Source organism: Vicia villosa, linkage group LG1, assembly GCF_029867415.1.
Source record: "Vicia villosa cultivar HV-30 ecotype Madison, WI linkage group LG1, Vvil1.0, whole genome shotgun sequence".
In the NCBI taxonomy this organism is placed as follows: domain Eukaryota; kingdom Viridiplantae; phylum Streptophyta; class Magnoliopsida; order Fabales; family Fabaceae; genus Vicia; species Vicia villosa.
Window position 1 is genome coordinate 43,004,578 of NC_081180.1, and position 109,041 is coordinate 43,113,618.

The window sequence follows — 109,041 nt, forward strand, 5'->3', positions numbered from 1 at the left end:
AAATGAATTTGCATTTAATGCATAATTTGATTTCCTCAATCAAATATTAGTCTTGGGGATCAAGCAAATCATTTATATGTGATTGGAAAAGATTGAGCAAAAAAGAGCAAGTTTTAGTTTGATTTTTCAATCAAATTTTCTCATATTTACAAATCAACAAACAAATGATTTCTTCCAAGATTATTAACCTAAATCACTCCCATATAAATGGACAACTCATGCCAATGCCCTGGGGACGAAAAAATGGACAAGGACTAGGGTTTCCAAATTTCCAAATTATCAAGAACTAGGGCACGTGGAAAAAACTCCTCTCAGCAAGTTGCAATCGATTCCAGGCACTCTATCATCATCTTGAAAGTCCCAGGAGTACATTCATGTCGTCCTTGAAGCCCGAAGCATCTTCAAACGTTCTCCCTAACTCTCGCCGGTTTGCTTAGTCTCTTGAATCTAAAACTCTTCATTATTATAATTTAAATGCTTTTCGTACATGTATTCATGATCCTGATGATGTTTAGAGTCTGTTAGAGTCATCGTTTGCAAAGTTTGGCGCAGGAACGAGAAAGTGCCATTGTTAGGGCATGGAGGTTGTGTCCTTCGTATCTGCACCTACAAGCGGTTTCAGGTTGAATAAAGGCCACCATTGGACTCGCACGGCCTCGTTTATGTGATCTGGGTTTATTTTGTTTTGTTTTGCTCGAATTCTGCAGGTTTCCAAATTATTGCACGTCGGAGAAGATGATGGAACACACTGTTCTGGCGGCGCTAAACGGTCCAAGGCTGGCGTGGCTTTTCTGAAGCATGTGATTGTTCGGTCAAAGCATGAAGAATCTCTCCCGAGTTGTAGTTGGTTGGTCAGAAAGTCAAGGACTCTCTCTCATCCCACGATTGGATCTTGCATAAGCATGAGGGGCCCACTCTCGATTTAGTCTTTGAAATTTCCATATAAACTAGTTTATTTATTTATTTTTATTGGTGTGGTTCTCTAACAACGAAAACGCTTCAGCCCAGCTGGCAATAGATGGAACGCATCACCTTTGAGACAGGGGTTCGACCCCCAGGTGCTTCGTTTGACTTTTCAGGGTTACTCAAGTATCTTGGCAATCAAAAAGCTAAGTTCCGACCCTTTTCTTATTTAAATTTAATTTTTATTAATTTTTACTTTTGCCTTATAGGTTCAATTAGGGTTTACTTCATCTGTTAAGGAACTTCTCCTACACTCACTCCATTATTTTTTGTTAATTCTCAGATGATCAGAGTCAATCAAGGGTTCAAGGAAGATCAAGGCGTTCAAAGATCTTTTATTTTTCTGTTACCCTATAAGGGTTTTCTTTTGCCTTTTAATCCCCCCATCCCCGCAAGTGTTTATTGTAATAGCGTAGGATTTTTATTTTCCTGCCTTTAAATTTCTGCAATTTTAAACTGCATGGTTAGTAATCTTAGGGAGTGCAAGCCTTTAACAGAAGTAGGATAACTAATTACAAGATAAATAATCGAACTTAACCACGTGATTGTTCACCCACACACCTTTAGGGTAATCCCTCTGGTTGCCTTGTTGCCTTATGTTGTTGCCTTGTTGCCTAAAATAGTCAAGTCCCTCGGTTCCGAGGATACCTCAAGCAAGGTTGCCTTAAAGAATAAAAATCATCTAGTCCCTCGATGCTGCCTCGGAAAAATAAAGATTATTGTCCTATTGCTAAGGTATCCTCACATGATGCCTAAAAAGATTAATGACTATTTTATCCTTCCCTTAGACTACCTGCCCTCTTTATGGCAGGGACAGTTTTATGGCGAATGGTTATTCTCGATGACCCTTCAAACATCCAATTGAAAGACTTCCTGCCCTCTCATGGTATGGATAGATCCTTTCGCCCGAAAAGCTAAAAGAACGAATTTTAAAACTTAGGGTAGTTGCTACTAATTGCTTGCTCTAAATTCAAAAATCCTTTTCACACCTCCTTTTCAAATCAAATTCAAAAAGACTACGCTTAATTACAAGCTAGAGTTCTTATTCAAACTTATTCAAAATCTTTTCAAACAATTCAAACGAACAAGTGAGCTAAAGCAATTAAGAGCTCATGGATAACCATGGATGCAAAGGGTGCCTTACACCTTCCCTTTGTATAACTTACCCCCCGAACTCAAAATCTTTCCAAGGTTTTTCCTGTTCTTTTAGCCTTTCCAATTGGATAAAATAAAAGTCGGTGGCGACTCTTGCTTACCGCAACATTTTCTTTAAAGTCAGTTCACCGTATTACACCTCCCATCTGCGCCATGGGTGAATCCGCATTTTTTGTATATTTGTTGTAATTTATGATATGTTTGGCCCAATGTGGTTTGGGCAAAATCCTATTGGCATCGATTGATGAATTTCTTTGTTATCCGTAATACGATTGTGATCAAATGGGATTTGAGATATGTGAGATATTGGATCGAACTCTAGATTGATCAACAGGTAGCTTCTTGGTTCGATAATTCGACAAAATATTTGCATGTTGTCAAAGTCTGCTCACATGTTGTAGCCGAAATATGCTAGGATTGTTAGCATGTCGAATTGGGCCTGTTTGTTAAGCCTGATTGTTTAAGTTAGCTTGTTCCCTAAGTTAGCTTGTGTAATGGGCATGTGTGTAAAAGTCCATTAGTTTAATGTCTTAGTTTTCTTATAAATAACATGTAAATGCAAGCATATACTCATCAATAGTTTTTGATTCATGGCAAACATCTTCATTGAACAAATATCAAGCTACAAGTGGATGTTATAAGGAAAAGCAAGATTTTGGCACTCTTGGATATCTTAGGTCGACTCAACACAAGCCTAGGTCAACCTAGAATGCTTCATCCATCTTGTGGAAGAAATTTGTCCAGTTAGGTTGACCCATTCTACCCCTAGGTCGACGCAAATTGAAGAGAGCAAAAAGGATTCACTTCTGCTCACATTAGGTCGACTCAACTAACTGCCTAGGTCGACCTAAAATGAAGAAAAATCACAAGAACCAGACTCAGCTGCTTTTAGGTCGACCCAGAGTCCCAACAGGTCGACTCAACTGAAGCCAAATATCAAACTGCTGAATTTGTTCCATTTAGGTCGACCCAAGCAATGGAGTAGGTCGACCTATCAACCCAAAATTTATCAAATAATGTGTTTGCATTCAGCCAACTCTACTAGCACCTATATATATCATTTTCAGCTAATTATTCAAGTCAACACCAACAACTGAAAGATACACAAAGTCTTCTCATCTTCTATCTTCTTCTCAACTCCAACACAATTACACACAACAATTCTTGTGGTGAGGGTTTGTGATCAAGATTGATAACGTCCATGAAAAGGAATTGAAGGTTCCTAGTGGGTGAAGATTTGTGGGGTTATTGGTGAATAAAATCTGCGGATTTTTTCCTCCAAGATTGGTGAATTTTTGGGGTTTTTGTCAAGAGGCTTCATCAATGATTCAGCTGAGTGTAGAAATTGAAGAACAAGGGTTCGTTCAATTCACAACACTGCAGAAAGGGAATCAACGACAAGCTCTTGGAAGATACTTGATCTGGCTCAAGATCAAGGGGAAGAAGATACAAATAATTAACATATTCGGTTTATCATTATTGCTTTGTTATCTTCTTTGTATAAACTCTTTTCAATCATAATGAAAGACATCCCAATTCCCGTTTGGAATTGGGGGCAGATGTAGTCGTAGCGAGGAAGATCGACGAACTGCCTGAACAAATATCGTGTTCTTTATCGCTTTTATCTTTTGATTACGTTGTGCTTATTTCTGGTTATAATTGCAAATTGATTAACGAATCAAAGTGTTAAACTTGTGTGATAGAATTCTGCAAACACATCACAAGTCACCACACATTGATCCACAACTCAATTTGAGTATTATACACCACGTGTTTGATATATTGCTTCTTTCATTAATCAAAGTCACTGGAAACAAGCTTATCCAAGTTAAACAACTTAAATGATTTATCGTAGCATAACTTGTTGATTCTCTAATAGTTTTCATCTTCACATCATAATCAGTTTGTGGTTTAAAAACATATCTAATCATTCCCGTAGCGGTTAGGAATAGACGCGAGTCAATCCCTAAACGCTTTCGCCATAATTTTTAAGAAAATCTGAATAAATTCAGAAGTATCTATTCACCCCCCTCTAGATACGTAAGTCAAGCGTCTAACATAACATACTGGTCTCTCATCACTGCATAATGCAAATCCTAATTAGGGTGAGTTGGGTTATTTGTTATGTAACACTTGTAATCTTGTTTCAAAGAGAAAGTGAAGAATAACCGTTTATAACTAATTTCATTGTGTTCTTCTTGCTTCCCCTTTTTTATACCCTTATGGGTTTCTTGCTGACAAGAAACCGGTTATACTTTATTATTCCAGCATCATTTTCACAAAAAATTGGTGCAGTGAGCATGGAGAATAATATTGTCAACAAAGTATTAGATTGAAAAGTTCACCAGAGTGAACAAATTCGGTTTGTGGCGCTTGAAGATGAAAGCCCTGCTGGTTCAGTGGGGTTGGTTAGAAGCGTTCAAGGGAGCCACAACCATGGACAATGCATTAACGGAGAATGAGAAAATGACTATGGTAGAGAAATCCCATAACGTCATCTTATTAAACCCTGGTGATAAGGTTCTTCGATAGGTTTCAAAGGAGACGAGACGTCAGGTTTATGGGTGAAACTCGAAAGTTTGTACATGACCAAATTGTTGGTCAATCGCCTCTACCTGAAACAAACTCTGCATTCATTCAAGATGAGCGAAGATGAAGTATTGGCTGAGTAGTTGGATATGTTCAACAAGATGATTCTTGATCTTGAAAATATCGATGTCAGTATCAATGATAAAGATCAAGCAATATTGTTATTGTGTGTTTTGCCCAGATCACATGCTCACTTCAAATAAACTCTATTGTATGGAAGGGAGTCTCTGACCTTTGAAGAAATTCACTTAGCCTTGTATTCTAAGTATTAGAACGAACAAAACGGGTACAAGTCATTTTTGACTGGTGAAGGTTTGTCGGTTGATGCATAAAGAGAGATGGCAAGTTTGACAAGAAGAATGGTAAAAGTCATTAGAAGTCTTATAGTGGTGATACATTTGGTATTTGATGTTATCACTGTAATAATGAGGGTCATACAAGAAAAGTGTGCCATGAAATCCTGAAAGATCATAGGGCTAAGAATGAGGGTCAAGATGATTTTTACTCATCTGATGTTGTTGTGGTTTCAAGTAGTGACTCAAGTAAATATTGGATTATGGATTCAGGTTGCACTTAACTCATGACTCCAAACAAAGACTTGTTTGAGGAACTATGTGATCAAGATGGTGGATATGTATTATTGGGAAACAACAAAGCTTGTAAGATTGCATGTGTTGGATCTGTGAGATTCAAGCTCCATGATTAGTCTATAAGATTGTTGGCTGAAGTCAGGTATGTACCTGATTTGAAGAGAAATTTGAGTTCTCTTGGTGAATTCGACAAGAAAGGATATGTTTTCCAAGAAGAGAAAAATATCCTAAGAATCGTGAATGGGTCGAGGGAAGTCTTGAGAGGTTTGAATAAACAAGGCGTGTATACCATTGAGGCTGAAGTTGTAAGTGGTTATACAGATATTGCATCCACGAAACCTTTGTCAAAGACAATATTTTGGCACATGAGATTGGGCAATGTCAGTGAAAGAGGTCTGGTTGAATTATGGAAACAAAATCTGCTCGGTGGAGACAAAGTAAAAAACATGGGAGTTATTTGATATAAGTTTGATGACGCTGTTAAAGATTCTCTAGTCTTTGAGCTTATACCTTTATATTTAAGTAATTGAACTAATTCATTCAACTCTCTTATGATTTCATCCTTCTTCGATTCACGAGATTCATGAACATTCCTATCTTTAGATTTAAGGATTGCATTGAGTTTTCAATTATTAACTCTTAGATATTGGTCAGTAATTAATGTTTCAATATAGTTTATAACCTTAGAAAAACATTTATGACTGAAGCATTTATCTTCTTTTCCTCATGTGTTCATTTGTTCTTGTAAGATACTCGGAGAAACTCCATATCTCATTTCAAGAGTACCCCACATTTTCTTGGCGGTGTTACAATTGTAAAATAGAGTAGCTTGTTATCACCTAAGGACATTTCTATAATTGTTTGGGTTTTAAAGTTAATTTTAAATTTTCTTTTTTCCTCTATGGTCTAAAGAAACCTGGTTTATCTACTACTTCTTGATTTACTCGGTGAGTAGGGATAAACGAATTGTTGATTAGTATTTCCCACAATTCTAAATCAATGCTATAAATAAAAATTTTAAATCTAGTTTTCCATAATTCAAACCTAAGCATTAAATTATGGAAGTCTGTTTAGGAAAGATCTCTTATTAGAAAAGGTGTTGGAAGTCATTTCCCTCTTGAGATGACTAGTTTTTGAATAAGAGTTAAACTATAATGCCACTTGTTAAACATATGACTCCATAAACAGAGTTGCGGGGTTCAGAAAAATGACAGTTTTAAAAGCTTTGTTATCATTTCCAGACTTTAAAAACAATTATAATAAAAATGTTTTAGAAATTACCAGCGGAAAGTAAATATGCGTAAAATAAGGAGTTAAAGGAAAGAGAACCTGAGAGGATTGGCCCAACGGAAAGGAGCTTGGGTCGCAAGGGTTTGCTCCCCTTGGGGTCTCGAGTTCGATGGTTCCCGGGACCAAAAAAATCCCAAACCCTCAAGGGTTACGCAGGGTGAAAGCTCTCTATATGGATTAGTCGATCTGACTGGTTGGATACCACATATATTAAAAAAAAGTTAAAGGAAAGAGAAATGACACTAGTAATTTATACAGGTTCAGTCAAGAAGACTTAATTTTGTCCCTCAAGATTTTATCTTGAGAATATCCAGTAATGCTTAAGAGCTTCTAGTAGGTCAAACTCCTGAACCCCCTTATACAAGGAGAGAAGTGATTCGGCTTCCTTCCTAACACGAATTTATTGAGATAGGTAGTCAGTCTCCCTTTCAAACAGTTGACTAAAGCGGTTGGTCTTCTTTCCAAACACGTATTTGAAGTGGTTAGTCCCCAATTTAAACCAAAATTTTCTATGCTCATATCTCGAACCAAGACGAGCTTTTAAACCGAGTTGAACTCATGAACCAAATAGAGGTTTTAACCACGCTGACCACAAACTAAGATGATATTTTAAACCAGGCTTATCACAAACCACAATGAGCTTTTAAACTGGGCTTAACTCACAAATCAAACCGTGATTTTAAATCAGGCTCATCTCGGACCAAAGTAAGTTTTGTACAAGGTTGTGCTTACGACCCGAACTGATGACTTAGAAACTAAATCCATAAAACAGAGTTTTTTAAAGGGTTTAACCGAGAGAAATACTCCTCGATGAATTTACAATAATGCCTTTTCCATAATACAAAAATTCCTCACCAAACACAAAAATTTTCTCAAAGTGTTACAATCAGATTTAAGTGAAAGAAAGTAAAAAAATATTTTAAAGAAAGAGAGAGTGAAGAGTGAGATAAGAAGCCCATTTTTTCTAGATGTGATAATGTGAAGGAAATACCTCTATTTATAGGCTAGAGGTTGACACAAAAAAGGTAATTTTTACAGGTCAAGAAGATTTTAATCCGGAACTTTAGAATCAAATCACATCAGAATTAAAGTTCCTAATATTGGTTGATTAAACAATTTAGGAAACTTAAAGATTTGTTCGAAGATTAAAAAAAGGGCTATGCCAGTTTGGTGCAATCTCTAGCGTACAAATTAAGTAAAGAGTAGGGCAAAGGTTATGAAGCCCATGGACTGTCAAAACACCATTTAAAGAGAACCCTAACCTAATGAAAAACGTATCTAAAGAATTTCAAATTATGGGAAGTCTTAGGTCTGTTGTTTTGAGAGTCTCTTGTGTGTTTCAAGTATCCCACATATCTTTTGCTACAGTGTGACAGACTATATGTTGCTTGATTTTTTGTCAGGATATCTACTCTCACTCAGAAGCCTTTAGGCACGAAGTTGAGTTTTTGTTCTTACTCTTTAAGCTTTTAATCATGAGAGTTGAGTTTTATTCTTGATCATAACTTTTAAGCAGGATGAAGTATTGCTCTTAGTTAGGATGCTTAACTAAGTTCTTTGATTGGAAAGTGTGATTTTTCTCTTTAGGTTTCCTTAGTCACAGGGTGTGTGACTGTTTTATCACTTCAGTGATTGGAAGTGGGATGTCGATTTCTCTGGTCTAGATGTTGACTTCTGGGCAGAAGTAGCGTTGGGTAATGATTAGACGAGAAGTTGTAAAATGAGACTATTTAGCTTTGAACTAATACTATTGATAGTGTACTTCCTTCCTAGCTTTGTAGCCCCCAAATTAGGTGTTGTTTGCACTGAACCGGGTTAATAATTCATTGTGTTATTTATCATCATGTCATTTACTTTCAGTTTTGATAAGTGTCTTGTAAGTCAGCAGATGTTATAACATCTGTCTTGACATTGTGTGTTGTTAGGACATTTATCTTGACATCTATTGTAAGTGCCAGAATTTTCATTGGCATTAGAGAAAGCACCTATTTGTCTATTAGGTGAGCTTCAAGGAGATGATTTTTTGGTACTGTATGTCTCTGGAAAAGCTAGAATGATAGCATTGTGGATTTCATTTGACAGCAGAATCTTGAAAGTTGTCAAGATTGTATCTCTAAAGGTGTAACCAATGGATCTGATGAGCATTGTTCAGACTGATCCTCACAAGTGGTGTGACGAAGGATACTTGAGATATTCTCAAGTCCACTCATAGAGGCATACAAGAGTGTTTTGGGATATAAGAACATGACCTTTATCTCCAATTATGCAGGAGGTTATTACCAAATCTCTAATGAACAGTTGTTATAAATGATATTATGTGTTGTTATCAGGTTCTGGGTTAAAAGAAGATCAAAGCCAGTTGCCAAAAACATTTTTTGTATCATCAGCAAGATCCTTGATGTTCAAGTAAAACTAGATCAAATAAATATGTGAAGGCTTTGGACTTACTCTGGCATGATGTCATTTCTTGCTCAAGAATCATCTGAAAAGGCATTCTATCTCCATATCTGTTCAGGATTGTGATCCTAATTTTATACCTGTCTTGACAGGAATGTAAGGTTCTTTTGTGAACTCCTGCAAGTAAGACTTAACTCATGATGAGTTAGCTGCATCAAGTAAAGATACATGCAAGGAGAAAAACAAAAGGTAACTAATCCTCAACTCCAGATTGTAAATAAAGATTGTTGGTATAGTATCTTTGACCTGCAGAATGAGGTAACCTCTTTGAACTCCGAACTTGAAATCATGATCAAGTTTGTGAGAATGGTGAACAATTGGTTCCAGCATGTTGAGAAAATTTTCAAAATCTAAAGATGACTAAAAACCTAAAAGGGATATGGTTTAATTTTCTAGGCTCTAATAAGCAGAGAAAATATTTATGTGACATAAATTTGTTTCTATTTATGGCAGAGTTGAGTCAATGATGTCTTAGAACATGTCTCAACATCATTCCTGACCTCAAAATTCTCAAGTTATTGACAGGGGCTTGTGTAACACCCCTTACTAACCCCGCAGCAATTAAATAAGTTTATTCAGAGTACATGAAAATAAGGGTGCCACAATTCAAAATTAAATAAAACATCGTTCAGTTATGTCATGCATTCACTGAGGCAATCATCATCAATTAAAAACATTTCATGTTAACACAACGGAATCAAATCATACGGATTAAGTTTAACATCTATAAAACTTATCCTCCAAAACATCAAAACATAACCAGAGTTATAAACCATAAACTCTAAACATCGCGTCCCCAGTGTTACAAATATCAGAGCATGACACCTGATGCTATCTAAATAACTGACTCATGAGCTAATCCTCACCGAGTCGAACAACCGCTATCCTCAATCTGAAAATGACAACATGTAAGGGTGAGTCTCATCATAATTAACAAATGTTATAAGGCTACAAAGCAATAACACATCATAGCTGTTTCATTCACCCAATTGTTTCATAACAGACATTCAGATAAGTTTTATCATCACAAAACAATCAACCAACACATCATTAATAATTATAACACTGGAATACATCCAATCATGTTATAAAAGTATGCATATGTATGAACTGACACTATACATGTGGTACTAACATCATCAAATAGGAATAACCCATGACCGATCCAACATCATCAAGATACGGCCCTGCCAGCACAGATTCCACACAATGAGAATCATGCCCTTTACTGATCCAACACATCATCATGGATACAACATCATCAATGAATATGAATGAATGCAAACATACATGAACATACTTATACCATCGTCAAGTCTATGAGTAACATCATCACATACTCATTTCGTCATAATCATCATCATCATCAAGCATGTTTATATATATATATGCATCATTCAATCACAATCACATCATTAATCATCAAATAGATTATTTCACAAGGTTTGTTTAGCTCGAAACGGCACACAAAACGGACCAACGGTCCAAAAGTTATACTTCTTTAAACTTTTCAAAAATGGTCTGTCGCTAACAGCACGCGGCGCCAACCTTGGTTCGCAGCGCGAACTGAGCGTCTCAAAACTCCTTGGACCTCTGCCAAGCACTTCGCGGCACAAACATGTGCTCGCGGTGCAAAACGAGAAAAGAGTACGCCTTCGCGGCACAACCATGTGCTCGCGGCGCATACTGAATACATCAAAACTTCCTGGCTTTCTGCCAAGCAGTTCGCGGCGCCAACCCTGGGATGCGGCACGGACTAGCGATTTTCAGAAACCCCCAATCACAGAAAAACAGCATTCTTCACATTCCAAACTCATTCAATTCATGCCAGTACGAACTTAAGGAAATGGCATGCACATACAACACGAAATACACATCATATTACACCAATTACGCACATTCCACATTACCCCCAATCACAGAAAAACAACATTCTGCACATTCCAAACTCATTCAATTCATGCCAGTACGAACTTAAGGAAATGGCATGCACATACAACACGAAATACACATCATAATACACCAATTACGCGTCAATTGAGACCATAACAACACAAACATCATGGATTCAAACATAGGGGATCAAACATCATACAATTTGACTCAATCCTTAAATCTATCATATGACTCAATCGACCCGAATTCTACACCTATTCAGTATTATCAACCCCTAACCCGATAATAGATGCTAATCAGATAAGTCCCCCCCTTACCTTAGCCAAATTCTTGAATGGGTCTTCTTTCTCTTTGGTTCTCCTTCACGTTCTTCGGTTCTCCCTCTTCTCACAACTTCTTGTTTTCACGTTCTAATTTCTTTCCCCTCTTGTTTTCCTTATTTTATGAAACATAAAATAAATTAGTAATGGGCTCCTTCACCATTACACCCCCACCTTACTAATTCCACCACATGGCCCAATAACTTAACATTTTATAATTTTCCACATAATTCGATAAAATGCTAATTTCCAATAATTAATTTAAAATTTAATTAAATTAATTAAATAAGAATTTTCGGGATGTTACAGCTTGAACTGAAAAATGTCACTTCTATGGGAAAGGATGAGCATATCAGGTCTCCTTATTCTCAAGATATATGTCTATCCCGAAGGTTGACCAAAAAAGGGACATAACACAATAAAGATGTTTCCTTTTGTTTTTAAATAAGACTTATATATCTTCTTTGACACTGATTGTTCTAAATGCTTGTCTAAAATGAAAGAGTCATAATCTGAAAAAGTATCACTCCATCTCTGAGATTATTAATGGAACAAAGTTGACTAGTCTTGTTAAGGTTCTATTTGCTGAAAGAACTAATGACTAGTTTGATAATCATAAGCCAGCTATGTGACCAAGTTATGAAGATAAGGTGTATTATATGGTCACTAATAAGATGAATGATGAATGACAAGGGAATTGAGTCTAAGAACAGCTAGTACTTGTGTGGTTCCACAAGAATCCATTAGCTCATCTACATGCTTAGTGATCAAAATCGAGATGAAGCCTAGTTGTCATATTGAAGTGGAAACATCAGATTATTGACAAAGTTCTAGAACTTCCTACTAGGAATCCAATTAAGATTATTACAAGGTGGAAGGTTTGTCCTTAAGTTTGTTGGTGATTTTTCTTAAAGAATCTTCTGATTAATTCATATTAAAGAAAAATCAAATCAAAGATCTTCAGCATCTCCTTCAAGATACTATAAGGATGTATTCTACTCATAAATGAGTTCTTGAAGACTCTAGAACCTAAGTCAATGGTTCAATCATGGAGAAAGGGCTTGATGTCCAAAAAAATGTTTGAAAATCATCTAATTAGCTTGACACTCCAAAAGAGAGACTGATTCAAAAACTTATAGACACTGAATCAGATAATTCCAAGTCATCAATGCTTTCTCTAGAACTCGGCTTACTTGTTTAAGAGAATTCATTATTTGGAGTTTTATATCACCTCTATTTAAAAAAAAAAAACTATGGTGATTTTGTGAGTTAAATTATGGGCCAAGTCTGATGATTTGTTTCTTCTTGAGAAACAATCTGCGTCCCTTGGATCAGTAGTAGGCTAATATTGCTGATATTGAACTTTCTCCATGGCTTGGTAGTCCCCAAATTAAGTGTTGTTTGCACTGAACTAGATTAACAATTCATTGTGTTATTTATTATTCTTTCATTTACTGTCAGTTTTGATAAGTGTATTGTAAGTCAGCAGTTGTTATAACATCTATCTTAACATTGTGTGTTGTTAGGACACCTGTCTTGAATTCTGTTGTAAGTGTCATAATTTCAAAATGCAATTCAGACGATCCCTCTAAAGGGAACCAGGGTCAGTCTTCTTGTGGAGGCATTATTAAGAAATCACAACGAAATAATTATTGATTGCTTTACTGTGAATTGTGGTTGGAATGATGCAAACCTTACTGAATTATTGGGCGCTTCCCATGCTATTGAGATAACTCATAGGAGATGATGGAAATTTGTTTGGTTGGAAACAAACTTCACTCTTGTTTCTTTGATTTTTAAGGCTTATTCATTCATTCTCGAGAGATTAAGAAACATGCGGTACAAATGTATCCTCCTCATAAGTAACATGAACTTTATCATGTCTCATATTATTAGAGAAGACAAACATTGTGTAAAGCAGTTGGTTAATCTATGCATATCTATTTCAAAATTAGGGATGAATAAATTATAGATAAAATTAGCCTTTCCAACTTTAAATTTTCTTAATCTTGGAGATGGTTGTTGTCCCCCTCTCTTTGTACCTCTCTTCTCCTTTAATATAATTTGTATAACTCATCTATAAAAAGGAAATAATAAAACACACTCCATCAAGTTTAAAACAATTGATCATTTGAAACAAAATGTTACAAAGTCCAAGATGCACTTAACTTTAACTTCTTTTTTTTGGTTTATCGCCACCGGTTTAGTCTGGTTCGGGGGTCAGTTCTGACATCAAGTGATTTCAGCCCCCTCCCGATCGTAGTTGTGGGGGATCGAACCGTGGTCCTCCCTACCAAATTCAGCGCCAATCACCATGCAACTTTTTCTCTCTCATTAATAATATTTATAGAATAAAATATTTAATAAAAATATATATATATATATATATATATATATATATATATATATATTTAAATATTATTTTAATATTTTTGAATTAGACAAATATTCGTGCTATCACACGGGTTCCTGATATTGTTATGTTAGTCTTAATAAAATATAATATGAATAAAATATTTAATTAAGAGTAAAATTACATTTTCTTTCCTATGAAAAAACTTAAATTTCACTTCTCTATGATTTTTTATGTTAAAGTAAATATTGGCAAAATATTTATTTTGATTCTTTAACTATACCCTTAAGTGTAAATTAGTCTCTTAATTTTTTTCTGTCACTTTGCTCTCTTAACTTTTAAAATGTTTTATTTTTTAATTCTTTTTGTCTAATTGGAGACGGATTTAGCGACCAATTTCAAAGTTTTTTTGTCGCTAATTAGACAAAAAAAGAATAAAATGAAACATTTTAAAAGTTAAAGAACTAATGTGACACGAAAACAATTAAAGAACCAATTTGAATCCAAAGGTATAATTAAGGAACCAAAATAGATATTTTACCATAAATATTTTATGATTACAAATATTTTTTTTCGAGTTTGAAACGGGTCTACTTTTGAGTTTCAAATATTTATCTTATTTTTTCATTTATTTTTGACAAATATTTTCCCTTTAATTTTAGGCTAAATTACAGTTTTGGTCCATCTGTTTTGGTATTTTCAGGGTTTTAGTCCCCCCATTTTCTTTTTAAACAGTTTTGGTCCTTCATTCCAATTTTGATTCAACTATTCATGTAATGTTCATGTACGGTCATATACTGTTCATGTACGGATCATGCACTGTTCATGAACAAAATTGGGATGGAGGATCAAAACTGTTTAAAAAGAAAATGGAGGGATCAAAACCGTGAGAATATCAAAACAGGGGGACCAAAACTGTAATTTAGCCTTAATTTTAATATATTTATTGATGAAAAATATTTGTTCCGGGTTTATATATGCATCAACGACTAATATTCATGTTGTATTTTTTTTATATCAATAGAAGAAAATATTTGTTTTATATTTTTTTATTAATGAGTCATAAATATTTGTTTTGTGTTTTTTATTAATTAATAATAAACTAATATTTTAAAAACCGAACAAGACGTTAAACTGATGAAACTTTTGATTTAAGGTTTAATTGATTAAATCGATTAAATCTATTGTGGAACCGTTTATTAAATAAATTAATAATATGAAGTTAAATTTTATATAAATGTCATTATCACGCGTTCACAACTTAATAAAATAAATATTTCAAAAATCTATTATAAACTTAATACAACAAAATCAATGGTACAAATAATAAAATAGTATAATTGTTTGTTTAATTTCAACATTCATGTAAGAATAATTTGAACAAATGAAAGAATTACAATAAAATAAGTAAAGCAAGTTTAAACCAAAATAATAGAGCATAATACCTAAATTAAAATTCAAATAATTTATAATACCTTAATTAAATAGAATTGAACTGCCAAAATAAACAAAACAATGTACTTAATTGAACAACAGTAAGCGGATGCGAGTTTAACGATGACAAATAAGTTACAATTGAAAAATGACAAACAATATTGAGTTGAACAACAACTAATATTGAGTTGAACGATGTGACGTCGACTATGTTTGAAAGGGACAACTTGATGATGGTGAAATGTGGTTGAAAGAAAAAAAAAACTATAAAAGAGTGATATAACTTAGAAGTTTGTGTGGTTATAGAAAAACACAAGAAATTCTTTTTTTTTTTTTTTTGTGAATGTGGGAATGTTTTAAGTTATGACATTGACATATTAAACTTTTCAATGTTTTTTAAAAGGCCTTTTTTTGCATTTTATTGAATCAGACAATTTTACAAAATTGACTCGATACTTTGGTTCAAATGGTTTTGGACGGTTCAGGTTTTTTCGGTCTTGACCCTCTAGCAATTTTTTAAGGTTAACCGAACTGAATTTAGCTCTGATTCCCGGTCTAACTAATTGAATCGATCAATTCGATTAAGTTTTTAAAACATTGTGATAAACATTAATCTTGTATTTTTATTTGTTGAAAGTATAATTATTTGTGTCAAAGCAGGAATTCGACAAAGTATGTATTACTATATTCAATAGAAAATCAAATACAACAAGTAGTTGTTGAAATGCATGTAGCAGTCGGGTCATATAGCTGTCGAAGGAGCAAGGGCGATTTTAAGTCCCGAGCAGGTTGGGCACATGCCCAGGCTCTGACCCGATTTTTTTTTGGATCTGAAGTTTATTTTCATAGTTTTGAGTTAATTTTTCGATATAATTTCGAGTCAGTTATGGTTTTCTGGTTTTGGTATTTATTCTATATACTAGCATACAACATTATGAAGATAAGTGGATGAATGTTTACTTGTTAAAAATGCGGGAAAAATACAACTTTTAGTCTTGTTAGCAAGGTGTTCGATAGAATGCTTTAACCATTTTTTCACCTCTTTTCGTTTCAATTCTTTCACTTTATGATGTTGAATTATCGTTGGCGGTGATGATTGTTATTGTTGCAGGTTGTGGTTTAAGAATCAGTATCGAATTGTTGTTGTTATCACCAATTTGCAACTAGCACACTAAGTGTTTTGTAAATTGCCTCAACCAAGTTTCTTTTCCTTTTTACCTTCTGTTTCTTACAAATCATGTTTGCTCACTTTTTAAACTTGTCCAAAGCCATCTTTTCCAATCTTGTTTTCATGTGAAAAGTTGTTTGTTGCTATTTTAATTACCGCCATTTTGAATGGTAAACCCTCTAAAGTGGTACTTTCTTTTATGACCAACTAGACAAATATGTTTGAATTGTTGAATGAATTAGAGAATCTCAATGAAAATTACAAGTTATTTGACATACGAATTAATTAACATTTTTTCTAGCTTTAATAAAATTTCAGTCATAATCCTCACAATTTTTTCGTAGCATTAAGTTTTTATAACTCCTCTTTTTTGCTCTTTTCTATAGTAAACAGCAGGAAAAAGTATTCTTGAAAGGATGGTCAGGACAACAACTATGATCATTTGCAACTTTTTATTTTCATTTTTTACATAGATAATGAACATATGTTTCACATATACTTAAAAATAAAAATTTAATCCATGACACCATAAAAATTCCTTATTACACCAGTCATAAAAAATTGTTTCATGGAAGAATTGAACTTAGTACAACTCTAACAATTAACCACTTGAATTCTATTACTTATTTACTATTGAGTTGAGTTATGCAAGAAATATTAGTTGAATTAAACTTCACCTTTAGTTGTTGCAGTAAGATTAACATGCCATAACTCCTCCGGTTCATTAACATTCTTGTAGAATTGGGACAATCCAAACATAATATAGCAGCTTGGATATATAATTTTTCTCTCTGGACTCCAAATTGTTCCAAGGAATTTTATGTTGGAAAATGTTTTGCAAACAAGAGCCATAATCCCTATCAGTCAGATCTAGTGTATATTAAGCAAGAGTGTGAATGGTTTGACGATCATTCAGTTTTACCGGTATTGTTTCATAATTCTTTATAGTACTATTTGCAAATTTGGCCCTTCAGATAAAATACCTGCTAGTTTCCAATTAGTGAAGCGTTGCAGTAGGTTGAGGTGATAAGTGTTGGCCATATTGAATTGGTGAAATTTAGGCGCGGTTGTATCAATATTTGAAATGAGAGAGTGTTAGGAATAATAGAGCAAGCATTTATCCTATCAAATTACAACTTCTTTGTGGTCTTTAAATTTTTGCCCAAACTTTATAATTTTCCTGGCTCCGCCACTGCGAAGGAGTGAACTTGAACATAATTAAACTAAACATTTTTTGTATGTTTTAGCTGAGTTAGTTCGTTAGAGTTTGCTCGCTGAGCAAGCAAATGATCACACTGAATCGCACTACATAATCGACTCGATTTGCACATGTTTTTCATTATTTTTTAAGTTATATTCCTGTGTTATGTTTGTTCTTGGCTCGTTTGCAAGTATTGACCCTTTTATTCACTCCTTTGAAGAAAACAAGTGAAAAAGTCAGAAAAATCGGGATTTCCAGTCAATTTACACACATGGCGTCCAGCTCAGTGGCCGCTGTAGAGAGTGTGGTGACGTGTCCCACTATGTCTAGAGAGGTAACTGCCACGTCCTCACGATCTCCCCCTCGCCCTGCTCCGCGGCCGCTGACCCACCCTTCGCAGACGCGGTCTTTGGATTTTGTTTCCCGCTCAAAATGAGTTGAGGGGCACTCCTGTCTTTACGCAACTCCAAGGACCTTTATAAATAAGAAGTTCATTTCATTTTTCGTTTTCCATCCAAGCTTAGTTACATATTTAAGCCATATACTGTCAGATCTTATAAGTGATAATCCCTTCACATCGAAGAGTTATCACACTATTGATTGAGTCTGTAATCGAGTTTGGAGCACTCTGGTAGAAGTTAATCCTGCTGCCATTTACATTCCAGTTGCAATTTACTTTCCGCTTGTACCAGATTTAAAGACTCCGATTGGAGCAGGTTTTTTTATTTACACGCTTTATTTTAATCGCTTTACTTTACATTGCTTTATTTACTTTATTTCCTGAACTCGCTTTACTTGATTTATTACCTTGCTTGCCTTTATTTTCTTTTACATGTTTTATTCTATTTAACTGCCTTGCTTACGTTACTTTATTTCCCGCACTCACTTTTATTACCATGTCCAACCGCTTTTATATGTCTAACTTTATTTCCGTATCTGGTTAAATCTTTAAAGGTTAGAATGTAAGGATCATTGTCATGATAGTGTTCTAAATGTTGTATTAATAGAAAAAAAATGCATCATTAACCGTTTGTGCAAAATTATTATAAAGTCTAAGATAGTAATAAAAAAAAGTTAATTAGGAAAATAATTAAATTAAAAATTTTAATATTTAAAATTATTTGGATATTTAAATAATTTTAAATTAGAATTGTTAATTTAATAATCAAATTAATTTTAATATTTAAATTTATTTGGATATTTATATAATTTCTAATTATTTAAATTAGCCGTTTAAATAATTAAATAAAAAAATAAATTTAAATATTACAATTTTTAATTTGATAAATTTGGAATAATTAATTAATAAATATTTTGAATAAAATAATAAAGGCATCATTAATCGTTTGTGCAAAATTATTATAAAGTCTAAGATAGTAAAAAAAAAGTTTGGTCATTCGAGCTAAGAGTGAAGAATAAGAGGCGGAATCAATAAAAAGATTGATTTTTTTTATTAAAATTGATTCAATTAACTATAAGATAAGATTGGAGTTTAATTCCAATATTATTACGTATAAATAAAAAATATATGTATTATATAATTTTCTTTATATTATTCAATAATAAATATTTATTCTATATTTTATTTTGATGAATCAAATAGAGTAAAGCGATATTTATTAGTATGAATTAATACTAAAATATTTAAATTAATTAATAAATATTTTGGATGAAATAAAAAAATGCATCATTAATTGTTTAGTGCAAAATTTATATAAAGTCTGAGATAGCCAAAAAAAAAGTTTAGTCAAAATTTTGAAATTAAAAGTAATATAAAAATGATTAAGTAATAAATTTAGTGGCAACCATTTTAAATTTTTTTTATAATAGATTCAAATTAAGTTATTATTATTATAATAATTTTTCTCAAGCAAAAAATGCTAATGTTGTATATGAATTGAATGCTTAAAATGTTTCTATTTGAGTGTTTTTTTCGAAAAATAATTTAAATATTTTTTAAATATAAAAAATTAACTTAATTAGTTAATTTAAAAATAAATAATTATCTTATTTATGAATTATATATTTCTCGATATTTTCTAATAACTTATTTGGATAAAAACAAAAAAATAACATATAAAAAAAGACAAAATTAAGAAATAATAATAATTTATTACTAATTTCAAATCTGTAGAATAATTATGAAATTACGGTCTAACAATTTTGACATTTGGAAGATCAACAATTTTGAAAGTCAATAAATAAATAAAAAAAAACTTATTCATGTATTTTAATTGCGATTAAAGAGCTTATTAGCAAAATTTGATTTCATTCGCATACTTAGCACTTCACTCTCATTTTTAATTCTCCATTCGATCGCTCTCTCTTTCAAGAAACTGAAACCTCACCCATCTGCTGTGGGTAGGTGCTCCCTTCACTCTCTCTTTCACGTTTCGTTATAGGTTTTCGTTTTCGGTTACGGTTTCGGTTTCGGTTTCTCTCCGATCTTTCTCCGGCAACCGTTATCTTCTTTCATCTTTCTCTCTCTAGGTAATCTCTCAATCTTTCTTTCTTTTCAATTTCTGCATCGCGGGTTCTTTCATTTATGCACGTGAATCGGATTTGCATGACCTCAATTCATGGGACACAAAAAGCGAAACTCCGCGCCTCGTTCCAAGAATTCGCCGGCGGCTTCTCCGGTGTCTCAATCTCCCATCGGCGGAGCCGCCGCTAAAGGTTCCACTTCACCCGACTCCGATGCCACCAACGTTTTCGATCAGAATCTTTCTAACCCTAGCAAGAACGAATTGGTTCTTTTTCAATCTGAGGGTTCTGATTTCTCTGCGATTAAGGTAGAATGTGAGCGAGCCCTAACCACGTTTCGTCGTGGGAATCACAATAGGGCGATGAAGCTCATGAAGGAGTTGTGCTTGAAGGAGGAGGGTTCGCCTTACTCCGCTTTCGTTTATCGAATTCATGGATTTATATGTTTCAAGGTGGCTTCGATTATTACTGATTGTAGCGCTAAGCAGCGGCATTTGAAGCATGCTGTTGAATCGGCTAGGAGAGCTGTTGAGCTTTCGCCGAATTCGATTGAGTATGCACATTTCCATGCCACTGTGATATTGGAAGCAGCGACTGAGGGGAAGGATTATGAGGATGTGGTGCACGAGTGTGAGAGAGGGCTTGCTATTGAAAACCCAAATGATCCTGCTAAGGAGACGTTGCAGGATGAGAGCGAGCAGAAGGTGTCTAGTTTGGAAGACCGTATATTACATGTGCAGGCTGAGTTGAGGCAGCTGATTCAGAAGTCTAACATAGCTTCGCTGTCGTCTTGGATGAAAAATCTGGGTAATGGGGAAGACAGGTTTCGGTTGATTCCTATAAGGAGGGCTACGGAGGACCCTATGGAGGTTAGGTTAGTTCAGGCTAGAAGGCCAAATGAGATTAAGAAGGTTACCAAGACGCCCGAGGAAAGAAGAAAAGAGATTGAAGTTAGGGTAGCTGCTGCAAGACTGTTGCAGCAGAAGTCAGAGGCACCGCAGTCTCCGAATGAAGGAGAAAGGGATGACAGGGCATTGGATTTGTCTTCAGGGTCTAGTCAGAGGACAGGTGAGAGGCGTAGGCATATGAGAAAAAATGGCTCTACAGCCGAAAGGAGAAAGTGGGTGCTATCTTATTGGGATTCAGTGAGTATGGATGTGAAGAAGGACTGCCTTAGGATTAAAATATCTGATATCATCTCCCACTTTGGCTCTTCAAAGGAGACTCTGCCAAAAGATGTTTTATCAGAAGCTCTGTTTTATGCCGAAGCCAATAAAACATGGAAATTTTGGGTTTGTGGCATTTGTGCTGAGATCTTTTCCAATCCGGAAGGTCATAGGCAGCATGTTATGCAGGCACACCTTCAGACTCTCTCTCCAAAAATGCAGAGAGTTTTGCCTCAACATGTTGACAATGAATGGCTTGAGATGATTCTTAATTTTTCCTGGAAGCCTTTGGATGTCTCAGCTGCAGTTAAAATGATTGACTATAAAGCAAATCTCAAAAGTTCATCTATTCCAGAGGATTATCTTGCTCAGGGCTACAATGACTGTTTTAAAGATTCAACCATCTCATACCATGGAAAGGAAAGTTTAGGATACAGTTTTGGTAATTGTACAACAGAAAGAAGCAAGTATTATAAAATTGCTGATAGTAATGCCAGAGAAGGCATTGCAGACCAACAGTTTATGGCAAATCCTGTTACTGATTGTTGGCCAGTATCTGATGACAAGGAGCGTGCAAAACTTCTAGAGAAAATCCATGGAGTATTTGAAATACTTATTAGACACAAATGTATTGCTGCTAGTCATCTTCACAAGGTCATACAATTTAGTATGGGTGAGATCCAAGGTCTTGCTGCTGGTTCTGAACTTCTAAAACATGATGTAGACCAAACACCAATGTGCATATGCTTTCTGGGAGCTTCACAACTTAAGAAAATTCTCCAATTTCTGCAGGAAATGTCTCATGCTTGTGGGTTGGGTAGATATGCTGATAAAAGTAGTAGTCCCAAGAATGATTTGCATGATATCATCCAGAGTCCCGAGATCAGAGAGAAAATTGTTCTCAATGGAGATGCATCATGCCTTCTCCTGGATGAGTCTCTACTTACACAATTCACTCCTGGTACAGCCCAGGAGTCTGTTTTTGAGGACATGGTCACCCCAAGTTCTCCTGATGGAATTTCAGACAGTAGTGGTGCTTTTCTGTCCTGGTTATATTCAAGTCGGTCTATTGGGGATCAATTGTCTACATGGATTCGGACCAAAGAAGATAAAATATGCCAAGGACAAGAAATGGTCCGGACACTTGACAAGGAGTTTTATCAATTACATAGTTTGTGTCAAAAGAAGTGTGACCGTTTAGCCTATGAGGAAGCACTACAGACAATTGAGGATCTTTGTCTTGAAGAAGGTAAGAAGAGGGGGAATGTGGGTGAATTTGTGCAGCGAAGCTATGAGTCTGTCTTAAAACGGCGGAGGGAAGAGATTGCTGAGAGTGAAAATGAAATGGCGTATACTGGAAATAGGTTTGAGATGGAATGTATATCAAATGTTTTGCAAGAAGCAGAAGCGATGAATGTTAATAATCAATATTGCTGTGATGAAACTTATCCTGGCGCGACTTCTCAGATATGTGACTTAGAATCCGGTGAAAATGATGAATGGAGAATGAAGGACTGTTTGCATCAAATGGATGGTTGTGTAGAAATTGCTATTCAGAAACTTAAAGAGCACGCATCTATAGAGGTTAGTGTGTTGGTTTTTGTCCCGTGCTACTAAGTTAATTGCGAGGATGGACTTTTGCCTTGATGTTCTAACCTAATGTGTTTACCATGCAGATTAGCAAAGTTGACGCTGAAATAATAAGATGTGTTTCAGAGGTGCAGCAATTGGAACTCAAGCTTGGACATGTTTCTGCCAATGATTATCGAGCAATACTTGTGCCGCTGGTGAAGGTGTACCTAAAGGTTTGTATACAAACCACCCAATCATGTACCGCTATTTCATCTTTCACTTAACTAAATGTTTGTTTGTTTTGATCTGTTAGGCACTTTTGGAAGATTTGGCTGAGAAATATGCTAGGGAGAAATCTGACGCAGCAGGTGAAGCATTTTTGGCTGAACTTGCTCTTGATTCCAAGAAGATTGGCAAAGGGGGAAATGAGAGCACTAGACATGTGGAGAAGACAAAGGATAAGAAGAAAAATAAAGATCACAGAAAAACAAGAGATTTGAAGGTGTTCGTCATGCATATTGAATTTGTTCATATATTTGGCCATTGTCTATGATAACTGATTAAAATTTCTCTCTCTTGCAGGCCACAAGTGGTTCTATCCATCCCTCGCTTCAGCCTACTACTCTAGAGTCAGTATACATTTACTTTGTTTTTCTGGGTTTTCATTTTTTGTTATACAATCTTCTAGAGACGATGTAACTTTCCTTAAAAACGGTTTTAGTTGCAGTTCTGATCTAGTATCACCTGATAGTGACTTTCAAGATCATGAGGTTATTTCCATGGATGATGCTGATTTGGAACACCACGAAGAGGAATTTAGACGTAAAATTGAACTTGAAGAGGAGGAAAAAAAGCTTGAAGAAACCTTGGAGCTTCAACGGAGGATTGAAAACGAGGCCAAACAGAAGCACCTTGCTGAGCAACAGAAGAAATTATCAGGTACATGTGTAGAGGAAGTGTCTGACAAACTTCAAGGTTGTCAATTGAAGCCTGTTGTCGACGGCTCAGATGTGCAAGAATATGGAAGACTACCTATGCAGGTATAAATCCCCTTTTGGAGTATCTCTTATACTGCATGTAAACATGCATAATTTCTGGCTGCTAATCTGCAAGGTACTATTGTATGGTTAATGGACCTATTAGGCAAACATACAAATTATAGAAAAGTACTAAAAGCCAAGAATCAGGTATCGCTAGAAAAACACCCGCTGAACTTGCAATTTCTTTTCCAGGAACAGTTGGGAAAGGAGAATGGGAGCCCAAACAATCTGGACGTCGTTACCGCAACAAATGGTTCCATGGCGCCAACTAAATATTTGGCTGATTCAGCTCCCCCCAAAATTAGTCTTTTGCATAAACAAGGTTGGTGGTGTCTCAAAGTGCTTTATTTATTTATGTTTTTAGTTGACGAGGTTCCTCACTTTTTTTTAAAAAAAACATTTACAGCAGATATACTCAATGGAACTGTTCCAGAGAAGGGTCTACCTTTGCCTGATAGGCGTGCAGCAAAAAAACATAAGCGGAGTAAGAATTCGTCTAAAATGGTTGATGGAAAGTTGGAGTACATTTCATTGGAGGAAAATGAGAATATTGAGGATAAACATACTGACTATCACATGAGAGAGCAGGCTAAGTTTCATAACAGTCAAGATGCCAAACATTGTAAGTTCTAATCTTTCCGAACTATTCTTTTCATGAAATACTGGGGTATGTTTATTCTCAACCATTTAGGTTTTTATCAGATATATCTGATTCATACTAATTCTTTACAAAGATAGTGTTCGACTCAATTGGATTTAATTGGCATGCACTATAATATGTATCGTATGTATGTGTATGGATGTATCGATAAATAAAGTTGAAAATGAATCAGGTTATTGTTTGGGATACAGTTTCTTTCCATATACTCTCTTTCATATTTGGCATTTGGGTTATTTTTTACCCTAGTTATCTTGTACCTGGATCACTTATACCTTGTTTGGATTATAAATGTGTGATGTACATGGTATATTAACTAATAAATGCTGCTACAAAATATTATTTCAGATTGCCCTAGGCTTCCATCTTTTGGGCTACGTATCACAGCCTTGTCTGATGTTAAATTGAATAGTATTTTGATTTCCGTTATACTTTCTCTAGCAACGCTTGTTTAGATTATGGTTTTTCTTCAGTGGGCTTCCTTCTTCTCTTAATAAAGAAATTTTTGATCAATTCATACTTTTGTTCTATTCAATTAGATTCCAAATCTGCTTTGTAATATTTTAACTTTCATTGCATCACTTTGTGCTTCTTTCCTCAAGAATTGCGTCAATATTTAAGTTCAAACTTGTTTTGTTGGTGCAGAAATCTTTTTCTGTTTTTGATTCTTGATGAAGTCATTGGTGATACTTATTTTAAAAATAGTATAAAAGTTGCCATTTTGGTAATGTATTTTCCAAAATATGAAAATATTAATGTGCTGTTACTTAAATATACCATCAGTGTTGGAAAACAATGGAGTAAAGGTGATGAAAGAATTGCAAGTAGAAGATGAGGAGGAGGAAAGATTCCAAGCTGATCTTAAAATGGCTGTTCGCCAAAGCCTAGGTATTATCTCAGTCCTTACATACATATATAGACTGGTTGTTGTCATCTTAAAATGCATTTTTTTTTTTATCAAAGCATCTCAAGTTCTCACCCCAAGCTTCGATCAAACAACAAATGTACTTGTAGCCCTACCTAACGCTAAAACATTTCTGGTATAATACCAGAATTCCCTCCTCAACTTAACAAGTAACAACTGTCTATGTTGGTACTGCCTCGAAATGAACTTTTCTTTTGGTACGTGCTTTCTGTGTATCCTATGGAGATTTTGCCCTTCGTCTCCAATTATCTCATCTTTCCCTTCATTTACAATATGTGGCCATCATGTCCAATTAGCTCCCTCTTCACAACCTAATTTTTTTTATATCATACACGTGCAGTAACAATTCAACTTCTGTATAAGATATTAGAGGCTAAAGCATATGCTTTAGTAATCAGTAGTTCGTCCCTTGCTTCCCCCACCCCACACTTTTCATGAACTAAATTAAATTTTACCATAATGAACTTACTTTTACTTTAAAGTCCAAATGTTCTTATGTGAGGTTTGTCATGACATATAAAGTCATTCTTGAGCATCTACCTCCCAGTTTAAGCTGTTGGATTAGTTGGTTCTTGATAATGTTATGCCATGGATTAAGCTTTCTGTGTTTCAGTTCAATTTTATTGTCAATTTCTTCTTGATTTGATAATTAGATTTTCATATCGTCTGCTTATGACCAAAGTGATACCGATTGCTCTCTCATAGTTGTTGATTCAGAGCCCATGTTTATTGTTAACCTTAATGCTGCGAACGTGCATTTGCCATTTATCTACACCTATAATGCTTTACCCGCTATCCGAATGCTTATTAAACACCCTTCTTTTCTTTCTAATGCATTTACCTGTATATTTATTTACTATCCATTTCATGTCGTGGTTCTATTTTCGTTACAAGTTACCAGCAAAACTTGACAAAACTAAATCCTGATAGTCATGTAAAAATTTCTTTTTTCTGTTAAATTGGCTATAATTACTCATGCACGTTAAACAAAGAGTTCTGGGTTCATCCTGTGACCGTCTAATCCTCTAAGAGATTCTTCTTGTCAGACACATATCAAGCACATGGAAATTTGCCTTTTGTTTCAAGTTTGAGGATGCCACAGAGATCTTCCTCACAGGTAGACCGTTCAGGTCTTGCACCTTTGGAAGATTCAGCTAAAGACGTGAATGGAGCTAGTTTACTTGGTACAGGACTGATGAATGAAGTGGGGGAATATAATTGTTTCCTTAATGTTATTATTCAGGTAGGTATTTTGAAAGTCAATTTTTTCCTATATTTTATTATATTAACTGCAGTTATATAAATTGCAGTAATTTTATATCATGATGTATGACTTTCTACATTCTGAAAAGGATTTCTTATCTCTGTATGACCTCAGTCTTTGTGGCATTTAAGCCGCTTTCGGGTGGAATTTCTTGGCAAACCAGTATCAGAGCATGCTCATGTCGGTAATCCCTGTGTTGTCTGTGCCTTGTATGAAATATTTACCGCTCTAGACCTTGCTTCAAAGGATTCAAGGAGGGAAGCAGTTGCACCTACTTCCCTGCGGATAGCTCTAAGCAACCTATATCCAGAGAGTAACTTCTTCCAGGAGGTAACTTTATTGACAAAAAATGAATATAAGGTAGTTCTTTTGTTGACAATGTGATTAATGTATTGGCATTTGGCAGGCTCAGATGAATGATGCTTCCGAGGTACTGGGAGTAATATTTGACTGCCTTCATCAATCATTTACCCGTGGTTCAGATGTTTCTAATGCAGAATCAGTGGAAAGTAACTGCACAGGGTCTTGGGATTGTGCAGCTGATAGTTGTATAGTACATTCGCATTTTGGAATGAACATTTTTGAACAGATGAACTGCTACCATTGTGGTCTTGAGTCCAGACGTTTGAAGTATACTTCTTTCTTTCACAATATAAATGCCAATGCCCTTAGGACAATGAAGGTATCTTTAGGAATTTTTTTCACATCTAATCATTTAGTGTTTCTGATTTTATGCTTCCAGGGGCATGAAAAAACAGTTATGCTTGTTATGTACGTGTAGCTTAGTTAAATCCCTTGGTCCATTTTCAGGCTATGTTTCCTGAGAGCTCTCTTGACAAGCTTTTGAATCTTGTGGAGAGGAACCATCAACTGGCTTGTGATCTAGAGGCTGAGGGCTGTGGCAAGCTCAACCACATTCATCACTTTCTTTCAGCCCCGCCCCGTGTTTTTATGACAGGTATCTCTGTTGTGTGTGGGGGTCAATTTATTTTTGGTATGCTCTTTTCGCCCTTTCTCTTACATGTCTGGTATTCACAGTTCTAGGTTGGCAAAATACATGTGAGAGTGTTGACGACATAACTGCAACTTTGGCAGCCCTGAGCACCAAGATAGATATCAGTGTCCTTTATCGTGGTTTAAGTCCTAAAAGCACCCATAACTTGGTTTCAGTGGTATGTGTTAAAATGATGATATGCTTGGAACTTTTTTATTTATTATTAATTGCTTTTTCTTCCTGCTGTAAGAGATGAATTTGATTTACAGAAAAAGACTACAACAAAAACATTTAGAGTTTGTTTGGTTCAACGGAGAGGGTGGATTTTAGTTGCATATATATTTTGTTCAAAAAAGGGGAGGGGATAAAATTTAATGTTATGTATGTTTGACTCACAAGGGAAGGGAAATGATTTTAAGTATGTGGTCTAGGAGGGATTTGACTTTCCTGCCTTCCAACTCCCCTCAACCAAATGAATTGTGGTAACATTATGGGCTAGTCAGTGCTTTAAGTATGAGCTCAATTTTCCAAATGTTCAAAACAATGGACTCAAACTTTTCCCACTTGTATACATTTCACTTTGTCCCTATAGTGTTTGATGTGAGAGTCTTTAATTCCCGACACTTCCCCTCGAGTCCAACTTGATAATAAATTCTTACACAAGTTCTTCTTCTGCTGCGGATTTCTCTACCCATATTTTTTCACTTAACATCCAATTAAAGTCTTGAACAGTGAAAATGTTCATTTATACCCTTCCTAAAACAAATATGAGCTCAGATGTAAATCATTGTGCTGACTGGATTGTTAAATGTATATTGAACCCTGATTCTGCTCAGGAAAGACTACCCCACCATACTCTTGCTTGCTGATGTTTGAGGGGCCTCTCGACCCTTATAGATTTTTATAGTTTCTTATTTCCTCTTCCGTTTGGTTCAGTACTGTTTTGCGTTTTTTACGTGAAGAAAGTAGCCATATCTGCACCAGACCTTTATTTTTATATATTGGTTTTCTTGTTCATTATCGTCTGCATCTTTTTTGGTCTAATTTGTGCCATTTAAACTTGTAGGTTTGCTACTATGGCCAGCATTATCATTGCTTTGCTTATAGTCATGACCACGGCCATTGGATTATGTATGATGACCAGACTGTTAAAGTAAGTTAAATATAATGAATAGATGAATATATGTTGTCATTATTGTTGTGTAAAATTTTTCCCTTAAATGATCAGGTAATTGGTGGATGGGCTGATGTTCTTACTATGTGTGAGAGAGGACATCTCCAGCCTCAGGTTCTCTTCTTTGAAGCTGTAAACTAGATTTCTGGTGGAATTCATAACATCATTTGCTGGACCAAAGAGAGTTTAATTTGACAAATTTCTGGAGAGGCCCTGTTTAGGCTGATGTGTTGCATTACACAAAAGTGGTTTATAAGTTGCAAGTTTCACTGATGTCCAACAAGTTTTGGCGTACATATCTCGGGATATACAGTGTTTTAAATTTTGTGATACAGTTCATGATTTTAATAGGAACATATTCTCAGGGGGTGGGGGGGATGATGACGAATACATTTAGTATAACTGGATGACTTGAAAGAAAGCCAAGAGTGGTGTTTGGCACTGAGCATTGCCCAACACAGTTGGTTCATTTTGAAAATATCAGATTCATTTTTTGTATTCATCCAATAAGCAGGTTTTGGTATTGTTAGAAGAACCTCAAGTTGACCAGCAATCTGTAAGAAGATCTTAGGCTGTTTTAGATATAAAAAATAATTGCCCATTATTGTTGGGTAACATATAGCAATTTGTGTGAGGGGAATTTGTTCTTCAGCTGTTGGGGAAATTTCCCTTCCACCCCCTCCAACCCCCTAGCAGAAAAAAGATGATCTGTATAGCTCTTACAGTTAGATTTGTTCCAACGCCAGCTTGTTGCAACTATGGTTTAGTATCGGTTAATGATCTACTGGATAACTTCTCCCCCTTTCATGATACCTGTGATGGAATCTGCTGCATGGCTGACTTTGTGTCTACACAGCCAATTAAAAGATAATTCCATCCATTGGATTCACTACACTGTACCTTTTTGTTTACTTATTTTTTGTTGTAGGGTGGGGTAGAGGATAGGATCTCCGTGAACTGAGTATAAGTGAACTAATGATAGTATGTTATAGTTGCAGGTATTAACCGGATATTTGTGAGTGAAAAGCTGAAAGTTTTTGGCACAATTTTGTCCTACACTTTTTGGGAATAGCGTAAAATGAGATGGATTATACTCTATTCTTCTATCTTCTATATATCTTGAATTTTGTTTTTTTTATGCAAAATGTGTAACTAAGCCCCTATATTTGTAACCTATGCCCCCTCTCAATTCAGACGTAGGTTATTTTATAGTATTAAATTAAAAAACTAATTTAATGTTAAAAGGAATAACTTTTAATGAATTGAATACACCATTTTCTAGGTAATATTACTATATCTATTTTTTGACCTGTATTTTTTTTAAGCATTTGTTAGCTTTTTTCTTTTATATTTTTATGCTGAGGCTTTTTTTTGTGTGTGCATGTTTTATTAGGTTCTAGTTTTATTTGTATCAATGTTTTCTATGGAGTTTATTAAGTTCATCCATTTGATCAAAATACTTTGATTTTGTTGTATAATATTGTTTTGAAGATGATGAGCTTTCTCTATCTCACATATAAATTGGTTTCATAATTTGATTATTTATTTATCGCGTATATAGGTTGGTAACCTAATTTGATTATTTATTTATAAATGTTTCATTAAGTTGATATGAAGCGGTGTCTGAATGTTTACGTGGAATTTGTATAATAGAGTGGACTTGTTCATGTGCTAAACTACTAGTTGATGTACGTTGGTGGAAATTTTCTATTAATGTGAGGAAGTTTGTTTAAGTGAAGAGGGGAGGTTAATGTAGGGTGGATCTCAGGTAAGTGCATTTGTAGCAGACAGTTGGTTTAAGCCAAAACTGTTTGGTTGAATTTAGCCAAAACTATAACCCAATTAATGTATGGTACATTGGTTTGTGAGAGGTAAAATAATCACCCGCGATATCGTTAGGTCGGTTTGGGTAAAATCACAAATTTATGGATTGGATTGGATAGTGGGATACCCATTTTTTTTCTTTTTTTTCCTTTTTTTCCTTATATAATTATAAATGATAAATAATGTATCACATTTTTTCTTAATAAATATTAACCTATTATCGCAATTTTTTTAAATATCAAATATCTAAATGGACGATAAAATTGATCTTAAAGATATTTGTAAAAACCAAAATTACATTGCAGTAATATCTAGAATTGTATAAAATACTTGTAACTTACAATAATTAACATCAAAATAATCAGAGTGCATCTAAGATTAAAGACATCAAAAATATCACTTATTAAGTTATAAAAAATAGTCAAAGATTTATTTAGTGGGTTGAGTGTCGATTTATCCATAACTTTTGAAAAGTTTTTATTTTTGAAAATCATATTCACTCAATAATTCGATCCAACTTATTTTTTTGTTTCGGTTTGAGTGGGTTTCACTATGTTTATTGGGTTTACCCAATTTTCACCTTTAATCCCTCAAAGAAAGTTTAAGAGAAAATATGCTTAAGTAAAAATATCAATTTAAAGCATTTATTTAATACTAACAGAACCTATTTAAGATTAGCATTTTTCTGTCAGATTCTTGGACTTGTTTTGTTAGTTTGTTAGCATTTATTAGGTATATTATTCGGGAATTTCTTATTCCACTCATGCTTTTTCAACGCCCCACGCGAAATTCTAAAATTATCTCTGAAAATTGGAAATATATTTTCGGTTTGTACCCCCACACACATATAATTCATTTGTTTTTGAGATTCGTCTATTTTATGATAAAATTTATTTCGGAAATGCACTTCTGATATAAAATCGAAAATGTATTTCTGATTTTTATGCATTTAAAGTGTGACAGTTTGTTTGTTTCCTGTGCCGCCGCTGTTTCCCTGCGCCATTAATCTATCATGCAACGCTTTGTCCCCCACACGTTGTTTGTACCTTGCTCAAGAATGGTACAAAAATGGAGAATCGGAGGGAAACTTGTTGATTCTTATGGGCCAGATATATTAAATATTCAAAAACCCTTGATGAAGTTGACTATAAAAGGACCTCTTGGTGGAAATGCAAAAGAGATTCAGATTCAGAGAGAAACACTTGGTAGAGATTGGTGTGCAAGTAAGCTGGATCAAATTGGAGAGCTTCTCATCTCTTCATCTCAAGTATAAACTACCGGTATCTAGTGTGACATTACACGTCTCTTGTTGGTTGAAGAATGCAAGAACACAAAGAAGTTACTCTTAGGTTTTCATTTCTTTTCCATTATGTGTTTAAGAATTTTTAGCTTAGGATCCAGTGTTGATGTATGTACTAAGCTCATTATGATCTAAACTCCTTTATGTTGAGCAATGAGAACTTAATATGAAGTATTCTTTTATGTTAAATGATGAATTGTTAGTGGTTTATTTTACCATGCATTATATTGTTATAAATCTGATTCTTCAGATGATCAGTTTAGTAAAAGATGCGAGCTTGTTATTGTGAGGAATTCATCAACAAGTAAAACTTATGATAAATGTGATTCAAAATAGTAGGATAGAAATATTCATTATATTAGCCACTTTATGCTTAAATAGATACAATTATAGAGGACATTTAGAATGAAACCAAACATAAATTAAAGTTAAATGTGAAGCTTAGGAATTTGTCCCCTTGCTTTCTTCTATATGTTTTTTATATTGTAGGAATACACCATAAGATCGCATTCTGACCTCTTTGGTGTGACATAGCACATCATGTACACACAATAGATAAGTTATATTAATGGATCATTTTTCAACATATTCCCCATCAGTGTTTCCATTTATGTAAACCAAAGTTATTTCTGCTATTTTTACTTTAAAATTGAACTTGTGACAACCATTAATTATCGATATTTTTGCTCTTGCTCACTCACAAAAGTTAGTTGTGAAATTCATTCCAAGTTATTTCCACTCAGCTTGGGTTTGAAATTTTTACTAATATATCACTTGCTACTTTAAGAACATGTACACTTGCATGTGACATCATACATTTTCAAACAACAATGTCGTATTGTGTATATTTTTACATTTGTCACATGTTACATCTTGTGTGTCTGTGATATATTATTTTTATATGATGGGTATCCTTCTTTTTTTTATGTTTAGGTTTGTTTATTTGATTTTTTATATGTTGCTGATTATTTTGCATTTAGCCTCATTACCATTTCTCTGAATTTTTTTATCATGTCAAAGGGGGATAAGTTGAATGTGAGTCAAGATTTAGTTTATGAATTTTATTCTATTTATGGTATTGTGTAAGTTTTAGGGAAGCATAAGCAAAAGTAGGAAAACACTAATCACACTTTACTTCTACTCAACGTCGACTCAATTCCAATTGCAAAATTTGTAGGCTTGTCAAGCATAAAAAAGGGGGAGACTGGAGTTGCTCTGCCTCCTAAGATTTGTCCTCTTTTATATTGTGTTGCTTGTCAATTTAGTATTTTGGTTTATTTTTCATAATTAAGTCTCCTCACATAGTTGCACATTTTAGAATTAAATGCTAAATCATTTTCACGCATGCACAAATCAAACTATTTGCTTAAAGACAACACAATATATTTTTAATCAAATCAACTCTTCATATTTGTTAAATTTTGAAGTTTTTGAAGTGTGATTCGAATTAGGGAATTTTTTTTACTCGAATAAAAATGTGATTAGAATAAATATAAAATAAAAAAAATTAGATTTTACTTATATATTTCTTATTCAAATCATAGAAAAGCCTTATTCGAATCATACAAGTATTGATTCTAATCACAAAAAGGCTTGACTCTAATAAAAAAATTGATACAAATTTTGGCCTTTAGTTTTATATTTCTAATTTGAATCATGAATTTGTCTAACTCAAATCTAATAAAAAATTTGATACAAATTTTGGCCTTTAGTTTTATATTTCTAATTTGAATCATGAGTTTGTCTAACTCAAATCAAATTACTAGAATAATAAAAAAATCATGATTCAAATCATAAAAGCAGTTTTCTTGATTCAAAATATTCACTCTCTTGACTTTACTCATACCATTTATTCATGACTCGAATCAAATGAGTATTTTCTCTCATTTTTGTGTCTTATCTCCAACACATATATAAATAATTTTTCAAAATTTCTCTCACAATAATCAAATGGATCATATACACTTGACTCTCAGAAACTTTCAAAAATCATTTTTTAGTATTATTTTTAGATTGCAACTGAAATTTCTCTTCATCTTAAACCTCTAACTTCTACCATTATCAGTTGGTTTAGCTTTTCAACCTAGGGCGTGAGATATGCGAAAGGAGGTTCATTTGTGATTAATATTTTGTGAAAGGTTCAAGGTTAGGTTGACATCTTTATATGGTTTTGGCTGGGATTGAAAATTCAGGTGTGAAAAAGAATGAGTTTCTTTTCTCCAATATTGGTTTGGTAAAGTTGTATGGAAGTTACTACTGACGAAGCTAGAGTTTCTATTTCCTTAAGACAAATCAATGCTCAGACAAGGAACCGGTAGGACTTAGGAGAAGTTGTTTCAAAATGGAAGCTCAGAGAAGAATTCTTTAATTTAGAAGGTGGAAGTCGTGATCGAGTGAAGTTCTTGTAGAGATCAATGTCAAACGCTGTATACATTCGAAGAGAAGATTTAAATCAAAGATTGTTTAATTTTGAGTATTATCTTGAATCTTGTAATTGTATTAAAATACTCTACAAAAATTGTCAAATCATAGTAGAAAACTACAAATTTTCATTGAGAATTCATTGAAGTGTGGAGTAGGTACTAAGCATGGACTAACGTGATGAACCAATATAAATTTAGTGTGCTATCTCTCTTTTCTTATCTCTTATATTTTGTTTAGAATCATATGTTTGATATTACTCTTTTCTTAGAAATTTGATGTTGTTAGATTTTATCACATTCATAGTTATTTTGTGTATAAAAATTAAACCTATGTTAGATCAAGATTCTAAACAATCATACTTGTGATAAAACATGAAAACTGTAATAATAGATTTTTAGTCAATTGAATAGTTTTGATTTACTCATCTCATATAAATTGAACTTAGATCAATTGAAACTCTAATTGCTTTAATCTCTTCATCTTTCAATATCATATGTCGTCCATGAATTCTGTTATGTCGAACAATATCATTAAACTCTGATTTAAAAAAGAAATTTGTTCTAAATTAGTCTTTTCGAGAACAGTCTATTCACCCCCTTCTAAATCATATGAGTCTTATTCTCTCCCAACACACCATACTGACTAGGAGTGGCAAAGCGGGCGGCCCGCCCCGCCATATGCCCGCTAAAAAAAGAGCGGGGCGGACATGCCGGCCAAGTTAAAATGGGCATAAAAACTTAGCCCGCCCCGTCAAGGTGGCGGGTTGGCGGGCGGCGTGCTTGTCCGCCTATTTATTTATTTATTTATCCATTTTTAATAGATTATTATACTTTTTTAACATTATAATCAGATATTTCACATAGTTTTTAGAACATTTTTTTATAAAGTATCTTTTAAATAAATTTTATTTAAAAAATATAACATATATTCACAAATAAAATTATCAAGAGTTAAAAATACTAGAATTAACTTTAAAAAAACAGATTTTGACGGAGCGGAGGGCTTTGGCGGGCGGGCCTAAAATCTCAACCCAACCCGCCATATTTTGGCGGGTGCGCGGGCCGACCTACCGGGCCACGACCTGTTTTGTCACCCCTAATATTGACAACCAATACAAAAATAAAATAATTTGAATAAACATTCAAATAATTCAAATTTCAATTTCCAATCTATTCTTCAAGACTCCAAATTATAATTTCTGGACTGCATTCATATAATAGAAAAAACATATTATCCCAATTGTCATTAATGATAGACATGTACGTTATCTATAAATTCAAAAAAAATTGTATCTTTTGATGTAGAAATACAATAGGATAGTGTTTGGAAATAAAAAATCGTAATAAGAATACAAGATTTTTTTTGGAAGGGTTTAAAAAAATATGTTATGATCATGAAGAGTATCACATATGCATGGTTTGACACAAGGTAAAATAGAATTCATTTTCGCGTTCGAATGTGTCCGAATTTCAATTGTCGAAGGGTGTGTCTGAAATTTGTAATCCATACAAATGTTCATTTTCATTGGATGCATTTCTAATAAAAAAAATTGTTGTACTATGATATTTTTCTAGCATTTGGTGCGTTTGAATTTCAATCTCTGTACAATGAAAAAAAAACTTTAAAGCATGGACTAACGTGATGAATCATATTATAAATTCAGCGTACTATCTCTCTTTTCTTGTCTCTTATATTTTGTTTAGAATCAGAGGTTTGATTTTACTTTTTTCTTAGAAATTTGATATTGTTAGATTTTATCACATTCATAGTTATTTTGTGTATAAAAATTAGACCGGTGTTAGATCAAGCTTCTAAACTATGATACTTGTGATAAAACATGAAAACTGTAATAATATAATTTTTAGTCAATTGAATAGTTTTGATTTACACTTCTCATATAAATTGAATTTAGATCAATTGAAACTCTAATTGCTTTAGTCTCTTCATCTTTCATTTATTTTATTTCTAGTTTAAATGTATACGATAATCATTTCAATATCATATATCGTCCATGAATTATGTTATGCCGAACAATTTCATTAAACTCTGATTTAAAAAAGAAAATTGTTCTAAATTAGTCTTTTTGAGAACAGTCTATTTACCCCCTTCTAAATCATTTGAGTCTTATTCTCTCCCAACACACCATACTGACAACCAATAAAAAATAAAACAATTTGAATAAACATTCAAATAATCCAAATTTCAATTTCCAGTCCATTCCTCCAAGGAACCAAATTATAAATTCTGGACTCCGTTCATGTAATAGAAAAAACCATATTATCCCAATTGTCATTAATGATAGACATGTACGTTACCTATAATTTCAGACAATTTTGTATCTTTTGATGTAGAAATACAATAGGATAGTGTTTGAAAATGAAAAATCGTAATAAAAATACAATTTTTTTTTGGAAGGGTTTAAAGAAATATGTTATGATCATGAAGAGTATCACATATGCATGGTTTTGACACAAGGTAATATAGAATTCGTTTTCCCGTTCGAGTGTGTCCGAATTTCAATTGTCGAAGGGTGTGTCTGAAATTTGTAATTCACACAAATGTTCACTTGCATTGGAAAAATTGATTAAATTATGATATTTTTCTAGCATTTGGTGCGTTTGGATTTCAATCTCTGTATAATGAAAAAAAAAATCTTCAAATTTTCTTAGAGCTTGAGAGAACTAATAAAAGTGCAATGACCATCCCATTACAAAAATCATATATGATTATAGTAGTGTCATTTTGTAGTTGGATGGCGGTATTTTAAAATTTCATGTATTTTTTTGGTTGATCTAAAATTTCATGTATTTTTTGGGGTAGAAACCGAGTATCTTGTGTGTGCGGCTGCATAGACTAGTCTTTCGAGTCGGGTAGGACCACAATAGATGTCAAAGCTTGTTGGAATTCCACCAAAACTTATGATGAATTTCTATCAATCTTGATGAACAAGATTGTTATCACCACATGATAACAATGAAAAGAGAAAAGAAATTTAAAGAAGAAAAGAGACTAGGGTTTCTACAGAGTAACTCTCTGTCCATAAACTATAAAGCCCTAAAGCCAAGGCCCAAAACTATAAAAGTCCAAAATATCTATTTTGGAACTAAATCAAATCTAATCTATTTTAAGTCTAAATTAAATCTATCTAGATCTAAAACAAATATGTGTGTAAAAAACTCTTTCCACACTTCTAAATAAAATAAATCTTTTCGACACTCCATTGTCTCTCTCGAGCAAATTGCTTCGACACAAGGACTTACTTTCAACAAAGCTTTCCCTCAAGAGAATTTAACATTGCTGCGTATCCAGGACTTGGATCAAATCAAAAATCGCTGATTAAACGGGAAGAAATCTCTTACCATTTCATATATTATATAAATAATATTTAATTTGATAGACAAAAAAATTCTTAATAATTATAAATGGAAATTATGTATACTACTAAAAAAACATTCTATCATAAGTACATTTTATAAAAATTTATACCTTCAAAGTATTTAATAACCCGTTTAAATAATAATTTACCCTTCATTATATTCTACTCTTAACAATCAATCTCATCCAAAGGATTGATACTATGTAGACTCATAACAATATTGTTTAAAGCAAATTAGTTAACAAAATTCTTTTGACAACATTTATTTTCTTGTAAAATTTAATGATTATAGTAAGAGTATTGTCTCAAGGTTAGAATAGATAACAACAGTTAGTGAGACATGATCGAAGCATATGGTAACCCCAAAACTTAGGAGTTTCCCACATTCTATTTTCTCTCTAACAGAATAATCACTTTTGAAAACAATTTCCTCCAAACATGTGTCCACTTTTACTCAGTCTTTCCTTACCCAACAGATCCATACATTAATATAGACTCTTGTTTTCCTCGTACACACATCTTCAAAACTCATTCATTCTGGATCATACTTAGTTAGTTTCTTCCAACATCATTCTCACTGGGTGGTGGAAAGAAATCATAGTAATAATAATGACCCTTAAGGGTGGGACAACACAGGCTTGTGCAGCATGCAAATTCCAGAGAAGAAAGTGCACACCTGAGTGCGTTTTAGCTCCTTATTTCCCTGCAGATCAACCTAAGATATTCCTTAATGTTCACAAACTATTTGGAGTTAGCAACATTGTCAAGATACTTAAAATCTTGGAGCCTACTCAGAAGAAACCGGCTATGGATTCGATTATCACGCAAGCTAATTATAGAGATAAGTATCCGGTGCATGGATGTTGGGAGGAAATTTGCAGGCTACAATATCAAATATGGATGATGGAAGAAGAGCTTCATGCTGTTTATCAACAACTTGAAATGTGTCGACAACAACAACAGTTGCCTCATGATGATGTGACTTCGCAGTTAGAATTGGGAATGGGACCACGTTCGTCCAATGCGCTCGCGCTGTTTAATAACACTCCGCAGCCACAGAATTATAACACAGTGGCTGCTCCTTTGTCTGTGTCTCAACAGCATTCTTACTCCAACAGCAATAGTATGGATTATAATAACTCTCCTCTCTATATGGATTCGAAGGATAATGTTACGAATCCGAATTTGTGGCTTCAGTGCCCTTACACTAATAGCAATGGCAATTCAATAACAATGCAACCTCATCAGTTGATTGCCTCAGAGTCACAACAACCACTGTCATCTGTTCAACAAGGAGTTGTTGAAGATAATTATGATGAAATGCATTCGTTTTTTGATACGGTTGATGATAGGCAATCATACATTTATTCTAAGGAGGCTTATGAATCAAGGTAGATTTATCAGTTTATTATGACATGATTATTAAGCACATGGTAGAAGCAAAACAAACACTACTTTTTTCTCTTCTATATGAATATCCATAGGTTCACTCAATCAGAGGTAGTCTTGTTTGAGGTTTGTACCATTTTGTACACATATGAATAGGTAAATTGGTAGATTTTATAAGTGAGCTGGTTCATATACCTAATGCCTTGAGGTTTTGGATGGATATATAATCTTCCTCTCCTGTGGTTCTGAAGCATTGTCTAGTTGTTACTCTCGACTTCTCTTGAATCCTCAAACAAGTGGTATCAGATTATAATTCGCATATAAGAGTTGGGAGCTCACACTTGTGGGAGATATTGTTAACTTAAGTGTGAGTGGTTGAATTCAACGTCACCTATAAATGTTGGATTTATACGAGAGATGACCTATATACATAAATGCCTTAAGATTTTGGGTGGAGATATGACATCTCTCCTTTTTTGTGGTCCTGGAGCATTGTCTTCCAACTTTTCTGAACTCCTCAACAAATACCAATTCGTACAAAATGAGTTTGAAAGTCTATTATTGAAAGTAGATATAGTAGGACACTTTGTGGTGTTAATTGATTCTGACTCTATATTAAATCAAAATCTTATGAAATGAAAATTCTTGTTTTTTTTATGTTATATATCTCTGCTTGCAGTTCAGAAGAATCATTGAAAGATACAAGAAAGTGCACTGAGCATGTTTCTGAGAATGAACTGAAGAGTGCTGCTGCTTGTTTCAGCCTTACCAGTGTCAACTGATCAGTACTGTGTTTGCCATCCTTTCTTCAACAAAAAGAAAAACTGAACTGGGTTTCATTTTTTCCATTCCTTCTTGGATTTTTTTTTGGTAATCTTGTCATAGTTGAGTTTCCAATCATGCACTTGTCAATGTATTAAATAGAAGCAGATACCTCTTCAACTGTCTATCAAATTTTGTTGGTTATATTGAGAAGGCAGAGAATAATACCTAGATATGACATTTTCATCAATCTGTACTGATTATTTGACTGTTCTTACATGATAGATCGTCGTAATGTTAATTGCTTAACTTTTTTGGATCATCTTATTTCTTTCTAACCTTGTGCTATACCTTTAGTTATCTTAGTAATGTAACTAAAATGAAAAAGGATGCACATAAAGCACCATAGTACAAGAGATTTTATATGATTACTATCCTGCACTCACAGTGGTATTAACTTACACAGTGATAACAAAAACAGATAAAATTTATATGGAATTATTTTTACATTATAATTTAGAAGGATTATTCTGACATAAGAAGATCTAAAAATTAAAAATTATATATATAATTATCTAATATTTAAATACAAAGAAGCTAGGAGAGGCAAATATCAATGCTCACACTTGAATAATCATAAAACTCTAGTGTTGTATGAACCACAAGAAATGCATTTATGGTAAAGCCAGTGGAAGGGAGCTGCTCCTTTCTTTTCACAGTCATTACATAAAATAACCTGCAGTTATAAGGTTCAATTAGAGTATACATTGGGAAAAAAATACAAAATCTGAGGTTTAATATGAGACGAGAAATAAGAAAAACAGCTGACTAGCCTGAATTTGACCGGAAAACTCGTCAGGCATTTTCTCCTCAGCCAACAGTGCATCTAGCATCCTAAAATAAACCTGCAAGGCATTCTGATAGTTTTAGAGAGATGATTGCTTTAAGGATAAATGGAGTGCCGATGACAAAAATTAAGATTCAATTTAACAGTCCAGCCATTTCAAACAGACAAAATTATTATTGGGCAGGGTTTAGGGCAAGTTCTATAACATATTAGTGGTGTTTTTGTTTTGTAACATGTCAAAAATATCAAACTTATGGCAAGTTCTATAACATATTAGTGGTGTTTTGTTTTGTAACATATCGTTCACAAAAATATCAAACTTATGTTAAGTTCTATAACTTTAACATGGTAACAAAGTGGCATCATCCACCATGATTAGTTGATGCAACTAATGGAAGTTCTATGGCATTCCGGCATTTTTAGTCAAATGCAGTTAGCCCTAACTATATCCCAAATGCAGTCTAGCCTCTGTCCTAGAAATCATCTGCCCCCAGCTTATCCCAGATACCATTTACTCTTCCCTCTTGTCCCAGATGCAATCTGGAGTCTGGACCAAACTCTTATCCCAATTGCGGGTTGGCCTGGCTCTACTCCCATATGTGGACTGGCTTTGACTCTCTTCCGAGATGCGGTTAGGCTAGCTCTTCTCCAAAATATGGCCTTGCCTTAGCTCTTGTCCTTAGATGCAATCTGGCCCTAGCTCTTATCCTAGATGAACTCTGGCCTTCAACTTTTGTTTGAGTTGACTTAAAATCAAGTAAAGCTCAGTAAGCTTTAGCTTGAGGGAGTGTTAGAATATCTTTATTGTATCATAATATAAAGTAAAGTATCTTTATTCTGAATATTCTTTCTCCTCCCACTACAATTAAAAGACAATCCTATAGTGTAACCATTATAATCATCAGATTGCAAGCAAGCTTCTAGTAAAATCCTCAGTACATGTAAGAATGTATGTGATGAGACATATACAATCATTACCATGATAAAATATATTTGCAGCAATATGAAATGAACAATATATCTTAATAGGACATGTGATGACAAATATTGACTGACCTGCATGTCTCCAAGTGACTTGCTACATATTGGGCAGGTATAGTTAAAGCAAGTATATTCCTGAAAGTCCACCCCAATGATTCTAAAGTTATCTTTGTTTTTGCCAAAAGATTTTGAGGGAAAAAACACAAAGAAGTACCTGAAAACATGCTGAGTGCATCACATGACCACATGAGAGGGCTTTTACTGGAGAGCAGGATGTGAAAATATATTCATGACAAATCGGACAGTTTTCCTCTAAAGATTTCTCTCTGCATGTATGTATCATAAGAGAACGGGACATACAAGCATTGCAATTCATGCAATGAAAAAAGTCAACACCCAAACCCTTTCCAAGTCGGCATAAGTTACAAAAAGGACAGTGGTAAATATTCCTGCTAAAAAAAGCAAGAGTTTTAGTCATGACAATTTTAAAGGTATTCAAGATAAGGTGACAAACATGACCTTCATGTATCTGATCATTTTTTATAAAATAAAGAGAGAACTTGGAATACGTTAAATTAGACCCCATTTTCGATTCTTAGTGTCATATCCGTTACATATTATTTTGGATGACGACAAAGTAAAAAGGTCATCCTACCATAAGTTTCTGAAACCTGCCTTCTATAGGTATGAAAAACATTAAGATGCCATATTATTCACTCTTAGTTTTAGGGACTAGCTTCTATTAGCTGGCCCAACGGCATTCCATAACTAAATTCACCTACAACCTATAAAATTGCTCACTTATTGGTTTCCACCCACCTAACATTCTCACATTTTATAAAACTCTTTTGGGGTATAAAGGCCTAATTATATCACTAGTTCTAGAAATGTGACTTTATACACCCTTAACTATAGTAGTGGAGCTCTCGATGTTTTTTTGTTGAGAAATAGAGAGGGTCCCTAGCCGTCAAATATTGCCCCCCAAGAATGTTTAGGCAGTCAACTCTAAATCCTATTGTAACTGAAACACCAAATTTGCAATGTATTTATGTTACAGACGTCATTTAATTAGTTATCATCTCCTTGATAGACTCTAACTATCTCCTTAAATTATGGTATTATTGATACCATAAATAACACATTAGCGAGTAAGTCTGGGACACAACTTCTCTTATACTTTTGCAAAATTCTATGGGATGAGTATTTTACGAATTCCACCAATGGATGGAGAGTAAATAAATAGATATGCTTCTCTAAAATAAAGTCAAAAGTTTGTTTATAAAAAGACCAGTTAAGTTACATTACCTTTCATCTTCAAATAATTTGCAGATCTTGCAGTAATATTTTGCCATGGATAAATTACCACAAGAAACTGATGAACATGTGGCATTGATTGGTTGAATCACCAAGCACTTCATACACATCATCATTGTAATAGATTTTCTACATATATTTAGGCATTCCATCAAATATGAATTATGAAAATTGAATTCCTCAATTCAAAAAATTAAACATAAATAGAGCACATTCTACTCTTACCTGTCAATTAAATGATCCGATACCTCATCATGGCAATGTATGCAAGCATGGAGTTCATTACAACAGGGAGCAAAAAGCTTACAGTTTCTCTTGTAGTGTTTGCAGCCATAGACTTGTTTGAGAGGGTCCTTGTAAGATGGATGTTTCCCAGGGAATTCCAGCCCATCACTTTTGATATTGACTTCCATAGAAGAAATCTTCTGATTAATAATCCAACGGCTGAAAATATGTGGATAGCTATGTTAAAAACCTGAAGTCTGTGGCTATCATAGGCTTGGAATAGATGAACGACAGATGCAATTTGTCAGGCAGGAATACAGTCTTCTAAAAAAAATGTATGATAATTTCTAGCAAATAGATATCAAGGGTTTGCAACATCATACTTAAATAAACCCCAGACATTTAGATACAAATATGAGAGGGATATTCTGTTCACTTTTATTTCAGCATTTAACTCCGGAGAAGTGTTATTATCCCTGGTTAGGAGGACTTTCAGCTCTTTCCTTTCTCTGTAGTTACTAGTTAGTACTGATTTCATCCTCAACACAATACCCCTTTATAGATAGGAACTATCTCCTATAGCCTTCTAAAATTAATGATAAGGAAAATAAGCAAGAATACATAACCTTCCCGTTAATAGATGTTGAAATTAGCTTAAAATTAAGTTGAATCTAAACATAACAATTGTATTGTTTCCTGTCACTAAAATTGCCTAGCAAAACAATTAAGGCAATACTCTTAAATTGTTACTCAAAAATATGAGGAGAAAAACATAATTGTTAGCAGCCAACTACCCAAGAGCTACGGTGTTAAGTATAAGCACATTATGATTTTTTATTTATATTTATAACAAAAACCGTTAGGAAAATCACAAGACAGACCAACCTCGTAAGTAGGCTCTGTATTACGTACGACTTTTTCTGAGGATCTAGGCAAGAGTCACGAGATACCCTTCTTATTACCCTCTCCAGATCATCTTGACTCAATTTCAGAAGTCGGTCATAATGCCCAGACTTGTTAAAATCAAAATGTTGAAAAGACTGACTTGTCAAAATGCCCACTGGTTTTACTTCATTGCATTTATGTTTCTTAATATCATGAAATTGATTTGTGCATTTTGAACATTGACTAAAATTTTGTGCTGTATTATGAATCTTAACATTGTCATCAACATTGGAGTTGGAGAGCTCAGAATTATTGCCAATAAGATCCTTCTGCCAAAAATTTATGCTTTCATTGGCCGATGATTCTTCTTGTAATTCATTAAGAACTTCTTCAGACAAATATTTGGATATAATTTCTAGTGGTTCAACATTCTGTAAAGGGGCATCATTTGATCCATCTGCTGCCTTAGCTAAACTGTACCCATTCCACCATTCACTTAACCACTCGTCAAACATTGTATTCTTAGTAACCATGGACCATAAGAACATTAAAATATGCTGCTCTTCCTGTGTTAAAGATGCCATCAGCCAAGGTATCATATCTTGTAATATTTCTGCACTTATTCTTCCAAGCATGCATCCTATGATCTTCCCTTGCTCTCGGTTGGAGAAGAATTCTCTAATTATAGGCCAAAGTTCTATTTCCTCACGGTTAATATGATCAGAAAGTAACTTATGCATCGATTTGCACATTTCCTGCAGCTTCTTGATTAAATGATCACGCCTTAGCCTTCTCTTGTCCCTTATCTTTGAATCAGTAGTAGAGACCGAAGGATGTAATTCAGACATCCTTTCAAGAATGCGAGATATTTTACCAAAGTGCTCAACTTCATGTTTATGATCAAAGGTGTAGGCAAGGCTAATGTTTTTGAGCTGACCTATTGCCTCCAAGGCAGGAAAAACTATCTCATCCTCTGCATCACTATGGATTTGATGAAGAAAACATATGAGATGGAACCGTTTTTGGAAATCTATAAATTCATCATGTCCCTCTAACTGAGCTGAGCCAAGAACTAGGTAATCCAAATCTTTCTTAATAGCCTTGTGAAAGAAAAATATCAGGTCAATTGGCTTTGGATCATTAAGAAAGGAAATAGAAGATGAATTTACTGCATGAAACCTTGGATGCTGATTTAACTTCATAGCAGTGTCAGGGAAAAATATGTGCAAATTAATTCCTGTGGAGTATGGTGTCTCATACTTATTCACATTTTTGGATACAGAAGATGATGAATGGGACAGACAATTCTTGCCACAATTTTTATGTGGCTGCTTGTCAGAACTTAAGAATGAAAACCCACTAGTTTCCTTCATTTTCTCAGATGAAAAAGAGTGTCTTCTTTTGAACATATACTGCAAATCCTGTCGAAACTTCTCAATTGAGGTTTTACCTGAATAACCAGTGCGGAACCATTCATGTAACAATGGAGCAAAAGCTTTACTGACAGAATCATTTCCCTCCTTTATGCAATAGAGAATGGACCTGGATTCCTTTTCAGACAAGTGAACTGAGAACCAAGTTATAACACATTTTAGTAACCCAAGTGGCATCATATGCATGCTCAAGCTTAGAAGTCTCACTTGCATTCCATTTCTGCAGTTCTTTCTAAAGATAGGAAACACCTAATAAACAATTAGGGTGTCAAAATGGAAAACATTTAAATTGTTATTATATAGCATCCTTTAATAGAAGAGATAAAAAAATTTAATAAATATGGAACTAAGATATAGCCAGATATTTGATCCTAAAAAGAAAAATATAGCTAGCCATAAATTGAGCTTTTCGTTAAAAAAGGGAGATTTATTCCCTCTTATTTCTTGCTCTTCTTTTCACTCAAGAGTATGAAACATTTCATTTCATTGATTTTTTCATAAACTAATGTGTCTGTATAACTGGATAGGTTCGTCTACTTAAAGCATTTTTATTTTGATAATACTTTTATGATCAAGAATGGTTTCAAAACCATAATATGTAGATATTTTATTAGACTGATAAACTAAAAGGTTAAAGACCATCCTCACAGATTATTAATATGATGTTCTCTTGTTCCCTACTTTTCTGGGTTAAAAAGAATGTGATTTACATAGAATACCTCAATTTCTTGAAAAGAAAATTGTTTGTTGACAGCTGATATAAATAATTCAAGTTTTCCGCAAAGCTTCTCTACAAATTTGGTCAAAGGCATTTCGCTTTCTGAGTTATAAAGTAGCAACTGTTGTATATCCTCAATGTGAATTTCTCCGAGTAAATATTCAGTAGACTTGGAAAATCGGCCATGGGCCAGTTTGTTCAGTATAGGATGAAAGAATTTTTTCAGAGCATTGCTGTAATCAGAAAGTTATATTCAGAAATTGGACAATTGAGAAGAACAGTAATGAGCAATTTAGATAGAAGACTGGTTTTAAGAAATTCAGCAAAAACAAATTTCCCAAAACGGGTCTTGCTAACGAGTGCCCTCAGGGCACTCTTTAAGCATACTAAATAAAGAAACTATTCTTTATAAAAGTCAGCATTTCAATTTTCAATGCATTGATTACACGCATTTTTAAAAAAACTTACCACTTTAATCACTTAAAAAGTGCCCCAAGGGCACTGGTTAGCATTTCCCAAAACAAATTAGTCAGATTCCACACACCAAAAAAAAATAAGACACTGTCAGAAATATTACCTGTAGAAGATGAGGACATCGGCCAAGAATTTTAGCTGGATAAGTATTGAGTCTAAATTTTGAGAACAGCCAGAATTTCTTATTAGATAAAGCTCTTGCTGAATTTCTTTCAAATCTTTCCTTATTGCATTATGCCAAAGATGGAGAACCTTAACCTGGTCGACCCCATCTTCTGTTTCTTTGTCATTTACTTTCATCTGACTTGAAACATCTTCGTAGTTCGTATTGCAAGAACTCTGCCCAAAAGATTTTTCTATATGTCGGGTTCCATGAGAACCTTGAAGCTCCTCACTCTGAAAATATGTCCGAGAGAAGGTTTGTTTGTTGCTTCCAAGCCAAGAAACCAAAGCCTTCACCATTAGATCTGAATTATTAAAAAGGCGGGGGAGTATATAATATTTTATTCAATATTCAGTAATAAACTCTGGCTAACCTCTTGCAGTGCTCTTTCCATTGGTGCAATTTCATTAAAACACTGAGTAACTTCAGCTTGTTTATCTGCTGAAAGGAAGGATACCATCCATGGCAAAACTTCCTCCAGCAGCATTATAGGAACACTACATATGAATTGCCACAAAAGCGAGGCTTGTTCTTTAGTAGACAAATTTTGGATCAACAGAGGAAAAACCTGAGGCAGTGGGTAAATTTAATAGTAAGTATGATAATCAAGATTCAACAATCTACAAACACATGCTCATGCAAACATAAACATATTGAAGAATTTCAAAATTAAATATGTAGGTCAAGTCCTTTCTAAGTATTGCCTGTCTACTTGTTTTACCCCGTCATGCATTTGCTTGTTCCAGGAAACAAGCTCATGTTTCAGACTCTATTAACATATAATTGTCATTAATGATGTAGATGCCCAAGCAATTAATTGCAGGAAAACCGTATTTTACACATACATACAATAGAAGGCATGTGAAGCTGTAGTCCTAATTTCCACCGGCATGATCATTTTGCAAGTAAGATTAATGTCGGTTGGATATGGTTTTTTCTTGCATCCAAGAGAACAAATGAATGATATTCATTGTCCCTTACAAAAATCGTGGAAAATCTAACATAATTCAATCACTCTATGTTTTAAGACGTTTATTGCATTTTATCCATTAGTCAAAAGAATGAGGGGTAGGGGATTGTTTCATTTAAGTTGTTATTTAGCGAATCCTTTATTGGTTTCAATACTTAATACATTCACCAAGTAAATTAATTGCATTGTGTGTACACAAACTAAAAGAAAATCATCTTATATATTCAAAAGAGTGTTCATGCTAAAACTAATAGAATTAGAACATCAACTTTACTAAATTGTAAGCCTTTGCATTAATGCAGTAAAGGCTTATGATAACTTCTCTTTACTAGTGACATAAAAGAGCTTGACAATTGACATGTGTTTAAACTGCTTATAGTGAAACATGTATTTATCGCAATAAGTTCAAATAAATGAAATTAAACCAACAAAAAGCATAATCAGAAAGACTAAATAACCCCATTGATGCATTATGTCTGAAAACTGAAACAAGAAAAGAACAAAAGATGTAACTGGGCAATCTTTCATGTACACAACAATAGAAACATTTACCTGCTCTTCTTCTTTCAACATGTGTTGGTAGATGGAGGTTTGCAAGATATCGATGCAGTACACAAGCTCTCGGAACAGCTTGGAAATATTCTCACTAGAGCCCATCAGCTCATCCAAGAAGTCTAAAATAGAAACAAACAGCCCATCGGTGCTGTTATGTTCAAGGGAATATGTACATACAACATTTTTTACATGCGCATCCAGTGCATGGAAGATAATCTGCCAAAAACAATTTAGAAATTATATTCTGAATCCTCAACCTTACCTTATTTTAACTATTCGACTTTGAAGTTCAAATTTCCAAACTAACATAAAATTCATACAAATCAATTCATAACTATAATAACGAAAGCTAGTTTCAGAGACTGATCACCTCATCTTCTGCAGCACAGTGATACTTAAGAGCTAACCTAACAAACTGAAACCTCTGTTGAAGCTTAACAACTATTTCTCGGCAACGATTCTGATCATCTTCCAACGACGCCGTTTCAGCGAACACACGAAGCTGATCGAGTTCAGAACGCAGCGCTTTATGAAAACAAACGAACAAAAGTATAGGAGCATCAGGAATTCGAAACTTCGAAAGAATGTCAGGTGAACCGTTGACCTTGACACCGTTCTCCTCCTCCTCCGCCTCCTCTTCCTCCATGTCCGACAAAGAAAGATCTCCGCCTCCCATCGAAAAAACCGGCCGTAACAAACATCAACGGCGAGAGAGAGAAAAGGGAAGTTCAGAGTGGAGAGAAGCATTGGATTTATCTATCTCTGAACTGGCTTGGTAGCTTCGGTTTTGTAATTGTTTATTAATTAAAAAAAAAGAATAAGATTAAAGAAATGGAGAAATGAAAGAGACGTTGTAACCAACGGTGAAGGATTGTTTGTTAGCTTTTGGCGGTTTCAGATGATTTTATTTTGATTTGATATTTTGATTTGATATTTGAGAGAGGCATGAAGCGCGCCTGTTGTGTGATTTATGTGATTTAAGTAATGAGAGCGTGAAAAGGACGCGCTTGTTGATTAATGTGTTTGGCGCGCTGGGATTTTTTTTTTTTTTTTTTTTGCTTTGAATAATGAGAATTGAGATTCTGAGAAGAAAGGGGTGGATTTCGGTTTTTTAACTTTTTTTTATTTGTTTATGTGGCTTTGTCTGGAAGCTGAGGGACCGTGGGTGGGCGGGTCAGTGTCATGGCTAAGTTCATGCTTTTTGCGGGGAGGCTGTGTGTGAGTGAGTTACATGCCGGCCGGCGACACGTTGTTTCGTCTGTTTTATTTAATTACTTTAACTGTTGAGAGTTCTTTTTCATGCTGCTACTACTATTATCTTCATCTATTTTTAAACATAAAATGATACTTAGGGTCTGTTTGGTAACATAAAAAAGTGTTTTTACCTTTTAACTTTAAAAAAAAAATTGTTTGGTAACTATCATTTTAGTTTTTAGTTTATAGTTTTTTTACTAGTTTATATAATATAATAGTATAATAATATAATGAGACTATCAATTTCTTAATTAAGAATGTCTTTTTATGTCATTTAATATTTATCAGTTAGTATAACAGCTAATTTACCAAACACTCAAATTAACTTATCAACTACCAGCTACCAACTACAAGTCATCAGCTACCAGCTAGTTTTACCAAACAGAATCTTATTATTACAAAATTCCACAAACACAAATGAGATTTTTGTATTCATGATTTATTCGTGTTGTTCAGTATTTTAAAACCTGATTTGACTCAACGGTTGGACCGATGAGATCAAAAATCAGAGAGTAGGATAGGCTAAAAAATGTTAAATGATTATAAATACGATCGTTCAGTGTGATTCGGCTGGTGTATTGGGCAAACTAGTAAATTGGTGGACATATTTGAATTGGCGGATTGGATTGTTTTCAATAATAGATTTTGAAGAAGATGAAAAAAATATGAAATTAAAACAATATCTTTTCCCTCCTGTTTCAATTTGTTATGTACGAGCTAAAGGCTTAATAAAGCAGATCAATTATAAGAGCTCGATCTAAGCATCGTCCCAAAATACAACTAAACAAGAGAAACCTTGTTAGAAAGTCGCACACCTAATCCAAGCTAACAAAACATCAATTATCGTCATATCTGATCGGACGGCTCCATGCAACGCACGTCAGATCAAGCAGAGTCATTTTTAACTGTCAACCCTGTATATTCATGGCCATGCGCCATAACAAGTATTATTTCATTCTCACTCTTACAAGTTACTTCGTTGTTATCTCACTAATTTGGACATTGGAGTGCCAACCTTGCAAGACCACCCCACTCCACTGCACAGGAGATTCTTACTACTATACCGGAAAGACTTTATCCTTTCATGTAATTGATCTCTTGTTACATTGTTGAAACAGTGGCGGCTCTGTGGGAACCGACTTCTAATTCCCACAAACTCCCATGGAAATCCATCCTCTCTTAACCGCTACATCAAACTGACTAATCTTTCTTCCATTCTAATCTCCGATCAACTTTATACCAACTATGGTGGCATCTAAAATTGTTGAGATCACCACAGAGCATATCACTGCTGCCGCTGTGATGTGATGATTAGTGCTCCTAATTCTGCAAGAAAAGCCTCGCCCCCTACGGAAGAAGGAGTTGATCCTGTCTTCATGACTTCTCCCATAGTTTCAACTCCTCAAGCTCGTGTTCCTTTGTATACCGGCTAGAACACATTTCAAATCCTTTATATTTTCCAACCTCTCCAATAGTTACTTCAAGGTCAAACTTCTAAACAGTTGAAACCAAAATTGTAACTCCCTGGACCAAATATGATATAGAGCCTCCAACAACTCCAAACCAATATAGGCATGCAAGGGGAAAATGAATTACTCACTTGCATCTACAACCTGGTGCAATAGCATAATACACATCTCTTAGTTGAACGAGTCTCCAGAATATCATAGAACTTGCAAGGCGCTCCTTCTTGAGGTCATTCACCGTGGAAAACTATGGCACGCAATAATCACAAATTCACGCCTCACCTGATCCTCGTTGACACCGTCTCTTCGCACCTATAGTTGCTTCCGGATCGTTGGAAGGAGCTTTGCGAGTCTTTTATGACTCAGCTTATAACCCAAAAACTACATCCCAAAAATAGAGTCTTCCTCGTGAAAATCCAATAAAAGAAAAATGAAACCCTACAATAATATGTTTATTAATTTACCAAGGAAGTTGTCGAAGTATGTGTATTAGATGACAGACTGAAATGTTGGATATTATATAAAGCATTAAAAGTAGATTGTATGTTTTGCGAGAAGTTAAAACTGGAAGGTGTTACATGTATGAGATACCTCCTCATTAGGGCTTAGTTGTACATCAATTATGAAGAAAAACTTCTAGCAAAAGAGGTGGAAAGAAGTTGAGGATCAAGGAACGCGATGAATAACCAATCGATTGAAAGAGCCTTTAAGTGACATTGAGATGATGGAGACGGGGGTCCATGTGCCTTATTTTCATCTTACACACCCCTCAATACGTCGAGATAAAAGATATTACAAGTATGCGTTAACACCAAATTTAAGGAAGCTAAAATAAGGAACCCTCACCACGCAAAAGAATCTGCCAAAGCTAATAAGACGAGATTATGTAGCTTCCACAAGAGCCACAAGTATAAAGTGTAAGGACGTGATTGAAGAGCTGATTAAGAAAGGAAGTTTAACACAGTACACCTAGAAATATGATCACAAGAACGGTCATAGAAGAATGAGAGAATATAATAGGCTATACCCCTCGCTGAGAGAAGGAGTCCCCAAAAAAGACAATGAAGGTCATGACAAAAGCCAAAAATGAAGAAAAGATTGCAATGACAAAGATGAACAAGACCGGTGAGAAAAATGTCATTTTATATCCCCTATCACATGATGTTTCCCCTTCCTAAAGATCTCGTCAAAAGGGACGGTCAAAATAGGGATCGACGAGTTGATGGAGGTCAATAAGAAAGAAGATGTAACTTTCAAAGGGGAGTCAAAAAGACCTATCCTTGGATTCAAAGATAGTGAGAAAATGGGTGGTACCCAAAATTAGGAGTGTTAAAAACCAAATTGGCCCAATAGAAAACCGCAAAAATAAACTGAACTAAACCGAAATTACAAAAAACCGCATTTGATTTGGATGTGTTTGGGCCTATTTTGACAGAACTGCGCGGTTCTGTTCTATTTGCGGTTTTTACTTTGTAAACCAAACCAAACTGCATTATGTTACAAAATCTTACTAACCAATATATATTTCTTTAATTTTTTAGAGAAATCAACTAGTATTATGTGTATATTTTATCATATTCTTTGTATGATATTTATTTTAATTTATATATCATCAAAAAACAAAATATTATTCATTTATAAATACTATTTTCATAAAATATATTTTATCGTATTCTTTGTATAATGTTTATTTTTTAATGTTATTTCATGTATATCATTCTTTAGACCTAAGATAAAATTGTAAGACACATTTTTATGCATAAAATTCTAAACTTATTTTGACAATTATAAACTTTTTTATGGTAATGTATGAACTATTAAACACAAAATTATATTTTCCTTTGTGTGTGTATGTATGACTCAATAATTTGTTTGTAAAAAACCGGACCAACCTAACCAATTCAAACCGCATTAGTTTGGTTTGGTTTGGTTCGGTTTTATTTTTGAAAGTCAACCGAACCAAACTGAACTGCACGTTTTTTCTTTTGCGATTCAGATGATTTTAGCGTCAAAACTGCCCAAATCGCACCGTGAACACCCCTACTCCAAATGGTATTTTCCCATGTTTAAAACAAAAAACATCACCAACTTTAATGTTTCAAGGATCCCTATCGACGGAGGAAGCTCGTGTGATATCATGTACGTCAAACTCTTTGAAAAGCTAAGGCTAAAGAAAGAAAGTTTATCGCCTTGTACAGACTTTGACCTATAGGCCTTCAATGGAAGATACCCCGCACATGGAATTTTGTAGAGCCCATGGTCACACCCAGTCAAAGAATAGACATTAGGATAGTAGACATACAATTCTTGGTGGTTTCGTGCATGAGTATGTACAACTACATTTTTGGTAGATCTTTCGTTGCAATACTCAACATCGTGGCCTCCCCGATTCACTTGAAGATGAAGTACCACAACCTTCATGTGATGAGCCTGTGACAATATGCGTCAACCTGTCTGGATCTAGATGAATATACAAAGCCTTACAAAGAAAACAGGATGCAACATCGACTGGGGAGGAAAATAAAATGTGTTGGAAGTCAACATCGCCAGCCTCGACAAGTGCTCATAGAAGTCTCACAACAGGTACAATACAAATTATCCTAACTTGATGAATGCAAGTGACAACAGTAGGAAAGTAGCTCAAAATTTAGTCCCAGAGAAATAACCAAGGAACAATGTTAAAGCGACATAAATCCCACTACAACAATTGACCCAAAAAAATCCAAAGATGAAAAATCCATCACTAAGGAGAAATCGCTTGAGTTGATAAGACGATGAATAGATCATTAGTAACAATAAGGGGTGTTATCATAAACATCATGAGTGTGCGACTAAAGTAATCAAACCCCTAAACCAAATTCACTCAATTAAAGACACCAAATTCCAAAATAAAAGGTGGTGATTCATGCTCACCCCATGTTGGTAGCTAGTCATCCTAAAGCATAGGAGGTAAAGTCGCATTACGTTGGCCTCAAACCAAGTCTTAACTTGGGGGAATGGAAGAGTATCAAACAATTGGCTTGGCGCACTCGTCAAAAACATCTAGTAAAGCTTTTGAGCTTGGCCTAGTGACATTTTCCAAAGCCTAAACAAGCTAATTGTGGTGCCACAACATTAATTGTCAAAGGTAAATATCACAGTAAGAAAGTAAAATAATAATACTTTACATCGAGATAAATTCAACAACAAAGTGTTTCACTAAAATTTCGGTTGACTCTTAAAACTATAAGAAATATCCTTACAAAGATAACCCAGTAAAAAAAGGGAACGCTAAAGAGTTTGGATCCTCACAAAGGGTTACCACCTTTTCAACTATTATCTTCTACTTTTGATGAACCTACTCCCTCAATATTTGCACCCACAGGTGGAAGAATTCCACATGCTTAAGAGTGTTTTCAAAAGAGGCTTGTATTATAGAGTAATTTTACGCCGTCGCCTTCCCATACTCTTTAAAAAGGTGAACAATTTTATATTAGATCACACAAAGGTCATCTTGAGCCTTCTCCAAACCTTCTCGGTTCATTCAAGGATATCTCCATATCTCTTAGCATCTTGTGAAAAAATTCTAAAGCTCTATTCTCATTAGCCATGGCAGTTTTAGTGTTAACCAATGCCTCTTAAGGTGGCGTCAATGCAATACCCCTATCTATTATCCCCTGAGTTAACACCTACACTTTTTCGGTTAATAGGTGAATATATTTGTACGCTCGCACCTTATCATCAATTTTCCTCAGAAGATTGACCGACCAGGTAAGTTCAGTAAAGAGTTGATCCCTCTCAATAGTAATAGGTTTGAAACGTCCCTCAAGCATATCTTTGGCCTTTCTAAAACATTCAGGCACAAAGATGTCCCTTTTGCTTGTAGCTCTGAAAGTCAACATAGCAAAATCCTTACGCATTTGGTATGGAATTTTTTCCATCTCTTCTCGACGAACGGCTTTACACTTTCTCAAAAAAATATCTGCATTCCTCTTTAGAAAATGAAAATTTTGGGCTTCCTAGTAGGGATGGCAACGGGTGCCCGCGGGTGCGGGTTTTATACTACCCAAACCCACACCCGAAATTACCACCCGAACCCAAACCCAAAAGCTATTCGGGTGACAAAATAACACCCACGCCCAGACCCGCTGGGTTCGGGTTTTTTCACCCAAACCCAAACCCATAACAGAATACATAAAATATATTATTCCTACAATTTTCTTACAACTTTCCTTAATATATATACATATATATATATATATATATATATATATATATATATATATATTATATAATATATTATAATATATTATATATATATAAATATATATATATAATATATTATAATATATATATATATATATATATATATTCGGTGGTGATTTCGGGTTTCGGGCGCGGGTTTCACACGACCCAAACCCGCACCCGAAATATCGGATTGCACCCGAACCCAGTCAACTCGGGTTTTCACCCGTTGACTCGGCTTCGGGTGCGGGTGGGCCCTGCGGGTTTGGGTCTGTTTGCCATCCCTACTTCTTAGTCGTCTAAGATCCATGATGGGCCAAAAACATAAGTGAAAAATTCTTTGAGTTCAACGACTAGCTTCCCTTGGGCCCTGTCCTTCCCAAATACGGTTCCCGGCGTCGAGGCCTTTTAAAGACAGATTTTCCATCTAGATGGACTCCATCAACATCTCCCATTGGCGGGTCCTCACTAGCCACCCTTGGTGATGGGCTCAGAGCACCTTCACCCAAAGGTCGGATAGAAGTGTTTTGTATTTCAAACCATTATAGGGAAGAAGGTGTTGGAAAGTCCAAATTTAAATGAGTTCCCGGGGAGCGAGCCCCATCTGAAACCAACAAAGTAGCGACTTCAAAAGGTGAATAGTAACTCTGGATACCCTATTCATTTGGATCATTATTTTGTAACAACATATATTGTCTATAAACAAAAGGGACAAGTAAAAATAGTGAAAACACTTTTGAAATAGCAAAACAAGGATAAAGAAGCCTTCCACCCCTTCACCAAAGAGATTATGCCTCTCCTACTTATTGGTAGCCTCACAAATACTTATCAGAGCATATGGAGGTGTATCGCTAAAGGATGTGATCAGATAATAACGACCCTTCAAATTCTTCATGCTATTAGTATACACCTTAAATATCATTCTTCGTCGCCTAAGGAAAAGTAAACATTAGCCCCATTTTGAGTAATCCAAGCTACGATGAATATTGAAAAGATGGAAAAAGAATGTCAAGAATGACACACTTCTATTGTATTTGCACCAGTATTGGAAAACCTTGACATAGGTCCATATCGCTAAATGTGGTTACGAAGGAGAAACCCCTAGGTAATTAAAAACCCTCGTCTCAAAATCGTTGAGAGAAAATCAGAAACCTATCATGAAGAATAAGCACTCATGAAGAAAAAAGGACACATGTGTCGTATATTCTACACAATCTTTTATCTGTTGCATGCAAGAGAACTCCTAATCCATATAGGAACCCACCTTAGTGAAAGCATGGTCCAAACCTATTTCGCTGAATAAAAAAGGAAACAATATCTAGCATATCCTAATCCACCCATGACATTGGGTCTTCATCCCTGAAGTCCCATATGATCTGACAATTGTTTCGTTTCATCACAACTTCACCGGCTAACAAATAAAAAACAATAATCATGAGTGTAAGCACGAGACTAAGATTCCAAACATGAAATTACTTTGTTGTCAGTTGGGTCATAACCAAAATCATGCAGATGTGCCCTTATATAAGTTCGAGCTTTTTGTTCTTGCTTGAATTCACCAACCTCAACTAAATTCGTCAAAAGTAGAGTTGCGAAAGAAGAACCCTTAGCGATTTCTCTAGGATCAAGATCAAAAACCACACATTCATCTTCAACATCGATGTATTCTTTTGAGTTCTACATACCAATCTTTACACGAACCCTAGCGAATGATAACCAAGTGAGATAAAAAAAGAAGTAAAAGCCATTACCTTTAAGAGAAGTAACTCCTAATATGCATCAGAATTAAGTCCCTTGAGCATCGTGAAAGATGATGAAACAACATAAAGCTTGCAGCGAGATATGGGGTTTAAAGTAGGATGAAGCAACATGAGAATCTCAAGCCTCACTGGAGGTGAAGGAGAAAAGAAGACTGGACTCACGTTTTGGCCCTGATATATTGGTTGAAGACGACCATACAATAAAAAATTAAGGATCTAGGGAAGCACAACATCACCACCAATTGTCCTAATTAAACCTTAATTCTCCAAGATACTCAATTACTCTAAAAATTCATTTTTACCTTCAGACCTAAGGCCACATGTATGGCCTGCTATGAAAAATATTTCGGTTAGAAGACAAACATTTAATGTGCATGTTCTAGAGGTCATCTATTTTTTCCTTCAACAAAGTATGACGCTTCCCTCAAGGCGAAGACCTACCCAAGTAACTGAAGACAGTACAAAAAAGTGACCTAAAAGTAGACTGTGAAGCTTCCAACACAATCCTCACTTCACATGTAGCAGCAAGAAGTTAAAGGGAACTATTTTGGATCAGCTAAAGGCGCGATAAAGCATACCTAATTACTAGTGTCTAACTTGAAACATCATCATAGAAGACTAACGAAAAGGTGGAATCTCTTCAAAGAGTCAGACATCTAATTTAAGCTACCAAGGCATCAACCAATGTCATGTATGATTGGACGACTCCATATGATGTGTGCCAAATCAAGCGGAGATGGTTTTAATTAACTATAAAATATAAGCCATGTCACACACCATAATATGTATTATCGCATTCTCACTCTTGGAATTTACTCTTATACTATCTCGTTGATTTGAATGTTAGAGTGCTAATCTTACGAGTCCACCTTGCTCCAGCACACCGAAGATTCTTATCACAATACCAGAAAGACTTTCTCACTTCATATTGCCAATCTCTTGTTTAGTGTTCGGAACACAGCTTTAAAAAAGCTCTCTTTTATCTCTCAATTTACATCAAACATTCAACTTTCAAAATCAATCTTCCTTCTGACCATATAGGATTTCCCATTTTTGTTGCTTTTGAAATTACTTTTTCCATCTTCATTTAGTTATTGGCTATTCAATTTATTTATTTGTATGTGTGTGTTTCAATTTGTACTTATGATATTTTTGAATAAAAAGTGATGACTATATATGTAATAATTTTGTACTACCTTCTAGTAAAAAAGATTTTTTATACTATATAGATTAATTATTTAGTTCATTATGTTTATGAGTTTGATTTCTGTGTATGATAAGAATATTATAAAAAAAATTAAAATTAAAATTTTTACATAAATAAATATTTTTTTTATTATTAAATTATTATTATTATAGTTTTCAATGTCTTAACAAAATTATTATCGATTTAAAGCTTAACATTATATTTATTTATCAATTCAAAACTTAACACTATATTTATTTATGAGTTTGATTTTTGTGTATAGTAAGAATATTATAAAAAATTTAATAATTTTAAAACTTAACACTATATTTATTTATGAGTTTGATTTATGTGTATGGTGAGAATATTATAAAATTTTAATAATTATAATTTTACATAAATAAATATTTTTTGTTATTATTAAATTATTATTATAGTTTTCAGTGTTTTTAACAAAATTATTTATCGATTTAAAACTTAACACTATATTATAGTTATATTGAATTAGTGTTAAGTTTTAAATCGATAAATAATTTTGTTAAGACACTCAAAACTATAAAAATAATTTAAAAATAGATAGTTGTTAGGATAAATAATAATAAATAAATATAGCAAAAAATTATTGATTTAAGAAATGATAGTTAGTGGAATAGTGGAATTACTAATAATGAATATATTAAATTACAAAAAATTATTAGAACAATAGTTATTAAGATAAATAATAATAAATAAATATAAAAAAATATAAAATTATTCTTTAATTTTGACGCCAAAAATTATTTAGAAGACTTAACAATTTTTATATATAAAATAAAATAAGATAATTTTTATAATTTCTTTTATAAATAAAAATAATATTGCAAAGTTGCGGATTTAAATTTGGTGTTGTTATTGAACTTTGTTAGTGAAGATTCGCAGACTTCTTTATTATAATATTTATTATAAAATTTTAAGTATATTAATATTTTCTTAAAAACACTTTTTATTTAATTTAACTTTAAAAACTGTAAAAAAAAAATCCCTAATATTATTAATAACTGTAAAATATGTTACCATTCTAAATATATAATTATCTTTACAAAACCACGTCAATTAAACAATTTGGCAAAACAACGTCAATTAAAAAAATTGTGGTAGCATCCAATTTATATTATAAAAATTTGAAACTGATTTTCTAACAAATCTTTCATGTGTGAATCTACACGTGCTCTTTTATTATTATTTTTTTTGGCATTCAACGTAAATTATACAACAATCGTGTATTATTATTTTTTAAATGTGTATTAAAATATAATTACAATCAAGTATTATTATTATTATTATAAGAAAATGTATCAATCTTGCCACGATTTATCACCTGTACTGCAAATGCAATCTCACAATCACTTGTATCAACTTAATTTGTACTATATGCTAGATTATTTGTACTACCCGCTAAAACATATACTAAAATAATTAACGTGTGCATCATAACTAAATTATTTGTAATACTTGTTATAAGCTTTCAATTATTTGTACTCTCATGCTAAAATGTCTACTACACTAATTTGATTAATAGTTTTTAATATTTATTTTACCTCGATTGAGTAGTATCAATCCAAATATTCAAATTCAATACATATATACGTGTGTATTTTCAGTAACTTAATTAATTTATTTACTATTTGATTTCATTTAGGACCAGTTTATTTCAGCTTTAAAAAAATGAATTTTTTCTTTGTATTTTTGAAAATAGATTTTCTAAAACTGTTTTTTAAAATATTACAAGTTTTTTTATATTCGTTTTATCTAAAATGAAACACTTAATTTGACATCCTATGACATAAACATACATAATTGAAGACCAAAACTTAGTCAAAATCATAATTTTTTCAAAAAATTGTATTTCAAAAATGATTTTATGAAAATCTATTTGAAATAGCTTCAAAATTAAGTGATTTTTTGAAATTTTGACATCCAAATTTTTTCTCCATAAATAGATGAAATACTTAAAATCACATTTTAAGAATAACTATTCAAACAAATTTTTCATTTGAAGCTTTTATAAAAAATTATTTGTAAAAAATTTTTTCGCAAAAGTCGATAACACTATAAAAATCATTTTTAAAAAAAGCCAAAACAAACGGGCCCTTAGATAGATTTAGCCTAAATCATTAACTTTTGTCAAATCACGGGGCACTCAGGACACTTGATTGAGAAATATGTTGACGATTACTTAAGAAGTTGGGGGTTGAGTCAAATCTTGACTATAACAGTTGACAATGCTTCGGCAAACACCACTATGATTAAGTATCTCAACATAAGGATGGGGTCTTGGAGTAATCTTGTTTTGAATGGGGAATTTGTCCACACGCGTTGTTGCACACATATCTTGAACTTAATCGTAAAATCAGGATTGAAAGAGGATAAAAGTTGCATAAAAAAAATCCGTCATGCGGTTAAATATGTCAAATCTTCTCCAAGTAGACTAGCTAAATTTATGGAATGTGCAGTGCAGGAAAAAGTTACATACAAAGGAGTTGTTATCCTTGATGTAGAAACTAGATGGAATTCTACTTATTCAATGTTGAAGGCTGCCTTACAGTATCAAAAAGCTTTTGACTTGCTCTATGCACGTGATAAGACATTTCGCGAAGAAATGGACACAACAAACCATGGAGTTAAGAAAGAAGATTGGACATATGTTGCATCGGTGCTTCCCTTGCTTGAGATGTTTTATAAATCTACAATTCGTTTGTCTGGATCATTATATGTCACCAGTGCTTCATATATGGCAGAGGTATTCACCATTGGAATGGGGATCAATAAGCATTTAAAGAGTAACAATGAGCACATAAAAAACACGGTGAATAAGATGAAAGGTAAATTCAACAAATATTGGGGAAATCCTGACACAATAAACATCTTACTTCTGATTGCTTTTGTTCTTGATCCAAGGGTGAAATTGACTATTGCGGAGTTTTATATTGGTCTTTTATATGCTGACACTGGAAAAGTCGATGATTTAAAGAAAAAATTGAAGTCTTCTCTTTCAGAACTTTATATTCAATATCGAGGTTTTGACGACTCTCAATCTAGCCATCTAGACACACCACCATATGAGGATGATGATAATATTTTCCGCCATTATAGTCAAGAAACTGGGCATAAGTTTGATCCTAAGACTGAAATTGAATCATATCTACAAGAAACACGGGTACCATATGTTAAAGGAGTTGAGTTTGACATCTTAGGCTGGTGGAAAGTCAACTTAATTAGATATCCTATTTTGGCAAGCATAGCTCGAGAAGTGTTGGCTATTCCCGCATCTACTGTAGCTTCAGAATCTGCTTTCAGCACGGGTGGAAGGGTTGTTAGTGATTATCGCACTTGTCTAACACCTAAAATGGTGGAAGCGCTTGTTTGCACGCAAGATTGGTTGAAAGGAAAATCCATCTCCTTATTTTCCGAGGAGGACCTTGATGAGATTCATCAATTAGAGCAAGGTAAATCAATTTTCTAACTTTTTAATAGTTATAATTTTTCAACTATAGTGATTCACATGAAAGTGGTGGAAAACTTTCAATTTTTAAAGGAAGTTTTCAACGTATCTAATTTGAGGAGTTGATGGTTATTATGAGTGATTGATTACTCACTCACTTAATGTAAATCTTATTGTATAGATGGTGTCTCTGAATGATATTTTGATAAATGTTAGGAAAGTGTCAACTAGAAAGTTACACCTCTGGTGTATCAATTTTGAGTACAAAATATTTTAAGTGTATGGTTAATTTTATGTTAGTGTGATTTTTCTTGGAGTCTTTAGTATGTCTTGATATGTATTTTTAAGGCTGGACATTAGAGTTGAAAATAGGTAGAGAGTAAATTGTAAAACATAACATGAAACGTTCCTTCTAATTAGTGTCAACAATACTATATTGAATAACATCAATAACCAAACTATTTGATCTGTTTACCAAGTCATCAACTTCATATTCATACAATTTGGATATTGATCTATGAGTAATGTTTAAGTTGAATTTGCTTTGTAGATAAATTTTCAAATAAAGCCTGAGAAAGTATCATTTTTGTTTCTGTTTGTGTTTTGTATTTTTTTTTTTTTGTGTTACATGATTAGTTAGATACTATATGTGAGTCAAGATTGGAAAGATGATTGTTGATATAAAGTCATCTTGTTGTGCTTCTTGAGTTTCCATGTGGTATGAGGCAATTGAATAGATAATTGAAAATAAATAATCAATTGAATAGTTTGAAGTTCGAAAACGATTGATACTTGTAATTTATTCTTAAATTCGGATACATTTAAGTGCTAATTTTGGAAGACATGTTGGTTATGGTTATGTTGATATCTTTCTTATTTGTCATTGTAATTTTGGCTTACATTTTAGTTGTGATATCTAACTTGGTTATGGTTATGTGATATCTAACTTGTCGTTGTAATTTTGATTTTGTTTTGTAGAGATAACATCTCCGACATCGGTAAATCTTGATGATGATGAAGACTTTGCAAGTTAAAAGAGTTTCAGAAGACCCTAGTTTAATTTTAGTTGATTTTGGTTTAAGAACTAGTTCGAATGAATTTTTGTTTAAGAAATGGTTCGATTGAATTTTGGTTTAAGAAAAGTTGTATTTAGATACTAGGATTGACTTTTCCGAGCTTATGTACTGATATAAGTTTTGTGACACTGTTTGCGAGGCTTTTTCGAGCTTATCTACTGATATAAGTTTTGTGACACTGTTTGCGAGACTTTATCAAAATAGCTTATGACATTTTTTGCTATTAAAATGACTTATACAAATTTTTTCATAAGTGCTTATTTTATAAGCACTTGTGCTATAAGCTGTAAATAAGTTGTTTATCCAAACAGTCCTAAATATTGTAAAAATTAACTAATTTATGATTTTTTAATGAGTTTTGACTTTTGCAATTTTAAATTAATTTGGATTTTGATTATCAATGTAGATAAAAAGAAATTAAGTTAAAAATTATGTATAATAGTATATTAAAAAAAGTTTATAAGAAAATGCTAAAAATAAATTTAAATAGATTTTGTATTAAAAAAATTTAAAATTAAGTATAATGGTTCGGTTCTTTAGTAAATGGTTCGATTTGTAAAAATTGTCTTCTAATGGTTTGGTACGGTTCGGAATTCCGAACCGTTATGCCAAACCAAAACTTTTGGTTCAGTTCGGTTCTAAAAAAATTAAAACGGTTCGGTATGGTTCGGATGCCTTTATATAATGGTTCAGTTCGGTTCGGTTCAGTTTTTTGATAGAACCGAACCATGAACAGCCCTAGATTTAGGATGACAACAGGGCTGGTCGGGGATGATTATTACCTCTTCCAAACTCAAATTTGAATTCCCAAACAATCTTCGTTCCCTTCCCCAAACTCAAACGGGGATGAAAAATTAAAATTCAAACCTGACTCAAACGGGTTCGGGTATCCCCGCCTCGCCACCCTCTATTTAGCGAAATCAATTTTTTTAATAGACATTCTTATTTTTTTCCAAAACTAAATTACTTTATAAATAATAAAATAAAACAATTTCAAATAAATTCATATATACATTTCAAATATTTTAAATAATAAATACAAATCAAAATAACTTTTGCCACATATTTAATATTCTAAATTATCAAAAATATATAATAATATACACAATGAAATAAACATGGCGGATTCCGGGACCGATTCGGGGTGGGTACTAGTGTCCCAATTACTCGATCCGTCTTTATATTTTATAATCGGGGAAAATTCAAACTCAAACTCAATCAAAGTAGGTTTTTCTCGTCAACTTCGGAGAGAGTTCGGGTGGATACCCACGGATACGGATTTTGTTGCCATGTCTAGATAGATTGATATGAGGTGTCCGTTGTTAGAGTGATGGATTTAGATTTGATGATGTATTCCTCTATGTGGTTGAACCATTGGGATCTCGGTGTGTACTTGCAAATAGTATGATATTCTTCCAAACATTGTGATATTTAAGTCATTTACTATTAGAAGTGAAACGTGTTTTAGAGTTAAAAAGTGTATAACTTTTTTTATGAGATTTATGTTATGGGATATGAGGTGGAGGTACCTAGGGAGGAGGGGGTACCTGGGGTGGAGGCTTAGGACGATGAGGATGAGGACTACCCGGAAGGCCTTCAGACACATCTCTGTTGATATACTACCATGAGCACGTCGCTCGACGTGTTTAGGAGGGAGAGGTAGTTTTCTTAATTACACTTTATAATTTAACAGTTTTTTATTTTGGTTTTTATTGCACTTTCTTCTAACGGTCTAACTAACATTTTTTTTTTGTTTTTATGTTTGTTTTTGTTGTGAATGGAACGGACGACCATAAAATCCGTGAACCATGCGCGAAAAATATTTGATCTGTTTAAACCACGGGCTCAGTGGTTTAATGACATTGTAGCTGAGAGTGGGCTTGGCGGGTTATGCATGACCGGATATAATACCATAAGCCACGACATGCAGGGGGCTTTTTTCGAATGGTTGCACAAGGAGACGTCTTCTTTCCACTTTCCTGTTGGGGAGTTGACGATCACCCTACACGATGTGGCCTGTCTGCTCCACCTGCCGATCAGAGGGAGGTTATTGAACCATTCTCGAATACAGAGGGTTAAGGCCGTAGAGTGGATGATGGACTATCTGGGTATGGACCCAAACATGGCAGATTATGAGTGCAGAGTGACGAGTGGGGCGCATATCCGGTTCTCTAGCTTGAAAGAGCTTTATGAGAACCAATTGGTGGCGGCAGCAGAGTCCGAGCAAGAGGGTGACAGGATTTTTGTTGAGTATCATCGTTGTTGCGCTCCGCGGTGTTGGTTCATGTTCTTGGTAGGCACTGCACTCTTTGTGGACAAAAGTGCAACCTACATCGACATGACTTATCTCCGGTACTTTATTGATCTGACTACAGTTCACGAGTGGAACTGGGGGCCGCCATTCTGATATACCTATGCCAAAAGCTGAATGAAACCTCCAACTGGAGGACCAGACAGTTGACTGGATCTTGCACACTCCTTACGGTACGTTTCTTTTTAATTATTTCACATTTAATTATGGTTCATATTTTTTAACATATTATCGTATTTGTGTTTCAGGGCTGGATCATCTCATACTTCCACCGCATCCACGACTTTGACATTGATCCTGTGTACGATGGCGCCATGCCCAGGGCCGCACGATACGTCCTCCAAAAGGGGAATACCAAGGTGGACCCATATCGCGTGTACCTCGTCCGCACTGTTCACGATAACATCCATTGGATGCCCTTCACTAATCACGGTAATGTTGTCTCATCAGACCGTATTGCATTATATTTTGGATGGTTGGCATGTGGGACCAACACCATGGTCAGGTATCTGCCGGAGCGGTGCATGAGACAATTTGGACGTGTGCAGATGATACTGAGGTCTCCGTTTGAGGTTGCTCCTGACACTGTTATCCAAGTGGGCCTCACTGCTATATTTAAGGACTGAGCGCATCATTTGGTGCCTGAGGAGTATCGGCGTATGGTGGCCACCCAAAGCTGGCACTGTGTAGATGGGTACGTGACATGGTTTTATAGGGTGTCACATCCTTTGATGACATCCGATGCTCCTGGAGATCCACCTAGGCCAGCACATGAAGAGATCTTGGAGAACCAGCAGGCCGAGGATGACCATGCCATATATACCAGCGGATACTGTAACGCCCAAAAAAATAATTATTTGCTTAATTTAGACATTTGTGATGTTTATTGAAATTTTCGCATTTTGGGACGATTTAGTTGGTATTAGTTCGGGATATCGGGTCGAGAGTTAATCGAGAATTTTAATATTTTCAGTATTAGAAATATTATTGGAATAATATTTGGAGTTTTGGGAATTTTCTGAGTAATTAAAATTAGACCGAGAATTCGAGACGAAGCGTAAAAAGGATTATACTGTGAATTGAATTGGATTTAGTTTTGTGGTGGTAAGTAGTAAATTGGAAGTGTGCTAATAATAGGCCCATTAGCGAGTTTGGAAAAAAATTATTATTAGTTTAGTTTATAATAAAACAGAATTGATTATAAGAAAAAGGAGGTTTTGCTGTACGTGAGAAGTAAAAAGAAAATAAGGGTTTGTAGAGAAAAGAAGAGAACATGGAAGTGCTCGTACATAGAAGAGGATAGAAAAGGGATACGAGAGTTGTGTCGGGAAGGAGAAACTAGAAGAATTTTGCGAAGCCAAAAGCTTGGATTCGACCGGATACGAGAGTGGCACTTAGTGTAGCAACCTGCCCTAAAAATAGACTTTTAGAGTCGCCACCTATTCTACCAAGGCGAATAGGAAACCTACGCAGTTAAGAGATCAGGGTAAGATACTATATTCAGGTCGAGGGATGGTGTTAGGCACCCTCAACCCTTTCCTAAAGGCTAACATTTCAAAGATAAAGGTTTATGGCAAGGTTTATAAAGAAAGGTGACAGAGAGTAATAAGAGTTAAAGGCTAATTATATTGAACATGATTAGAGTTTGGAAGAGGGGGACTCGCCTTGTTGCCAAGTGCCTACGTATCTCCTTATGGAGAATCAGAGTCAACGTAGTTCGGGGGACGAGTTGTACGCCCTTTGAGTTTGAAATTTGATTTGGAAGGCATTCTGAATAGCCTAGGATAAAAATCCATAGTTTGATATTGAAGCTTTGAAAGGTTTGAAAAGTGTTTTGAGGTTTGGGCGTACAACCCGAGTTTAATTTTGCACTATTAACCGCAACGATCAATAGATTCAATCGTCATAGTTAACAGATTTGAAATTGCACCGTTACTAATTTTAATCAACTGATTCGATTATTACTAATAACGAATTAGGATATTTTTATAATTTTAATAATTAGTTTGTATCGTTACCAATTCTAATTGATTGATTCAATTATCACTTATAACGAATTATAGTATTTTTATAATTTTTATGAATTAACTTTGTATCATTATCCCTCGCAATCGATTGGTTCGATTAAAAAGAACAACGAATTAGAATGGGAAAAAATAGAAAGATTAATCATTGCGACTAATAAGATAATCGCAACCATTTAATCGAATAGAAATTAATAATATTTTAATTAAATAAAATTTTAATTAAAATTATTATTGCCCATAGCGATTAATAGATTTAATCGGAACGAACAACAAATTGACATTTTAATATTATTATCATGTACTAATTTATTTATAAAAATAATTATTAATACATGAATAAATATATTAAAAGAGATTAATTAAAACAAATAATTAACTAAAATTATTTAAGTTTATTAGTATTAGGATTCAGTATGACTGGATAGAAGGCTCATGTTATAGGGATTAAATCTAGGTTGTTAGATCTAGCTTGGTGGAGGATTGAATGTTTCAGATTTGAAGGTGTATGGTGATACCTAAATCTCAGGCGCATGTGATCATGAAGCGTGGTTATTCAATAAAAAATAATGTGAGAGACGGTGTAACACCCAATTTTCTACCCGACATTTATATTAAAAATCAGAGTGCTAAAATTTTCAAACATATAACAAGATGTCACATTTCAACATAAAACAACAAAGCAACCTGTATTTCTTTTAATATGATACATAGCATTCGGCTGAACAACTCACAACATATTTATTCATAGGAACATAACAACCTTTTTAATATTAAAACCACAGAATTACAACTTCCAACTTATAGATCAGTTAGCAACTTTATTCAACTAAAACATCGTTCAATTTATAATTATTCAACAATTAGTAATAACAACAACTTAGAAACAACACATAAACATCCCCCGAGTGCTACGTATCAGAGCAAGACCAACTCGAACTAACAGTAACTAAAGACTTCATAAAGTTACTTCACTTCCACAACTATTCTTGAGTACCTGCTCAATTACCCATAGAGGTAACATCATTACAGAAGGGGTGAGATATCCAACAATATAAGCAAGCGTATGATAAATAATATATTAAGATTAGATCATAGAATATCACCACTTCATACTTATTCAAACAACAGTTATAATAACAAATAGCAACAACGGTTATAATAATTATTTACCAACAACAATTATGATAACAATATTCAGTAACAAGTATAACAACAATTAGTAACAACAATTAGCAACAACAACTATAACAATAGTTATAATAATTATTTCACAATTTAAATCATCATAACTTAATAACAACAACCACTTATAACAACAACAACGACAACTTATATCAACAACAACAACGTAATAACAACAACAACGAAATAACAACAACAACTTCAAATGCGACTCAACTGTGCAAATGCATGTGGTACCATTTGGAGTAAAACTCCCAACTTAAACATATGCCAGGTTATCGAGGCATTTCAACAAGGCGTAAGCCTTCAACGTGGTGCCATTAAGGCCGAGGCATAAGCCTTCAACTTTTCAACGTGGTGCCATCAAAGCCAACTTAAACAATGCAAATGCATGCATGCAACAACAACCACAACGTCACAACAACAACGACGACAACAATTCAACACTGTACCAACATTAGAGGTACTCAACGTCGCTTCAACACTGGCCATAGGCCTACAACTTAGTCAACATATCGATAACAACTTATATCAACAAATTGTATGAAGCAACAACTTATAGCAATAACAACAACACAACAGAAGTAACAACATGCAATTCAATCATACAAGTTCATACAACATGCAATTCAATCACACAAGTTCATACAACATGCACACGATTAATAGCGTACACCCGGTTCGACAATTACACAACATTACACACGAAAATGTATATCGATTCAACAAAATTCATCTACTGTGTTTGAAAATATTTTTATAAGATAGAACATAATTTTAGCTTTTCAAAGGTCCAAACGGCACGTCAAATGGACACCCGAGTCAAAAGTTATGAATTTTCTAAGTTTTCGGAAAGCGCAAACACCGGTATCATACACCGAAACAACAAAACTTCATTACACATCAATTAAATTTTATTTCCAGAACATGTAACTATTTTTATAAGAAAATACACATTATTAGCTTTCTAGCGCTTCGAACGGGGACTCAAACAGACTTCCGGATCAAAAGATATGAATTTTTGAAGTTTTCTCCAAAACTAGATTTTTGCCCAGGAACAGCTACGGGTTTTATGCATTTTTCCATTAAAATCCAACCAATTCAATTATTTTTCATAAAACAAACGCATATTCATTCATACCTAACATATAGTAGTGAATTGGAATCATAAAACATGAATTTTAACACATTGATTTTGATCCCAAATATCAAACCCCAGCGTACCAAATCCCTATAACTCAACCCAAAAACTCAATTTTCCTCCTTCGATTCAGTTGCAAATCAATTTCGACCAACACAGAGACATAGCACTATAATAGTTATACTCAACCAACATTAATCCGTTTTTCTGCACTTAATTCCTCAATAATAATAATTAGGGATAAAAAACCTTCACCCCCCTGCCATATAGGCGAGTTTTGAGTTTGCCCCCTATTAAATTTTTTTTAAAGGATGCCCCCTTATAAAACCCAGATTACAAACTCACTAACCCCTACACTCATGTGACGCTGAGTTGGCTAGGTATTATCCCTGTTGGCATTTAATTATTTGCTGACATGGAAATGATTTGTTTATCTTGTTGGTAATTGGAAAATTAGGTTTCAGATTCATTCCCAAAATTGTGCTCTCCATTGTTCATCGTTGTTCTACTTCATCTACTTCATCTGTCCTGTTCTTCCTCAACCAGTCATCGTCCCAGCTGCAAGGAGTATGTCGTCTAGGAAATCGATTGGAAGCAGCACAAGCAATACATTTTCGGGTCCCCCCAGATGCGGCTGTGACCTAGCTATGAAGATGTGGGTTTCGTCGACAGCTAGAAACCTAAATCGCAAGTTCTGGAAGTGTCGCAATGCTGGGGTAAGTTTGAGTTTGAATTTCTAGCATTGTTGAACATGTTTCTTTCTTCTCTCCAATGTTTATAATCAGTAGGTTTTGGGTTGTTTATACCTGTTTCCTTTGTCTTTATGCAGAATGAGAATAGCTGCGAATTGTTTATATGGGATGATGAATATGGAGACTCACAAAAACGGAATGGTAATATTCAATGGGACTGTAAAATCTGTGCCAAAACGGAAAAGGAGTTACAAACAGTTTTGAAGAAATTATCGAAGGCCAAGTTGAAGGTTGAAGAAGAGAGGAAGACTTCTGTTAAGCTGAAGATTGCTCTTGTTTTATCTTGGGTGTTGTTTGCATTTATGTACAACTTAATGTAATGGTCAAATTTATCTTAGGTTGAAGTTTTATGTAACTGTCAAACAATTGATGTATGAGATTAGCTACAATGTTATGAATGAAATTGTTGATTTATGTTCATTCCAAATTGTTTGAATAGTTTGATGACTCTTGTTAAGCTGTTAAGCTGTTTGATTTAGTGCACCAAAAGTGTGCAATTGTCATTACATAATATTGTACCAAAAGGTAGATCCTGTCATTACAAACCAAAGCACCAAAAGTGTGCAATTCAAAACAAAGCACCAAAAGTGTGCAATTCAAAACAAGAGTACCAAAATAGTGAACCAAAATAACAAGTTACAAATAACATTCTTCTTCTTAGCCTAAAGAGCATAAATAGACTAGAGATCATTGACAGACTTCTTCTTAGCCTTCTTAGCAACCTTTCTTGCACCTTGAGCTTCATTGCAATCTTCTTCTTCACTTAAAGTTATTGGTTGATCCTCTGCACCTCGACCAATGATTGGTTTTTAAAACCAGAAAAGTTTGATCCTCTCACTTTGCCTCTTTCTCTTTGGGATGGATTCCTGCTTGACTTTCTGTTTGCCCTTGCTGATTTTGCTTGGTACACTTTTGGCAGAGCTTGTTTGGACATCTTGACTGATGTCTGGTATACTTGCAAGCATCTCATCAGTGATGTCTCCAAATACATCAGCAGTAGAGGCAGTCTGTGTTGCAAGTTCAGATTGACTTGGGACACCATCAAGGGCACCTGTTTCAGCTGCACTTACACCAGGTTCAGAATGACTTGGGGCAGTCTGTGTTGCAAGTTCAGTTTGACTTGGGACATCATCAAGGGTACCTGTTTCAGCTGCACTTATACCAGATTTTGCCTCAGTTTGACTTGGTCCATCAACAGGGGCACTTGTTTCACCTGCACTTACACCAGACCTAAGCTTCTTCTGCTACAATACAAACAATAAGCTACAATAAGCATCAGAATTATAAGCATACAAATCACAGTAAACATTAGGATGACCATTACCTTTCTCTTCAGAGCATTAGGATGTTGTTCCTTGCTCTTGCATGATTTCACATTGTGCCCAACCTTATCACATTTAGTGCATCTATATGCTACACCAGGCAATCTTCTTCTAGCCCCTTCCTCACCTGTTTCTCTAATCCTCAGTTTCCTAGGTCTGCCTGGACCTTTCTTGTAGTTGGGGGGTAAAAGATCCTCAGTCTCAACCTCAGGCCACATTTCCTGACCATTGATAGGGCTCACAGCAAAACCATAACATAGTGCATATTTATCCCTAGAGTAGCATTCATCAACAAACAGTTTTGGATTTTGTTGTCTAAAGCTTAGTGCTGCAACTGCATGCCTACATGGTATGCCCACTAACTCCCAGAAGTTACAAGTACAGGACTTTCTAGTAATATCTACAATAAACTGTTGTTTGTTATAGGAGTGTGTGACTTGAAATTTTTCATCCATGGCCCAAGTAGGTAACCAATGCCCACTCATAGCCACTTCAGTGTCCAATCTTTTCCTAGGTATTGGCATGATAGTGTGTGGCCATTTCTCAAGTTTCAATGCAGAGTTACTACACCTATTCATCAAGTATTTTCTAATCCATTCACACATGGTTAGAATGGGTTTGTCTCTAGCTACTAAGATGGTTGCATTGAAAGACTCAGCAATGTTATTCATTAGTACATCACACTTAGAGTAAAAACTAAAAGCATGCTTACACCAACTATTTGTAGGCACTCCCATTAACCATGCCCAAGCCTTTGGATCTACTCCCTTAAGTTCATTCATCTTTTGCTGCCATCCTTGTTGGTAAGTAGCCTTGGCTGCTCCCATCATGATGTCTCTAATCAATGCACCTCCTCCAAACTTCTTCTTGAAGTTTGCATAAAGATGCCTTAAACAAAGTCTATGCTCAATTCTTTCTGACATCTCCTCGAAAACAGCTACCAAACCCTGTCAACCAAAGTGTATGCTCAGTTACTTTACAAAACTACAAAATATTACAAAGTTAAAGATTTATAAAGTTCATACTAACCTTTTGCTGATCTGAAATGAACACATATCTTTTATCCACACCAACATCTTCCATTAGCAACTGAAGGAACCATTTCCAGCTTTCCTTTGTTTCTGTTTCCACAACACCAAAAGCCAGTGGAAAATACTGGTCATTGGGGTCTCTGCCAACAGCTATCAGCAATTGCCCTCCATATTTGGTCTTCAAATGACACCCATCCACCCCAACAAATGGTCTGCAACCATTTATGAATCCTCTTTTACACCCATCAAAACAAAAATAAAATGAACCAAACCTTGGCTGAATGGTTGGGATTGGTCTATCAATGTTAATCTTCACTGTGTTCCCAGCATTTACTCTTTGAAGCTCAGCAGCATACCTCCATAAGTTAGCATATTGGTTGTCTGAATCTCCCTCAATTATCTTCTTAGCAATCAACTTTGCTTTCCAGGCCCTTCCAATAGTTATACCCACTGAGTGATTTTGCCTCATATCTTGGATTATATCAGAGATCCTAACTGTGTTTGTTGTTTGCATTTTCCTCACTACATACTTGGCCACCCACCTAGAATTTGCAGATCTATTTTCTAAAACCCTAGCACATGTATGTGTGTCATTTATAGTCTTTATGGCAAAAGTTTCTTTCTGGCCCACTCTAGAGCAAAGCATGGAAAACCCACAATTAGCCTTACACTCTACCCTAACCCTGTACCCCTCATTCTTCACAAATTTTATTTCCCTCCCATTTAAAACAGTCCACTCACGAATTGCCTCCCTAAAGTCATCAAGGGCATTAAATTGCATACCCCACTTGAATTTAAAGTCCTTATTAAATTGCTCTTTTCTAAACTTTTCAAACTTAGGCCCTTTTTCATCCTCAGAATTATCTGGATCTGAGCTATCTAACTCCTCACTAACATAATCCTCATCTTCCAATTTCTTCTTTTTGGGACAAGGTGACAACCCATCCATTGTTGGGCCCTCCCTAATTGGTATAGTAACATCAGGTCCATCCAAGCCAAAACCATCTACAAGAGCAGTAGTCCTTTCATCCTCACTATCATTCAATCCTTCAACAGCTTCTTCATCACTGACATCTTCATTCAATTCAGTAACCTCATTCACACATATAGGTCTCCCATTAGATGTTACCTCACTTACATCATGTTGAACAAACATAACCCCATCCACTTGCTCACCAACAGCATAAGCAGCCAAATCATATGCATCATCGTCACTCTTGATTTGAAAAAAATCTTTATCAATAGCATATATTCTAGTCCACAACACGTACGACCCATCTAAGTATCCCCACCCATTAACCAGATTACCAATTTTACTCAGATTCCACGTTTCCATTTCTTGCTTATAAACTGTTGTCGAAGAACCACCCCTGTATACGACTTCACCATCACCCATTCTTACAAACTCTCCCCCATGGTGGAATACAACGTTAAAAAGTGACAAATTCTGAAATAAAATGCGATACTATTAAATATTATTTCAGTGACTCTAATCAATATTCAGATTAACGATATTTTGAAACTAACCTGACTGTGTACCGCATCGTCGCCGCCGTTCTCAGCCGCCGTATTCACTTTCGTCTCCTGCGAAGTCTTCGTCTTCTTCTGCGAAGTCTTCGTCTTCTTCTGCGAAGTCTTCTTCTTCTTCTGCATTGCCTTCGTCTTCTTCTGCATTGCCTTCGTCTTCTTCTGCATTGTCTTCGTCGTCGTCTTCAACAAACCGGAACCCTAAGCGCCGTCGTCCCCAAATTGTGTTCTTGCAAGAAATAGTAACCCTAACATTCACGGGGGGGAATCTGAAAAGTTTATTGACAAGTTTGAAATGTGTATGACCTGGCAACAAAGATAAACAAATCATTTCCATGTCAGCAAATAATTAAATGCCAACAGGGATAATACCTAGCCAACTCAGCGTCACATGAGTGTAGGGGTTAGTGAGTTTGTAATCTGGGTTTTATAAGGGGGCATCCTTTAAAAAAAATTTAATAGGGGGCAAACTCAAAACTCGCCTATATGGCAGGGGGGTGAAGGTTATTTATCCCTAATAATTATAAACCCTAGGTTAATTTCCCACAACAATTGATTGAACTTTTATAACCTTATTCACAGACATCAATCAATTTCAACATCAACAAAATTCAATCTCAAAGATACAAACAACCATACAAAATAGAGACAATCCATACAATCATAACCCCCACATATCATTCATCATAATCCCGTTTATAGAGCTAGAACCTCACCCTTACCTTGGATATGAGATTTCTCTACTCTCCCGGTTGCCATAGCTTATGCCGCCGCTTCCAACTCTTCTCCGAAAAATCTTTTCTAACAACATGCAGAGACGCACCAAAAACCTGTTCGGAAATCACTTTGTCAGACGGACTTAAAATCATCAAAACGAAAATCGCTCCGGTCAAAAGTTACCTCTACGAGTCTGGAACATTGTGTCCAAGAACCGCGACGATCCAACGGTTGGATTGGGAGAAACGTTCGTTTTACTAAGGTGTCTCACTGCAGAAACTTGCTACGAAAATTGGACTTCCTCTAGCTTTTCTCTTCCGCCATGGCTCTCTTCTTCACCTCTCCTCTTTCTCCAACTTTTCTTCTTTCTCCACGTCTACTGAGACCTAACTTCTCTTCTGATTTCCTTTATTTTATTATAATTATTATTATAATTATAATCTTCATTTGGGCTTACTAATTAACACCCCCGTGATTGCTATCACCAACGCAACGTCTAAGCCCACTTAAATAAAACACTCTCATAATCCATAATATTAATTCTATTATTATTTCTCTCCATCAAATTGACTAACTACCGACTATAAAATAAATCGTCCGAACCACCAACTCAACATATTCAATATCATTCTCTACGGCTTAAATCAACTTAAATTAATAATAGTCCATTATAGTAATATTATCTCTAATATTATTCTCCGATTAAACTGACTAATTTCTCGATCATTAATTTATCCGCCCAACACAACGTATAATTCCAATTACGCCTCTTATAATAATGCCAATAATTCTAACTTCGACTAATTCCAACAAATAATTTCCTTATACAATTTAATTAAATAAATTAAATTCCGGGTGTTACAACTCTCCCCTACTTAGAATATTTTCGTCCTCGAAAATTCTATCCACCATCTCCAACCTCAACTTAATTCCACATCATCATTTTGTCAGGTCACTCCCATAATAACCTCAAAGTAACCAATTTAATCAACTTCGTGATATCTCAGGATATCACTCGCCACCTACGGTAACCAACAACAACATTACTGCAACAACGACTAAATTATTATAATACTAATCTGACAACATAACTTGACCGATAACCACTCAGCTCATCATTGACCAATGACTTACAAGAAATCCTATTTCAATCAGCACTATTTACAAGGAAACACAACACTCTGGAACATCATGCTTCAGCTGCGCAACTCTGATCATCCATCTTAATTCACCGTCCTCATTGTTGCACCCCAATTTTTGACCTCTGAGATCCCATCATTTTTCTAAGTATCATGATCATTATCATTATCATTTATCATCATGCATATTTTTATTTACTAACAAAAAATAAAAAGAAAAAAAGTTTGTTGCTTGTGTGTTAAAAAGACAGGAGAATGATCAAGAGAAAGCTGAAGAATTCAGGGTTTTGAGGCCCACAAGAGGCTCAACATTCTCTCAAGATTCAAAGGTTCCTTCAATCAATATTCAAGTCCAAGGATGGCTCAGTTTAAGGCAGACAACTCTCAAGATCGCCAGAAGCGCCAAATTAGGGTTTTTGTTTTTTTCCAGGAGAACGAGTTTTTGAGACCTCAAATGGATTTCATGGATCTTCATATGTCTCAAAGTACCACCAGACAAATTTTCAAACTTCAATTCGCTCGGACGCACAGTCAACAGCTCAAACAGTCAACAGACGACCAGTTTGACCAAAAAGTCAACAGACAGTCAAAAATGCAATTTTTTGTCAACATCCATATTTTGTCAAAAGATTCATCATGTGATCAATGGTTGATCATAATTCATCAAGAAAAGTTCAGAAATCGACAAAACTCAAAATTGCAAAATTAGAGTTTTTTACCTAAAAGTCAACTGAACTTTGACCGACCATAACTCTCTCATAATTTATCAGAAAAATTCCAACCAAAGCTCATTCTCAAGGAAATTCAATTCTCTGCAACTTTGATGTTGGGACCAAGGTCAAGAAATGCTTCCGCCTAGGAGATATAAGCCAAAACATTACAGGTCATTTTCAAAGTCAACAAAAAGCAGTTTTTTGTCAAAGCCCATATCATCAAGATAACTTCTCCAAATGCAAAAACGCTTCCAAAGTGGCTTGTAGAGGACATCTTGGGCTTTCCAAAAAGTACAAGAACACTTTCATAGGATCAAAATTGAGGGATATATGCCTTGATGAAGTTGACCTTTTTTGGAAGAATGCATGAAACAAGTAATGACCAAAATTTGATTTTTTTTTCAAAAAGGCCAATTCTTTTGTGATTCAATCTTGATTCTCATATGTTTAAAGGGCATCCACGACCCATACATCATTCATGACATTTTTATTTCATTTTAATTAAATTTTATTCATTTAAAGTTTAATTAAAGTGAGATAATTCAAAGATATTATCAAAGATGCTTATGGTTGCCAATCAAGACCAATTCAAGATGCTTAAATATATTATTGCAAGATTGAAGAGAATAATACTTGAGTGTTTTAACCATGGTTAAGAAATACACTCATTGAAAATATTCCATTATCATATTTTTTCCACAAAATCAATCATGACAATTTCCACTTGCAAGGCTTCCAAGATCAAACTCTTTGCCTATAAATAGAGCTTCATTTTCTTCATTCAAGAAAGGGGGAAAAAAGAGGAGGAGGAACAAGAGAAGAATAACAACACACTCCAAAAGCATAGCATAAGTTTTATATTTTTCAAAAGTTTCAAGAAACTTGTAAAAATCAAGGCTCATTCAAATAGCCACTTTCAATCAATTTCAATCTCTCTATTCCACTCTTGGAACATCATAGAGTAAGTACAATGTAATTTTTAATATGTAGTAGTGTTAGGAGTTCATGAATTAAAAACTCCATATTTATGCATATTTTCAATTTCTCAAAAAAAAATGTTTTAATTTTAGTTTTAAGTTGATAAAATGTTTATTTAATTTTTAACATAAAAATATTTTATTTTCTTTTCATAATTAATTTATATTGCTTAATTAATTAGTAATTATGTAAATATTGCTTTTTTAATTATTTTTAACCAATCAAAAAACTCCAAAAATATTTTCCTTTTAGATTTAGGTTTATATTTTTTTTATAATCTAATTTTTGACATATAAAATAATATTTTTCTTGTTAAGTTTAATTATTTGTATAATTATTTGTTTAATTAGCTTGTTAATTAACTTAAAATCAAATTCCAAAAAAAAATCACAAAAAGAATGAATTAAGTTTAATTTGTTTTATATTTATTTTTGTATATTATTTGATATTGTTTCTTATCTTTTTCCTTTGTCCTGAATCAGAATAAAAGATCAAATATGGCAGAGATTGTATGCAGTTGTTTTAAGACTTTTGGAAATTTATCGTGTAGTCGCTATGATTCTATCAAGCTTCTGATAAATTTTCATTAATTTTAAATCCGAGATCATCATTCACTCACCATCGATCTTCACTAACATCGTGAATATACTTGACTAGCTTCAAGATGATTCACGTGCTAACATACTAACAATTAACTTTAAATTCCGCATTTTATTATATTGTTCTTTATATTTCTTGCTTTATACTTTATTTTATCATTCATCATATTTATGTTTATGCTATTTTTCCTTTGTCCATTTGGACATATTATTTATATTTCTGCTATTTTTTCTTTGTCCATTTGGACATATTATTTATATTTCTGCTATTTTTTCTTTGTCCATTTGGACATATTATTTATGTTTCTGTTATTTTTTTCTTTGTCCACTTGGACATATTATTTATATTTCTGCTATTTTTCCTTTGTCCATTTGGACATATTATTTATATTTCTGCTATTTTTCCTTTGTCCACTTGGACATATTATTTATATTTCTGTTATTTTTCCTTTGTCCATTTGGACATATTATTTATGTTTCTGTTATTTTTTCTTTGTCCACTTGGACATATTATTTATATTTCTGTTATTTTTCCTTTGTCCATTTGGACATATTATTTATGTTTCTGTTATTTTTTCTTTGTCCACTTGGACATATTATTTATGTTTCTGCTATTTTTCTTTGTCCACTTGGACATATTATTTATGTTTCCGCTATTTTCTCTTTGTCCATTTGGACGTTTATATTCCGCTATTTTCTCTTTGTCCATTTGGACGCTATGTTTATGTTTCCGCTATTTTCTTTTTGTCCACTTGGACCATACTTTACTTTTATGCTAAAACACTAATAAACAACAAAGATCTAAAAAACGCTTAAGGTTCTCTCTTGGACTACTGGTTACTATCCCTAGCATTTTGGAGATTCGGACTTATGGACTTAGTGCCTCTGGACCCTTATTCTGTTATTACTCTGTGGTTGTTCTGTCTGGCATTGGATTGTTGTCTGTTTGCGTATGCAGGTATTTCCTTGAAAGTCCTTGATGGTTAATTCCAAGGCATTGAGATAAGGATTTTACCCGAAAACAGCCGTTACTCTGCCCGATTTTCATCAAAATTTTAGTGTGCTTAATGCAAAGTGGTGCTAAAGATAATAAGTTCATCTGGATCCCCAAGTGGTAATGCGTCGGTCAACTGTTGGTTTCTTATTTTGGTCAGATCTTTCTCTCCTTAAACTTTTATTTTATGCACTAGGTTAGCCTCTTCATCTCCTCCACTTCTTATATTTTCAAAATCTTCTTCCTTTTTTTTTCCAAAATCTTCTTATGTTTGTAAAACCTTTTTTTAAAACCTTTCTTAAAAATGTCTTTTGCCCTTAGTGGCTTTTCTGCAAAAGTTTAGACACGATTAATTGTTGTAGTGAGTTGCGATACCCCACGATTTTGAAATTGATTGATATAATGAGATCTTTTCTGCGTGAGAGAGCTAGTGGCATACTCGTTGATTTTATCCGAGTTGGAGCCCTTCTTTCATTAGCGATGCAAAGAACTCATTGTTCTCATGCTCAAGATCAATGGCCGAGTATTTCTCTCCGACGATGATAAAGTGTTTATTCGTTTTTTTTAAACCGTTTTTCCTTTTAAGCGGAACTACATTAGCTCTGACTTCTCCATTGCACCGAGGAGGTATGTAGGCACAAGGCTTAATGTCTTGCCGAGCTTATTTTAAAAATCAAACAAGAGCAAAAGTGATCTAAGCAAAACTAAGAGCCCATGGATAACCATGGATACAAAGGGTGCTTAAAACCTTCCCTTTGTATAACCAACCCCCCGAACCCAAAATCTGTCAAAAGGTCTTTCCTGTTCTTTTATGCCTTTCCTTTTTTGGATAAAATAAAAGTCGGTGGCGACTCTTGCAAAAAAATAATAAAAAATAATAAAAAAAAAGAGCAAGGAGTCAGTTCGCCTCAAAAAACCGAGTTTACACTCATTAGAGTCTCTATCAACTTATAATTTACAAGCTTTACCCGAGCCTTAGTTTTTTTCCTCAACATTAACCTCTTTCTGCATCATCGAGATAGTAAAATAAGTCTATAACATCCAATACAATTCCGTCTACTATCAACAAGAGATTAAGGGTGATCAAGTCCTTAATTTGTCAATAAATATCCGACAATCGTAATGGAGTATAACCATTATTACCAACTACAAAATGTTCCTTCAGAAATTGCACTTACACCACCAAAAGCATCATAGTTCAACATCTGCAAAACCATCTGAATCCGCTAACACCGACGTCTTACGACTTCATACTACCACACGCCTTGTGATACTATCAGGACAAATTTCCTTTGTGCTATCATCATCAGCACTCCTCATTCTTGAAGTTATACTCTTTGTACTTCTAACAACTGCAACAACTCTTATAATTACTTACTAACAATCCATAACAAGATCTACAATAATCCTACACTTAATCATTGTCCCTTCGTCAACAGTTGACACGATATCTACTCAAATGGATAATTTCATTTCTTTCCAACATAATCCTGCCACCAATAAATTTGTTACAGATACTGCCACTATTTTTATAAGAAAATTAATCTCGTTAGCTTTCCAACGCTTCAAACGTGACTCAAATCGGACGTCCAGAACTCCAGTTATGAATTTTCGAAGTTTCACAATGATTCAGAAATTTTTCCTGCGTTTTGCTTACGGAAATTTCACTCAAAAACTCATTCTCTTCAACTTAATCACTTTCCAAATAGTCCTTAACATAACTCCTCGCTCCCAAACTTTTTATAACTCGAGAGCCAATTCTTTCGGTGAACTTCAGTTTCCGAAACACCAAGATAACAATCCTTTCTGCAACTTCCAACTAAAACACATATGAGAAGCAACACTTCTCCCCCAGTTCGCTCAAACTAATACCTGCAACAACCAGAAAACAACAAGTACTGACAGTGTTTCACACACTTGCCGCGTACCGAGGAATAAACAACATTAGACGACTCTGGCCGGACGGACCGACCTGCTCTGATACCACTAATGTAACACCCAATTTTCTACCCGACATTTATATTAAAAATCAGAGTGCTAAAATTTTCAAACATATAACAGGATGTCACATTTCAACATAAAACAACAAAGCAACCTGTATTTCTTTTAATATGATACATAGCATTCGGCTGAACAACTCACAACATATTTATTCATAGGAACATAACAACCTTTTTAATATTAAAACCACAGAATTACAACTTCCAACTTATAGATCAGTTAGCAACTTTATTCAACTAAAACATCGTTCAATTTATAATTATTCAACAATTAGTAATAACAACAACTTAGAAACAACACATAAACATCCCCCGAGTGCTACGTATCAGAGCAAGACCAACTCGAACTAACAGTAACTAAAGACTTCATAAAGTTACTTCACTTCCACAACTATTCTTGAGTACCTGCTCAATTACCCATAGAGGTAACATCATTACAGAAGGGGTGAGATATCCAACAATATAAGCAAGCGTATGATAAATAATATATTAAGATTAGATCATAGAATATCACCACTTCATACTTATTCAAACAACAGTTATAATAACAAATAGCAACAACGGTTATAATAATTATTTACCAACAACAATTATGATAACAATATTCAGTAACAAGTATAACAACAATTAGTAACAACAATTAGCAACAACAACTATAACAATAGTTATAATAATTATTTCACAATTTAAATCATCATAACTTAATAACAACAACCACTTATAACAACAACAACGACAACTTATATCAACAACAACAACGTAATAACAACAACAACGAAATAACAACAACAACTTCAAATGCGACTCAACTGTGCAAATGCATGTGGTACCATTTGGAGTAAAACTCCCAACTTAAACATATGCCAGGTTATCGAGGCATTTCAACAAGGCGTAAGCCTTCAACGTGGTGCCATTAAGGCCGAGGCATAAGCCTTCAACTTTTCAACGTGGTGCCATCAAGGCCAACTTAAAGAATGCAAATGTATGCATGCAACAACAACCACAACGTCACAACAACAACAACGACAACAATTCAACACTGTACCAACATTAGAGGTACTCAACGTCGCTTCAACACTGGCCATAGGCCTACAACTTAGTCAACATATCGATAACAACTTATATCAACAAATTGTATGAAGCAACAACTTATAGCAATAACAACAACACAACAGAAGTAACAACATGCAATTCAATCATACAAGTTCATACAACATGCAATTCAATCACACAAGTTCATACAACATGCACACGATTAATAGCGTACACCCGGTTCGACAATTACACAACATTACACACGAAAATGTATATCGATTCAACAAAATTCATCTACTGTGTTTGAAAATATTTTTATAAGATAGAACATAATTTTAGCTCTTCAAAGGTCCAAACGGCACGTCAAATGGACACCCGAGTCAAAAGTTATGAATTTTCTAAGTTTTCGGAAAGCGCAAACACCGGTATCATACACCGAAACAACAAAACTTCATTACACATCAATTAAATTTTATTTCCAGAACATGTAACTATTTTTATAAGAAAATACACATTATTAGCTTTCTAGCACTTCGAACGGGGACTCGAACGGACTTACGGATCAAAAGATATGAATTTTTGAAGTTTTCTCCAAAACTAGATTTTTGCCCAGGAACAGCTACGGGTTTTATGCATTTTTCCATTAAAATCCAACCAATTCAATTATTTTTCATAAAACAAACGCATATTCATTCATACCTAACATATAATAGTGAATTGGAATCATAAAACATGAATTTTAACACATTGATTTTGATCCCAAATCTCAAACCCCAGCGTACCAAATCCCTATAACTCAACCCAAAAACTCAATTTTCCTCCTTCGATTCAGTTGCAAATCAATTTCGACCAACACAGAGACATAGCACTATAATAGTTATACTCAACCAACATTAATCCGTTTTTCTGCACTTAATTCCTCAATAATAATAATTATAAACCCTAGGTTATTTTCCCACAACAATTGATTGAACTTTTATAACCTTATTCACAGACATCAATCAATTTCAACATCAACAAAATTCAATCTCAAAGATACAAACAACCATACAAAATAGAGACAATCCATACAATCATAACCCCCACATATCATTCATCATAATCCCGTTTATAGAGCTAGAACCTCACCCTTACCTTGGATATGAGATTGCTCTACTCTCCCGGTTGCCATAGCTTATGCCGCCGCTTCCAACTCTTCTCCGAAAAATCTTTTCTAACAACATGCAGAGACGCACCAAAAACCTGTTCGGAAATCGCTTTGTCAAACGGACTTAAAATCATCAAAACGAAAATCGCTCCGGTTAGAAGTTACCTCTACGAGTCTGGAACATTGTGTCCAAGAACCGCGACGATCCAACGGTTGGATTGGGAGAAACGTCCGTTTTACTAAGGTGTCTCACTGTAGAAACTTGCTACGAAAATTGGACTTCCTCTAGCTTTTCTCTTCCGCCATGGCTCTCTTCTTCACCTCTCCTCTTTCTCCAACTTTTCTTCTTTCTCCACGTCTACTGAGACCTAACTTCTCTTCTTATTTCCTTTATTTTATTATAATTATTATTATAATTATAATCTTCATTTGGGCTTACTAATTAACACCCCCGTGATTGCTATCACCAACGCAACGTCTAAGCCCACTTAAATAAAACACTCTCATAATCCATAATATTAATTCTATTATTATTTCTCTCCACCAAATTGACTAACTACCGACTATAAAATAAATCGTCCGAACCACCAACTCAACATATTCAATATCATTCTCTACGGCTTAAATCAACTTAAATTAATAATAGTCCATTATAGTAATATTATCTCTAATATTATTCTCCGATTAAACCGACTAATTTCTCGATCATTAATTTATCCGCCCAACACAACGTATAATTCCAATTACGCCTCTTATAATAATGCCAATAATTATAACTTCGACTAATTCCAACAAATAATTTCCTTATACAATTTAATTAAATAAATTATTAAATTCCGGGTGTTACAGACGGGGTTCGAACCCACGCCCTCTCCCTTGATAACACTTACCCTTGCCAAACCAACCAAATCCCATGCGCGTTAAGAAAACATGTTCATCACATAATATAAAAAACATAAGAAGACATATTGAAAAGCGCGCGAGATTTCAAACCGGCCAATGGCGTAACGCCACGCCATCATCTTCCTCCCCCAGACCTGAATTTCTTTGCAAAATCAGCTACGGTTTTGCTACGATTCCGTTCGTAGCCAACAAGCCTGGAAAATAGCGAACTACACCTGAACACATATAAATCTGGCGCACCCATCTTATTCCCCTTATTTTCACCATGCGAATTCAATAATACCACTAATTAACCCTAATTTAACTCCTAACGGAAAGCCCCAATTGCACGCCCTCAAGAACCCTAACGGCCTTCCATGGTGAACAACCTTGAACCCGCCCAGAAATTCAATTAACTTTCAAGAAACGTTCATAACAATCACATGATGCATAACATACAATTAAAACGCCATAAACATGCTCACATCGTGCCAATCGATTCAAGTTTCAGAATGACTTACTTTGACAAATCGGAGACAATTTTGGGGTTGTTGATGCTATGCTAGTATCCAGACACGTTCCAAATCCTCCAGTGATCCTTTTGCAACCTTCAATTCTTGTTGAAAGCCACAAATTCTTTGAAAACGATTTTGAGTTCTTTAGTGGTTTTTTTGGTTCTTGCAAGTATGCCTCCCTTCAGAAATTCGTCCCCTACTCCATTGCATTATGTTATATATTTATAGAGGCACCAATTAGGTCAAGAAAATAGTCCAAAGGCCTCCTAAATCCAATCTTGCAAAATTTGAGAAATTCACTTTACTCTTGAATGAAAACTTGCTATATTTGAACCAATACTGTATCAATTCCTTCCTCAATCAATAATCCACGAAAATATATTATATTTAGCCATAAATGTTGATTGGAAGTGGTTTATGTGAATATTTTTGACACAATATTTGATTTTCTTCAATTATATCATTTTATATCATTTTTAAATAAAATAAAAAATCATATAAAATAAAATAAAAGGTGAAATTTGTGGATTATGGTTTGGGCATCTTGTGGATCAAGTTTGAGTCATAAAACATAGGCCCATTTGCAAAATATTCCAATTTGAACCCTCTTTATTTCACATTTTGCCTCCAAAAATTGTTCAACTTTGATCAAGCATATCTCACTCAATTTTTTAGCTATGAGGGAGTTCTAAGACTTTTTGGAAACCTCAAGAGGTCCTCTATAAGCCACTTTGGAACATATTTTACATTTGGAGCTTTTATCTTGATCATATCCCCTTTGACAAAAAACTGCTTTTGAAGGATGCTTGAAAATGACCTGTAATCTTTTGCTTTGTACCTCTCAAATGAAGCATTTCTAGCCTTGGCTTGTGAGACACAAAGTTGTAGAGAATCCAATTTCCTTCCAAATAGGCTTTGAGTGGGGAATTTTTGATGTTCCATGTGAAAGTTATGCCCAGTCAAAGTTGGGTTGACCTTCTCCTAAAGAAACCCTAATTTGAACCTTTTTGTATTTGTTCATCTCTGAGTTTCTATTAATGGAATCATGATCAATCTTTGATCAAATGATGGTTATGCACCTCTATGCTCGATGTTTGACCAATGATCATAAGTTTGAATCATGCTTTGATTGTAGTTGACCTTCAGGTTTGAATCAGTTGACTGTGGATCTTGGGATTGTTTGAGCAAGGCTTTGGAATTGAATCTTGAACTTTAAATTATTGTAAATGGAATATGGAAGGCAAATTTTGGGGTATGACACTTAGGCTTAGATGTTTAGAAACAATACGTTATTGTAGCGTAAATTAAATTACTTGTTTAATAATAATAATAATAATAAAATTAATAATAATAATATTTTTAGGAATTTTGAGTAAGAGATAATATTTGAATTATTTGGCTAACTTAAGTGATTTTCATTTCTGTTAGAGTTATCAATAGGGTTGTCAGAGTTGCTTATGAGATGTTTATAGTTAAATCTGATGAACTGTAAATTTAAAATGGAAGGTTTTTGATCATTTAGAGTTGTTTTATTATTACTTGAGTCAGACCATTAGCCAATTAGGTTCATAAGAGTTATCCTTATAGGTAATAGTTGTCAATAAAGTACTTTTGAACACTTGTTGAAAATATGTGAATTACCGCTAGATTAATTCTGCCGATTTGTTGTCGATGATTTGTTACGATGATGTATTGCGATATTGTGATGACGCTATTTTTGTGAATTGTCGTGAAATAATTGTACTGATTTATGTTGTTGTGGATTTGTTGTGATGTGTTGACGCAAAGTTGTAGGCCTATGGCCAATGACGATGTGAAGTTACCATCTTGTGAATATTTGCGAAGTGCAAGAAATAATGTGACGATGAAATTACCTCTAATTATTGGTAATTATTTGTGATATAGGCGTATGCCTCACGACGTTGTTCTGTGATGTTTGTGATTTGTTGAATTTCATCAGTGTCTCATGATTTACATGTTTTAGAGACGACCTGGATTGGCAAACAGCGACAAAGGCTTATGTCTGTTTTGATGCCTCTATTTATTGGCAATTAGCGATGGGGTCTGAAGCCCTGGGTACCACATGCATGTGCATTTGTTAGAGTCGCATTATATTTGTGTGATTATGAGTTTATGTGATTTGATACGCGAACTTATGTGCATCGTTGTGTATTATGAATATGAATTATGTGAGATACTATGACGTGTGTTGTTTTAATTTAAAACGGTGAAGTAAATTAGACGATAATGATTATACCACAAAGTGATGATTATTATGACTTGAACCGTATATATATATATATATATATATATATATATATATTATTTATCATCACCCTATTTATATTGTTTGATATCTCACCCCTTTCTTTTGTTTCGCTGTTACCTTTATACTGGTAACGCGCAAGTCATAGCTTGATGAAGATTTAGACGTTGTGAGTTGAGTCGGTGGTCGCTCTGATACGTAGCATTCGAGGGGATAAACGATTATTTTAATTATTGTTTTATTTGCTGAATTTTATATGGTTTTGGTTTAAATTATAACTTAGAGTAGAAAGGAAATGATTGCTTTCTTGTTCTACTTGGTTGGTTTGTATCCTTGTTATCCATGATTGTTGGAAGCAAGAGAGTTGAGTTTGAGAGGTTTATTCTAATTTCAACTTGGCTGATCGTAAGAGAATTGTTCTTGGTGATTGTGTTTGTTTTGTACAAGTCTCTACAATAGTAAAATCTCTTTTGTGTTAAAAGGGGACTAGAGTACTCTCAGATTGTAAGGGAAACCGAGATATATCCTTGTGTTATTTATTTTTATGCACTTACTACTCTGATAACATCACCATAAACCAGAAAAATAATCATCTTCATCACATAAATTGAAAAATATTTAAAGTACCTAATTCACCCCCTCTTAGACGCACTCTTGAACTTACATAACTTTCAATTATCTTGACTGTCTTCCCAATATAAGCTTCACCTAGTTTAAAGTACAAAGAAATCAAACACGCGGCCATCAGTTGTACTCGTGGGTACTTTCTTAATCAATGAAGTATGTCACGTAGACTACATCAATGTAGGCTACACCTTTGTCCATAAATATTGTTGTGCCAACCAAGTATATGAAGTATGGCATCAACGCATATTGCCTATGGAACAAAACATGCTCATCATCACCTACAACCTCCATTACCGCAACCATGTGGTGTTTGTACAGGTCTTCCAAGTAGGAAAATTGGGCATGGCATTATCTCATGGAATCAAGCTCCTCTCAGGCGTCACCCGCGTCAACTCCAAATAAATTCACCATTAAATCAAGTGTCTTGGCACTGTTAATCTAAGATTGGTTCAGTAATCTTCCCCTAATCGGAAGATGCAAGAGACTCGAGACATCATCAAGGGTGATGATCATCTCACCAAGAGGGATGGGGAAAGATGATGTCTCTTTATGACATCTCTCTAAAAAATCCGCTGACATGTCATGGTTAACAGTCTTGTATCTAGTGTCACATGAGGTGTGTATAGGTGAATACGTAAGTGTATCTCTGGACTAGTTTAAAGAAAAATATAGAGGTTTGATTCATTTACACATGTATTTATTATGAAAAAGGTGCATTCGAAAATGCATTTATAAATTCATAGGAGTGTTTTCGAATTTCCTTAGAGTACTTCTCCACTACTTAGGGTGGGAAAAACAATTCCCAAAACAAAAAGGTGTTTCTCCACCACTCGGAGAAACAATTCCCCAATTAAAAAGGATAGGAAATTTATTTTAGCACTCTTGCTATGTGAATCACACATCTGAAAAATCAAAAAACACTCTCATAAATTTTTGAAGATGCATCTCCAAACGCACCATGAATCATTTCTGTCAAAATTTGGTTCAGAGATGTATCTGCAAATATTTTTGGGGTGTATTGAGATGCATCTCCGAAAATTCCTATTTCAGACATGCATTCATAAAAACATCCCTGCATGCATTGATTCGACCATTAACATTTCAAAATAGGGTAATACATTAATAATTTAAAAAACATCTCAAAATATTACAAACATAGTTCTCAAAGTGTATGGAAAATATAGGTAAAACATCCGAAAATACAAAAAAGGCATAACCTATTGTATATGTCTAATCCTAACCCTTAACTCCTCCTCTACCGTAGGTAACCCAAGGCATTTTGTACCTCAGTAAGAATGGAACGTGCTAGGGTAATTGTATCATTGTCATCTCTCTCAAATAGCCCAGACTTTATGCACTCTCTTGTAATCCGCATAATATTCTGACAGATCAGCAACACATCAACGATATGGTCATCCCTTAGCTGCTCATTCTCCAGAATATCCTCATGAGCAGGCTTAGGTGGACGTTCGATAGTGTCTGGTATCATGACAAAATGTGACACAAAATAAAACCAACTCATGTAACCCTCAGCATAATACCACTGACTTGTGGCTGACATACTCTGATACTCCTCTGGTACCATATGACTCTCCTAATCCGCTAGTAAGTCATTAAGATCTCTATGGACGATGCTGACAGGATCAACCACGAAGGGTGATCTCAAAATGATCTGCACAAATCTAAACCGACGCATGCATCGCTCTAGCAGATACCTATACATCAAATTACTCCCACATGCCATTCACCTGGAGTAATATGAAATATGGTCGAAAGGAATAGTGTCTCAGTGAGTGGCGTATGATGTCCAGTCGATGTCACCATGCTAAGTCCTATCAATATACACACGGAATAGCCGCACAACATCATTTCCTCTACACGGGTAATACATGCAAGCATCTAGGTAATCCTTATTATACCCTAACACACGACTAAACCTGTGTATACGGTGAAAGTGGGTTATCATACATATCTAAAAATCAATAAGAAATTTTTTCTAACAAGTGTAAAAAAGTTGTTTTTAAATTAATGGTGGCTATGCAAATTACCGCTACCAGGTTGCAAGAAACTGTCATTTACTTTGTTGTCCAAGGAGAACACGTAACTCCCTGGTTCGACTCATGAATGTCCGCTAAGTTGATGAAATACTTAAGGTATGTCACATCTACGTAGATTGCACTTTTGTCCATAAACACGAAAGTGCCAACCAAGAATAGGAAGAAACACCTCAAGGAATAGTTCTGATGGTAGGTAACTTGTAGTTCCTCACCGCCGACTTCCTCGACCAACTCCAAGTTTTCTTTATAAAGTTCCTTAAAGAATGAAAATTTAGCATGAGCACCTCTAATGTTCTAACACTACTTCAGGGTTAGGTCAACACACAAATAAATCACCATCATCTTCTGGGTCTCATCGTGTTTGATCCTAGAATGATCAAGTAACTCCCCCTGATGGGAAAATGTAGACGAAAAGCGACATCATCTAGAGTAATCGTCATCTCGTAAATAGGGAAGTGGAAAGATGATGTTTCTTTATGTCATATCTCTGCATAATCCCCCTGCATGTCATGGTTGATGGTTGCTTACCCGAAAGAACACAGACTGACAAGATCAGAGTATCTGATGACACTTTGGAAACACTCATCCTTAGGCTGATAAAGATTGTGAATCTTTCTGCATGGTTAACAGATTTCAAAAAACCGTGTTCCTGTTAAAAATAATATATGTAATAATATCGGTTGCATTGAATTTGGTTAAAATAGAAAAATAACAACCGTTAACAAATATACCTCTCCGACCCAAACATGTGGAGCAACACAATCTCCATAATGTATCAATAATGATCTATCAATGGACCATAATGGGTAAGAGTCTGCATGTGGAAGGAGATCATTACGTGCAGTAGAGGCTTCCTCTTAGTGTACGTGATCCTGGGATGAGGAGCCATGTGAGAGGCGACTCCTATAACTCGACGCTTCCCCGTCATGAGGCCTAGGAACGGTTTCCTTCATAGCTCTAGCCTGCTCATTTTCAAGAGCCATCTCCTAGCGAGCGCACACAGTTATGGTTTCATGATTGAGTCTCATTTTGTTGTTTGCATCCATTCTCCTAAAAAAAGACATTAGTTAGAAATTCTGTAGAAGAAATGACCAAATTCAAAGACGCATGTGCCTAAAAAGGACCCATTTCGGAGATACATCTATGAAAAAACTTCGTCTTTTGCTTCAATTAACTTGCCACCCCCCCAAATTTTTTTATTCCAATTTTACCCCTGTTAAAAATATTTGAAAACCAAAGAATTTCCAAACAAAATTTCCGGTATGCACCTCAAAATTTTCGTTAAAAAGTAACGAAAATTAAGTTAATTTTAAATTTCCAGTACAACATACCGGAATTTTAGTTTATTTTAAATTTCCGGTTAACCGGAATTTTGAAATTTCAGGTACCGGAATTTTGAAATTTCAGGTATACCGGAATTTTCAAATTTCCGGTATACCGAAAATATTAAATAAACTAAAATTCCGGTATGTTTCAATTTTTTGTTTTTTTAAACGGTTGAGATTTTGCCGACACTTTTTGAGGGTCCTGATTGCACCGACACATTTGTGTGGTCTAGAATGCACCACCATTTTGTATAAATAGGGGTGTTAGGGTTATGCGATAACACATCATTTCAACAAAATGCCTCTTCCTCAGTATTTTATCAATGTATAAGTGTACTTCAATGGCCGCAACCTTGTTGGTCAAACCAAGATTCCAGATGGGCCTGAATCCTTTGCCACCTTGAAGGAAATGTTGAATAATTTGCTGCCTGATTCTGATAACAGAAGGGTGACAAAGATTGAGTTTCGGGAGGATTGGATTGATACAAATGGAAGGGTGAGATACAACTTAATCGAGTTGAAGAATGATGAAAATGTGAAGGCCATGTGGAAATCATTTCGCCGTAGGATAACTAAAGGTCCGATCGAATTGGATGCGCAAATCCAAAGATCCATTGACGACATAATGAAGTGTCTTATTCGTCCAGAGTCTTCTGGTAGTGCCTAGGTTTTCATGTGTTCAGAGTACTGTTTATGCCTGTTTGTTGTTTGTCATCTGATGTTTGTTATCCATGTTTGTTTGTTATTTGTCATTTGATGTTCGTTATCTACTTGAAACATGTACTAGCCAAAAAGATTATACAGCAAAAAAGAATCATAATTTTTCCGCTTTTAATGGTGTATTCATTTGCTTGAAACAATTAAGAATCATGAATTTTGCACAATATATCATAGTAGTGTAATGTAAATGTAATCTTCTATATAGTACACGAAAAGAAAACATCTTATAAATCTTACAAATAATGTCAAACATAATAAAAATAAAATTACATCAACCTAATAAAAACACCGACATCAAAAGTGTCTCAAACTGAGATCGATGAGACTAGTAGTTCTAATCCATATTCAAACAAAAAGGCCTCCAAAAAAGCCTAGCTCAACAGTAAAACATTACTTATTTAACGTTATCCAAGATAACTGAACTCTTCCAGAGCATAGTCGACCAACGCATTACCATGTGTTGTATGATGAAAATAGATCCAGTGCAGATCAGCTACAAAGTTTTAGTAAAACTTTGTAGATATTCTGCACTGAATCTATTTTCATCATACAACACATGGTAATGTGTTGGTCGACTATGCTCCGGGAGAGTTCAGTTATCTTGGATAACGTTAAAGAAGTAATGTTTTACTTTTGATGTTGGCTAGGGTTTTTTGGGGTCTTATTTTGTTTGAATATGAAACTTATGTTTTGCTGTTGATGTTGATGCATGCTTTGGAATCCTCCTGATTGGCCATAATGTCTGCATAATACAAATAAAGCCGAATTAGATACAATTAAATTAAAAATATAATAAAAAAGAATTTAAAAAAAATAAAAAATACCAGAAATTTCAAATATTTCGGTACTAGATCAAATACTGGAAATTTCAAAATTTACGGTATTTTGAAGAATTTATAAAGTTACCGGAAATTTTAAAATTTCCAGTACTGGACAAGATACCAGAAATTTCAAAATTTCCGGTAAAAAGTACCGGAAAATTCCTAAAAATACCAGAAACTTATATGTATTCGCGAAATTTCCGGTAAGCTCCTCAAATTTCCGGTATCCCCCAAGAATTTGAAAAAAACCGAGATTTTAAAAAAAAAGTGATAAATGATTTTATATGGACATTTGTGTCTTTTTATGCTTTTTGGGGGTGTGAGGGATAATTTGGGGGTGGAAAGATAAATTCTCATTAAAGGGTGGGAAAAGAAATTTCCAAAGGATAATAGTAGGCCCAACAAGCCCAACAATAGCATGCCAAAAAAGTTGGGCCGGATCTCATTCTAAGTATCGTCTGGGTGGTTTTTCTCCACGGGCGAACACGAAGAATCACATTCCAGTGAAGAACGTATAGGAAAACAATAACAACAACACATACAAATTTCACGACTGTTATCTTCTTCACAACCCTCTCCCGTTTTCACTCTCAATTTGAAATCGCAAAGAAAAATATATAAAAGATAGAGCTTTCAATTTTCAAAGAGAAACAATTCTGAAAGGGAGAGAGTTAGGGTTTTCAGTCTTCCAAAATGAAGACGACGAAGGGTGGTAAGGTTATGAACCCTACCGATGCTTATCGGAAGGAGATTCGCAAGAAGGAATTGAAACGGGTTTGTATTTTTCACTTTCTCTACCATTCTCCTTTAATTCCTTTGGGTTTAATGTAAATTTGTTCATTATTTTCTCTACTTTATGACCTAATTTATTCATAGCATATTTCAATTAATTAATGTGAGTGTGTTTATTGTAAATTTGAAATCTCCAAATAGTTTTTTTTTTTTTTAAATTTAAATTTGCGGTCTAGAATTGCAATTCTAGAGGTGTAGAATTAATTTTGAAATGATTTTAAGGTGTCTGGTTCTTGTAAAGTAGAATTGGTTCTACTTGAAGCTTTTGAGTTCAAGATGATTTTTGATTTTTATAGTTCAATTCAATTTTGCATTAAGTTATCCAAACATTAATCACTTTACATTCAACTCACTTTTAACTTACCGAATCAATTCACTCAATCAAATTTTTTCACCGCAAAACCAAATATATGGCTAATCATTTAGTTTTCTGCTCTACTTAAAATCAGCATTCTTGCTTTGTATTATTCTGCTGTGTTGTACTCATGTTAGTATGGTTATACTTTTTTGTTGTTTTTGTTTTGATTTATAGAATAAGAAAGAAAGAAAGAAGGTGAGGGAGGTGGGGATCTTGAAGAAAGATCCCGATCAGCTGAAGAAGCAGATTGATAACTTGGAAATGATGAGTAAGTCATGTTTTATTGGAAGGAAGTAGGATTTCAGTTTCATCTCTTTTGTATTGCCATTTTGTTTTAAACCCAAATGCTAGTAATTAGTTGGTAGAAATGTTTTCAGCTGCATTCGAACTTGCAAATGCTTATGTTCCTCTCATTAAACCACCAAACTACTTTATTGCTGTTGGCAATATGTTTTTTGAGCATTGAAAAGGACTGCTCCGTCATATATCTAGTAGTTGTCATGGTCTGAACAAACTTTTCTATATGTGAACTTATGAGAACTAATTTACAGACAGTAGGAGCAAGCAATCATATAAATGAAATATAGAACTGCTAGGCTAATATTAGAGAACCATAAATCCTATCAATAGCTATTTATGAAAAACATAATAATAAGTAACATAACTTGTAATAATGGTAAAGCTTGAGATACTCTCTTTGACTGATTTAACAAATAGCAAGATCAGCAATTGGATTAACGAGTTGAATAGAAAGTAAATTTAAATAAAACAACAGAGGTTTTGTTTTCTATAAACTTAAATTTGATAACTCACTAGTCTAAAATTAACACCTGATGTCTTTTAAACATAATAAATAATTGAATTGAATTCTTTTTCTAGTCAAATTTAATTCTTATTCAAGTGGAAAATTTAGTCATTATCTAATTGTTATCCAGTTCACATTGTTGGGTGTCTGACTTGTATCAATTTGCACAAACCAGAGTATGAATCAAGCAGTTTCTATAGCCATGCTAACAACTGTTTGATTAGAGAAAACCTGCCAGTTTATTTTGTATTCTTATTTGCTCCTAATCCCTACCCTAGTATTTGCCTTTTGATAACCACTTACACATTGTTGGTTGTGGCAGAGGCTGATGGCGCCTTGGATAAAGCAAGAAAGCACAAGAAGAGGCAACTTCAAGATACACTTAATCTTGTCATGAAGAAGAGGAAGGTAACAATTCATACATGTCTGTTTTGTTGGGCCACTTTGTTTTTTCATACACTTTCGCAGCTTTTCCTGTAGTTAATGTGCAAAATTATGTTGTTTCATGAATTTAAAAAAGATAAATAAATAAGTGAAAACTGATCGCTGGATTGTTGAAGCCAATATCTAAACTGTTTTCTCTCGATGAGCTGGCACTTTTCAACAACCTGATCCTCTCAACTTGCAGAAGGTTTCCTATCAAACTTCTTTCCCATATCCTTAGAAGTAAAGGAAATCCTGGTGCATTTATATTTGAAAATAGTCATTAGCCCGTTACATCATAATTCAGAGTGCTTGATCACTTTGTTATGATGCAATTTTTTTTCTTTGTAGTCTCACTTTTCTTTATCGTATTGTTATCACATACGAAGTTGTTGCTACTTTCATCCCTCTGGAACATTGCCTCTTAGGTGTATCACTGCCTTTAAATGGTAGTTTGTCAGTACTTTCAAATAGCGGCTATGGTGGATTTTTTGCCAATCACTGTGGCCAATTTATGAAAAAAGGGCATGACGTTTATGGTGAAAATGGCGGCTTTAAAAGACAATTTTTTTTCTTCCTCCATCGGCAATTGATAGCAACACTGCTTGGTTTATCAGAGTATATGACAGAAATGGGATATTGTTAATGAATGAAAAGAATCACAACCTTATAACCAAGAGAAGCATATACCAAGCACATGTAGTGATGCAAAAATTTATTTTTTCTTGTTGTCTGTGCCTGCTTTTCTCTTCAACATAATTAAGAAACTTCTTTTTATCACGTATAGAGTGGTTGCCAATTACATGACTCTGAAAACCAGCTGTAACAAGCACCTTGGTTGATGTACCATTCTTCTACTCAGTAGGCAAGTTCCACTAACTGTAGCTGAAGGGATCTTTTGGGTTTATCACAATCTGTAAGTGGTAGTGTTGTTGATCTTTTCTTGGTCCAGTGTAAAAGGTTGTGCGTTTGTAGTCGTAGGCTGTAATGAATTTCTACTGAAACAAACTTGTAATTCGTTGCTGTTAATTTTGACTTCAGATAGACCCATGTAGTTTTTTTAAGTCTTGATTGCTAAAAGGAAAACCCATTACTTTATAGAAATGAGCCATGAACTTGGTTTCATATTGCTTTAGTAGCTGAAGCTGCTTGTTTTGGTCATTTATATTGCTTTAGTAGCTGAAGCTGCCTGTGTTTTTTGTGCCTTGTATGCATGATGTTATTTAATAGTTTCTATTGATTGTCTAAATCTGATATATTTTGGACAGGAATATGAAGAAAAAATGCGAGACAAGGGTGAGGCTCCTGTGATGTTCAGGTAAAAATTTAGGGTTATTTTCAATTACAAATTTATGCTCTATTTGTTTATCTGTAGTTTACAAATACTTGGATATATTTTGAGCAGTCATTTGGGCCCTCCTCGAAGGAGAACAAGCGCAGAAGAGGAAGAGAGAGTTAATCACCCAAAACCAGAGGTATCCTTTCACTTGTTCTTGTGTGTATTTTTATCCAGGCGTTGTAAATGGTTTTTTGAATTTCTTACTGATTTTTGCTACAGGACTCTGTTTATTACCATCCTACCTTAAATCCTACCGGCGCTCCACCGCCAGGGAAACCCCCTATGTTCAAATCGTCTATAGGTATGCTGAACTTCTTTTTCATATTTGACTGGTAAAATAATGTATTGGTAAATGATATTGTTTTAACATCTTCATTTAATCAGTTTTCATGCTGAACTGCAGGACCTAGAATTCCCTTGTTTGACGGTTCATCAAGTACTGCTGCATCGTCCTCAGCAATAGAGTCTGAGGATGGTGTATTATCCGTGCCTCCACCTCCCCCACCACCACCACTGCCTGATGCTAGTTCAGCTGATGGTACTGTTTTACCTGCATCTTTGCCACTGCCTCCACCACCTCCCATGCCTCCAAAGCCTGCTGCTGGGTTGCCTGCATCATTACCTCTGCCTCCTTTGCCACCTCCACCTCCCGGTCCTCCGCCTAAAGAACAAACTGTAAATCGGTCTTTACCGCCTCCTCCACCTCTACAACAGTCTCAGCCGCCTCCACCTGGCACCAATGAAGGTGAAGAAAAAAATCAATCTGCATTGCCAGATAATCTATCTTCCAAGGAGCCTGGTCAGGTAGGCTCATTTTAGTTGAATGACTTAGACTTTATCTTTCAAGACATTATCTGGTTGTATAAGTATGAAAGGATTTGAAATTATAGATATACTAAATATTTAGAACATCGTTGATGCTGTCATGGGCATTTTTTTAATTCCAAAATGATTCAGTATGGGGATGCTGATATTTTTTTAAATTTAGGATGTGAGTATGGCGGGGAATATTTAATAAATATTTTTGAAAGTATTTTTTTGCTTACCAAATTAATAATAATGGTAAATAGTATTAGTATGTGTATGTTATCAGTTTTTTAGAAGCACCAAAAACATTTATATATTTTATAGGGTTGCAAACAAATTTAAGTCTATTTCTTTATGTGCTAGTATGTTTCAGTCCAATTTTCAGTGTTTTAAACATTTAAAAGTATGCTCAAGCTGAAAAAGGATAGATATGTAATGTATGCTGTTCTCTCTTGTTTGTATATGAATATCTGATATCTGATGTCACATTCAGGTATACCATATGCCCCTGATTTTTGGCCACTAGAGACTTTTAATGGTTGCCAAATGCCCAAATGGGAACACATTACATTTGATTGCTCTTAGTTTGAAACTCAGGCTTGTATGATTATACTTACCACAAACGTCTTTGGAAATAACTTTTTTTTTTCTTTCTGAATTGTAGGTGCAGCTTCCTCCGCCTCCTCCCCCTCCAAGTCGTATGCCCCCAAGTTCTAGTGCCATTCAGTCAGATGATGCTGTGGTTTCTACTGACAACAGGAATTCTCTGTCAAACCAGGAGATCCAGAAAATGGTTCCTGGGCCTCCACCACCTCCTCCAAGGCAACAACCTCCTGTTCCAGGAGCCACATTAATCCCAACCTTACAGCCTGATGTATTGCCTCCTGGAATATCCCGGTTCCCACCACCCCCACCCCCACCTGATATGAGGCCTCCTCTACCTGTGGTGGGACTTCCTGGTCAGGCACCTCCTCCTGGAATGATGGTCCCCCTAATCCCAAGGCCACCATATGGTCTTCCACCTGGACCTCCTCCAATGATGAGACCGCCACTTCCACCTGGCCCTCCTCCAAACTTTCAGGAAGAGGATCATATGGTAATTAGGCCACCTCCTCAAAAACCATCATATGTTAAATCTGCTGCTTCTACTGTTGTGAAACGACCATTAGCTCAGCACACTCCGGAACTCACATCAATGGTAAGTTGATTCAATTTGTTTTCTTAATTTTAGCTTTGCTTTTATTTCAGCTCGTGAATTTTATTCTTCCTCATACCTTTGAAATATAATCCCTTTTCAAGTAAAGTTTCTTGCAGTAATGTATATTAATATTTTTTACTGACAGCTCAATAAGGTAATGGCAACATACTATATCATTCTGATGCCAATATTTGAGTCCAGATTAAAACAATTGTGTTGTTTGTAGTAATGCATGAAAACAACAATTTTTTTTGTATTAGCTTCTATCTAAAAGAAACAATTTCAATATTAGGGAAATGTAGCTTCTATGCAAGATTTTCGAGACTTCCTAACTCCAGACACGTTATCAAGTACACAAAATTTAAACAGCTAATTGCTTTATTTGCTGGGAGTGAAAGGGTTTCATTAATGACAAAGAGAAGTGGATAAACTAAACAACGGCTTATGTCCTTGACAGTTGTTAGGGTATACGGTAGCTTTTGGGCCCAAAAATAGTGGCCGAAACATTTCGTCATCATGTATCACACATGCTTAATATTTGGAAAGTTTATTCTAAAAGAAATAGAGTGAGATGCTATGTTGGCAGTGAGAGAAGAAAAGTGAGATGAATGGTTACATGATTTTGAGGGTTACGGTTTGAAGAGTCCGAGTGCAGAATAGGAAGGTGCTTTTGAGTATTCTGTTATTTTATTATGAATTGAGATCAGTAGCTCTCCGTAAGAACTTAGCTCTATACAGTAGGAATAATACCGACTGATTCCTTAAATTAGCAAATGTCTTATACTCTATTATTTCTCTGTTGGTTCTAGTTTGTATCAGAAGTTCAGAATATGATATGTTATCAGAGGACAAATTGGAATTCCTCATAGAGGACAAATTGTCTTAATGAGATGTTATCTGATAACTTAAACTGGCAGCTTTTGTTAATTTTTTGGTTTATGTAATTCTTCTAATTTAGTCTGGATCATGTTTTTTTTTACTAGGTTCCTGCGTCTGTGCGGGTGAGAAGGGAGACTGCAATGACCAAAACAAAACCAAAACCGCCTGTGTCAACACCAACATCAACATCCAGGACAGTTTCTGCACCACCCGGGCCAACTATTGTAAAACCAGTCTCAGTGAGCTCGTCATCTGCTCCAAAAGCACCGAGCATTGATGACTCATACTCGGCTTTCTTAGAGGACATGAAAGCACTTGGTGCCCTTGATGGTTGAGATCACTGTGATAGGCAGAGTCACTAAACGGGGAGGATATGCACAGTAATTTGTATTCAATGATAAAGTATTTAATACCTTGATAGCCCATGCGATTCTAATTCATATATTCTCTTTAAATTGGTTCACTGTTTTTTTACAACAAAATTGGTGCACTGTTATTGTAGTTTTATATTGGATGAACTTTTTTAACGGTTCGCAACTGTAAATGTTACCATTGTTTTTAGGATTTGGGGTTTTTGGCTTAGAATTTTATGCCTTTGTTTTTAGGGTATTATACTTTTTTGACACAATTTTTAGACCATTAATTAAATTTCAAAAATAGGCATTGACATAAAACGTTGAGTGTGGCAAAAATAGTTTTTACATATTTCTGAAATAGATATTTTATTTGACATTAAATAAAGAATTCTTTTTTTCTTTAACAACTATACTACTCGAAGAGTCTTGATTTGCATACCATGTGAAACAATTTCACTTGTACTTACAAGGATTGCATCTGGTAATCAACTTAAACAATGAAGTGCTTTTTCCTGTTGCTTTAATATTTTAAACATCATTTCATTCCAAAAACAAAAGAATTCCATGAGAATGTTCAGATTCGAAGCTGGAGGGAGTGTGTTGAGGTGAGTGCAGTTTGAATTGTGGCTTTCAGTATTTATAAGCTGATAAGCAACAAAGAGATTATTCATCCAAACCGAATTTGGAAGCATTGGCATCATGTTTTAGAAAAGTGCTTATCCATTCTATCATTGAAAATTTAATATATCAAAACATTTTTGACTTCCAGCATTTCCAGACCAATATTCGCCAATAATACAATACACGCGTCATTGCTAACGTGCACACATATGACTCATTATATCTCTGTTCAAAATTTTTAAAAACAAACATATTTGTCAAAATTTATTTGACTTATGGTAATTTGACTTTACAATAATCCCAAGTGGATCCTTTCTTCTATGAGTTGAATATTGAATATGAACACGAATATGCTTTTCTAGTGCTTGGTTAGAAGTTAGAAACTCATCTAAAACAGTACTACAATTCTACAAACATATAATATAATATTTCATTGCACCTAACTATAGCGCACCATTAATTAATATAACATAAAGCTTTGATGAACCAACCAACATCACATGTATTCCCATTTCCCAGTACCATACATACACCCACTTGTGTTTTTAGACGCTTGAGTTTGTCTTTGTCACATACCATTGGCCATCTTATCTATATTTAAGGGACAACAAGTCAACTAGGGAAGGTAAGGCCAGGTCTGTGGGCCATACACACAGCCCTCATACCAATAGGGTTGAATCAAAATATATATTGATGATTGAAAGTGACTTCTGATTTTATTACTATATTTAGAAATTGATATTTGGAGTATGTTCTGAGATTTATGTGAAAGTGAAGCATAGATTGAACTTGTTTTGGCGCCAGCCATGAAGACTGTTCTTTCCATAGGTTTCTTGTTTTGTTGCTGTCTTCTGTTTCTGCTTTTGGACTCTTCAACTTCACTTCCTCTATGTGTTGATTCAAGTATGTCTCTATCTTTTCTTTTTTTTCAATCTTTTTTGTGTTTTTTTTTTGGTTTTCATTATAGATGTATATGTGTGTTTTTTGTTTATAGGGGCACCCTTTACCCTTAACTCCACACTCAAGTTTTGTTCTTATAATGGAAGTACTTGTTGCAACTCCATACAAGATCAACAAATACAGAAGCAATTCAACCTCATGAATGTATCTGATACCGACTGCGCCTCGCTTTTGAAATCGATACTTTGCGCGGTAACGTTTTGTTTATCTGTTTATCTGCTAGTTAGTATTTAGTAACCGCTGTTTTTCATTTCAAGGCATGACTTCTGTGTTGCATATAGCTAGCTAACTTTGTTTTGTTTACAGAAATGCGACCCTTTTTCGGGGGAGCTGTTTACGGTTCAATCTACGCAAAGATCAGTTCCCGTGCTTTGCGATTCTGCAATTCCGGCAAATTCTTCGCAGTCAAAGGCGTCAGTGCGTGATTTCTGCTCTGAAGTATGGAATACATGTCAAACCGTGTCTATAATAAACTCGCCGCTTTCGTCTTCGTTGCAAGGTCAAGGAGGAGGATTACCAGCTAATACTAATGCAACAAAACTGAATGAACTATGGCAGTCGAAAGCTGATTTTTGCAATGCATTTGGAGGAGCCTCTAATAATGAATCAGTATGCTTCGAGGGTGAACCTGTCGCGTTAAATAAAACTGATACTCCTATTAGTCCTCCTCATGGATTGTGCCTTGAGAAAATTGGAAATGGATCTTATCTCAACATGGTTGCTCATCCAGATGGCACGAACCGCGCGTTTTTCTCGAGCCAAATGGGTAAGGTTTGGTTGGCAACTATTCCGGAAGAAGGATCAGGAGGACAGTTGGAGCTTGATGAGTCAAGTCCCTTTGTTGATCTAACTGATCAAGTTTATTTTGATACTCAATTTGGAATGATGGGAATGACATTTCATCCAAATTTTGCAAACAACGGACGTTTCTTCGCTTCGTTTAATTGCGATAAAGATAAATGGTCTGGATGCAATGGAGTGTGTTCTTGTAATTCAAATGTTAATTGTGATCCATCAAAGCTAGGTACTAGTAACGGCGCTCAACCGTGTCAATACCAAACTGTTATCGCAGAATATACCGCTAATGGAACCGCATCTCAACCATCCTCGGTATGCATTTCGAAACTAAATATATAAAATAATAGTTTCTATAACGAGTTCAATTCAACGGATAAAATAAAACTATCTAATCATTGTTATCGATTTTTCAGGCTGAAAGTGCAAAACCAACTGAGGTGAGAAGGATATTTACCATGGGCCTCCCATTTACATCTCAACATGGTGGTCAGATACTTTTCGGACCTAATGATGGGTATTTATACTTCATGATGGGAGATGGAGGAGGAACAGGCGATCCGTACAATTTTTCGCAAAACAAGAAATCGTTGCTCGGAAAGGTTATGAGACTTGATGTCGACAATATTCCAAGTGAGTAGTAATACACCCTAATGTAGTGTTGGATATGACTCATAGTTTACTTGCTTATTTATCAGGTCGCTCGAGTTAGCGACCTGATAAATGGGCAGGTTAGTGAGCAGCGTGCTTACTTATCGGTAAACTATGAGCATTGGAAAGTTTTGAGTACTTATAGTATTTTTTGACCCCTTATTTTTGACGATTAAATCTATTATGAATCGTCAGGTGCATCACAAGTTAGTAAACTTGGACTTTGGGGTAGCTATTCGATTCCTAAGGATAATCCATTCAGTGAAGATAAAGATCTGGAGCCTGAAATATGGGCCTTAGGATTAAGAAATCCTTGGAGATGCAGCTTTGATTCGGAAAAACCTTCCTACTTCTTTTGTGCAGATGTTGGACAGGTATGTGAATGCTTATACCAAATTAAATTTCAGAAATGATATTTCTACATTTGAGAATTTTGAAACTTGCAACGCAAGTTAATGACGTTCAAAATTCGGTTTAATAGCATATGGATTTTTGTTAATGAATTCGCCAAGATTGAGTAACTCATTAACCATCGACTGAGTTTCATTAGCCACGATTTTTGTACATTATTAACTAAGTTGTCTGTTAGCGAACTTCAATAGATGTGAAATGCGATGTTCATAGTTACATGATTGATTTGCAGGATCTTTATGAAGAGGTGGATCTCATCACAAAAGGTGGAAACTATGGCTGGCGAATTAACGAAGGACCCTATCCATTCACTGTTACAGATTCACCTGGAGGCAATACCTCCATTAAATCTATAAATGCAATTGCCCCCATAGCAGGATACAACCATTCTCAAATAAACAAGAATGAAGGATCCGCATCGATCACCGGGGGATATGTTTATCGATCCATGACCGATCCTTGCATGTTTGGAAGGTACATAAGCTTTATCTTTCCCTTTATGGCCTTCAACTTACTTTCATATATAAAAATAGAAGGCAAACAGACAACAAACTGCGCTGTGTTGCAATGACACAGACATCAAAACCCTTATTATTGCGTCTAAGATTTTTAAACCTTTTGATGCATTTCAGGTACCTGTATGCTGATCTTTACGCGGGCGCAGTTTGGGCTGCGACCGAAGACCCTGAAAATAGTGGAAATTTCACAACTAGCCGAATCCCTTTCAGTTGTGCACACAATTCGCCTATACCATGTGACGTAGTACCCAGTAGCTCCCTTCCAGCTCTTGGATACATCTTTTCATTTGGACAAGACAACAAGAAAGATGTTTACATTCTCGCAAGTAGTGGCGTTTACCGAGTTGTTCCTCCGAGCCGCTGCAATTACACTTGCTCACAGGAAAAGGAATCAACAACTACCTCTCCTCCTTCTCCTTCTCCATCTCATGCAAGCCATTGGAGTAACTCTTATTTTCTGCAGCTTTCGTCTTTGTTGTTGCTTTTGACGAGTTTTATGTAATGTATGTATATGCTAATTATGATAACTGTTAATTACTGATAGAGAAGAGAATGTTTTATTCACATGTTATTTCTTGCTTTCTACTCTTTTGCCTCTCCCTTTGTGTAAGTCTGATAATTACGAAACTATAAGACGATGGCGCTTCCAGTTCTTTGTCATTTTGTTAATAGTAAAAGAGTTTGTCATTATGTTGTTACTGCTTAACACTACTAATTGGTCATATCAATCTGGCACAGAATCTTTGATAATGCTGGAAATGCCACTACAGCAACGTGTTCTTTTTATTGAAGTGATTGTTTAAAACTGAATCAAACGATTATGATTTGCTTCAATTGAGTTCACTAATCATGATACCACTAGTTTTAGGCGTTGAAGTAATTAATTGTGCTTAAACACAGAAATGGAATCAGACTGGACTTTAAAGAATTGACAATACACTGCAAAAGGATACGAATCAACCTGACACTAAATTCCTTTGATGGAGTGCTTGCTTGGAAATAAGCAGTCATAATTCAACATACTAGTATTAAATTTACACCAACAATATAACAAAAGTACTTAAGTGATTTTTGGTTGTGTATGGGAGAGATGAATAGACTCTTCTACCAAACATTGATACCTCTCTTTGTATGTGGCTGCCATTTGCCATTTGAGTTCGTGCACGAAGAGAGCTTATGATTTTGGTCAATGGGAGTATTTTTGTGCACGAAGAGAGCTTATGATTTTGGTCAATGGGAGAATTTGATGGTTTAGAGGCAAGCATTGTGATGATACTCTGATGTGAACACCTTAAATATTGTGGCTTTGGATTCACTACAAGGCAGGTTAGCGAGAATTCAACCTGCCACTCCTAAAATTAAATCGACACCTTCCTTATTCTCGTATTGACTAAAATATTTTTGTTATTGTTTATAAAAGAAACATTTTTAAAAAAAAATTCACTATGGGCATTTAGTAAAATCTAAATTTCTGGTATTCTAAACAAAATTTCCGATATTCATTTTCACATTCTTACTGGAAATAGTGTGTAAATCTCAAAATTTCCGGAGACGATTTACTAGAAATTTTAAAAAATTCGGTGTTGTTCTAGAAAACCAGAAATTTTTGAAATTTTCGGATACTGACAAAATCTTTCGATTATCCGATATATCGAAAATTTTGCATATATTTGAAATTTCTAGTATGACTGCAGATAAAATTCTTTACTTGTGTGGTCCATAACCGACAACTCCTTCTACTGATTCCTGTATAGATTTTACGATGTTCTTCACCACGGATGTCGTATGTTTCCTATGCAACAAATGCAATTTTTTAATTGTTTTTCCGTCTTTATGAAACTGATAGTTTAATATTTATATGTTGTAATTGACTTCTGAAGTTTTAGCATGGGCACAGGCTACTGGTAAACGACATGATATTATTGTTGTCACTGTTCGTTCCGATTCTACTAATGGAATGCCAGAGAGGAAGGATAAATTGATTATGGATTGTGAGAGGGGAGCAAAATATAAAAGAAGGAATGCATCTGAAAGCAATAATTCCTCATAAGACATTATCAAATGAAAGTTAAATGTCTTTTTAGTCTGATACCTGTTTCAATTGATATCGGTTGGAAGGTGATGGTTAGGTGCGGGATGCACATTCATAAACTATATGAGGATTTGGAAGACCATGACATATTGGGCCGTATAAAAAATCATGAAAGAAAGTTTGTGAATAACATGATAAAGTACAATATAGTTCCAAGGTACATAGTTGCTGCTTTGAAAGACAAAGATCCAAAAAACCTCCCGAGTGTTACCCATGAGTAGTACTACCTAATGTCTAACAACTATATTCTTTGTGGATACTCTTCATTTTATTCACCAACGAATTTATTTCTTTTTCTATAAAAAGATGACTTGAAAGAATGAAATTATATAGAGAAGAGAGAGTGTGTGTGTGTGTGAAGCAGTACAAACAGATATACATACAAGGAGAAGAAAGCATGTAAACTAGTATGTGTGAAGCTATAAAAATATGATACACATGAGAAAAATGAAAATATGAGTGTGAAGCTAAAGAAACAAAGATACACATAAAAAGAAGAAAACATGTGAGCAAGTATATGTGAAGCTGTAAAAATATGATACACACGAGAAAAATGAAAAATATGAGTGTGAAGCTAAACAAACAAAGATACATTCAAAAAGAAGAAACCATGTGAGCAAGTATGTGTGAAGTTGTGAAAATATGATACACACGAGAAGAATGAAAATGTGAGTGTGAAGCTGAACAGATGAAGATACACTTAAAAAGAAGAAAATATGCGTGCAAGGATTCATGAAATATGTACAATACAAAGAAATGAAGAAGGTCAATGAAGATATACAAAGAGGAAATACATACAATTGAAGAAACAAGCTAACACTATGCAAATGGAAGCAAAGAAGAATATCCAGCAAGAAGAAAAAGAGCACATATTAAGAAGATATTCAAGATCAACAAAGAGAGAAACACTTGAAAGCGTTTCATTTCAAATCATCTAATGTGTTGTCTTTTAAAGCTCAATTTTTTTAATTTGCTTTTGTAGAAGCAATTTTGTATACACACAAATATTGTATTTAATCAGTTGATTAAAATTCCTTGAGTGACTAAGTTTAGTCAGAATCTCAAGATGCCATTGACAGTTTGTCTTTGAGTTGATTATCTTGAGGGACTAATATATAGCCATAAGCCGTAAGAAGATATTGACGTGTAGTCTCTGTGGTTCAAATTATATAATTGATTATTGAATTAAGTCCTTGTGATAAGGCAAAATCACATTGGTGGATGGACTGGAGATAGCCTAGTTAACGGTGAACCAAGACAAAATCACTTGTGTTATTTATCTTTGGTTCTATTGTGTTGTTTGTTATTGGGTGATCGAATTTTTTTTGTCATGAAACCCAATTAAAACCCCCTCTTTCTTATGTTTCAATGAACCTTCAATTGGTATCAGAACTTCAATTATGTTATTGATAGTTCAAACACTTAATTGTGTCAGAAAAAAGATATGTCCCTTGAAACACATTAGGAGTAGCTCATTCACCTGCTAACAACAATGATAGGTTAAACCTGATGCTATTTCTGATGAAGTAGACAGAGTGTCTCTGCTGTCTGGACGTTTTTAACCAAATCTAGAAACAAAGACAGAAGGTGTTCAGAAGCTACAGAATATCACAAGAACACTCTCAATCATCATCTAACAAGATAAGAGAAACACATCAATGTGGCCTTGAAAATTGAAGCATCTATCTTGAAGCTTAAAGCATGGATGCTCTCAAATCTAAGTGATAAGAAGGCATTTGTTCCAATATGTGGTACTTTAGTCCCATGGTTCTGGTAGTCACTAAAGGAAATCAGAATGGTAAAATCATCATGAATTATTGGTAATTATTCCCTTCCCTCACCTTTGTTATAATTATTTTTATGCTAATCAAGGATGATTCTGAAAGCTCTCTAAGGTATCATGTTAAAATATCTTAAAAGTCTAAAAGGCCACAAGAGTATACAATGTTGAAACTTACATTGCTGATGAATCAATTCATTTTTGAGTTTGATTATAAGCTTGACCTTAAAAAAAGTAAAAGCTAGTTGATAAATCTACAACTTTGACAAATATTTAGTTAGTCTCTGACAACAGGAAGTAATGGATTCTAAAAGCATTATATGCTATCTATTAAATCAAAATCAAAGGCAAGTTACACGTTAGCATCCCTAAAGTCTCTTATTCTATAAAATTTGTCTCTGGATGTGACTCAAAAGCGCTTGTATGCTTCAGGAATAATATGTTGTAAGTAAAAGATTATTAGAATATCCTTACGTCAGAATCCCTTTGGAATTCCTTGTCTTTTGGACGCTGGACTCCGTTTTGCATGTTTTATTTATTTTTATTTATTTGATTTGATAAATTATTCATACCCAATTCTCTCACTTCTCATACACATCGCTACTATAACAACCCACACTTTAAATCTTTAGCCCTAATATCTTCTTCTCAACTAGAACCCTAACCACGACGAATGAACAACAAGAACTACTTCAAGAGCAAGAGCAAATTCAACTGACCAACATTATTGATAAAGGTCTTCCTGAAATCTCCATATCTACTATGGGGCCTGATTTAGAAGTTCTTTGTGAATCCATTGTGGATTTTGACAACTTGAAGGCAAATGAGTTTGATCTCTCTCAAGATATCGCTACTAAAAAATGGGAAGTATTCTTCAACCGTTTGAAAGGGATTCTTTATCTCATTCTTGTGAAGCAGTTCTGGATTCATGCTAAGACCTTAAACTATCAGATCATCTCTCATGTTTCGGACAGGAAGATTCAAATCTCAGAAAAATCTATTGCAAAACTTTTTGGTTATGATGGAAATGGAAAAAGATGTCCCGAAAGAACTACTTGTGATAAAGAAAAATCACCTTGGTGGGTGATCGAAAACCACTTGTGTTATTTATCTTTGTTACTTTTGTGTTATTTGTTCTTGGGTGATCAAAAAGTTTTTTTATCACGAAACCCAACTCAAATTCTCTTTCCTTGTGTTTTATTTAACCTTCACTAAAGACGAATGATTTAAAGGTTATGTGGAATACCTTTTACCATTATCCAACAAAGGGTTTGATTAAAGTAAATGTGACTGCAAGATCAACTAAAAATATTATAAGGTTGTTACAACGCCCCAAAACCACCCATTTATAATAACATGTAATGCTAAATTTATGTTAACATTAATAATTATCTATGTAATGTTTATTTTGATGTTAATTTATGTTGTTTTTCCATTCTACCATTGTTCCTGGTTATTTTTAGTTTGAACTAACAAAAAATATTCCAAAGGTGCATCTTCGAAAAATCCAATGAATATTGAACTAAGGGATGTTACGAAGATGCATCTTTGGATTAACTTTTTATGCATAAGGAGATGCATCTCCAGACTAAATTTTAACAAAATAGGAGTTCCTCAACAATTTCTCTAAGTTGTGTGTGAAAAATAT

The 109,041-nt window shown here is 34.5% G+C and overlaps 7 protein-coding genes across 12 annotated transcripts; 5 read left to right on the plus strand and 2 right to left on the minus strand.

The window, feature by feature from the left end:
* Positions 1 to 19,680: 19,680 nt before the first annotated feature.
* On the plus strand, positions 19,681 to 29,829 carry LOC131635677 (uncharacterized). Of its 4 annotated transcripts, none has more exons than XM_058906322.1 (15): positions 19,681 to 22,650; positions 22,743 to 22,871; positions 22,952 to 23,140; positions 23,221 to 23,267; positions 23,360 to 23,678; positions 23,871 to 24,000; positions 24,088 to 24,300; positions 25,120 to 25,224; positions 26,308 to 26,504; positions 26,640 to 26,855; positions 26,932 to 27,207; positions 27,336 to 27,483; positions 27,564 to 27,697; positions 28,586 to 28,672; positions 28,748 to 29,829. In XM_058906322.1, the coding sequence occupies exons 1-15, from the start codon at positions 19,996 to 19,998 to the stop codon at positions 28,832 to 28,834; spliced, it is 4,932 nt and encodes a 1,643-aa protein (XP_058762305.1). In that variant the 5' UTR covers positions 19,681 to 19,995; the 3' UTR covers positions 28,835 to 29,829. The 4 variants fall into 4 exon arrangements, with proteins under 4 accessions (XP_058762305.1, XP_058762311.1, XP_058762319.1 ...); XM_058906328.1 differs by having other exon boundaries at positions 23,877 to 24,000; positions 24,085 to 24,300; XM_058906336.1 differs by having other exon boundaries at positions 23,366 to 23,678; positions 24,085 to 24,300.
* Positions 29,830 to 38,153: 8,324 nt separating this feature from the next.
* On the plus strand, positions 38,154 to 40,040 carry LOC131635713 (LOB domain-containing protein 27-like). Its single transcript, XM_058906361.1, has 2 exons — positions 38,154 to 39,008; positions 39,686 to 40,040. The coding sequence occupies exons 1-2, from the start codon at positions 38,227 to 38,229 to the stop codon at positions 39,786 to 39,788; spliced, it is 885 nt and encodes a 294-aa protein (XP_058762344.1). The 5' UTR covers positions 38,154 to 38,226; the 3' UTR covers positions 39,789 to 40,040.
* A 197-nt stretch (positions 40,041 to 40,237) lies between these two features.
* LOC131635702 (zinc finger protein BRUTUS-like At1g18910) lies at positions 40,238 to 49,150 on the minus strand. 2 transcript variants are annotated; one of them, XM_058906343.1, is made up of 12 exons: positions 48,704 to 49,150; positions 48,331 to 48,549; positions 47,182 to 47,376; positions 46,749 to 47,098; positions 46,173 to 46,404; positions 44,021 to 45,702; positions 43,136 to 43,354; positions 42,902 to 43,039; positions 41,811 to 42,048; positions 41,672 to 41,731; positions 40,602 to 40,673; positions 40,238 to 40,504 (listed from the first exon to the last, which is right to left on the minus strand). In XM_058906343.1, the coding sequence occupies exons 1-12, from the start codon at positions 49,007 to 49,009 to the stop codon at positions 40,403 to 40,405; spliced, it is 3,813 nt and encodes a 1,270-aa protein (XP_058762326.1). In that variant the 5' UTR covers positions 49,010 to 49,150; the 3' UTR covers positions 40,238 to 40,402. The 2 variants fall into 2 exon arrangements, with proteins under 2 accessions (XP_058762326.1, XP_058762333.1); XM_058906350.1 differs by having other exon boundaries at positions 41,811 to 42,045; positions 48,704 to 49,147.
* A 20,566-nt stretch (positions 49,151 to 69,716) lies between these two features.
* LOC131605039 (uncharacterized) lies at positions 69,717 to 70,607 on the plus strand. Its single transcript, XM_058877440.1, has 2 exons — positions 69,717 to 70,157; positions 70,271 to 70,607. The coding sequence occupies exons 1-2, from the start codon at positions 70,011 to 70,013 to the stop codon at positions 70,511 to 70,513; spliced, it is 390 nt and encodes a 129-aa protein (XP_058733423.1). The 5' UTR covers positions 69,717 to 70,010; the 3' UTR covers positions 70,514 to 70,607.
* A 266-nt stretch (positions 70,608 to 70,873) lies between these two features.
* Positions 70,874 to 72,572, minus strand: LOC131622543 (uncharacterized). Its single transcript, XM_058893616.1, has 3 exons — positions 71,518 to 72,572; positions 71,032 to 71,434; positions 70,874 to 70,977 (listed from the first exon to the last, which is right to left on the minus strand). The coding sequence occupies exons 1-3, from the start codon at positions 72,436 to 72,438 to the stop codon at positions 70,874 to 70,876; spliced, it is 1,428 nt and encodes a 475-aa protein (XP_058749599.1). The 5' UTR covers positions 72,439 to 72,572.
* Positions 72,573 to 93,068: 20,496 nt separating this feature from the next.
* On the plus strand, positions 93,069 to 99,797 carry LOC131635729 (protein EARLY FLOWERING 5). Of its 2 annotated transcripts, XM_058906374.1 has the most exons (9): positions 93,069 to 93,382; positions 93,933 to 94,026; positions 94,886 to 94,971; positions 96,255 to 96,304; positions 96,392 to 96,461; positions 96,545 to 96,626; positions 96,729 to 97,129; positions 97,797 to 98,330; positions 99,314 to 99,797. In XM_058906374.1, the coding sequence occupies exons 1-9, from the start codon at positions 93,302 to 93,304 to the stop codon at positions 99,542 to 99,544; spliced, it is 1,629 nt and encodes a 542-aa protein (XP_058762357.1). In that variant the 5' UTR covers positions 93,069 to 93,301; the 3' UTR covers positions 99,545 to 99,797. The 2 variants fall into 2 exon arrangements, with proteins under 2 accessions (XP_058762357.1, XP_058762362.1); XM_058906379.1 differs by lacking the exons at positions 93,069 to 93,382; positions 93,933 to 94,026; positions 94,886 to 94,971 and adding an exon at positions 95,005 to 95,902.
* An 823-nt stretch (positions 99,798 to 100,620) lies between these two features.
* Positions 100,621 to 104,170, plus strand: LOC131635722 (HIPL1 protein-like). Its single transcript, XM_058906369.1, has 7 exons — positions 100,621 to 101,089; positions 101,181 to 101,338; positions 101,453 to 102,256; positions 102,358 to 102,574; positions 102,788 to 102,966; positions 103,236 to 103,477; positions 103,636 to 104,170. Exons 1-7 carry the CDS (start codon positions 100,993 to 100,995, stop codon positions 104,021 to 104,023), a joined length of 2,085 nt encoding a protein of 694 aa, XP_058762352.1. The 5' UTR covers positions 100,621 to 100,992; the 3' UTR covers positions 104,024 to 104,170.
* Positions 104,171 to 109,041: the final 4,871 nt, after the last annotated feature.

Coding starts and splice junctions, on each gene's coding strand:
- LOC131635677 (XM_058906317.1), top strand. CDS start 19,996: ATGGGACACAAAAAGCGAAACTCCGCGCCTCGTTCCAAGAATTCGCCG. Junction 23,679..23,870: donor ATGGAAGACTACCTATGCAG/GTATAAATCCCC, acceptor TTTCTTTTCCAG/GAACAGTTGGGAAAGGAGAA. Junction 27,698..28,585: donor CCCATAACTTGGTTTCAGTG/GTATGTGTTAAA, acceptor TTAAACTTGTAG/GTTTGCTACTATGGCCAGCA.
- LOC131635713 (XM_058906361.1), top strand. CDS start 38,227: ATGACCCTTAAGGGTGGGACAACACAGGCTTGTGCAGCATGCAAATTC. Junction 39,009..39,685: donor AAGGAGGCTTATGAATCAAG/GTAGATTTATCA, acceptor CTCTGCTTGCAG/TTCAGAAGAATCATTGAAAG.
- LOC131635702 (XM_058906343.1), bottom strand. CDS start 49,009: ATGGGAGGCGGAGATCTTTCTTTGTCGGACATGGAGGAAGAGGAGGCG. Junction 45,703..46,172: donor TTTCTTTTCAAGAAATTGAG/GTATTCTATGTA, acceptor ATTGTTTATTAG/GTGTTTCCTATCTTTAGAAA. Junction 40,674..41,671: donor AGTCACTTGGAGACATGCAG/GTCAGTCAATAT, acceptor AATGCCTTGCAG/GTTTATTTTAGGATGCTAGA.
- LOC131605039 (XM_058877440.1), top strand. CDS start 70,011: ATGTCGTCTAGGAAATCGATTGGAAGCAGCACAAGCAATACATTTTCG. Junction 70,158..70,270: donor GGAAGTGTCGCAATGCTGGG/GTAAGTTTGAGT, acceptor GTCTTTATGCAG/AATGAGAATAGCTGCGAATT.
- LOC131622543 (XM_058893616.1), bottom strand. CDS start 72,438: ATGTCAGAAAGAATTGAGCATAGACTTTGTTTAAGGCATCTTTATGCA. Junction 71,435..71,517: donor CTAATGCTCTGAAGAGAAAG/GTAATGGTCATC, acceptor GTATTGTAGCAG/AAGAAGCTTAGGTCTGGTGT. Junction 70,978..71,031: donor CCCAAAGAGAAAGAGGCAAA/GTGAGAGGATCA, acceptor GTCGAGGTGCAG/AGGATCAACCAATAACTTTA.
- LOC131635729 (XM_058906374.1), top strand. CDS start 93,302: ATGAAGACGACGAAGGGTGGTAAGGTTATGAACCCTACCGATGCTTAT. Junction 93,383..93,932: donor GCAAGAAGGAATTGAAACGG/GTTTGTATTTTT, acceptor TTTGATTTATAG/AATAAGAAAGAAAGAAAGAA. Junction 98,331..99,313: donor CTCCGGAACTCACATCAATG/GTAAGTTGATTC, acceptor TTTTTTTACTAG/GTTCCTGCGTCTGTGCGGGT.
- LOC131635722 (XM_058906369.1), top strand. CDS start 100,993: ATGAAGACTGTTCTTTCCATAGGTTTCTTGTTTTGTTGCTGTCTTCTG. Junction 102,575..102,787: donor TGATGTCGACAATATTCCAA/GTGAGTAGTAAT, acceptor ATGAATCGTCAG/GTGCATCACAAGTTAGTAAA. Junction 102,967..103,235: donor TTTGTGCAGATGTTGGACAG/GTATGTGAATGC, acceptor ATTGATTTGCAG/GATCTTTATGAAGAGGTGGA.